The 135857-nt window shown below is 61.8% G+C and overlaps 4 protein-coding genes and 1 long non-coding RNA gene across 17 annotated transcripts; 1 reads left to right on the plus strand and 4 right to left on the minus strand.

The window, feature by feature from the left end:
• The first annotated feature begins 1681 nt into the window (after positions 1-1681).
• Positions 1682-67428, plus strand: AKT1 (AKT serine/threonine kinase 1). Of its 3 annotated transcripts, XM_082387612.1 has the most exons (16): positions 1684-1909; positions 4606-4744; positions 16377-16505; positions 19037-19148; positions 19254-19401; positions 19710-19841; positions 19931-19996; positions 21122-21190; positions 21332-21457; positions 21571-21699; positions 21807-22021; positions 22293-22380; positions 23149-23251; positions 23496-23672; positions 23848-24368; positions 67417-67428. In XM_082387612.1, exons 2-14 carry the CDS (start codon positions 4699-4701, stop codon positions 23573-23575), a joined length of 1443 nt encoding a protein of 480 aa, XP_082243738.1. In that variant the 5' UTR covers positions 1684-1909; positions 4606-4698; the 3' UTR covers positions 23576-23672; positions 23848-24368; positions 67417-67428. The 3 variants fall into 3 exon arrangements, with proteins under 3 accessions (XP_082243739.1, XP_082243738.1, XP_082243737.1); XM_082387613.1 differs by having other exon boundaries at positions 1682-1909; positions 21906-22021; positions 23496-24368; XM_082387611.1 differs by having other exon boundaries at positions 23496-24368.
• SIVA1 (SIVA1 apoptosis inducing factor) lies at positions 29290-34554 on the minus strand. Of its 4 annotated transcripts, none has more exons than XM_082387633.1 (5): positions 34373-34554; positions 32045-32239; positions 31167-31323; positions 29897-29980; positions 29290-29495 (listed from the first exon to the last, which is right to left on the minus strand). In XM_082387633.1, the coding sequence occupies exons 1-5, from the start codon at positions 34488-34490 to the stop codon at positions 29438-29440; spliced, it is 612 nt and encodes a 203-aa protein (XP_082243759.1). In that variant the 5' UTR covers positions 34491-34554; the 3' UTR covers positions 29290-29437. The 4 variants fall into 4 exon arrangements, with proteins under 4 accessions (XP_082243759.1, XP_082243760.1, XP_082243761.1 ...); XM_082387634.1 differs by lacking the exon at positions 29897-29980 and adding an exon at positions 30399-30480 and having other exon boundaries at positions 34373-34553; XM_082387635.1 differs by lacking the exon at positions 29897-29980 and having other exon boundaries at positions 34373-34550.
• ADSS1 (adenylosuccinate synthase 1) lies at positions 41022-59603 on the minus strand. Of its 6 annotated transcripts, none has more exons than XM_082387620.1 (13): positions 59333-59603; positions 52336-52438; positions 49056-49118; positions 48255-48305; positions 47961-48027; positions 46675-46782; positions 46497-46578; positions 45851-45977; positions 45248-45402; positions 44379-44503; positions 42814-42911; positions 41509-41629; positions 41022-41407 (listed from the first exon to the last, which is right to left on the minus strand). In XM_082387620.1, exons 1-13 carry the CDS (start codon positions 59522-59524, stop codon positions 41302-41304), a joined length of 1398 nt encoding a protein of 465 aa, XP_082243746.1. In that variant the 5' UTR covers positions 59525-59603; the 3' UTR covers positions 41022-41301. The 6 variants fall into 6 exon arrangements, with proteins under 6 accessions (XP_082243746.1, XP_082243747.1, XP_082243744.1 ...); XM_082387621.1 differs by having other exon boundaries at positions 41480-41629; positions 59333-59602; XM_082387618.1 differs by lacking the exon at positions 59333-59603 and adding an exon at positions 53033-53266.
• Positions 62748-91630, minus strand: INF2 (inverted formin 2). Of its 3 annotated transcripts, none has more exons than XM_082387596.1 (23): positions 91413-91630; positions 90797-91170; positions 79039-79438; positions 77645-77760; positions 77419-77578; positions 76901-76934; positions 75802-75943; positions 74982-75123; positions 74124-74771; positions 73544-73689; positions 73404-73465; positions 72627-72729; positions 72405-72490; positions 71746-71846; positions 71161-71231; positions 70964-71071; positions 70578-70648; positions 69485-69605; positions 68910-69074; positions 68646-68751; positions 68312-68473; positions 67042-67686; positions 62748-63748 (listed from the first exon to the last, which is right to left on the minus strand). In XM_082387596.1, exons 1-23 carry the CDS (start codon positions 91477-91479, stop codon positions 63720-63722), a joined length of 4059 nt encoding a protein of 1352 aa, XP_082243722.1. In that variant the 5' UTR covers positions 91480-91630; the 3' UTR covers positions 62748-63719. The 3 variants fall into 3 exon arrangements, with proteins under 3 accessions (XP_082243722.1, XP_082243724.1, XP_082243723.1); XM_082387598.1 differs by lacking the exons at positions 90797-91170; positions 91413-91630 and adding exons at positions 66550-66606; positions 83576-84875; XM_082387597.1 differs by lacking the exons at positions 90797-91170; positions 91413-91630 and adding exons at positions 66550-66606; positions 81354-81372.
• Positions 91631-93604: 1974 nt separating this feature from the next.
• Positions 93605-96329, minus strand: LOC309626660. Its single transcript, XR_014243345.1, has 3 exons — positions 96278-96329; positions 95431-95827; positions 93605-95238 (listed from the first exon to the last, which is right to left on the minus strand). It is a non-coding gene; the product is annotated as an uncharacterized lncRNA (long non-coding RNA).
• Positions 96330-135857: the final 39528 nt, after the last annotated feature.

Raw genomic sequence — 135857 nt, forward strand, 5'->3', positions numbered from 1 at the left:
CTCTGGCCAAGATGCTGTCTTCAAATGGCCAGCAGGCCCGAGGACAGCCTGGGGAGTCGCCACACTATCCACGAGAGGGCGCCCTCCCGGGCCCCCAGTGGCCCTCGAGGCCACCGGGCCTCCTCTGCCTTCTCCTCAGCATTGCCAGCGCAGGATGGGGGGTGGGTGCGGAAACCCCTCCTGGGAGAATGGTGGGTGGGTGGGATGGTCCCAGAAGGGGGTGAGCGATGGCCAGGTGCCCCAGCGGCGGGGGCCAGTCGGGCCTCTCCCCTGGCCCCTGGAGGCGGGGCCTGGGGGTGCACATTCAGAGCCCACACAGCTGGCTGGGGTGGGAGGGCGGGGTGCCAAGGGGAGAGGCCCAGAACTGGGTGTCCTCTCCCGGAGGAGGGAGTGTCCCCCTGAGCAGGGGAGGCAGGCCTTCCCTCAGGAGCGTCCTTCTCTCGGTCAGCCCCAGGGGAAGGGACAGAGCCCCAGGGGAAGGGACGGAGCCCCAGTGTCAGCTGCAGACGCTGTCCTGGGTGCTCAGCTGCTTCTACCTCTGACCCAGATGAAGTGTCTATACCCCCCAGGCTGAACTCTGACCCTGGACGAGGAACAAAAATGTCCTCCTCCCCCCAAATACATACCAACCCCAGAACGGTAGCCCACAAGTCTTCCTTTTACAGAAGGCTTACCATCAACTTGGAGGCCTCGGGGTTGGGGGGAGGGGCAGCTGTTGGAGAAACCTGCGATCAACAGGGCCCAGGGAGGGGTCAGGGTGGGGAGTTGTCTGCAGTGTCCTGCTGGCCCCTTAGCTGTCCCCCAGTGGGCTGTGATCGCCTGGGGCCCAGTCAGACATTAGGGAGGATCCTGGGCTGCCTCAGCGGTGACAGCTCTTCTCTGGAGTCTGCCCCCTCCAGCACCCCCTCGGGTGTCTGTGCCCGACTCGGGGCGGTCACTCCAGGCCAGGTGTGCTGGACGAAGCGGTGCCAGTTGGAGGCCCCTCCACTGGCCCCTGTGGCCCTCTTCTCCCTCTGTCACCACATGAAGTCCCCGTCCACTTTTGTAGCTGCCAGGTGTCAGTATTATCCTTCTGGGGAAGGGGAGCGCCCGGAAGACCCCAACCAGGGAGCAGGGCTCGCACTGCCGGTCACTCCAGGGCCAGACCCACAGTAGGCCTTCAGCACACAGACAGATGACGGATCGCCCACCTTCCAGCCAGCCTCCTGCACGACCCCCAGGGGACCTGCACTAGGCAGGGTCCTTGGATTGGGTCTTTTAGGACCATCCCGGCCCCTGGAGCCCCCAGCTCCCGAGCTTGAACTACCCACTTGGGGCACATTCTAAAAGTCACACTAACCTACACCCCAACCCCACCCCCACCCGATGGAGGCAGAAGCCCAGGATTCGTCCCAGACCGGCCCCTTTAACAGGGTCGGGGCAGAACTGGGCCGAGAAGTGCGGGCTCACCGGACAAACTGGGAAACCGAGGCCAGAGAGGACGTGGCCTGGGGACAAGCCCCGCGGCGGAGCGCAGCGGTCCCCGGCCCCGAGGGCCGCCCGCTGCGCGCTCCCGCTCCCGGCGCCGCGCCCTCGCTCGGCCCGCGGTGGGGGCGCCCCGAGCGGCGGAGGCGGATGTGGGCGGGCGGCCGGGCGGGGCGGGCGCGGGGCGGAGAGAGGGCGGGCCGGCGGGACCGAGCGCGGCGGGCGGGCGGCCGGCCCAGCGCAGCAGCGCAGCCAGCGCAGCCCGGAGGAGCCAGCCGGCGGCCGCGCACGAGCTCCGGGTCCGGCGGCGCGCGAGGCCCGCCCGAGCAGCGCCCGCCGCGGCCTCCAGCCCGGCCCCGGCCGGCCGGCCCGCGGGGATGCGGAGCGGCGGGCGCCGGAGGCCGCGGCCCGGCTAGGCCCGCGCTCGCGCCGGACGCGGCGCCCGGTGAGTCCCCGCCCGCCCGCCGCCCGCCGCCGCCCGCCGCCGGGGCCCGGATTTCCTCCCTGCGGCCCGGCCGCTTTGTTCGCGGCCGCCGGGGCCGGGGCCGGGGCCAGGGCCGCGCGCGGCTGGAATGGAGGAGCGGGAGCAGGAAGTGGCCGAGCGCGGCCTGGGCGGGGAGGGCGCGGGCCGCGCCGGCGCTGGGGGTGCGTGCCTCTGGCCCCGGCCTCCCGCATGACCTTGGGGAAGCGGCTCCGCCGGGCGAGGCCCGGGCCGGAGCGGAGGGCTGCGGCCGCGCGCGGGGGGCCGGGGCACCGTTGCGGCCGGGGGCTGCCCGGGCGCCCGGCCAGGGGGGCCCCGGCGTACAGTAGGTGCTCAGGGGGCCGAGGAAAAGGGTCGCCCCGGCCCTCGTTGAAGTTTGTGGGTGGGCCCTTGGAAGGGACCTCATTTTCCCGTAGACAAAAAGTTGTCCGTGGTGGCTGGGTGCCCAGGCCCTCCCACAAAGGACTACAGCCCTCTTGGGCCCTGAGACTTGTTCCTGAGCTGGGTGGCTTCTGGAGGTGCTGGCCACCCATCCCAGAGGCCCGGGGCAGCTGGTGAGCTTGGTGGGTGGGATTGGTTCCCGAGTATTGTCGTGGTAGACAGAGTTGGGGCCCTGGGCCTGTGCTCTGTGGCCAGAGGGCCCCCCACATTCACTCCTGGCCCCCTCCCACCTTGCTCAGGCCACCCCTAACTGCTGTGAGCTCTGGTCCAGGTGAAGGGTGGGGTACACTTGTGGGGCTGGGTTCCCTGCCCCCCAGCTGAGCATCCAGTTCATAAACCAGTGTTTTGGACGCAGGGGGAGGGGGCCCTTCAGAGCACAAATTATTATTATTTTTTTTAAGGTTGTGACTTAAGTAATAATAGCAGTAATTCACCTTTGTGGGGAAGTCACTCACAGGACAGAAGCAGCGGGAAGCAGAGGTCCCATCCGTGCTGCCCACGCTGTGCCCAGAGGCAGCCCTGGCCCTGGCTTGGTGTGTGTGTTTCTGTGCACATGCACACCACCCTGTGTATGTGCAGATATATTTTTACACACGGGGCCATCGGCAGCTGTCTGACTCTGTCAGCACCAGGCCCTGCTCAGGCCCCAGTGGGGGTAGGAGCACATCCAGAGGTCTTTGAGTCCAGCCCTCTGCCTCCAGGCCACGCCTACTCAAGTGTCACCAGAGCCCCCTGTGCCTGCCAGGTGGGGCTCAGAGCCCTGTCCTTGGTGGTACCTCCTCCAGTCTTACTTGCCATCCCTGCCTGTGGGCTTGCTGAGTGTGTTGGGCAAGGAGCGTCTTCCCTGTCCCAGACCCAAGGCAGTGAGTGGGTCTTCCTGTCCTTCCAAATTTAGCCCAAGACAGTCAGTGCAAAGCGGCCTTCTCTGGGTGCTTAGCCCCTGCCTCAGGAGGCCAGCAAGGTGGGCTGTGGGAGAGTGTCTAGGTGGCTATAGGAAGACCCATGTTGGAGGTACTCAGGGTCTCTGTCCGGCCTGGGTGTCCCCGAGAGGAGTCTTTCCTGGCCTGCCCTCCTGAGTGCCCAACTGGAAGGGTAGCAGAGGACTGCTCATGGGGAGAGTGCTCTTTCCCAGGATGCCCAGAACTGGTGATGTGAGAATGGGGTTTTGAGGGATGCCTAGGAGTTCATCCAGCAGGGGAGCAATGGGGTGGGCCACACAGGATCAATGGCCAAAGTGTCTGCTCAAGAGAAGGCTGCTGGTGGGCCTCCAAAGGGCGGGTGCCAGTGCCTCTGAGTTTGCACAGTCCCCCCCCCCCCCCCTCCATTTGTTGCCTCCTGAAAGCTGTAATTATGGGTCTGTAACCACCCTGGACTGGGTGCTCCTTACAGACAGGACTCGTCTGAACCTCTCTTTGTCCCCAGTGCCCAGCGCTGAGCCTGGCAAAACCAGAGATGCCTGGTACATATTGGCCGAATGAATGAACCAGATTCAGACCGGCGGGGGCGCTGTGGTTTAGGAGGGGTTTGGCGTTTCTCTGGGATGGGTGTGTGTAGGGGGTTTTCATGTCACCCTGGAGTGCTCCGGGCTCTCATTTGCACCAGTCGCCTGCACTCCTGGCCCTGCCTTCTTCGCGTTTGAATTTCTCTCCTTTCCCAGTCTGGGGCAGGGAAGAGGAGCTCTGGGTTCTGCCTGGGAACCCCAGCCTCTGGGCAGGAACACCATGGACAGGGAGAACTGGGCACCCTCACCAGGGCATTGGGGAGACTGAGTGGTGTGGGCTGAAGCAGTCAGAGGGGCTGCCTGGAAGAGGTGGCCTCCGCTGGGCCGGCAGGTTAGGGAGGCTGGGATATACCAGGAGGGCCTTTTGGGGGCAGGAGTGATTTGTACAAAGGTCAGGGGAGGTGGGAATGGGTCAGTAAGGGGGGCAGTGAGCTCTGAGGGCTTGGGGGTCCAGGAGGGGTGGTGGCAGGGGCTTGAAGCCCAGGGGGAGGGGAGGCCTGGGCCCAGGGAGCAGTGTGAGTGACTTTGTACCAGGTGCCGTGGCGGGAAGGCAGAGCAGGGGCCAGCGGGGGCTCTAGATGCTAAGAGGGGACAGGTCGCGTGGGAAGGCGCACCCGGGCTGAGACCCCAGGCGCTACGGGCCTCCTGGGCTCACCTCGGGGTCCGAGGAGTGTCCCCAAGCCCAACACAGCCTCACACTTCCCTCTGCTTCTTCCAGAGGCTGTTGACAGCCCGCTGGGCTCTGGGAGGACCCTGCTAGAGGCGTGTGAGCGAGGTCGGGGCCACGCAGGCCCGCGGGAGCCCCGGCACCATGAACGACGTGGCCATCGTGAAGGAGGGCTGGCTGCACAAACGAGGTCAGTGCCCACGGGGCCGGCCGGGGGTGAGGGTCCCAAGTGGGCCTGCGGCTCCTCAGTGGCCAGGGCCGGCCTGGGCCGTGGCTGCCAGGCGAGTGAGGCCTCCCTGGGCTCCTGGACCCTCCTGGACCAGCCCGGGTGCGCTTTGGGGCCCAATGTCCCCGTGGCCTGGAGGGCATGGCCTCGCGGGACCTCCCGGGTGGGGACGTGTGCCCTGGGCCGGCGTGCAGCCCGTGGAGTGGCTGCCTGGCTGGGGCCGTGGGCGGGAAGAGCCACCCGCTTTCCTGGAAGGCAGTGAGGACACTGGGGCCGGTCCAAGGCCTGGCGCACTAGCGGCCCGGGGCGCTGCCCGAGGGCTCCTGAGGGCAGGGCAGGGCTGCCTGGCCTGGCCCGGTGCCGGCCTCGGGCCTGGCTGTAGGCGGGAGGGGGCTCCGTGCCACCCAGTGGCCCGGCTCGGGGCGGGTTTACGCTGGAGCTGCCGAGCTGGCTGGCCTGGAGCCCCCTCAGCCTCCCCTCTGCTCACTCACGTGGCCCTGTGCCCGGGGAGGGGCTCGGTGAGGAGCTGGTGGGACGGGAGCTTGGGCCTGGGCCCCTCGCCTTCCGGCCCTGCCTGCCCCACCGCCCTCTGTTGCTTAGCGGCCGGTGGTGAGGGGCTGGACAGTCCTCCTGTCCAGGTGGCTGGGTAAGTCACTCCCTCCTGCTCCAGGGCGGGGATTGGCCAGTCACCACCTGCTCCCCCAGCTTGCTCTTCCTCCAGACCCGTTCCTCCCAAAGCTCTGGCGATCCCACGCTAGCTAGCCACTAGCCACGCCACTCTTCATGCACACCCTCTGGTGAGGGTGTCCCTGTCTCCACCGCGGGATCCCACAGGCTGTTGGGAGGGGGAACCTCAGACACAGGTGGAGCTCACCGGGAGGCACGGCAAAAGTGGGTGTCACGAGACTGGGTTTTGTGGGATGCATAGGAGCCTCCCAGCAGAGCAGCCTGGGAAGCTGCAGGAGCTGCGGTGGGCAGCACAGGAGTGATGGAGATGAGACCTCAAGGGGCTGCAGAGGGCACAAAGCAGGGGATCAAGGATGCGGTCAGCTGTGTGTTTTTAGAGCTCACTTAGGCGGCTGCAGGGAGAACAGTGCACTGGGCCTCAAGACGGAGGTGAGGTGGCCGCAGGGGCCTGTGGTCCGTGGCGAGCCCCTCCAAGGTTTCCTGCACCCACCGGCCTTCTGGATCCCCTCCCCCAATGTTTACCCCTTCCTGACCCCCAGGAGTACCACTTCTTGTGCCTGGAGCCTCCCACCCCCGCTCCCCATCAGGTCCTACTCTGTCTGCCTCACCTCATAGCCCTCTTCGGTGTCAAGGATGCCCTCTCTGACCCTGGTCCCCACCCTCCCCTCTGTGCCTGGTGGCAGCACAAGAACACACGGGGACCGGTACCTCTTAATCCTTGGCAAATGTTTGGTAACTGACTGTTCGATTAAGGACTGACCTAGGAGATGCCTAGGCCTCAGGGCTGCCAGGGCTCCTGTCCCAGTTACTGGGGCATCCACTGGCCAGCCAGGCTCGGGGGGGAGTGCCCCTCTCATGCTGGGTGAATTTTAGAGTGCCACTCAGGGTGTGCGCGCTGGGGGCACGGGGTGTCGGGTCCAGCGGGGCATCCAGGGAGCTGGGTTTTGACCTGATTCGGCTGCCCCATCACTGTGTCCTTCTCCAAGGGCAAGTCTGTTGACTCCTTGGGCCTTGGTTTCCCCATGGGTACAGTGGGCGCGGTGGTGGGCAAGGGCCTGGTGAGGTAGGCCCTGGGGCAGAGTGCAGCCAGACTCAGGCCGGGACAGAGGGTCCTACGCGCCCACGTGCCTCTGCTCCTTTCTCCAGCCCACGTGCCAACCCAGGCAGCGTGTGGGGCGGCGATGTGGCCCAGGCCCTCTTGTAGCCCGGGAGGGGTCGTGCCAGGTCCCACCTCCACTGCCTGCCCTCGAGCCCCCCCCCGCGCTCCGCTCCCCGTTCCCAGTGACCCCGTGGGCTCATCCCACTGCCCCCACTTCTGTCTTGTTCTCTCCGTCCTTTTGTCCGTCTCTCGGTCCGTCTTTTACGGATCTGTTTTTGCCCACAAACGTGGGCTCTTCCTGTGTGCTGGACTTTGGGGTGACTGGGTGAAAGGAGCAGGGGTCATGTGGCTGAGGGTGGGAATGGGTGGGTTTGGGTTAGGTGTTGGGGGATCGAGGAGGACCCTGATTTGGGGCTGGAGGTACGCGGCGGTGCCGTTTCCCGCGACTGGGCCGGGGGGGGGGGGCTCGCGTACCTTTCCTGGGTGGGGATAGCGTCCTGGCCTTGGTCGTGGGCGGGCGGACGTGCAGGCCGAGCCCCGCGTCACGGGCAGGAGGGTGGGCGGTTGGAAGATGCTGTGTGTGTGTGCTCCGCTCCCAGAGCCCCTCCCTCACCTGCAGCGTCACGCCCACCCCCCCGGCCCTGCCCCCGCCTCTCAGGACTGGCTGGAAGAGGGAGCCAGGCCTCCTGTGGGGTGGCTCTGGGTAGAGTTGGGGGGTCCCTGGGCTGGGAGCGGGCGGAGGGCTCCTGCAGCACTGGCGTGAGGTGCCACCGCCTCCCTGCCCCCTCCCCCCGCCGGGGGTCTGATCCCCAGTGGGGTTGGGGGAGCTCCGACTGTCCTCCAGCTCCTCGCAGACCCCTGAGGCCCCCCACGCTGCTGCTTCTTGTTACGTAGGTTGGGGGGCTGCTGTGGGATGAGGGCCTGCATTGCCCACCGTGCTGTGTCTGCCCTGCGTCCAGCCCAGGGCCTGCACGTGAGGGGCGAAGGGACCTCTGGAGCTGAGTGGGTGTTGAGAGTTGACCCAACGGCCCGTTGGCCAGGGTCAGGGCAGGACAGACCCCCGGCCCCCAGCTCCTTCTCCCGCCCCTCAGGGACACGGGCTCCCATCTCGGGGGAGGGCCCGGGGCTGCGGCCCTGGTGTCCTGATGCGTGTGCTCTGGGCCAGAGCAGCCGAGGGGGCAGAGGAGAGCCTGGCCTGGCGGCTGACGCCACAGCTCAAGTCCCAGCCCTGCCCTGCCCTGCAGCACCCAGGCAGGCCCTCCGGGCCCCGGTGTCCCCGGCTGTCCCCAGGAGAGTGGGGTCCAGCTGCTCAAGGCTCAGAAGGCGGTGAGGAGGAGGGCTGAGCCGGGTGGGGCCGCAGGGACCGTGCGCAGATGTCCTGCGAGACGGATGGACGTCCCGAGCTATGGGTGGGTGTCCCCAGGGGTGGGCAGACTTCCTGAGTAAAGCGGGACGTTCTGAGTGACAGGCAGGCATCCCGAGTGATGGGCAGACACCCCAAGCTACGGGTGGACAGCCCGAGCAGTGGGCAGCTGCCGCTCAGCTCCAGCCGCTGGTGCTGGGGGCCGGTGGGCTCGGTGTGGCTCAGAAAGTCACCTTTCCGAAGGTTTGGTCTGTTACGTGCGCTCTCCTGATTTTTGAAGGTTGACAGTTAAAAACCGTGTCCTTCAGGATGCAGGTCTGGCTGGACTTGTCCTGCGGCCTCCAGTTTTGTCTTTAGGCTGTGTGCGGTGTGCAAGGCCACGGGCCTGAGTCCGTGCAGCTGCTTTGGGACGTGTCCCCAGGGCCCCGTTGTCCCTGCCCACTTGCCCTGGTGCCCGCCGGGCTGTGCACCACCTCGGCTGCAGCCCAACCCCGCGGAGAGCTGCTCCAGCAGAGCCCCACCCGCGGGTCCCGCTCTCGGAGCCCGTGGAGTGGGCAGGGTCTGTGGGCGTCCTCCTGGGTGTCTCCAACCCACGGACGGGCCAGCTGGGCCACGTGGACCGGGAGGAGGGAGGAGGGCAGCGAGGTGCTGGCCACGGGGTGAAGGAAGGGGCTGAGGGTCTGGGTGGGGGTGGGGCACCGGCCTCGGGCACCCCTGGGCTCACGTGGGCCAGCTGCTGGCCTGGCCAGGAGGGTCCCGAAGGCCAGCCACCGCGCCGCAGCCCGGCAAGTGGGGGCTGAGGGGCGGGGTGGAGGAGAGCTGGCCTGTGGGCACGGGGTCCCCCGTCCAGGACCCTGCCTGGACGTGGCCCCAAGTGAGGCGTGCCCGGTGCGTGCACACGTGGGAGGCTAGCGCCTGTGCGTCGGCTTAACTCCCCCCACCCCAGGAGCGGCGGGCCTGGCGGCGTCGTGTGCTCACGGGGCTCCGTGGGGCTGGTCCCTGGCGCGTCTCAGGCCTGGCTGTGGCCGCCCCTCCCCCCACACCCACGCAGCCCATTTCTGGCCCAGACCCTCCCCCGGTTCCGGGCCCTTGCCACGCCGCTGCGCCGGTCCCCGGCGTCCTGGTGGGGGACGGGCTTCTGGACTGTGGTGGCTCCTCCTACCCCCCCCCCTCGGTCCTGGCCAGGTCCTGCTTCCGGCTGCGGCCCTGGGCTTTACCTGCCCCCTCAGGTGGCTCTAAGCTGGGGAGCCGGCAGTCAGTCCCACCTGCTGACACAGACTCCCACCCATCCCCAGTCCTGGGCTTCGCTTGGGGCGGGGCCGTGGGGGTGCAGCCCGGCTCCCCTCTAGAGGGGGCGACGGCTCTGCTGAGCGGACAGCAGGGGCCGAGGCCTGCAGGGGCCTGTTGAACCCACTTCTGAGCACACCTGCCTGGGGGCCCGTCGGCGTGAATCATCTGTGGGCACGGCCCGGGCCGCTCTGCCTGGGCAAGGGGCTCACGGCACCGTCAGGGGAGGCAGGCTGCAGGGTGGGGCTGTCCTGGGCCCTCCTCCCCCCGCACCGCAGCGTCCCTGGCTCAGGCGAGGGATGCCCAGGTCCCCTTCAGGTCTCGCCGCAGCGGCCGCGGCTTTGGTTCCGGGGGGTCCCCTTGGTCCACTGAGGCAGGTGCGTGCAGGCGGCCGGCCCAAGGGTGGGAGCAGGTGCTGGGGCCTCTGCTCCGAAGGACGGTGCCAGGGAGGGGGGGCCCGTTCCTGGAGGGGTGCCCCTGAGCCCGTGGGCGGTGGCACGAGGCTGAGGCCGAGGCCTGCCGGCCTGTGTGGGACTAAGTTTCCTGTTTTGTGAGCCGGTTGAGTTTTCCCTTCAAAACAAACAACGAAAGAGGAAGCTCGGGCGTCCTTGCGCTGGGGGATGAGGGGTCACCGCTGCCCCGGGCCTGAGGGGCCCTGAGCGGGCCGTGCTCCTGTCCGCTTCCTGGTCCTGTGGTGGCGAGCAGGGGGCCTCTGCCGGCAGCCCAGCCGCCCCGGGGAGCTGAGTGTGCGCCCCATACGTGGAGGGGAGGGGGCCCTCAGGAGGGGCCTGGGCCGGGTCGCGTCAGGCCAGTTCCTAGAAGTGCCGTGGGAGGGTGGGGGCGGGGGCGCGGCTGGCATCCCCTCTGACGGGGCGCACCGGGCCAGGCTCGCTGCCAGCGCCCTCCCCGCGGGCCCTCCCGTAACTGGAGCCGGCGGCCGCCTGCCGCCTCTGCACCTGTAGCGGTGGGTGCCCCGGGCCCCCGCCCACTCGCCCCCATGGGTAGGCCCCCCAGCCCGGACCTGGCCCCCCGCAGCTTGGCAGAGGGCCGCGTGCGCTCCCTCGGCCACGCCCCCCAGGCCACGCCCCTGCTGCCTTTCTTCCTGCGTCACGCGCGTGGCTCCGTAACCGTCTGAGATAACACTCGTGTTTCAGGAATGTTGGCATTGATGGGGGGGTTCTCTGGTGCCTCTTCTGCCACCCCTGGGGGCCTTGGGGCAGGGTCCCCAGGGCACTGGGTTTGGGCTCACAGATCCCTGAGCAGGCCCAGGACCACAGACCCCCCACCCCCGACCCCTAGCCTCCCCCCGCTGGTTCCGCCGGCCTAGAGGCATCAGCGGGTTGTCCCTGGCAGGGGTGGGGGCCCCATGCTGGCTCTCCACCCCGGGCTGGGGGGCGGGGTACACCGCGAGCTGGAGTTTGGGGGCTGTGATGAGCTCGGTCGGGGCTGGGGCCAGGGTGGGTGTGGCCGGGAACATGAGGTGACAAGGCTGGCAGCTGGGAGGATGCAGCCTGCCACCATGTCCCCACCACGTCCCCAGCCAGGCCTTGCTGTCCTCACGGCTGTCGCACCACGACGTGGCTCCCAGTTAGGGAACAATAAATAAGAGCTGGGCGGCTGGGAGGTGGAAGGCCCTTTCTCTGGAGGGTCCCCCTGACCTGTCCCTCATTCCCTTGCCCCCTCCCCTGTGTAGGTGGTGCTTTTTCCTGGGGGAGGGGGGGTTGGTGCTTGGAGCCCCTCGCCCCCCGGAGGGCCCTGGCTCACAGAGGCTGGGGGTCACCTAGATGCCAGGGTCTTGCTCTGCCTCCTCTGAGTGTCTGCAGGGAGGGGGTCTGGGCAGGGCCGGTGCCCACGGGGCGCTCCTTTCCTGCAGCTGTGTCTGCAGGGAGGGCTCTGCTGCCACCCCACCTGCTCTCCCTGGAGCCCGTGCTGCCGTCTGTTCACTCCCACCCCCTCCCTCTCGTTGCCTCCGCCCTGCCCGGGGGAGCCCCGGCACCTCCCTTGGTTTCGTTGGGTCTGTCCTGGGCTCTTAGCACAGGAGTGAGAGGCGTGTCCCTAGGGAAACATTCTGGAAACCTAGAACTTAAGTGCCGTGTGGCTTTGGGCAGACGCTGCCTGAGGGCCTGGGCCAGGACCGGTGGAGGCAAGAATCCCCTCTGCCAGGGCCTGTGACCCAAGGGGCCAGCAGATGGGGGGAAGCTGGTGGACTGACAGGCCTGGGGGCTGCCTGCTCCACCCCCCCAGGCCTACCTGCCCTGGAAAATGTAGGCCCCAGATAGCCCTGCAGGCAGAGATATGGCTATGGCTGCCCTGAACCCGGGACCCAGCCCAGCTCTTTGCAAGCAGCCCCCCTGAACCCTGCAGTAGTGCGGCCAGGTGCACATCAGGCGGAGAGCGCGGGGGAGGCGGGTGGCGGGGCGGGCTGGGGTCAGGGGTGGCCCCTTTTTCTGGCCTGTGCAGCAGGTGATGTGTGGTGCCCAAAGAGGAGGGTTTCCGGAGAAGATGGCCAAGTGGGTGGGACGTCCAGGCCCAGGTGATGTGCAGGCAGCTGCAGCGAGGGGGGCTGTCGGTCGTAGCTGGTGAGAGGCCCGAAAGCCGGCACCGTCCTGGGGCAGCAGGAAGGGGCAGGGAGACCCCCAGAGCTGTCTGCTGCACCTTGACGGTGGGGGGCGGGGGCACAGCAGTGCTCCCTGACTGCATCCCTCCCTCCCACCCCGCCTCCCACGTTCCTCTTGAGTCTGTGTGCATTGGGCTCAGGCCTTGGGCCCCTGCCTGCTTGATGGCAGAACCAACGACCTGCGAAGAGTTCTCGGTTTGTGTCAAGGAGTGAGCCCCGCCTGGGCAGCCGGACCTGGGACTCTGGCCACCATCTGCCTCTCTGTGACCTTGAGAGCCCTCTCCCTTGGGCCTCGGTTTCCCCCGGGAGCGACTGGTCATAATGACCCCACCTTCCCGGCCTGCCAGGCAGCCTGGGGACGGCCCAGCCGGGCTCGGGGGCTGTGTCGGGGGAACACCCGTCCTCCACATGTCGCCCCCCCTGCTGGGCCGGGAGTGGCCATCTCTCCTCTCCTCTTGTCCACACTGGCCGTTCGTGCCCCCGTGAGGACCCCGAGGGCACTGCCCTCGGAAAGGCGTCCCCAGAAGCAAGGAGCAGGCGGCATGCCCCCTCCCTGGCACCGGTTCTCGGGCTTTCGCTGACTGTCCGTGGCCTGGTGTCCTGCCGGTGGGACAGGGACACGGGGACGTGGGGACACGAGATGAGCCAGGCCCGCGCCCGCCCCGCTTTGCTCGCGGCGCCGGAGGGGGTGATGGCGTGAGGCAGCTGTCCATGAGCGATGGATGTGGCGGTGGCGGGGGACCGCGTGGTGGCCGCCGTCAGCTGGCACCCGCTCCCCCGGCCTGCTGGGGCTCGCTTCGCTGTGGAGAAATAGCTCAGTGCCGCCTGGCGCCCTGCCAGCCGCCGCCTGCCACCGCTGCGGCAAAGCGTTTATCCAGCAGTTTCCCCGGGAGCTGGGGACTCAGACCGTTCACGAGCTCAGGGCGTGGCAGCCGGCGGCCTGCGCTTGGGGGCTTGGAGGGGCAGAGGTGCCTGGCAAGGGAGGACTCGCGGGTGGCAGGCCTGGGGTGTGGGGAGCCTGCGCGCTGCCCCCCTGGGCCCCCCAGCGGCTCGGGTCCTGGCCTCCGGGTCTCCTGCCGGGGGTGCCCTGACCCACAGCGCGGCCTGGGACCCGGGCTGGGAGGTGTAGAGGCACAGGCCGTCAGCCGGCACCCGACCTGTCCCCGATCCTGGCTGTGTGGCCCCATCAGCGTGATTTGGGCTGTGGGAGACGAGTGATGTTGGCGAGGAATCCCCCTTCCTCGGGGCCCTGCAGCCCCTTCCTGGGAGTGAGCTGGGATGGTGGAAGGGCCCTCCTGGTGGACGACACACGGGGACGCCGAGGGGCCGGGGCTGGGGGCTGGGGGTCCCAGGGGGGCAGGAGGAGGAGGGAAGCCCTGCCCTGGGCGCCCCCCAACGCCCACCCCACCCAGGGCAGTTGCCTCCTCATCTGGAGCCTGGGAGGCAGGTGGGCAGGCCTGGGCATTCGGGGTTCAGGGGGTGTGCGTCCCCTTCGCTGGTGGCCGGGTGGGGCGCCAGTGTCTGGGAGGGGTGGGTGTGGTGCCGTAGGGCCCCTCCCACGCCCTGGCCCAGGGCTGGGCTTCTGAGAGAGCCCCCCACCTCGGGCGGGCTGAGGATGGACCCTCCAGGTGGGGGTGGGCACCAGACCACGCGTGCCTCCAAGTGCCCGGCCCCAGCTCCGGTCTCCCGGCCGGGGTGCTATCCTGCCCTGCGCGGAGGGGAGCTGGGCCAGCTGTGATGTGGGGCTCCAGGGCCCCGGTCTGAAGCGTCCGCTCAGGTGGGATGGGGTGGGTGGGAGCCCTTCTGGAGTCCTGGGCTGGGCTTGGGCGGGAGTGGCAGGGACGAGGGGACCCGATTTGGGTCTGGGTCCAGGCTGGTCCCTGCTGACCCCTGGTGTGGCCGCTGCTGGGAGGCCACCCGGTGGTGGGCGGGCATCTGGCCCCAGAGACCAGGGGACCCCCCCCCCACCCCACCCCGTTTAGGGAGCGGCATCCGAAGAGCAGACTTGGGCTTTCTCGTCTGTTCCTGGCATGGGCCGTGTGTGTCTGTGCTGCCTTATCCCCCTCGCTGGCCCACAGGTGTTACAGCCGAGAGGACAGAGCACAGCCGTGGCCAGGCACAGGGTGGCCACCTCCTCCCCTCGCCCCTCCTGTGTCACCCCCGTCCCTGGGCCTGGGCCGGCCGCCCACCGGCGTCCTGTCCGTGCTGAACTCGTTCAGATGCAGGCCACGGCCCAGGTTGCAGCTGGCGGCCCCCAAGTGACCACCTGGCTGGACGTCTGCGGGCAGGAGTGTCCCAGAGGCTGAAGAAAGGGGTCTGTGGGTCTCAGAGCCTCGGCCCTGGCCTCCCCGGCCCATCCCCCCGGCCCGTCCCCCCGGCCCCGCCCAGCGTTCCTGCTCCTCCTCCAGGGGTCTGGATGCCGGCTGCTGAGGGCCAGGGGCCGGCTGTCGCCTCCACCCGTGTGTTGCCCGGCTCCTGTCGCCTGGCCCCGCTTCAGTGCCCTGGGTCTGGGGGCTGGCGGGGGGCCCAGCCGGCCTGTGGCCCATCCCCCCGGACCCCTCCCCACGGGCTCAACAGCGTTGGGTGCTTGCCCCTCCGCCTCTTTCTGGCCAGTGCCGCTCCCGCCACCCACCCCCAGTTCTGGATCCCAGAGCCTTCCCAGCCCTGGCGGTGGGCTTGTGGGGTGAAAGCTGGAGGGCAGGTGCAGGGTCACGTGGCTGGGGGCGGGTCCCCCTCCCAGGGCCTCAGCCACAGTGGGGTCCGAGGCCCAGGCTGGTGTGCGCGGGTCCTGCCGAGCGCGGACGCCTCTGCGGGCACACACGTGCCGACTGCCCGCGTGGGGTGCGGCGCTGGGGGGCCGCCGTGCTGGGCACGGTGGGGGCCGGCAGCAGTTGGTGAATCAAGATGGATTTTCGGGGCTGCACGGGTGAGGCGCTCATCACTCTCCCCGCGCACTTAGCGTCCCGGGGAGCGGCAGCTGGCGGGATGGGAGGCGCTCCATCAGGGCCGACAGCTCCAGACTGGAGCGCAGGCGGGTGGGAGCGAGCGGCGGGTGCCGGGGTGGAGCGGGCTGGGCCGTGTTCAGCCCCCGGAGCCGGCTCTGCTCCACCCTGCGCCGGGGCGGGCGAGGAAGGGGCGCCGGGGAGGCTGGGTGGGACCGGTGGCTGGGGGGCGGTCCCCGGGCCCGGGAGGGGAGGCAGCATCCAAGGGTGGCCTCACCACCTTCCCAGCCCACGTCCCCAGGGGTCTGGGGGGCTCGGAACTGGGTGGAGGCCCCGCTAAGTGCTGTCGGGGTGAGGGCAGGTTACCGGCCGACTGCCGTGTCCTCCCTGGGCCAGTGGCGTTGGGCTCCCTGGGGAAGGAAGGGAGTGGCTGGAGGCCCCGACTGCCCAGCCTCCCCCGGAGGCCCTGGGTCGTGCCGGGTGAGGGCTGGGCGGTGGGGCGGGGGAGACCGAGGCGCAGGGCTCTGGGCCTTTGCCCGCCCTCCAGGTGGCCGCGTGCGGGGCTCAGCTCGTAGGGAAGGTCCGGCCCCCTCCCCTCCTGCTGCCCCGTGGCCCTCTGCTGAAGCGGGCGCCTAATTAGTAAGTTCTTCGGTGTTGTTCAAACTCCTTGCTCGGCAAAATGTAAATGAAACGTTTTTTCTGGGTGTCAGTATGAAAAATGGCAGTCGCTGGAACGTCACAGAGGACATCTGCTCTGATTCTTGAGTGTGAGCGCCTGTTTATGGCTGATGCTGCAGAACTTCAGGGAAAACTTTCCTGGGGACCTGGGTGACCCATGGGTGGGATGCGGGGGCCCAGGACGGCAGGTCCCAGCCCGAGGACCACCCAGCCGCCTTCTGGGTCTGGCTTCACAACAGCGCTCAGGGCCCCTGCACAGTGAGTGTTGTCACACGGGCAGAGGGGGCTCTGTCCCGAGTGCCCACCCTGGGGACGTGCTGCAGGTGGGCTCGTGTCTGCCGGGCAAGCCCCCGTGAGTCGCACTCTGAGTGTGATGCTGGCCCCCTCGCCGCTGGACGCTAGGCTCCATCCTCTCGGCGGGGACCAGCTGTGGTGGGCAACCCAGTCACCACGGTCACCACAGTAGCTGCCGCGTCCACCACCTGGCGGCACCCAGGGTGGGTGGGGAGTCCTCTTGGCCCTGAAGCCCCTGGCGGGTGGCTGTAGCTGGTGCCCGTGCTCTGGCTGGAGACCCGCTGGTTTGGCACCACCTCCTCCAGGAAGGCCCTCTGGATCGGGCCGGCCTCCCGTCAGTTGTACCCCTTCCCCCAGGTCCAGGTGCTGACCTGGCCCCCATTCCAGCACAGGTTCGGGGTTGGCACTTCATCAGAGGTGGCGCTTTCACACAGTGAAACCTGTCTTCCCACCCACCCTCTGCCTGCCCCGGGGGAATCGGGGTCAGTGCCCGGAGTTGGGGCATCCTGGGCGCATCTGTCCCGGCACAACCAGCTGTGACTTACCCCAGGGAGCGGGGTGCGTAGGGGGCCGGGAGCGTGGTCCGGCGGCCGCAGCCCCTCAGTGCCTGTCCGCCCGCGTGTCCTCAGGTGAGTACATCAAAACCTGGCGGCCCCGGTACTTCCTCTTGAAGAATGACGGCACCTTCATCGGCTACAAGGAGCGGCCGCAGGACGTGGAGCAGCGTGAGTCGCCCCTGAACAACTTCTCCGTGGCGCGTAAGTGTGCCGGCGGCCGCCCCGGGTCGGGATGAGGGCGCCGGGCCGGTGGGCGGGGCGGGGAGAGCCCTCTGGGCCCAGCGCCCCCACATGGGGTCCCCCTGGCCTCTGTGTCTGGGGCCAGCAGCCCTCCGGGGACCAGGCTGGGCCCGCGGCTCCGCGTCACCTCGGGGACCGGTTAGTGGTCGGCTCCGGCTGCCAGGGATCTCCGAGCCGAGCCCGAGGTTGTTCCGGGCGGACCTCTGGAGGCCGGAGGGCCTGGCCTGGGGCAGCCGGCCGACCTGGGCCCCTCCTCCAGCGGGGGCCAGACGAGCCCACCAGGGCCTCTTTCCCCAAAGCCCCCGGGCAGAGGCAGGAAGAGAGTGCGGGGGTGGGGGCCACCCAGCTTCCCGGGGCCTCCGTCGCCCCAGCACGAGTGCCCACCACAGGTTTTCAGAGGCCCCAGTCCACCGTGGCAGTGCGTTTGTTCCTACCCTCAGCTGGGGTGCCAGGTGGGTGGGTGCAGCACTGCTGGCCTGGGGCGTCTCAGGAGGCTGAACAAACTGGCACTTTTTCTAAACCAAGTGCTACTGTGGTCTCGTTATGTATCTGCCGGGGGACGGCAGGTGTGACCCTACCCACGATGGGGGGCACCCAGGCATGGGGACGGGTGGGTGGGTGGGATGCTGGGCCGGGCGGGCCTTCTAGCCTGGTCCCTGTTCCCGGTGCTCTGCCCGGGCTGGCCCGGGACACGGGCCTGGTGGGTGGGTGAGTGATGGGCTCGTTGACCGGCACACCCCGGGGTCCGCCCGGGCTGCTGTCTGGGGTGCAGAGCTCCCGGCTCCACGCCAGCCTCCTTCATTCATGCGCCGCCCTCCGGCTGGCTCTGCCCTCCCTGCCCTGGGAGCTTGGGGTCCTCCAGCGGCCCCCCTGCCGCCAGACCGCAGGTTCTGGTCCAGGGTCTCAGGAGGGGGCGTAGCACAGGTGGCCCATCCTCGGCTGACGGGGAAGGATTCCCAGCCTCCGCGCCTGCAGATATTCCGAGGTGGGGGCCGTCCTGCCCACCCCCCAGTGTGCCTGGCCCCGTGCTGCAGGGCTTCCCATGGGAGGAGCAGAGGCCCTGCGCCACAAGGGAGGCTCCTTTGGGGGTGCTTTACCAGGGCCTGGTTCCTGTGAGCCCTGAACCCCCTCCCAGGCTCCTCAAGTCTCAGCAAAGCAGCGGGTAGAACAGGGGCCTGGGGGTGAGGGGAGGCCAAGGAGGCAGACCCCCGTCCCCGCAGCCTCGTGGCCACGTGGGAGCCTCACTGCAGTGTGTCTGGGCTCCCCGCAGGGCCTCCTGGGTCAGGCTGGGGGCTTCCGGGCTTGGGAAGGACGCTCGGCCAGGGGGACGCTGCCTTGCTGGGGGGCTGAGGCCCCTCGGGAGTGTTCCCCAGGCTGAATGCGGGGGGGGGGGGGCTCAGGAGGCGCATGGGAGGTGGGCACCTCCCAGAGGGGCTCCCTGAGCAGTGGTGGGACTGGGGCCCTGACCCGGGCATTAGGCCAGCAGGGGCTCCGGGCGCAGGAGCAGAGGCGTGCGGGAGGGGCAAGCGGCTGTGCAGGGGCCTCTGCACCACGGGCTCTTCCTTGGGGATAGGTTCCAGGGTGGGGGGATGAGAAGTCAGGCCCTGGGTGGGTGTCAGGCGCCTGAGCCCTGGGGGCTCCTGGTGGTCTCCGATGGGCTGAGCGAGTGGGAGGGGGCATGTGGGGACCCAGAAGGCTGGCCGCACAGGTTTTCCTCTCTCCCCTGCCCCACGTAGACACAGGCCGCCCTCCGCATAAGGCTGGGCCCCCAGCCCCCTCCTGGCCCCGCGGCCTGGCAGACCATTCCTCGCTCCCTTGCGCTCGGCTGAGCCCGGCCGGGGCCCCTCGCGGTTGCCAGGGCCTAGACGCTGGAATGTCGGAGACCCCTGCGCTGGCCCCGCGGCCCCCTCCCGCCTCATACAGGCTGGGCTGGCATCCAGCCCCTCTCCGGGCCTGGGGCACCTCCACGGTTCCTCGGCTGCAGGTGTGCGTGCTCCAGGTGTGCATGTGCCTGTTTTCACTCCCGTGTGCACCTGGGGGCGTGGGCAGCAGTGCGGGGAGGGTGCAGCCCGAGTGGCCTCTGGGGCGGACAGGCAGCTTCTCCACAGGGTGAGCCGCTACCCCCCTCCGTTCTGGGACTGGCGCTGCGCCGAGAGGGGGCAGGCGGAGCGCTGGGCATCGTGAGGCTGGGCCAGTGGTGGGACGTTCCTGCTCGGGGTGGGGGGGGCGAGCTGCTCTCCCAATCCCCTCACCCTCCGGCCGGTTGAGGGCCGTGTCCTGGCTGGCAGGGGGGCTCGGAGACTAAGGAAGGACCACGGAGGGCTGATCGGCCCCCAGACACCTCCTCGGGCGCAGCTGAGCTCTGAGCGGGGTCCCAGCTGGAGTGGGGGTCCCGGCCCCCTTTTATAGGGCGGGAGACCGAGGCTTGGGGAGGGCTGGGCTGTGGCGGGTGGGCCGGGGCGCGGTGCAGACGGATGCTCGCCTGCCCCCAGAATGCCAGCTGATGAAGACGGAGCGGCCGCGGCCCAACACCTTCATCATCCGCTGCCTGCAGTGGACCACGGTCATCGAGCGCACGTTCCATGTAGAGACCCCTGAGGAGCGGTATGAGCTGGAGACGAGTCCCGGTGCCCCAAGCCCGGGGACCTCGGAGCGGGAGGCCCCAGGCCTGTGTGGGGCTGGGGCCTCACCCGACTGACTGCCCTGCAGGGAGGAGTGGACAACTGCCATCCAGACGGTGGCCGACGGGCTCAAGAGGCAGGAGGAGGAGATGATGGACTTCCGGTCAGGCTCGCCCGGCGAGAACTCAGGGGCCGAGGAGATGGAGGTGGCGCTGGCCAAGCCCAAGCACCGCGTGGTGAGGCCCGGCCCTGCCCTCGGGGCCCTGCAGTCGTGGGTCCCCGCCCCGCCCAGCTCCCGCACAGGAGTGAGGGAGGGCCGCCAGGTTCGTCCCCCTGAACCCCAGGGCTCCAAGTCGGGGCGCACAGCCCCGTGATCTGCCACGAGCCCTGGACCCCCCGGACCCCTCAGGCCCCACCTGTGCTCGGCCCCGAGGCTGGCCGCGGCGGCCCTGGCGGCCCCGGCCTCTGGCACCCCTCACCACCGTTGGGCCTCCAGCAGTCACCATGCTGCCCCCTGACCCTGGTGCCTGCCCGCTGCCCTCAGACCATGAATGAGTTTGAGTACCTGAAGCTGCTGGGCAAAGGCACCTTTGGGAAGGTGATCCTGGTGAAGGAGAAGGCCACGGGCCGCTACTATGCCATGAAGATCCTGAAGAAGGAGGTCATTGTGGCCAAGGTAGGGGCTAGGGCCGGGGCTGGGGGCTGGGGGCCGGGGGCCGGGCCGGGTGGGGCGGGGCGGGCGGCTCAGTGGGCCCTGTTTTCCAGGACGAGGTGGCCCACACGCTCACGGAGAACCGTGTCCTCCAGAACTCGCGGCACCCCTTCCTGACGGTGAGTCCCCTCTGGACCCCGGGGGGATAGCTCGGGCGCCAGGTGCTGGGGTCGCGCAGTCAGTCGCACCAACCCGTCCTCCCCTGAGAATCTGGCGGGCTCAGAGCCCCGTGGATGGCGGGCGGGCCTCCAGGAGGGGCGGGTGGAGGTGCCTGGTGTGGGGTCGCCGGTGCACAGAGAGGGCAGGAGGCCCGGCCTTCCCTCTGGCCCGCTGAGACCCTGGGAGGCCACGCTCCCCGTGCCCACCCTTCTGCACGGTTTTCCACTGCTTCCCCTTTGAGGCTCACTCCGGGAGGTCCCTGTCCTGGGGGAACCTGGGCCAGGAGGGGTGTATGGAAAACCCCTAGCCGTTTGGAGCAACAAGGAAGTGCCTGGAATTAGTCTGCCAGGCCCAGCCAGCTCCGCCCCCAGAAGGTCAGCGGTCAGGCGGACGGGGCTCAGGACTCAGGCCTTGGGCGACCCGGGGCCGGCCTCTGAGGTCTTGTGCCCGGGACCACCGTGGGCCTGTCCCCTCCGCTCAGCACAGGTGTCCTTGCAACAGGGGATGGCCTGATCCAAAGCAGGGGCAGAGCAGAGGAGTGGGCAGACTTGGGGCGATTTTTTTCCTGAGACGTTTTCTTACGAGAAACATCGGACTCCAAGAGCAGATGTCGTGTTTGTTTGTCCAAACGTGACTCGTTATCGTGGCTTTGCCTCATCTGCTTCATTTTGCCCTTTTCCCCTCTGTCTGGCTGGAGGATTGTGAGGAAAAGGCCAGGCCTTGTCGCGCCCTCCACCCTCCAGTGGGTCCCTGTACGGGACGCTAACGTCGCATTCCGCAGAGATTCCCTGGTCGGTGCAGCAGGCCTGGCCGTGGGGGAGCCGAGCGCCGGGGAGGGTCTCCCATCCGTGTTTCTGTGAGCGAGCCGGTCATCAGCGGGCCTTTCTTTTAAAGCGAGGCCGCCTGTGGTTTGAGGTGTGAGGGCAGCGGGGCCGGCCCTGCAGGGGCGCCTCCTCACGGCCACTGGACCTGCAGCTGCCCGTCCTCGGGCGCGGCCGGTGGGGCAGTGGGGTATCCCCCGCCCTGAACAGGGCGAAGCTCCTGCCCAGCTTGAGGGCCGGGTTCCAGCTCTGCTTCCCTCGCAGGCCCTGAAGTACTCCTTCCAGACCCACGACCGCCTGTGCTTCGTCATGGAGTACGCCAACGGAGGCGAGGTAGGGCCCGGTCCCGGGGGCGGCCCTCTCTGAGCCTCGGGCGTCTGGGTGGCTGTCCTCCCCGCTCCCAGCCTGGTTAGGGTCTCCGCCACGTGACCCTGGCCCGGGTCGCCGGCCCCGCTCAGGCTCCCCGTCCCGCAGCTCTTCTTCCACCTGTCCCGGGAGCGGGTGTTCCCCGAGGACCGGGCCCGGTTCTACGGCGCCGAGATCGTGTCCGCCCTGGACTACCTGCACTCGGAGAAGAACGTGGTGTACCGGGACCTCAAGGTGGGCGGGGCCGGGGATCGGGGGCGGGGCTGGGAGGCGGGGCGGGGAGGTGGCAGGGCAGGGCTGGGAGGCGGGACGGGGAGGCGGGCTGACCCGGAGGCCGCCTCCTGCAGCTGGAGAACCTCATGCTGGACAAGGACGGGCACATCAAGATCACCGACTTCGGGCTGTGCAAGGAGGGCATCAAGGATGGCGCCACCATGAAGACCTTCTGCGGGACGCCCGAGTACCTGGCCCCCGAGGTGCGCGCCTGCCGCGCCCCGAGTCCCCGTGTCCCCCACTCCCCCCTCCCGACCCCCCGAGTCCCCCCGTCTCAGGTGCCCTCTGAGCCCGTGCCCTGCAACCCCAGGTGCTGGAAGACAATGACTACGGCCGGGCGGTGGACTGGTGGGGGCTGGGCGTGGTCATGTACGAGATGATGTGCGGCCGCCTGCCCTTCTACAACCAGGACCACGAGAAGCTCTTCGAGCTCATCCTCATGGAGGAGATCCGCTTCCCACGCACGCTCAGCCCTGAGGCCAAGTCCCTGCTCTCAGGGCTGCTCAAGAAGGACCCCAAGCAGCGGTGAGCCCTGCCCTGGGCTGCCCCCCAGCCACCTGTCCCCTGAAACCCCCAGGGAATGACCGTGCTGGTGGCCGTGTGTGATGTCCTCGGCCTGGGCTGCCCCGGGCAGAGGGCCTCCTCACACCTGCTCAGGAAGACCCGGCCCTGCCGGCAGCTCCTGCCCACCCGGCACGCTGCACCTGGCGGCCGACCGCAGCCTGTGGGAGGAGGGGTCTGAGCCGTGGGCCCAGCAGGCGGCGACCCCGTCACTGTGGCCTCCGTCTCCCCGCAGGCTCGGTGGGGGCTCCGAGGACGCCAAGGAGATCATGCAGCACCGCTTCTTCGCCAGCATCTTGTGGCAGGATGTGTATGAGAAGAAGGTGCGTGGGGCCTGTGCACACCCCTCCCCCCGCACACGCCCGCTCACACCCTCCTGCTCACCCACATGCCTGCTTACACGCCCCACACACACACGTGAGGAGGCCTCCGAGCGAGGCAGCTGCTTCCTGCACGTGTGCCTCTGCCCTTTGCCCTCTGAGGGACCTGGGAGCCCCAGGCCCTGGCCCATGCTGGTGGGGTGGCCAGCAGGCTCAGGAAGGCTGTCCCTAGGCTTGCTGGGTGCCTGTCCCCAAGCATGCTTCCACCCCGTTTCCAGCCCACCCCTCCCCTGCAGGCCACGCATGGCCGGCTGGGCCTTTGTCCCTGTGAGACAGGGCTCTCCAGCCCTGCTCCGCTCCAGCCAGGGTCCTGCCGCCTCCTGGGCCTGCCCTCCAAGGGCTCTAGTCCCAGCCCCGACCCAGGACCCCCGCTGCTAGTTGCTGCTAGGTCCCAGGCAGCCCTGCCCCCGGGCCAGGGGTCGGGGGAGTGGGGGGTCCTTTCTCCCGCCAGCCTGTCCCTCTGCAGTTGCCCTCGCATCCTGCGTCGTGGTGAGTCCTCTCTGAGGCCTGACGCTGCCGGGCCACTCTGCCATCCGGGGGCCACAAGTGAGGCCGGTGGCCCCGCAGGTGGATCCCTGAAGGGCGAGGCCCCAGAGGGGACGTGGGCAGGGGAAGGCCTGGCCCCAGCCTTGGCTCCTGGGTGGGGAGTTGGGTCCAGGTCCAGGTCCAGGTGTGCAGGGCGAGGCCTGTAACCCAGCCCCCTTCCTGCAGCTCAACCCGCCCTTCAAGCCTCAGGTCACGTCCGAGACGGACACCAGGTATTTTGATGAGGAGTTCACAGCCCAGATGATCACCATCACGCCGCCCGACCAAGGTGAGGGGTGGGCCTCCCTGCCGACCCCTTCCTCCTCTCCAGGCAACAGAACTCCATGCTCAGCATTTCACTGGGAAGGCTCCCTCAAGGGTGGCCATCAGGGCGGGAGGGCCGCGGCCCCCCGGCCCCGGGATCGTGGGAGGGGGGCTCGCCGAGGCTGGATGTGGAGTCTGGGAGGCGAGCCCTCGGGGCCGGCCTCGCTTTCCCCGGTGCCCGGGAGCTGAGCCGCCCCTCCCGCCCGCAGATGACAGCATGGAGGGCGTGGACAGCGAACGGAGGCCTCACTTCCCCCAGTTCTCTTACTCGGCCAGCGGCACGGCCTGAGGGGCCCGCCGGCCGCGCTTGGGACGCCACCGTGGGCAGCCGCGTGCTCCGGACGAGGGCTTGGAAGGATCGGGAGGAAGCCTCGCACGGATGACCTGTATTTAATGTTTCTTATTTCTGGATGCGTTTGGGCGGGACCATGCCGTCCTCCAACACGGATGGGAAGACGCCTCGTGCTGTGGGCAGGGCTGCCCGCCTTGGGGGCGGTGTCCCCCTGGCCAGCCAGGTCGGGAGGAAGACATCCTGCGGTTTTTCTTAATTTATTCATCCAGTTCTCCAGACGTGGCCTCGGCCTTCGGGACGATTAGATTCACGTAGGAAAACGTTGAGGACTTCTGCAGCCAAGTGCAATCGGGCCCGGGTGGGCCCTGCCCGCGGCCCCTCCGTCCCTCTCGCCGGCTGTCCCTGGCTGCCCCTGTCTCGGCCTGGCCCGGGGGCCCCAGAAGCCACTTGGCCATGGTGTGCTGGCCCGGCCCCCTCTCGCTTGGGGTGGGGCACGCAGCAGCCCCAGTGCTGAGGCTGGAGGAGGGTGGCCCCTGCAGTGGGGCTGGGCCGGGGCTCACCGGCGAGATAGAAGAGCCAGGTGACATCTGTTGCCGTGTGTTATGCTGTTCACGTGCATACTGGGGTTTCTAATCTCAGGAGAGAACCCTCCCTCCGCCCCCTTCCCCACTGGGACCGTCTCACCCGATGGCTTCCCTTGGTAGCACCTGTCCTTACAGAAGCTTCACTCTCCTGCTGTCGCCCTGGCCCCACCTGACGCCCTTGGGAGGGGCCATCGCTGCACCCTGGCGTTTTTTATACTCAACTTTAGTATTTTTACTATTATGAGACTTTCCCTCCAAATTCTTCAATAAAAATTGCTTTTCAACTCTGTGGCTTGTTTTGCTGGGTGGCAGGTGAAGGAGCATCCTCTCCTTCCTGCCCGGAGGCCCCAGGGATGACCTTTGAGGGACGATGTCCCCCCACCCCACTCTGGCGGGACTCACTGGAGGGGGGATGCCCTGGCCGTCCCTGTCTCCACCTGGCTTCACCCCAGCCCCACGCCCCAAGGAGGCCACCCAGACTGCCTACCAGCTCTGTCCGTGCAATGCCGCAGACCCTGACCGCCAGGAAGGACCAGCCACCCTGCAGGGCCCAGAGCTGGCCAAGGCCGAGACTCGGGTCACTGCCAGGCCCTGGGCCCTGAGGAGGCCCGAGAGAGCGTCCTGCCGGGGGTCACATCGCAAGCCTGGGGCAGCCGGGAGTGGATCCGGGGCGCCCGAGCAGCCCAGCGGGACGTGCCCTGGGCGCCACCTGGTGGGCGCGGAGAGGAGCCGGCGGCCGGCACTGGCCCGCGCGTCGGTCTCCGGGCGCCTGCCCAGAGGGGCGGGCGGGGCCTCAGCTCCTCCTCTCGCCCCACAGGCGTGGCCGGGACAGGCCTGGACGTTCACAGGGACTCTGGCGCCTGGGCCCGCGGGAGGGGGCAGAAGCAGCCTGCTTCTCCAGGCTCCGGGGCCGGCCACCCTGACAAGACATTCCTCGGGGCGGGGTGGCGGCCCCTTCTGCTGGAAGGGGCGCCTGCGCAGAGCATGGGGTGGGCGGGGTCAGTCCAGGCCTGCGGGTGCCTCTCTGGGCGGTGCCTGATTGCTCAGTTTGGATAGGCTCTGAACTATTTCACTCCCACAGCTTTTTTGGAAACCACAAACACACCAAATGTTACCTGCTAAACGATGCTTTGGATCCAGATTTCAGATACATAAACACGTCCTTCAAATTGGAAGCCTGTGCACTGTTGGTAGGAATGTAAAATGGCACAGCCTCTGCAAAACAGTATGGAAGTTCCTCAAAAAAAAAAAAAATAGAACTACCATGTGACCCAGCAATTCCACTCCTGGGTACACATATATACCCCAAAGAGCTGAAGGCAGGGTCTTGAAGAGGTGTGTATTTTAACACATAAAAAAAGGAAAAAAAATGTATATTGTAGACACCAGAACCTACAGCAGTATCTTTCCATTATCCTCGAACTTCGAGCAAATGGTACCCCAAAGTGGCAGATGTGGTGTGTAAAACCGGGAGGTGCCTCTAAAGCTGGAGCTGGGGCATCGGGGGTGTTGGAGGGCGGCGGCCAGCTGGCCAGGTAGAGGGGCACGAGCTGCTCTTTCTCGTGGGACCTCCTTGGGTGATGCTTGGGGGATGGGGGGATGGTTGGGGGATAACGGGGGGATGCTTGGGGGATAACTGGGGGATGGGGGTGATGGTCTTAGGGACATTCTTTGGCCTGGGACAGGTTTCAAGGTCATGGGCATGGACACGAGCACAAACTTACCCTGATGGCGTGTCCCATCCGGGTGGGTGGGGCCGAGAGGGAATGAGCCGAGGCCGGAGCCCCCAGAGCCTCTCGGCCTTCCCGGAGGTGGGGCTGCGCAGGCGCCTCCTGCAGCAGCATCGGGGCGGAGCGGTAGGGGTGCAGGGAGACGGGCACTTCGGGAAGGAAACTCCTGGGCGCTATCCCGTCCTGGCCGCAGGGCCAGAGCAGAGCCGGAGGGGCCTGGTGAACAGCGGCCTGGGGCAGCGAGGACCAGCAGGGTGGAGGTCCCACGGCCTGGCATGCACGGGGGCCAGAACACCCTCCCATGTTCCACCCAGCCCTTCCAAGCAGCAGGCCGGGCCTCGGGAGGGACACAGCAAGACAGGAACAGAAGTGCCTTTAGCACCCGTAGTGCCCACGTTTCAGCAGGCATGGCTGGGTGCTGCAGACGAGGCCCTGGGGGCTGCGGGTAGGTCAGCAGCTCCCAGCAAGGGGCCAGCCAGGCTGGGGTGTCGGGACGGCACGGGCGGGGTCTGCCCCCAGTAAATGCCACCCCGGGAATGTCTGCTCAAAGACGGGTCACCATTCAACAGATACTCAGTCTACACTTTCCCTTTGAATTTGCTTGTGTCTTCATACTCAAGGTGAATTTCTTGCAGACAACAGAGTTGGCTGGGTCTTGTTTAGACAATCTGAGGGTCTCCACCCCTACGGGGGTGCTGAGATCACCTACAGGAGTGGGATCTAGACGTGGCTGAGCTTAAACACCGTCTTGCTGTTCTGTTCCTCTGTGCATCCCATTGGTTCTTTGTGCCTTCCTTTCTCTTTTTCTCCCTCATTTTGGATTAAATAACTATTTTTTAACAACCCATTTTATCTTTTTTAAAAAATTTTTTCTTAATTTTTTTGGCCACGTCAGGTCTTAGTTGTGGCACGTGGGCTTCTCTCTAGTTATGACATGTGGGTTTTCTCTCTCCGGTTGTGGCACTTGGGCTCCAGGGTGCGTGGGCTCTGTAGTTTGCAGCACACGGGCTTTCTTGTAGAGGTGCGCGAGCTCAGTAGTTGTGGTGAGCAGGCTTAGTTCCTCCTCGGCATGAGGGATCTTAGTTCCCTGACCAGGGATCGAACCCGTGTCCCCTGCATTGGAAGGCGGATTCTTTACCCCTGGACGACCAGGGAACTCCCCCATTTTCTCTCTTTTATTGGCTTATTTCAATTTTACCAGCTCTCTCACTGATGTTCCTTTTCTGTTCCAGGATCCAACCCAGGATCCCATGTGGAATTTAGAACAAATCTCTCCTGAAGGAACGACTGTAGCCATGGCCTGTCGGATGTCAGTCCGTAACTCACTCAGCAGCTTGCCTTGGAGTGAAATTCAGCCCTTCACACGCACGGTCCTCAGAAGACACACCTCCACTTGCCGTCTCCGTGCTGTGGTCACAACTTTTGTTTCCACATGTTCAAAATCCCCAACATACATTACTAGTTTTGCTTTCAACAATTTTTTTTTTTCTTACTTCTCTAGTTCAGGAGCCTAGATTTTCCTCATTCTTTATTATTTATTTATTTATTTATGGCTGTGTTGGGTCTTCGTTTCTGTGCGAGGGCTTCCTCTAGTTGCGGCTAGTGGGGGCCACTCTTCATCGCGGTGCGCGGGCCTCTCACTATCGCGGCCTCTCTAGTTGCGGAGCACAGGCTCCAGATGCGCAGGCTCAGTAGTTGTGGCTCACGGGTCCAGTTGCTCCGTGGCATGTGGGATCTTCCCAGACCAGGGCTCGAACCCGTGTCCCCTGCACTGGCAGGCAGATTCTCAATCACTGCGCCACCAGGGAAGCCCCTCAACAATTGTCTTTTTAACATTTTAAATATTCTTACTTGGTAAAATATATGTAAAATTTACCACTTTAACCATTTTTAAGTGACCAGTTCAGTGGCATGAAATGTATTCACGTGGCTGTGGCACCAGCACCACCGTCTCCAGAACTTTTCATCTTCACAAACTAAAACTCTGCTCCCATTCAACACTCACTGCCCCCTCCCCTGGCCCCCACCCTTCCACTGTCTGTCTCTGTGAACCCCACTGCTCTAACGACCTCATAGGAGTGGAATCACACAGGACCTGTCCTTTTGTGACTGGCTACTTCACTCGGCCTGACATCCTCAAGGTCCATCCGTGCTGCAGTCTGTGTCAGGATCTCCTTCCTTTTTAAGGCCGAATCATATTCCATCGTATGGACGGACCACGATTTGCTTATCCATTCATCCCTTGATGGACACGTGGTTTGTTTCCACATTTTTACTCTTGTGAATGACCCTGCTATGAACATAGGTGTACAGACACCTGCTCGAATCCCTGCTGGGTATTTGCCAGGTCACGTGAGCTCTACTTTTAAGTTTCTGAGGAACAGCCATACTGTTCCACAGAGGCTGCGTCACCTTATATCCCCACAGCAGGGCACAGGGCTCCGGGGTCTGCACGGCCCCGCCAGCGCTTGTTTTCTGTTAAATAGCAGCCCCCCTGACGGGCGGGAGGCAGCGTCTCCTGTGATACTGAGCTGTGTTTCCCTAATGATGAGCGATGCTGGGCGTCTCTTCACGTGCTCACTGCGGTTGTGGTCTGCACGTGGACACTGCGCCGGAGGCCCAGGGCCTCTACAGGGAGCCAGGTGAGAGGAGGTGACCCCACGATGAGGGCTCGTGCCGCACTCACGCGGCCCAGCCGGAGAGGCCTCTGAATGCTCTCAGCTCAGGAAGGCCCATGGGCTCACTTGCAGCCGCCCCCAAGACCTCATGCCTCCCTGTGGCCCTCCCCCGCTCCTGCTTCAGGGGTCCTAGGCTCTGCACTCCGGGGCAAACTCCACCCCGGCCCAGCCCCCTCGAAGAGTCACTTGACCCTCCAACCGTGGGTGCCCCCGCTGCCCACAGGACACCGCCCTGCTCCCCACCCCAAAGAACCACTCTTTTCCTCCAGGGTTTCTCGGAGGGGCTGGGACTGACTACCCACGGATTCATCCCGAGGGCCTGGGCCCACGGCGCTGCAAGGACCCCCGCGTATGGGAACCGGGGCCCGAGAGCCAGGTGAGGAGGCCCCGCGCAGGGCTGCGACCCTCCCTTCCCCCTCTCGTCCACTCCCCTCCCTCAGGCCACACGGGCTGCACCACCCAGACGGAACTGGACAGGCAGGTCACCCGGGGCCCAGCCACCCGGACAGTGGTGTATTACGGTGGCATTTCAGGGACAGCCTGGGACGCAGCCCCACCCCCGAGGGGCACTGGAACCCCACCGGGGCTCACACACTCTGGCCTTCAGTGTCCCCACCTGTCAACGGGACAATCGGCGGCACCTGGCATGGAGCTCAGGGCGCTGCCAGGTGGGAGCCGGGCAGACCACGGGCCCCAGGAGCGCTGACGAGTGAGTCCTCTTGTCTAAATATAAAGGGTTTATTCTCTTCTGTGATCAGGAGAACAAAATACAAAATAGAAAGGCTGTCCCCTCCCGCCCCTCCCCCCAGTCCCTCAGCGTGGACGGTGGCGAGGTCGTCCAGGCAGGGCTGCTGTCCTCTCCTGGCCTCAGGCCTCGAACATGGCGCAGCTGGCGCACAGCACTTTCTCGTGGAGGTCACTGCAGCTGCGACACCGCGAGGTTGGGGGAGAGGAGCTGGCATTAGGGCTGAGTTCCACGGGAGCTGCCGACCCCACCTGGTCCCTCGACTTTATCTGGAGGCAGGGCCATGGGCCCAGACAGAACCAGTTAAGACGAGGCCCCACTGCCGCAGGGGGCCGAGCCCACAGGGCCGGGTCCTTGGAGGACACCCGCAGAGGCAGGCGGCTCGAGGGTCCGGGGAGAGGCCAGAGCACGGAACCCGCGGAGTGCGGGGCTCCAGGAGCAGACCCCCGCGGCCTCCCTAGAACCAGCCCCCCGAAAGATATCTGCCTCTGGAGCACGAGGGTAAACGTCTGGGGTGCTCGCTGGAGCCGTCCCCACAGACTGACAGCTAAGGAGCCCCCGGGGCTCAGCCCGGCTCTCACGTCGGCCAGGTGTGCAGCAGGGTTGACTGGCCCCGGATGGCTCCCAGGGGCAGCAGCTCAGGTAGGGTAGGGTCGGGAGACACGCTGAAAGGGGACGGCAGCACGCCTGAGGCGCAGCGGCAAAGGGTCCGCGTCCAGGGCCAGGAGCTCGGCTCCAGCTCTTGGCGGCGATGCCCTCCCCCCCGCCCCGCGGCCGTGCCTGACCGTGGGGACGGGGCAGCCAGCAGGTGCAGGCAGGATGCCTGCTTCCAGGGCGGCGCTGAAGCTCGGAGGCCTGAAGCGTGGCCTCCAGCGGGGACCCGGAACGCGTCGTCTGTTTCTCACCCGGGTCAGAGAGCCCCGCCCGCCGGGGCCCGAGAAACAGGCAGGTGCGCGGCAGGCTCTGCGGACGCGTGGGGACCAGGCAGCAGAGAGCAGGGGCGGGAGGGCGCTGCCACGGGAGTCCCTGCGGACGAGGACGGCCCCGGGGAGGGAAGCGGCTGCCAGCAGGCGGGGCGCCCACCTGGCCCCTCAGCTGGCCCTTGTGCTGTGCGCAGCTCCCCCTCCAGGGAAAAGCCACTGGCCACCGGCAAGGCCCTGCCCGTCTCAGTTTACATATAAATAGGAAGAAAAGAAAAACTGAGTTGGCAAAATCAAAAGAAAGAGTGTTCCACACTCACGACTCGCCCAGCACCTGACCCCTGACCTGGCCAGCACGGGAGGCCCACGCCTGGCCTCCGTCCTTCTGCCCAGCGCGTCCCAAGCGGGGAGCAACCCACCTCTCAGCAGGAGTGTTTTTAACTTTCCACGGTTGGGGTTGGTTTTAAAGGCCACTGGGACTAAACTGGTTTGAGATCTGCAGAACCTTTCTTACGGGGCACTGCCCATCCCCACCCGTCAGCCGGGAGTGGCCGCTGGGATGAGGACAGTGCCCGAAACCTCCTGGGCAGGGAGGGGTCCACCGGCTGCGGCGGACACGCTCACCCAAGTCACAGACAAACGCCTGTTTCCTGCCCTCACCTGTCAGGCGTCCTCCGCTAATGAGCGCGCTGCATAGGAAGGCCATGTGAGGCTTCCTGATGCCAGGGCTCAAAGGACTAGAGCACGAACGGTCTGGGACAGACCACAGACAGCGCAGAGCTGACCTGCAAGGTCTGGACTTCCTCCAGAAAGGATCTCAAGGTCTTGGAAAAACTCAAGCTGAGCAAAGCATTTACTGGCATCACATCGTCCCACCGGGCAATGCGGGATGGGCCTACCGCCCCCACTCCCCGACGGGGCCCTCACTCACTCCACGAGGGCACACAGGGCGCAGGCCACTGCCCCACAGCCGCAGCAGGTGCGCACGCAGCGCCCGCACAGGGCCCGCTCGCACTGGCCGCACGCCGCCTTCCCGTCCACGGCCCGCACGCATGAAGAGCAGGCGCCCGCCGCCGCCATGGCTGGGTCTGTGGGGAAGAAACACCTGTCAGCCCAGAGGGGACCTGAGCGCTGGGGCTGGGGACCACGCCTCCTCCCGCGCCTGACCGACCACCAGGTCCTAAGACGACAGCCTGTGCGTAAGCACAGCACCCAGACCCGTTCACCAGGGAGAGATCCCAGCTGGCTTCCGTGACTCCCACCTACAACTCCCACCACCCAAATGTCGGTACCTAAGGGTCAGCCCTTCTCCTGACCACCTGCGTCGGAAGTCGCTAGGCCTTCGTCCCCTGTGTGTCTCACAGCTGCGTCTCAAAGCGCGGTCCCTGCATCACGGGTTAACACAGGGGTCCCTTTGCCTCACCCAGACCCGGGGGCGGGAGAGATTTTAACCAGCGACACAGGTGACACTCTGAGACGCACCCCACACTGCACAAGGACCCGAACAGGCTTTTCCCACCCAGGTGGGACTCCGTGGGAGAGCTGCAGGTGGAAAGCAGGCAGGACACCAGGAGGGTCACCCAGAGGGGTCTCTGCTCCTTTCCGATCCAACAGTTAGAAGCTGTTCGCAGCTACCAGACGTGGATGTTGGTGACAGCAGAGCCTCCTAATGTCAGGAGCCTGCAGGCGCTCGCCCTGTTCATATTGTCAGACTCGGGCCCGGCTCCTGCCAGCCCAGGTGGGAAAAGCCCCTGCCACACCCCGTCCTTAGCACACAGCTGGGAAGCGCCTGCCGTGGGCCTCACTCACCAGCCTCGGAGGCCTGGGCTCGACTCCTGGTCAGTCGGCCGTCGGGCCCGATCAGCATCTGCCCGCGCGCGGCCCGAGGGGCTTCCGTGGGGCCAGGCTTCGGGGACTCCGGAGTGTCGACGATGGCGCAGCCTTCCTCCCACGCGGGGTCCATGCAGGCCTGGGCCCCGCGGAAGAGGAGCTGCGTGGTCTTTTCTGCGGAGGACAACCATTTCCCCGCTTACACCGCTGCAGCACGGAGGCACCTACGTGGCCACCTCGTCCCTTGAGCTGCGCGTGGCCGGGTCTCCTGCGTGGTTATCCAGCCACCCCAGACCACGCTGCTCCCTGGCGAGCTGGGTCCCACCCTGACCTCCTGCCTGGGCTCAGCGGCCACCTCCTCCAGGAAGGTTCTGGACCCTGCAGCCCCACCTGGGCTCCCTGTCCTATCACTCTGCTCATTTTCCACACGTGTGGCCTCACCTCCTTGCCGTTCGTCTCCTCCGCAGCGCCCACAGGCCGGCTTCGTCCAGCAGAGGAAGCTCTGCGCTGTGGAGTGCTAGCTAACGCACAGCCAGAGACGCAGAGCTGAGCCCACACCCCAGGCAGCACGCACCCCTTCACCTACCACGGAGCTGCTAGCAGACGGCACGGCAGCAACCAGCTCCGGACAAGGTACCCCAGAACTTCCCAGCCCTCTGTGGGCCCTGGACAGCCCCCACCCCCTGACCCCAGAGCTGAGGTGGTTTCTCAGGGCACTGGGGGCTTTCACAAGGTCAAATGCCAGGTGCCAGCCCCAGAAATGCTTTGTTTGTGGTTTTCTGCCCTGTCCCAACAGAGCCAGGGTGGAGACCTTAGAAGCTGCTGGTGCTAAGTGAAACCGACAGAAACACACAGTTGGGTAACTCAAATGGAGCGGCTGATGACAGCCCCGTCACACCCAGTTCCTCCTCCTCCAATCCTCCCCACCCCCACTTATAATAGGGTGGGACTGGGGGGAGGTCATGTGGTGAGGCTAATACTTGCTTTCAAGGGCCTGTGGTCCGTTCAAGATAAAGAGACCAGGGTTCAGGCTTGGAATTCATTACACACGAGTTCACGCTGGCCTATGTCCTGCCCTTCTTAGGGAATGCCCAGGGAGCCTAGCACTCCCTCTGTGACGGGGCCCTGCGAAGGACAAGCCCCTGCAAATGCTCCAGAACATCGTGGTCAAGAGCTAGACTGACTTAGCCCCCATTTATTTTTAATTCTTCTGTCTGCAGTGTTTACATTTTTTGAAGGTCCTGAGAGGATAACACTTGCAGTCTGGCCATAGTACTCACAGCTTCACTCATTTTTATCACCTGCAAGGCCTCGAAAGGCATTTGCGTTTGCAACCCTGCGTGTGCAAGAAAAGAAAGGGCACAGCAGCTGCTGATGGGGGCAGCGGGGCGGGGGTGAGGGGTGGGGAGCAGCAGGAGGAAGAGAAGCAGGGTCTCCCCAGGCTAGGCTCTTCCCCACATCCCTAATGCACGGCAGCACCACTCAATCACAGACACCCAGGTAACCATCTGACTGTTCTACACGCACAAACCTTGTGCCTCCAACCACTACTTAAGGTAAATTCCACTCTGTAGTTACCCCAGGGTATTAACCTCCCCGAAGTGATGATCAATAATATCAATGCGCCCGAAAACCTGCATGAGGAAGCCAGAGAAGGCTTCCTAGGTCAGTGTCCTTACATCTCTGGAACTGGACACTCCAGCCACAATGAACCGGACAGCACTCTCCGGCTTCCCGGTCTTTGCATAGGCTGTTCCCTCTGCCTGGAATTCCCTTCCTCTCCCTCTCTGCCTGCCTAACCCTGCAGGATTCGGCTTCGACTCTGTTCCTCCACGAGACCTCTGACAGCCTGCAGCTGGTCCTGCAGCGACCCGTGCCTGCCCTGATGACCTCTGGAGAGTCCTTCTCTGGCTGGCCCCCCAGTAGACCGCAAGGCAGGGTCTCCCGCAGCCGCAGCGCCTGGCAAGGAAGGCGCGCTCCACAAACGCCTCTCAGGTCAGAACAGGTGCTTCTACCGGCTTATTCCACCGGGACATCCCACTCCCCGGCCTCTCGCTGAGGCCGGTCAGACCAGGGCTGGCTCCTGAGCGAGTCCAGCATTCCCACAGGACAGAGCCCCGTCTCGGCCCCACGCGGAGGCCGCCTGTTTCGCGAAGGTGGAGGGCGGGGACAGGTCGTGGACGCGGGCGCATTCACAGCGCCCAAATCGCTGCTTCCAAACCCGGCCGGGCGGCTGGCCCCGGCCCCCGGCTCCAGGGGGCGCGGCCTGCGGAGACCGCCTGCCCGACCCCGCTTCCCCTCACTCACCGAAGATCTCCCGCGTGAGGCGCTCGGCGCACACGCCGCGACTCAGCTCCCTCCGGCCCACACGCACCTTGAGCTGCAGCGGGGCCGCGTCCGCGAAGGGGCAGCCCCGCTTGGGCATGGCCGCGGCCCGCAGCGGCGCAGCTCCGCGGCCGCGCCTCGCCTGCCCAGGATGTCACAGCCGCGCGCCAACCCCTGCGCGGGGCGGGGGCGGGGCTGGTGCGCGGCGCAACGCGGGATAGGCCCGGGAAGAGGGCGGGGAGGGGCTGCTGCGCGGCGCGACGCGGGATAGGCCCGGGGCGGGGGCGGGGCTCGTGCGCCGGGAGGCGGGACTCGGAGACGCGGAAAAGTCCGGGAGAGGTCAAGGGTCGGAGTGGGCGCCCCGGGGGTGGGGAAGCGGGAAGGCGGTGTGGTGCGCACGCGCCGCAGGATGGGCTGGAGGCGACATCGTGGGCGGGACTCGTGTGAGGGGCGGCTCGTGATAGGTCGGAGGCGACATGTGGGAGGGACTCGTACGAGGAGGTGCGGAAGGGAAGGGCGTTTCGGTTGTTTTTAATTTTGCTCCCCAAACAACTCTTGAAACTGGTTATACTTCTCCGTTTAAATCACCAAAAGTTCGCGGATGATTCACTTTTCTGTAATTCTTAATTTGGAGGACTGCCCCGCCCTCACAAGTGGAGAGTGCCGCGTGAACGCACTGGACACACGTCACGGGCCGGGTTCCGGGCCCTGCTGCGTCATGCGGGGCAGGCCTGACGTAATGTCGGGCTCTGACAGAGCCGTGCGGCTCCGGCTCCAGCTCGGCCTCTGCCGGCCGCCTGCCCACCTGACCCTCGTCCTGTCCGCTGCCCCCGGGGTCGTCCAGCTCGTTCCTCTGTCGCCTGGATTTCCGCTGACAAGCCGAGGGCCTCCGTCTTACAGGCCACGCCCCACGCGACGCACCCCTCACGTGACACCACGCCACGTGATGCACATCACAGCCCAGGACCGGCAGGGATGGGGCGGGGCCAGCCTCCGGTCCACCTGCCTCTTCCCGCCAGGCATGGCGGGTCTAGGGAGACCAGGCCGAAAGCGGGGCTTCGGCCAGCGTTTTTCCTGTTGCGTGACCGCATGATCGGGTACTATTCCTGTTAGCGGTCTGCGGTCACTGTGACAAAAAGACGCTTGATTGGTTTTATCCCAGAAACAGATGAAATTCCCAGGAGTATTGTTTTTACTCTTACAGGTCTTGGGAATTTTAAAAGACTTCTTTGCGTTCAGATTTGAAACTGCCTTAGGCTCGTTTAAGACACAGTAGATAGATGCAAAACATTGTGATTAAAAGAGAATCTTGTTAGCTCTTCTATTTCAACCTAATTTTAATTTAAGAAGTATTTGTTGAGGGCCCAGTCAGTGCTGGATTAGTTTTCTAGAGGTGCAGTAACAAAGCACTCAGACTGAGGGCTTAAACAATAGACATTTATTCTCTTACAGTTCTGGAAGTTGGAAGTCCAAGATCAAGGTGTGTGCAGAGCTGGTTTCTCCTTGCCCTGCAGACAGCCGTTTTCTCCCTGTGCTCACGTGGTGGTCCCTCTGTGTGTGTCTGTGTCCTCATCTCCTCTTCTGATAAGGACGCCAGTCAGACTGGATTAAGGCCAACCCATATGGCCTCTTTAAAACTTAATTACCTCCTGGTTCCTCAAAAAGTTGAAAATAGAACTGCAATGTGATCCAGCAATGCCGCTTCTGTGTATACAAAGAATTGAAATCATTATTTTGAAGCGCTATCTGCACCATGTTCCCTGCAGCATTTTTACAATAGTCAAGACATGGAAACAACCTAAGTGTTCATCAGTGGATGAGTGGATAAAGAAAATGTGATATTTGGAATATACATATAATGAAATATTATTCGGCCATAAAAAAGAAGGCCATTCTGCCAGTTGCAATAACGTGAATGAATCTGGAGGACATTTTGCTAACTGAAATAAATCAGAGAAAGAGAAATACAGTACTGTATGATATCACTTATCTGTGGAATCCAAAATCATCAAACTTGGGACTTCCCTGGTGGTCCAGTGCGTAAGACTCTGTGCTCCCAATGCAGGGGACCTGGGTTTCATCCCTGGTTGGGGAACTAGATCCCGCATGCACGCCGCAACTAAGAAGTCCGCATGTGGCAACGAAGATCCCGCATGCCGCAACTAAGACCCAGCGCAGCCTAAATAAATAAATAAATAAATATTAACCCCCCAAAATCATCAAACTCATAGAAACAGAGTAGAATGGTGCTTGCCAGGGGCTGGGCTTGGGGGAAATGGGGAGCTGTTGGTCAAAGGGTACAAACTTCCAGTTATATGGTAGATAAGTTCCAGGGATCTAATGTACAGCTCGGTGACTATAGTTAGCAAGTATTGTGTACGTGAAGGTTACTAAGAGTAGATCTTAACTGTTCTCACCATACCAACAACAACAACAACAAAATGGTGATTATATGAGGTGAAGGATGTATTATGTAACCTTATTATGGCTTGCAATGTGTATGTGTATGAGATCATCACACTGTACACCTTAATGTTGTAAAAATTAAGAAACAGAAACCTCATTTAAAATGGAGTCAGAGGGAATTCCCTGGCGGTCCAGTAGTTAGGGCTTCGCACTTTCACTGCAGAGGGCCTGGGTTCAATCCCTGGTTGGGGAACTAAGATACTGCAAGCCACATGGTGTGGCCAAAAAAAAAAAAAAAAAAGAGTCAGGAGGCCAGAAGAGGGAGCAAGCATGCCCTACTGCACTACATTAATTGCAGACCCAATAGGAAAAGAGTACCTTGCATCTACAAAGAAGAAGGTTACTACCTTACTACCCAGCAGGAGGAAGAATTTCTCCTTGCCCGACAACAGCCCAGCCAATAAGAGTCTGTCACAACTCAGCCAATGAAAGACCACTTACATGTCAAACTCCCAGTTTCCACCAATGGGTTCTTTGCTCAGACTAGCCCCTTCCATCTCCCCCTTCTCAAGAGTTTTCTCTCCTTTGTTCTCCAGACTTGCCTGTGGTTCACCATAGATTACATGTCCTGAATTGCAATTTTTTTGCCGTTCCCAAATAAACCCATTTTGCTGGTCTCTTTTATTGTTTTAGGTCAACAGTATACAATTAAGGTGTACATTATATGCCAATTATATGTTCTATTTCAATTATATCTAAATATATGTCAGTTATACCTCAATAAAGCTTCGGAAAAAATGACCTCTTCAAAGTCCCTACCTCCAAATACAGTCCCATTCGGAGGTACTGGGAGTTGAGGCATCAACACGTGAAGTTTAGGGGAACACAATTCAGCCCATAATAGATACCGAACTTTGTGCTAGGCCCTTAGGGGTGGTGTGGAGCAGAGCCAGCGGGGTCCCTGCCCTCTGGTGGGAAAAATGTCACAAAAGGGGAAGGACGGGAGCTGTGGAAGCAGAGTAAGGAGAACTGCCTTGCCCTGGGCTGGGCGATATCCCAGGAAAACCGAACTCATGCAAAGCATTTGCGGAACGGCATAATTTGACCTTAGAAAGTTGGACATTCTGGAAGTGAGTATGTGTCAGATGAGGAAGGAACACGCTTTCTGTTTTCCCACGAGAAGTGCAGCAAACTTCCCCTCCAACAAATGCAGAGTGGGTAAGGCTGGCAGGAAACGTATTCATTAATATGTTTCATCAGAGTTGCCTCGGAGTCCTAAAATTGTGAGTAATTATCATCTGTTATGTAAGATGGTTGTATGGTTACTTTGAGTAACTTGTAGATTGGGGTATAATTTACTTACAGTGTGGTTGTGTGTATTTACGCCCAGTGGAATGCCCAGATGGTAAATGTATACACTTCTGCCAGTTATGATGACCCCGTCGCCCCTCCCCCGCCCCGGGCAGAAGTGACCATTGCTCTGCTTTCACCCCTACGGGGACGCTGCCGTCCTAGAACCTCACAGGCTGGGGCTCATTCTGCACGTGCACCTTTGTGTCTGGCTTTTTCCCTCAGTTCGCTCCGAGACCGGCCACCGTCCTGCACCCCTCAGTGGTCCATTCCTTCTGTTGCTGAGTGTATTCCGTGTGTGGATGGACCACAGTTTGTTTACCTGTCAACTGACACCTGCCAGGTTTTGGCTCTGATGAGGGCAGCTGCTCTGAACATTCTTGTCTAAGGCTTTTTCTGTACATTCGTGGTCATTTGTTGTGGGTCAGTGCCTAGGAGTTGAATGGCTTGATGGTAGGGTAGATGAATGTTAAACTTCTGAGCAAACCAGCAGCTCTCCAAAGTGTTTGGGAAAACACTTTTTTGTTGTTTTTGTTTTTTTTTGCATTTTGGCCGCGCCCCGTGGCATATGGGATCTTAGTTCCCCGACCAGGGGTCAAACCCTTGCTGCCTGCAGTGGAAGCACAGAGTCTTAACTACTGGACCGCCAGGGAAGTCCCTGGAAAAACACGTTTTATCAAACAACGTTATCAAATCACTTACTTGTCTTTTATCCACGTATTGACCTGAGACCACTGTGAGCTCGTCTACACTGGGGCTGTGTTATTGGTGCAAAGAGGAGAGAGCACCTTATTATAATTACTCAGACCCTCACAACATCTGATACTGAGAAAAAGGGGGCTGTCTGTCCTAACCCAACCCAGAGGACAGAGCCTCCCATCCCTGGGCCACATGGGAGTGAGGAAGCTGGTGCCAGGGAAGAATGATTTCCCCTCCAAATTGGTGTCTTTTTACCTTGTATAACACCTGCAGATACTCAAAGACATTGCCTGGGGCTGCCTCCCCAAGATTTTGTCCAGAGATCAAAGGAAAGAACAACTTGTATTCGAGTGGAGGATTTAGCAGCTACTACATAATATAGCGGCTTTTTGCAGCTTTGTAATTTAAATTGCAGGTTGAGCTTGCCAAGCCAGGAGTGCAGCTTTTTATGCAGAATGAAATGATTTCTTTCTTTGGAAAATGCCTACTCTGGTGGATCGCCCAAAGCGTGCATCCCTCTGTCGTAGCAGGATGGTCATCTGGTCAGGAGAAGCACAGTATCCCCGGGGGCAGGGAGGAGAGCTGGGGTCCACCTCCTCTTTCCTTAAGAACTCACCCTGCCTTTGGCCTCTCCTTTCGTCCCTCTTGCTCTGTCGTGGAAGGAAATAATTCTTGGGAAACTCCAAGATCAGTTTCCGCTGGTGCTTCTCACCTGTAGCCCTGCTGCCTGAGGAAGGTGGTCCATACGCATGCCCCTGACATCTTTCAAATTGCTGAAGGCCGTTCTCGGCACTGTTTGGAAAAGTTCGCTAGCAGGTGTGAAGCCATACACCCAATCTGTGGCCCTTTCACCCAACATGCTGTCACATGAGTTTGGGACTCTGTGGTGCAAGCCGGTGACACCGGACCCTGTGGAACCGTCCGGGGCCGGCAGGGTCCATGGGAAGCAAGCCGAGTTGGCAGCGGCCCAATGTCAGTGAACCCAGCTGGCATCCTCAGCTCTGAAAAGTTAGGATTTAGGGCTTCCGTGGTAGCGCAGTGCTTAAGAATCCACCTGCCAACCCAGGAGACACAGGTTCGAGCCCTGGTCCGGAAAGATCCCACATGCCGCGGAGCAACTAAGCCCGTGTGCCACAACTACTGAAGCCCACGCGCCTAGAGCCAGCGCCCCACAACAAGAGAAGCCACCACAATGAGAAGCCCGTGCACCGCAACAAAGAGGAGCCCCCGCTCGCTGCAACTAGAGAAAGCCTGCGTGTAGCAATGAAGACCCAACGCAGCCAAAAATAAATAAATAAATAGTTAAAAAAAAAAAAAAAAGCTAGGATTTAAGCCCGGCAGACTCTAGGTCTCTCCATATGTATAATCCCTTTCCTCTCTGAAATGATACCAAAACACCTGTTATTTTTCTAAACTTACCCCAAAATGTGAAGGGTTAGGGAAGCTACCACTCGGCCTCCGGTTGAGCACAGACTACAGTAGGCTCTTTGAAGCTTCAGCCAGTTGAGAAGTGGCTTCCTAGCCCAGGGGACTCAAGAGGGATGGGGCCAGTGGCTGTTCCACTGAAATGGAGGGGACTGATGGTTGCGGGGAAGGGCTCGGGGCGCTAGGGTGAATCTGTTGAAGTGTTTAGTTCTGGAAAACCTGTTTAATGCCCGTGGTCTCTCTTCCCTGGGCTGGTTGCATTTTGTGGTCTGAGCAAACTCATGGCTTGGCTTCGTGACACAAAAATGTGTGTCAGGGCTTCCCTGGTGGCGCAGTGGTTAAGAATCCGCCTGCCAATGCAGGGGACACGGGTTCGAGCCCTGGTCCGGGAAGATCCCACATGCCGCGGAGCAACTAAGCCCGTGAGCTACAACTACTGAGCCCGCGTGCCACAACTACTGAACCCGCGCGCCTAGAGCCCATGCTCCGCAACAAAAGAAGCCACCGCAATGAGAAGCCTGCGCACCACAACGAAGAGTAGCCCCCGCTCGCCGCAACTAGAGGAATCCCGCGCACAGCAACGAAGACCCAACGCAGCCAAAAATAAATAAATAAATAAATAAATTTATTAAAAAACAAAAGAAAATGTGTGTCACCCAGACTGCTGATGCGGCAAAGTGGCGCCTTCCAGAGTTTAAAAGTCAAAACGACGACGACCAAGTCAGAACAAAACATGCACTGCTCACTACTGTTCAGCGGCTGTCGGATTTGTTTATTACTAAATGGCTCCAACCGGGCATACAACCATGTGACAATTCACGTGCCATAAAAGGTCTCTGTTTTGAGCGCTTCGGCTCATTTGAAATAGCGGGATTTTAAAAAATGTACCCAACACTGGTTTTCAGATGTTTCAAGTTGTTGTAGAAATCAGTGGGTGGAGCTGAAGGCTTAAAGCGAAATATAAAAGTACAGAAAATAGTTTTCAAATCTCTTTGTTTACGGCGTTGTTTTTGCTGGCTGGGGAAAGAACACTACTGTGGCTGCTGGCGTGGACGTGGCCTGCCGGGATCAGCTCTGTCTTTGTCTAAAACAGCTGGATCATCGAATCTCTGGATTTGCCAACACCAACCCATTTCACTGAAAGGGAAAGGGGAGGTTCAGCCCAGGGCGCGGCGGGCTGAGGGGGCAGCCAGGGCTCAGGGCACCCACCTGCCACTCCAACGTGGTTCTCCACAAACCGGATATAGCTCTGGGCGTGCGGGGGCAGGTCCTCCCACTTCCTGGCGCCCGTAGTGTCCGCCTTCCACCCAGGCAGCGTCTCATACTCCACCTCCACCTTCTGCAGAATCTCCTGGTTGGCTGGGGACACGCAGGGCGGGGGTGAACCACGTGCTGCGGACAGTTGCTCGGCCACGGGCCCGGGACCCCCAGCCTGGGGTCCGCTTGCCCCGGGGCTCAGAGGCGGGGAAGGCAAGCCTCCCTGCTTGGTTTACTCAGGGGGTGGGGGTGGTTCTCGGACACTGGCTGTACCCCTTCCAGCCCAGGCGACACGCCACCCTGGACACGGATTCACTACGCGCTCTGCTGCAACGTCCCCAGCGATCATCAGAGGAACTCCAAGGCCCCTGCTTGGAAATTCTCAGGGAATCGAGGGTCCTGAAGTGTCAAGAGGTCCTAAAGGATCTATATCCCCCTCGTCAGGGCAGGGACCCCACCTGGCGGGGACTCCGGGGCTACAGCAGACACCAACCACCCCTTATCGTCAGAAGATGCTGCAAGGAGCCGTCCACTGCAAGGGCCCTGGATGCGCTCCAAGTTCGAATGCTCCCCTGCGGTCACACCACAATCCTGCTGCGCCCTCTCGAAGTTCAGGGTCAGTAGGCCTGGGGCACACTGGCCGAGAGGACGCAGGGGGCTCCCACAGCCGCCGGTGCTGGCGGGTGTACACACGTGCTGGGGGTGGGGCAGTGGAGGGCAGCTCGCCCATGGCCACCGGTGAGGGTGGGGTCACGTGACCCCAGTGCAGCCGCACAAGTAACTGTGACACCAGGAAAACAGCACTGCCTTTATGCTTTTTAAAAGAAAGGATGCTTCCTTGGTCACAGAAACTCCAGTTAGGACCTTAAAGAGTCTAACCAAAAATGTATCTTTTCTTAGGTCAAAGTCGTCTTCCTATTTGCCCAGAGCTTTGAGCGTCCAGACCTGACGTCGGCTATTTCAGGTGAGTCCCCAGCTCCCGGGAGGTGGGCCTTGACCCCAGGCGCCTGAGGGTCCCCCAGGGTCCCGGAGTCAGGCCGGTCCCTCTGAGTCCCTCTGAGCCCTTCCCAGACCATGGAGGCCTGGCAACTGCCCTGAGGCCCGGCCAGGCCTCCCATCGGGGTGAGAACCTGCCACAGACAGAATCGGGATGAGTCTTCCAGACGTGCACTCACCCCGCGTGTTCAACACATACACCCTGTCCCCTCGCCCCAGAAACCACGGGTCACGTCTGTTCCCAGGTCCTGCGAGACAGGCCAAGGACAGGAAAGCCTCCGTGCTCGCACCTGGGAAGTAGGGGATCCGCTTCCCGCTGAGCTTGTACGCGACGCCGACTTTAATCTCGTCCAGGGCGTCCAGGATGTCCAGCTTCGTTAAGGCCAGCCTGTCCAAAACCACAGCGAGAAGCCGAGTAGCGGTCAGCTACGCTGTCATTTCTCCTGTCTGGGCTCCACCCCTCGCTTCTCCTCTACTTGCCAGGAATCGAGAGGAGGATGGAAAAGGCCGCCTATGGCCAGGCTGGAACCCAGCTCCAGCCGCCCGGCCCGCCTGGCCCTGAGCACCCCATGGGGACCCCAATCTGGCGGCTTTGTCCTTTCTGCCCTTCTCACGGCCGCGTTGAGGGTCTGGGCACGTGAGCCTTGTGCCCGTCCAGCCCCTCTGACCCGGGAGACCCCGAGCCTGGGCCGAGACCACCGGTGCCCTCGACGTCGTCCACCCCTGAGGGTCTCCCACACCATCCGCCCGGGGCCAGGGAGCCCGGGCTTCATGCAAGTTTCTCCCCTTCCTTTTCTCATCTCTGCATGGCCAGGCTTCAGGGGCCTCTGGGTGGGTGTCCCTGGGCTTCCCGAGCCCACGTGGGCCACCGTGCGCGGCGCCACTGCCCTGACCTGGGCTGGGCCGTTACCCTCGGGGCCCCGGGAGGCTGCATCTCCCCGTTTTGCACACAAGGACTGCGGGCTGGGGACCTTGGACACCGTGTCCTCGGCCACTTCGTCCCTGTGCCTCCCGCGGACGGACGGCCCACACACACCGAGCGTGGCTGTGGTTAACTCGTGGGCCGTGCGCTGTGACAAGCGTGCACCTCGCACCCTGGCCCATCTTTCCGGGGAGGGAGCAGCAAGTCCTCCGTTCGCACGAAGCCCCTCATTTCCCAGGGCAAGGTCTGAGCCGCCGGAACCACAACCGTCACCAAGAGCAGCCCGGCTGCCTGGTCGGTCTCGGGGGCCCTGTGGGGGGCCCGCCCTGCCCCCAAGGGGGATGCCGCTTCCAGAGGAGGGGGGCTCCTGCCCCCGGCACCCTCGGGGTCATCATCCTGTCCACAGCCTCGCAGACCGGGGCTCCAGAGCGGGGGGACCTGCGGAGGCCCCCGAGGGGCTGCAAACCCGGCCGGCCGCTCTCCAGGACCGGCGCAGGCTGCGTCCCCACTGCTGCCTCTCTGCGGGGTCTCGCGAGCTTCAAGCGTGGCCTCTCCTGCTGGGGGTTTGTTCTGCCCCCTTCTTAGGAGCCCAGTGTCACTCTGGGGGTTTGGGGGAACTGAAGTGATGGCGTTTGCTGCTGGCACAGCTCGTGGGAGGAGCCCCAGCCCTGTCTGTGCTCAGGAGCAGATGCAGGGCTGGCCACAGGGCCAGCTCCAAGGTGCCCTGCATGGGCCTCCACGTCACCCCACTGTGGCCTCGCCGTGGAGAAGGGTCTCCCTCGGGTGACATCACCCTGCGTGGGGAGACGGTGGCCCTGAGCCCCGATGCCCAGCTTCCCTGCTCCCATGGTGTCTGGGGACTCAGGGACGGACCCCGGGGTGGACGGGCACCCGGGTGGGCTCAGTAGCAGACGTGCCAGGAGTGCCACTTACGCAGTGAATCCGTTGACCATGTGGGCATATCTGAGGATCATCAGGTCCAGCCAGCCACAGCGTCTCTTCCTGCCCGTGGTCACACCCCACTCATGGCCGCGGCTCTGCAGCAGGTCCCCGATTTCCTGCATGGGGACAGAGAGGGCCCCGGTGCCATGGGAAAGGGAGCCGTGCCCGGCCGCCTGGCACTAGCGATCTCCTCTGCCCTCCCCTCCGGCCCTCCTGCAGCCCCTGGCGATCACCCCCTCCGCACGCCTGCTTCCCTGGTCCCTGGCACACCTGCCCCAGCTGAGGCCCCCACAGGTTGGGCCGCGCCGACCAGCGCCTCCTTCTGGGCCTCATGGGCAGGTGAGGGTGGATTGACCTGGCCCTGCAGCTGAGCCTTGGGCAGGTGTGTGTTTATTTCTCAGGGGTCCCTATCCCTATCCTTGCGCCTCATTCAAGCCCCTTCCCACTCTGGCTCTCAGACATCTGCCCAGGACAAGAGTCTCGGGTGCTCGCCGGCCATGAGGGCACAGGCCAGGTGAGAGGAAGGCCGGCGGTGTCCTGAGCTTCCAGAAACACCCACGAGGCTGGAGAGCAGTCTGCTGGGTGGGGCGGGGGCGGTGCTTCTGGCCCGGCTCTAGCTTGGCTGAGACCAAAACCCAAGAGGGCTCAGGCCCCCAAGGACGAAGGTGGCCTGTGCCCCCGAGGATGGAGCAGAGAGACAGCTCTCGGTGCCCTTCCCGAGCCGAGGGGCTCCACTGTGCACGGCCACGGCCACGGCCACGGCGCGGGACAGGGCTGGAGCGGCAGCCTCCTGCGTCTCGCTAGCCTCCCCAGGCCCCTCCCCCAGGTGCCCACGTGGTCCCGCGGGGCTGGGGACTCACGTTGATCTGCTCGGTGGGGAAGGCGCCGATCCCCACGCGTGTGGTGTAGGCCTTCACCACGCCGTAGACCTCGCCTATGTTCTGGGGGGGGATGCCCAGGCCGGTGCACACACCGCCCACCGTGCAGTTGGATGACGTCACAAAGGGGTAGGTCCCTGCGAGACAGCCAGTTAGGCCACCAGCCTGCAGATCGCCTGGGCCCAGGGGTCCCCCTCGGCAGGGTCTCCAGGGGGACCCTCCCGGGGGCGTGGCTGGCACAGGGCGCAGTGGGTGTGAGCTGTGGGGGAGGGGAGGGTGAGGGTCGCTCGGGTTTGGACGGTGCGTGCCTCCCCTGCCTGCGCCTTGCGGCCTCGGTGCTGGTGTGTCCCTGGGTCAGGGATAGGGTGGACGGAGGCCCACGTGGGGCAGCTGGGGCCCCACCGTTCTCTCTCGCCCTCTCTCCCGCACCTCCAGCCCAGCTTCTCACTTCTCCCCTCTCGGCTGAAGTTAGGGAAACGAGGGCGGTACGTTTCCTGGGCACAGCCGGCAGCGTGGCCATGGAGGGAGGCCGCACCACGCCTGTCTCTGAAAGGCGGGGTTTGTGGGGATGCGGCCGGGGCGTACCGAAGTCAATGTCGAGGAGGGCTGCGTTGGCGCCTTCCACGAGGATTTTCTTGGGGGCGCCGTGGAGCGCCTCGTACATGAAGTAAACGCCGTCTCGGACCATGGGTCGGATCCGCTCAATGAAGCCCTGGGGGAAGGCGGGGATGCAGGAACTAGGGTGTCCACCCAGCTCTGGCCTCCTCCCCACAGCCTCTCTTTTCCAGCAAATTCCCGCCCAGCGAGGGGCTCGATCTGCAAATATCCCCGCTCGTCCCGCCCTGTCACATTTACAGCCCCAGACAAGGCTGGAGGAGCTGGGGTCCCAGCCCTGGAAACTTCCAGAAGGGCTCTGCGCTGACATCGTCCTGTCTCCCGCCTGCTCCTGCCCCAGACAGACAGCGTTGGCCTCCGTCCCCCAGCACATCTGGGGCAGTTTCCTCAGAGAGGAGGCAAGGGGCCAGGCCAGCAGGTGAGCCCCCGGCCTCCTGAGAAGACCACCGTGAGCACGGCTGGCCAGGGGGTTCCCCTGGGAGGCCCGCAGTCCCCAAGCTCAGGCACCCTGTGATAATGCCCCGCGACAGGTGCACTGCACGAATGTGCACGGGCAGTCGGGTGGGACGCGGACCCTTGGTGGGGTCTGCCCTGATTCCGAGGCACCCAGCTCTACCTTGAGCTTTTTGAGTTGACCTTCAACATCTATTTCCAAAGTGGGGAACATGGACTGGTGCTGATGGGCCAGGTTCTTGAATCTGCAGAAGCGACAATGACTGAGACCCCCGGCCCCCTGGAGCCCTGCGCCCACCTCCCTGGCCAGGCTCCCCTGGGGTCACGGACAGGTCAGGTACCGGGTGGAGAATTCGTCGAAGTCCGACAGGAGGTCACAGATGCGGAGGCCCGTGCGGGCCGCTTTGGACGAGTAGGCCGGTCCAATCCCCTTCCTGGTGGTGCCGATGCTAAAAGACAGGCCACAGGCTGTGAGCTCGGGTCGCCCAGGCCAGCCTGCCTGGGGCCTGGGGGCGGAGCCTGGGAACGCGGGTTCCCCGGCCAGCCCCTCAGGCCTCAGTTTCCAGCCCCATAAATCAAGGTCGAGCTGGGTGACATCTGAGGGTCCCTCCCAGCAGCAGCACCCGGGAGTCTGGGACGGCCATGAGAACCACGGGAAACCTCACGTGGCCAGCTTCCAGGGACCCGGGGCTGCGGTGGTGGCACCCGGGTCTGACTGAGTCCCAGCCCTGACCCTCCCCTACCCCCCTCTGAGGCCCAGTGCCCAGTGGTGCCCTCCCCGGCCCGTCTGCCTTCTGCCCTGGCTTCCCTCTCGCCTGGCACGGAGGCTGCTGCTCCGGGCGTGGAGCCCAGCTGTGCCCAGCCTGTACGCTGTGCCCGCCACAGCCCAGCCAGGCTCAGCACTGCCACCTGCGTGTGGCCAAGCCCCGTGTGTGCGCGTGCGCGTGTGTGAGTGCACGTGCTCCTGTGGGAGCGTGTGCGCACCTGTGTATGAACACGTGCAGCGTGTGAATGTGTGCAGCGCATACACGTGCGCACGTACGCGTGTCTGTGTATGAGCGTGTGTCGCGTGTGAGGGCATGTGGTGCACGCACATTTGTGTGCAGACATGCGTGCACTGGCGTGTGTGTGTGTGGATGCGTGCGGTACATGCGTGTGCACCTGTGGACAAGCGTGTGCAGAGTGAATGTGGGCAGTGCAGGCACGTGTGCACGTGTGTGTGAGAGGCAGTACTCTGGTCTGCTGCATCCCTGCCCCGGCTTTGAGAACCGTCCCCGGCACCTTCTAATAAACGTCTCTGGAGAACCAGTGAACGGCCACCGAGAGCTGGTGGGCAGGACGGGGTGCCGTGACGGAGCTGTGGTCAAGGCTGGCTTGCGATCCCCGCAGGGGCGGGGGGCGCAGCGGGCGACAGACAGCACGGGCACTCCGCGGGGTGGCAGCCGGGGAGGACGGCGCGGCCCCGGCAGAGGCGGCTCGCTTGGGCTTCAGGGCCAGGGAGGCCTGGGGTGAACCGACGGGCACCGTCCTCGGGGGCTTCGGGTGGACGCACGTTCCCCACCCCACACGCCCCCAGCTCTCCATCCGTGGACTCGAGGGCCACGCGCGGAGCACACGCACTACTCACTTCTTGCCCTCCTGGGCCTGCCTCTGCACCTCCTGGAGCCCATCCACCGCCTGGTGAAAATCGAACACTGCCGGCCGGGCCGGCGGGGGCACCACGAGCGGGAGAGACAGACGGTTACAGGGCCTCCGGGGACGCACTGGGGTCCCCCGGGCCTCAATCTCCCCATCTGCCAGTGGGGGCAGCGATCCCGACCTGGTACCCCCGGAAGCCCTTGGAGGAGGCCTGGGGGAGCCCCAGGCCATGGTGGGGATGGGGGCGTCACTCACAGGTGGGCAGGGAGGGCCTGAGACTCACCGAGGTGGGCCCGGTCAGAGATAATGAGCCTCTTCTCCCAGTCCTTCAGGCCTGCGGACACGGCACGTGGTCGGCCGCGGGCCACAAAGTCACCTCCGGTTAGTGGCGGGCCCTCCCCATGGTGGCCTCTCTGGGGGGGTCGTGGGCCCTCCCCCGGGGACGTCCACCCACGTCCCCACGGGCGAGCGTGTCCCCCTGCGGGGTCTCCGTCCCGGCACCTGCTGGTGCCCGCGTCCCAGGGCCAGGGTCCCACTCGCTCTTCCGTGCCTGCGCTGCGGCCTGAGGCCCAGGCTACGCTTCCTCCACGGCGTTGCAGGGCTGCGGTGTCATCAGCTTGCCTCTGAACAACCACTGGGGTCCCACCTGCCCAGATGCCTGGCTGGTGGCCTCGGTCACTGCCTGCCAGCCTCCTGCCCCTGAACAGCCCCCAGGGACCACATTCTTCCCTGCTCGCATGGTCGGCCCAACGGTCCCCAGCCTCAGCCGGACATCAGGGTCACCTTCCAGGTTCCAGGGCTCCTTCCTGGACAGTGCCACCTGTCCCCAGTGGCATGAAAGCTCCCCTGCGACACTGAGGCTGTGGCCTGAAGCCAGAGTTTGGGGCCTCTGGACTGCCCGCTCCCGGCTTCCTGCACACGCAGAGCCTGCAGGCCCAGGCAGGGCGCCAGCCGTGGAGGCCGCCCCACCTGCCCACCTGCCGCCGCCCTCAGGAGAAACCACATGGCGAGCCACCCGGCAACTTGGCCGCTGGGAACATGCACGTGTCCTGGGCGGGGCGGGTCTGCAGGGACACGGACCTACCTTTCTTCTCATTCTTTTCTGCTTCTTCGAACAAGCCTGGTAAGTGGACAACCACTCCGTTGCCTGCAACACACAGACACAAGACTGAATCGGATCACGGACGCGGGGGACTTATGTTTAAAACAGCACAGGGACTTCCCTGGCTGTCCAGCGGTTAAGACTTCACCTTCCAAAGCAGGGGGTGCGGGTTCAATCCCTGGTCGGGGAGCTAAGATCCCACATGCTTCATGACCAAAAAACCAAAACATAAAACAGAAGCAATACTGTTAGCAAATTCAATAAAGACTTTAAAAGTGGTCCACATTAAAAAAAAAAAATCTAAAAACAAAAACAGGGACTTCCCTGGTGGCCTAATGGTTAAGAATCCGCCTGCCAATGCAGGGACTCGAGTTCGAGCCCTGGTCCGGGAAGATCCCACATGCCACGGAGCAACTAAGCCCGTGCACCACAGCTACTGAGCCTGTGCTCTAGAGCCCACGAGCCACAACTACTGAGCCTGTGCTCTAGAGCCCGCAAGTCACAACTACTGAGCCCACGCACCACAACTACTGAGCCTGCGCTCTAGAGCCCGTGCGCCACAACTGCTGAAGCCCGCGTGCCTAGAGCCCTCGCTCCGCGGTGAAGAGTAGCCCCCGCTCGCCGCAACTAGAGGAAGCCCGCGCACAGCAATGAAGACCCAACGCAGCCAAAAATAAATAAATAAGTTAATTTAAAAAATAAAATAAAATAGCCTATTTTTAAAATAAATAAATAAAAACAAAAACAGCATGAAATTCGTGCTCCCATGTTCATTGCAGCATTGTTCAAAATAGCTAAGATGGGGAAGCAACCCAGGCGTCCATCAACAGAAGGATGTGGTTCATCCACATGATGGGATATTATCCAGCCTTAAAAAGGAAGGAAATTCTGACACAGGTGGCAACATGGATGAACCTCGAGGACACTATATAAAGTGAAATAAGCCAGACGCTGAAGGACACATTCTGTATGATCCCCGTGTATGAGGTCCATAGAGAAGTCAAACTCGTGGAGACAGAAAGTAGGATGCTGGGGGCAGGGGCTGGAGGGGGAAAGGGGGAGTGAGTATTTAATGGGGACAGAGTTTCTGTTTAGGGAGATGACACAGTTCTGCAGACAGATGGTGGTGAAGGCTGCACAACAACGTGAATGTACTTAACGCTACCGAACTGTACAGTTAAAAATGGCTAAGGTGGTAAATTTATATTATGTACATTTTATCACAATAAAGAAAACGGTCAAAGCAAAACAAAAGCCATCATGAAGCATTTACAGAGACAGCAGATCAGTGGTTGTCGGGGGTGGGGTGGGAGGGGGGAGGGGAAACTCCTCAGGGGGAAGAAAATGTTCTAGAACTGAATCGTGATGGATGTACAATCGTACCCTCACAGGGGTGAACTTCACGGTACGTAAATTATACCTCAGTAAAGCTGTTGTGTTTTATTTAAGTGGCATGGAAATGGGAAAGCACGAGGTGCGGAGAAATGCAGCCTCCAGCCGTTCCTGGGACCCAAGCAGGGCCCTGGGGGAGCCACGCTTCCCCATCCACGTAAAACCGAAGTAGGGTCTACAGAGGGCGGAGGTTGAGGCCAGGGGAGGAAGGGGCTCACCAAGGTCACGAGGTCACCGTGGGCCCAGGCTAAAGCCAACGCTGGCCCCTCCCTCTAAGACCAAAACCAGCTGGGCAGGGCCCCCGCTGCCCTCCTGGGAGGAGCCCGTCCCCTGAGCACTGGGACTGGCCGAGGGAGACGGGACGTGGGTCCAGACAGGAGTGACTCAGAGACGGTGCAAGCCACCCCGAGCACAAAAGGTCACCTAAATGCCACGAGTCCTGAAATGGCCACGTGGCAGGGCCTGGGGGAGTGACCCGGGCTGGGGGGGCAGCTGTGTGAGTGTCAGCTCGTTCTGCCCTTGCGAAGGGGCTTCCCGCCGCCGTTGCCGTCTGGCCCGCTGACCGCCGAGCTGAGCCCCTGCCCATGCTCCCCGGTGACCGCCGGCCCCCACCCACCCCCAGCTCCTCGGAGACCGGGCAGAGCGCCCCCTGGCCGAGCGGTGCCTCCTTGGCCTCGTTTCCCTCCCAGAGGGGCCCGGGGCCCAGCAACCGAGGCTGGCGCTGACAAGCTTCCTGCAGCAAAGCCCCAGCCCCTGGGCGTGGGGTCCCGGGTGAGCTGGCGTCCTCGCTGCCCTGTCCTCACCCACTGCTGGGTCCCGGTCTGCACCCACGGAGGAGGCTCTGGGAGACCCTTTCCTCCTGCTCAGCCGGACTGCCCACTGCCCCTGTGGCCCCTCCGCCGCCGTGTCCCTGGGCTCACGCGCAGGGGCAGACCCCCTGCCACCGCCGGGCACACACCTGCCGCGCCACCCCTGCTTCCCGGCTTCCCAGCCAGGGAGAGGGCGGGGCAGATAAGTCACGAGTGTGGGCCTGCCAAGTCGTGGAAAGAGCCAGAAGGAAAAGTACCAGAAGCTGCCAGAGCGTGTCCCACGGTGGGGTGGGCAGCAGAAGGCAATGGGAAGGGGCCGAGGGGAGGCGACCGCAGAGGGGCCCGAGCAGGCCAGGAACAGCTTCCGGCGCAGACCCGGCTCCAGGCACAGACCCGGCTCCAGCCACGCAGCAGGGAGCCAGGCCCGAGCCGCTCGCACGCTCGCTTAAGGACATGCACAAGAGCACACACACACAATACCTGCACGCACACACACGCTCACACTCATGCACCTACGCCCTCAGACTCATACACATGCACACTCGCACGTGCGCTCACTCACACACAGGCACACAGGCCTGTACACACGCGCTGCGGGAGTCTGAGCCCTCAGCGGAGCCTCCTGCACTCTCCCTCCCTCTGGCCCAGGCCGGGTGGGGTCCTGGGCTCTGGGAGGGGCTCTGAGGACAGGTCCCACATCAGAGGCCTCTGCGAGGGCTCCCGCTTGAGGCTGGGACCTGGAACCTCCCGGCCCCTTGAGGCTGGGGCCTGGAACCTCCCGGCCCCTTGAGGCTGGGACCTGGAACCTCCCGGCCCCTTGAGGCTGGGGCCTGGAACCTCCCGGCCCAGGGTCGAGGCCCCGGCTGAGCAGGTCATTCCCTCCTGGTCGGGAGCACCTGCTCCTCACGCGGGCAGGGCGGGGTGGGGGGGGCGGGGGTCCAGCCCAGCTCTCCGGCGGCGTCCAGGCCTCACAGCGGGCCCTCGGGCTGGATGACGTCCCAGGTCTCTCCTGCTCACACACTCAGGATCCCAGGCAGGGGTGGGGCGGGGCGGGCACTCACCAATGAAGGACATGGCCTTGGTGTTGATGATGCCGCTGGGCAGCAGGTGGAAGTCGTACTCCTTGCCGTCCACCACCACGGTGTGGCCAGCATTGTTGCCCCCCTGGGAACAGAAGACAAACTGGCTCAGCATCCAGGAGCCCGGGGGCTTGGACCCACCCTGGGAAGGCCTGACCGGCAACCGGCCTCACTCCAGGCAGCTCTAAATGCAGGCGCTCAGGAGCCCCCTCTGGGCTGCCCGGGGTGGTGGTCCTGTCCCCCAAGGAGTGTGAGATGCCGTCCATGCTCGGACTTGGGGAGTTTGGTCCAGTGGTCGGCTCTGATGCACGTCTGGGGTGCTGGGTTAGGGCCCTGCTCCTGGGACGGGGTGAAGGGGCCTGGCCAGGGGACTGGGTCCAAGAGAGGGGCTGGCCCACACCCAGGACCGTCACGTGCTGATGCTCCAGGGAGGCTGGCTAGTGCGGACACACTCAGAGCCCTGCCTGCCCTGCCCACGAGTCCCTCTGGGGGTCCGTCCCCTGATGCAGGAATGAGGGGGCCCAACCATCCCGGGGAGCAAACTCAGGCCCCCACGGCCCTTGCTGCCACACAGCCCGAGCTCTGGGGAAGCAGAGGGCGGGCCACGCAGCACAGCCCTTCTGGGGCCGGGTGAGGGGACTGGGTGCTGGCACGGGCCAGCAGGGCCAGGGCCCCTCACCCTCTCAGCAGGCACCCTCCCTGGGGCCTGTGTCTCCCATCTAAGAATAAAGAGGGAAAAACCACTCTGAGGCTGGCGGGGCTGAGTCTGGGGAGGATGGGAAGGCCCCGCCCTTAAGGGACACCGGCCTCCTGTCCCAGTTCCGGCCACTAGCGGACAGCGCGGGCCCCAGCACGTGGGTCGCCAGAGCCAGTGAGCAGGGCCTGGGGAGGGGCACATTCCGGGTGGCGCCAGAGGCTGTGGGCCTGCCCTGTGGGGCCCGCTCTGCCCCCAGAGCCTTGGAGCCCGGCCCAGCTCCACCTTCCCGGCTGAATCTCCTGCAGAAGCACGTGCTTATCGCTTATCCGCGGAGGCTCTCCACGGCTGGGCCTCCACCCTCCACGCCCCGCTGTCCTCCAGCCTTGTGGCGGGGGCCGTGGCTGCTGGCCGTGAGGGCTTCAGCCCCCCTCCGCAGGGCCCGGCAGGGTGGGGCTCCCCCCATGCGAGGCCTCTCTTTGCCCCGTCCAGGCAGGGCTGAAGGAGGGCGGCCTCCTCCCGCCAGGAGCACCTGCTCCTCAGGCTGGGGATGGATGAAACTCACACGTCTCCCGGCGCCCCCCCCCCCACCGAAATGGCCCAGGCTGGGGGCGCAGGCGCCAGGAGACCTGGCCAGGGCCTCTTCCTCCTGGACCTCACTGCACCCCCGGGGAATTTAAGCAACGGGGCCAGAGCCCAACCTCACCCACAATACCCCTCTTGCCCTGGGGCTTGGCCACGATCTGTGCCAGACGGCCCCACCACGGCCCAGCTAGAAGCCCCTTCCACGGGGGTCCCCAGACACCCTAGCGTTCCGCTTGTCAAACGCACGCAGGGAGGCCTGTCTGGCCTGACACGGGGGTTGGAGGACTGGGGTGGGTTTGCCTCTAATTGACTCCTGGGGTCACTGCGATCCTGCTGTGCATCCCCGAGGCCCTGCTGCGCGACGGTGCCAGGTCCCACGGCTCAGCCGCCCCCGAAGGCCGACGACGGCTGAAGGCCAGCCTGCCGCCTCCCCAGGTGCCCCGAGCCAGGTGGTTGGCCTCGGGAACTGAGCGCAGGCTCTGAACAAATGACGGGGGAAGCAGAAGGACAAAGGGCACGACGCGGGGGGGCTGGGGGCCAAGGAAGGGGTGCCCTGCGAGCAAGGGCGGGCAGGCGGTGTCAGGCCACGGGGGGCTCGGATGCAGACCGTGCTGGGGGGTGAACCCGGGGGGCCGCCACGGAGGGAGACAGGGAAGGGACCCCAGAGGGGCTGTGGGAGGGAAGGGAGCTGATGCTGACGAGGTGTGGGGGGCGGGGAGTAGGGCGGTGGGCTCAGCCTTGACCATCTGAGTCACCGTGACTGATGGGCCCCAGGTTTGGGGGTCACCTGTGCCCCCCCCGAGACCCCGGTCCTCGCTCTGCCCTTGCCTCGGTACACGTGCCGTGAGCCCCCTCACACGAGGTTCTCTGCGGAGTTCACACCCAGGGGCAGGTTTCCCACCGTAGGTGGGGCAGCCCGGGGTGCATGGCCTCCTTTGACAGATGGGGAAACTGAGGTCCCCAGAAGGGAGTTTGCAGCAGAGCCCAGGCTAGACCAGATGGCAGCTTGCAGATGCTCTCCCCGTATGCCAGACGTCCCCCCCAGCCGCATCCTGCCTGCCTTGGTGGGGGCCCAGACGGCCCGCCTCCCTCCCCTGCTCTCAAGTGCCCAGTGCCAACGCCAGCTGGCCTGAGCACGCGCCACATTTGTTTGGGGTAAACACCAGCGCCTAGGAACAGGCGCAGGCCCCTGTGGGCCTGTGGGCGGCAGATGACCCCCGCCGGCTGCAGGGCCCAGGCACCAGGTCACAGTCCACTCCCAGGGGCGTGAGCCAGCCCTGGACGCTGAGCCCAGGGTCTGCCGACCCGCAGCGCGCACCCCCCAGCAGCTCTGCTGAGGTCCAGGTGACCGTCCCAGAGAGACCCCCGTCTGCCCGCTCCTGGCCGCACGGAGTCAGGGGCTGAGGTCGGGGCAGGGACAACCCACCTGCCCTCCTAAGGCTCCAGCCCTGCAGGCCCGGGGAGAGCTGGGCGGGGGGCCGGCAGTCCATGCGGGGCCTGGTTTGGAAAACCACTTGGAGGGGGAGCCGGTCCAGGTCCCAGGCCCAGCCCGGCTGCCTCTGCAGGGCCTTCGCTCCTGGGTGGTGCTCTGCCTCCCTGTCCCTGGGTGGGCAGGTTCTGGAAGCTCCATGCCCGGGGCCCCGCAAGAGTGAGCTGGAGCTGGCCTCGCCCCTCTCCTGTGCCCCAGGGGGACCCTCAGGGCTCTGCCAGCCTCCAGGTTCTCCCCTCCGTGATGCACCTTCGGGTCAGGCACAGCTCTGAGTCCCCAGGGATGCTGAAGCCACCCCTGTGGCCTGGCCGGTCACTCAGACTCCCTGGTGGATGCTCCTGCCAGGTGCCTCCCTGGCAGCAGGGATCTCAGAGAGGGGGGCTCTCGCGCTCAGGGACGCAGCAACGGGGCCAAGGCCAACCCGCCGGGGAATCTGACCAGCCCTGACCCTGCTTGCCTCTGCAGGTGTCCTTCCAGCCCACCCTCTCTGGGGGCCAGGCAAGAGTGCACAAAGACAGCAGAGAGGTTGAGTGCGGGGCGACGGCGTCTCAGAGGCTGTGAAGCTGCTCCCGCGCCCCCCGGGTGTGGCCGTGGGGTGGGGGGGCGGAGGCCTCTGGGCAGCGCAGGAGCTGCGGGTTTTATCAGGGGCGCGCACAGCACAGCACGCACAAGGGGCCGGCTCTCCGGCTCGAGACCCTTGTGCACTGCCCCACCCCCACCAGGGCCGGGGTGAAACCACGGAGTGCCCGCGCCCAGGCAGCCGTCAGCTCCTGTGTGTCTGCTCTGCTGGCAGGCTCCTGCCGTTCATTCGTTCACCCACTCATTCACTCATCCCAAACAGAGCTACTCTGTCCCATGAGGCACTGGGGTGAGGCCTGGAGGGAGGAGGACGTGGGCTCCACGTGGACGTTCCCACAGCCACGAGGGATTGGGCGACCCTGTGGAGACCCTCCCCCTGGAGCCACTGCTGGGGGGCCGGTGTCATCAGAGGGTGTACACGTGGAAGGGGGGCTGCTTCTGGAACACCACCAGGTATTTTCCCCACTCTCCCTCCCCATCGGAGGCTCCTGGACTGGCCTGGGGCTCCAGGTGAGGCATTTCTCAGTCGCCCCCCCCAGGGAGAGTGGACCCAGAGCACCAACAAGCCGCAGGACGCGGCCCCCAACGAGTGAGACCACCGTGCCCATCGCCACAGCTCCCTGGGAACTGACGGTGCTCCCCCAGGGAAACCCGCCCGCGCCCTTGTGCCCAGCCGTCTTACTGCCCTTGGAAGGAGGGGAATCTGAAACCCTGCCCAGTGCACGTGAAGACCTCGGGGTCCTGGGCGGGGGCCCAAAGCCTGACGAAGGCAACTCTGGGAATGGAAGGAGGGCTGGCACCGAGGCCCGACGGCCAGGCCAGGTGTGTGGGCTCTTAGGCTCCTATCTACACCACGGAGGCGGGGCTGGGGGGTGCGGGGGGGTGCGGGGGGAGGGGCGGGGGTGAGGGGGCAGCGGGGGGCGGGGGACGGGGGGGGCCGGCGGGGGCAACGTCAAACAGCAGGAAGGACGCTCAGCAGACATGGAAAGCCGGAGCCCAGCGGAGGTGCGGGGACTCCCAGGGAGTGAGCGGAGCCCGAGCGGCCGAGAGAGCATGAGATGCCAGCGCGGGGAGGCCGCTAACGGATGGGCTCTGGGGTCTCCGTAGCAGCGCCGTGGCAGGACCTGAACCAGAGAGAGGAAAGGGGGAGGCTGCGTGGCCATCCCTGAGCCCAAGGGGCTGGGCTGGGAATGAGGAGAGAAGGGAGCCAGCCCTGGGGCAGACCGGGGACCCAGGCTGCAGAAGGGCTGCTGGTGGTGAAGGGCAGGGCTGCACACCCTCTATTCAGGGAGAGGGGAGGCTGCCAGGAAACGGGTCCTAGAGTCAAAGAAAACAGCAGGAGGGGCCTAAGGCCTGAGTCTCTGGACCGTAAGGAGGGTCTTGGGGGTCTTGGGGTGCTTGCTGACCACAGGCCCCAAACCCCTGAGATGGGAAGAAATGAGGATGGCAGCTGGGGGCATGGGTGGCTCTGGCCCCAGGCCGCCTCTGGGCAGGCGGAAAGTGAGTCCAGGTGAGCCAGGTGGCCAAAGGCCACCAAAGGGCTTCCCACGTGTGCCAGAGCCAAGACGGAAGACAGGCCTGCTGGTGGCAGAGGGTGAGCAGAGGCAAGACCAGAGCCGGGGACCAGGGCAGCCACCCAGACGCGCCCCAGCCCAGCCCAGCCCACCCACTGCACGCGACTCCACCGCCAGCTGCCCTGGCCCCTCGCTCCCGAGCTCGGACCAGCTCCTGGGGTCAAGGTGCGGTGTGAAGGCTATGACTCCGGGCTTCACGCCTACACGCTCTAAGTAAAAGCAGCCTTCCCGGAGCATGGGCTGGACCCTCCCCGTGCCAGCCCCTGATGCCTAGCGCTGTTGCCATGCGGGTGTGGCACACGTGAGGGCCCATAAGTGCTGCTTATTCCAACTGCTCAACTTCTCTGAGGCTCCGCCTCACCAGCTTGTTTGGAGGCTGGAGAGGAGAAGCCACAGTGGGCTCCCAGCACAGCTGGGAATTATTCCCACATGTTGCAGAGCAGAGGCCTGCAGGTGGAAATGTACTGATGTCAGTTGGAGAATATGGGTGGGGGAGAGGGTGCCTAGGGGGCCCCCCAGGTGGGTGGGGGGTTCCAGCCTGCTCTGCCCTTGGCTGGTCCTGTCCAGCGACGGAAGAGGGCAGGGCCTGGCCTGCTGACCCAGGTGGTAGAGCAGGGAGGGCCTCATTCCAGAACCATCTCCACAGCCAGGACATCGGTGGCTTCAAGATGAGGGCTCTCACGGGTACCTGCAAAGCCCCGAGGTCACTTCGAGGAGGGGAGACGGCCACAGGCAGGTGGGCGAGGCTGACCAGAGCTGGCAGGTCACACGGAGGGCCCTGGGCATCACTGCTGGAGCAGACAGGCCCCAGAAGGGGATGCCCTGAGCTGGGGAGGGAGGGCAGTGGGCATGGACCACACGCCCGGCCGCAGGGTCCAGGGGAGAGGAGTGGACTTGCTCGCCGTGGCTTAGGGCAGAGAGAGGGTGGGAGACTTGTCACCACCCCAGAAAGCACTTTCCAGGAACCCACTGTCTGCGTCGGGCAGGAGTGGTCCAGATGGCAGCGTCTTCCCCAAGCCCGGCGATGTTGGTCTCCCCTGGGGCGGCCGAGCCCCGAGCCACCTGGCGGGAGCTCAGGAATGAGGCCACAGAGCCAGGGAGGAGGAGCTCAGAGGGCATCCCTTCCTCATTTTTGGCAGCACTCCCACCCGTGGCTGCAAACCCTGGCAGCGCCAATGCACGCACCCCAAAGCTGACCCCTCTGCGCCCCGAGCTGTAAGTCAGCCAATAGCAGCAAGCATGGCACGGGGCCCCAAGGGACTGCCGGTGGCAGTCAGGACAGACGGGGTGCAGAGAGCAGCCCGCAGCCGGCAGAGGCCCCGCCCTGGGCCCTCAGGGGACAGAGCTTGCGTCCGGCCTCCTGGCTGGCACTGCCAGCCCCTGGGTCACCCTGGCCGTAAGTCCGAGGTTCCTCCTTCTCCCCCTTGTGCCTGCTCTGCCTGCCTTCAGGACCTGGCCCGCTGTCCTGCCCTGGCCTCTGCCTCCGCTTGGCTGACCCTCCAGGGCCACCCCTCTCACAGGGGCCTTGCTCGCTCCCACTCTGGGCTCTGGGCGCTCAGCCTCCTCGGCGTGCACTGACCCCTTGTGGTCAGCCAGCCCTGTCCCAGGCCCAGACAGAACCAGGAAGGGAGGGTGTCTCCGTGGCCCTCAAACCACTGGGCAGCTGGGGTCCCCGCCCCCCACACTGCAGGGCCCAGTGTCACACCCACGGCACACCCCACCCCCTGAGGATCCGGTGTCCCCAACTCAGCGACTTGTATTTATAGCTCTGCCCCTGGCCCACTGCCCTGGGGGGTGGGGCTGGTGGGGAAGGCGGGGTCCCTGGGGGAGGCAGTGGGGGAGGGAAATGTGTGCTCCCATGAGTGGCAGGGGGTTGTGAGTGGGTGGTGTGTGCGTGTGAGTGGGCGGGGGTGGCGGCTGGGAAGGGTGTCCCGGGAGGGGAGGCGTCCAAGAGGCGTGTCCCGGGAGGGCTGGAGGGCAGGGAGGAGAGGGTCCGTCTGGGTCCGAGGGGAGGGGAGGGGGGCTCGCTGGGGGAGGGACCCGGCGCCCGGCCCGCACCTGGCAGCGGCTGATGATGTCGGCGTCCGTGGCCAGCAGGTCCACCACCTTGCCTTTGCCCTCGTCCCCCCACTGCGCGCCCAGCACCACGGTCACCCGGGAGCCGGTGGTCGCCGCCTCGTGCTGCAGCCGCCCCCGCTTGACGCCGCCTGCGGCAGGGGGCCGGTCGTTGGAGGCTCGGGTCCCCGACATGCTGGCTCGGCTCGTCCGCTGCGCTGGGCCGCCCGAAAGCCCGCTGCACCAGTGCGCCGCGCCATTAAAAGGAACCGGCCGGGGGAGGGGGCCGGGGGGCGGGGCCGGGGGCGGGCTCTCGGGCGCCGTGACGCGCCGCCGTGACCTCCCGGCCGCCGGGTCCCGCCTCCGCAACCACCCGGCAGCCGGGTGGGGCCGCGGGCCCGGCCAGGGGTTGTGGGGCGCAGGGCCCGAGGGCGCGCTCCGGGGTCCCTCCACGCGGCCAGGCCGGGGGAGCCCCGGGAATGCTCTTGGGGGCGATCGCGCTCGCCTTCCCCGAGGCGAGGCCTGGACGCCGCGACCCACCTCTCCCCCCACCCCACCCCGGCCCCGCTAGGTCCAGGACCTCGGCGTTCCAGAAACCGCGGGGGTCCCCTCCAGGGCGGGAGTGCGGTTTGCCAAAGGGGAGCTGCGTCTTTGCGCCCCACTCGGGGTGTTCGGGGTGCGCACCTGCCCCGCGGTGAACCCGGGTTCTCCAGACTGGCGCGGGCGCCCTCTGGTGGGCGCAGAGAGAGGACAGAGTGTCTCCTCCACCAACGTCCCCCGTCCTGTCGCGCCCTCCCACATGGGCAGGGGCCCCGGAGTCTGGCACTGGGCACCCTGGTATCACAGGCGGGCTAAATCCAGGAGCCCGGCTGCCCTCGGGTCTCAGGGCCCTGAGTCCAAGGAGAAGGGACCGTGCTGTCAGGTCACCTGGTTGGGCACTGGAGCGGCCAGTGTGCTCACCAACCGCGCTGGGCCGGGGTGTCGAAGAGGCCCCACCAGACCTCCTCCCTGCCCCAGGCTGTGCAGGGACTGGGTGCCCAGAGAGGGCGCCCCATGGTCTGCTGGGCTCCTGTGTTCCCAGCTGAGTGAACGCCCGCTCTACCCTGCCACACACGCACCCTAAGTGGACTTGGGCTTGGACATGACTGGCCCTACGGGTCGGAGAAGGGGCGAGGGCTGGGCACCTGGGGGTAGGAGTGTCCTGGTAGGCCCCTGCCCCGGGGCTGGGAGCCAGTGCCCCTGGTTCCTTCCCTGGGGGGACTCTCAGTGCAGAGGGGCCTGGAGCCTGTGCGCTGGCCTCTGCCCAGGGCTCAGAGGGCCACTGAGCTCCCTGGGCTCCCGAGCCAGAAGCAGGGGGCCAGGTACTCCCCAGCAGCAAGGGAGTGGACCCTGGGCTTGTCACAGACTCCTGGAGAGTTAGTGATTCAATCCCCGGCACTGCTCTCCTGCTCCTCCGCCCCCCTTCCCCCCGCCCCGCATCCTCCAGCCCCCTGGGCTCCTGGCCAGAGCCCTGGCTCCGACCCTAGGCAGGTCTCGTGGCCCCTCTGTGCCCCAGTCCCTCTTCTCTCACATGGGGACACCAGGGGTTACAGGCAGGGTGTGAGGCCTCTCTGGATGACAGTGATGGAGTGGGGGTGGGCAGCACCCCTCCCCCCCCGCCCTTCCGTGGGCCGCCAGCCCTGGGAATTGGCTGGAGCAGGGTCAGGAGGGCCGGGTGCTAGGCTCTGAAGCCACCGAGGGCTGAGGAGGCTGAGGATGGGGCGAACCGTGGGCTGGCAAGGGGGGGGCTGTGGCCAGGGGGGGCGGAGTGTTTCAGGGAGTGAGGGCGTGGGAGGCTGGCTGTGTCGACAAGGAAGAGGCGGGATTGTAGCGGGAGGGACCAAAGGAGTTCTGGGAGATTTCTTTGTTGTCTCCGGATGCAGGAGTTGGGCTTTAGGATGGCCACCAGGAGCCCTGGAGAAGGATTTGCTGGAGTCACGTCAAAGGGGGGCGGTGGTGATGCTTCCCTCTGTCCACCACTGGGTGGTGCTGAAGGCCCCAGGCGGGGACTGCTGGCTCTGAGCCCTTCCTGCGGGAGGCCGGGACTCTGGGCCAGCAGGTGTGAGATGGAGGCTCAGGGGGGCCAAGGGGACACCATGGGGGTTCAGACGGGCTCTGCAGGGCCAGACGCTGGCCGGGGCACCAACTCCCCCAAGCCCGGGTCTATAAATAGCCAGCAGGCCTGGGGGGAGTCAGGCTTTTCTATAAACAGCCCTGTCCAGGCCCAGCAGCTGGGGCCCTGCCAATCACATGGCCCAGCCCAAATTAGAACAACCCCCTGCAGAAGCACACAGGCTCGGCTGCCCAGGGTTCCCACTCTCTGGGGCCACACATCAAGGGACCTCACCTCATGTCATACGTGGTGCCCCAGGACACAGGTGCCCCTGGAACTTGAAACAGTGCACCGGCAGGAGTGAAAACGGGTACAGCCGCTTTGGGAAACAGTTTGGCAATTTCTTAAAAAGTTGAACATAAATTTGGCATACAACCCAGCCACTCTCGTTTTAGGAATCTATCCCCGAGAAATGAAAACACACGGGCAGCACACACGTGTTCACGGCGGCGCCGCTCACAAAGCCTCACAGGGAGACCACCCGAACGTCCACAGACAAGTGAACGGGTGAACAAAACGTGGTCTGGCCACAGAACCTTCTTCAGCCACACGAAAGAATGCAGTCCTGACACACTACAGCCCGGCCGAATCTCCAAAACATGCTAAGCCGGTCACAGAAGGCCACTTACTGTCTGATCCCACTTACATGAAATAGCCACGGAAAACCAATCCGTAGCGACAGAAGGCACTTTAGTGGTTGCTGGGGTTGGGGGAAGGGGGAGCTGCCACATCGGGAGTGTGGGGACTTTGGGGGCATGATGGAAATATACTAAAAGCGGACCACGGTGATGATTGCAGCATCTTGTAAATCTGCTGGAAAGGTAGCTGAATCACACACACAGAAGGGGAGGTTTATGTCGGTAAATTACGGCCCTATAGAGCTGTGCTCATCTCACCACTGTCCTGCCCTTGCCCCTATTCTCGGGGCTCTGTGGGAGCAGGCAGGGCCCCTCTGGGAGCAGGCAGGGCCCCTCAGGCCCACCCCTCCCGCGATCGGCCCACCCCTCCCGCGATCCATCCACCTGTCCAGCCATGCACACAGCCAAATACGTGCTAATGCAGCCATACCCCCATCTACCCACCCTCTCGCTCCCCCCGTCTGTCCTTCCCTTCCTCCATCTACGCGTCTGTCCATCATCCATCCGTCCATCCATCCACCCACCCGTCTGTCCATCATCCATCCATCCATCCACCCACCCACATCATCACAGCCATTGTGATCAAACCACATTCACCCACAGTTTCTGAATACAATGTAGTCACGTGCTGGGCAAGCTTTGCTCTTTATTGGCCAAAGTTCCTCCATCTCAGCAGCACACGGTGGGGGGGTGGGGGGTGGGCGGGGGTGCAGTGCAGGCAGGGGGCCCATGGGGTCAGAGACGAGAGGTGGCAGCCCCTCTGGCCAGATCCGTCCGGTCCCCTAGGCCTGGACCCTGGCCTCCCCTCAGCCCAGCCGGGTCTGGGGGTGGGAGCAGCAGTTCGCAGGGCGGGTCGTGTTGTCGACGAGGGGACCAGGTCCCAGCTGTGGCCACAAGGGCAGACCCCTCCCCACCTCAGGGCTGGAGATGCTAGGATGGGTGTCAGCTCCATGGGGTCCCCCCCTGCTGAGTAGGGGGACGCTGGCCCTCCCATGCACTGCCAGACAGCCTGCCTCTACCCAAAGGCCCTGGGGTCCTCTCACCCACCTACCTATCCCCGACTCGGCCACCACAGAACTGTAGAAACCCATCAACAATCCCATTTCAGTTAAACACGACTGCTTCAGACCAACTGAGTGGGCTGGGGGGACGAGCTGTGGCGCCGGGGCTCCAGCCCCCCCCCCACCCCCCGGCTAACCGCAGCTTCAGGGGGAGGGGGTCTGTGAGGGCCTGTCCCCAGAAGCAGCTGGGTGCCAGGTCACAAGCTCAGCGGTGCCTGGGCCCGCAACCACCTGACCCTGCCCCCTGCAGGCTGTGGGCGGGCGCCGTGGTGCATGCGGTGTGGGGTTGGGGCTGGGCATCGGCGTTTGGAAAGCAAACCGCGAGGGGCTGGGGGCATTCAGGCGGGCCAGGAAGGTGCCAGGGGGGCCGGGCCCCAGTGCCCATTGGGGTCCCAGCCACAAGCCCCTGCCAGGGCTCCGGGAGACCGCGGCACTGGCTGGGTAAGGCACAGAGTTTTGGTTTCCCGGGGGCCGGTCCCAGCCTGGCCCCGGAGGAGCCCTGCTCGGCAGCACGTCCAGCGGTCCTGCTGCGGGTCCTCTCACTTGGTTCTGGGCCGGGGCCTGAGGCCTGCGGGGAGGGAGAGGAAAGAACTAGGTCAGGAGCAGCCTTGCTGTGGGCAGTGGCAGGGGGCCCGCATCGGGGCCCCAGGCTCCTGCTGCCCCCTGGTGACCCCTGCCCAGTGGGCTGCACCGCGTGTCCCCAGGTCCACTCTGACCGCAGGCCCTTTCTCTGGAGCAGCGAGGCTCACACAGGAAGCAGGTGCCAGCTGACCCCTGGCAAGATGGCTCGTCCACCTGTCCAGACTGGGTTTCACAAAGCACGTTTCATCACCAGGCGGGCGGGGTCTCCCCGAGTCTCACTCCGTCTACGCTCACAGGTCCCCACTGTCACCAGCTCTCCCTGGAGGTCCCAGTCACTTCCCCACCGGCCCCTCACGTGGACGTCTCCTGCCGTGTCTTTCTGCAGCTCCGTCCTCAGGGCACCGGGTTCTACACCTATGGCTCCTGCCCCCTGCCGGCCCTGCGCCCACCCAGTGCCCTCCGTGCTCTGTAGTCCGGGGGCCCTCGCCTGGCTGTTCCCCCCAGGTGCCCTGCGCCCACGGCACCCCGGAGCCAGGTGGCGGTGTGGGGCCTGGGGACCAGAGCTCAAAAGAGATGGGCCAGGAAAACGAGTGGGGCGGAAGCAGAGGATCAGAGTCACTCACACTGTGGCTCCAGTCCCAGCCCCACTGCAGGCCCAGGAGGAACAGTCAGGCGGGCCCAGGCCGGGGCGGGGCGGGCAGAGGAAGCTGGGGTGGCACTGCAGCCAGGAAAGGACCGCAGGAGCCGGCGGAGGCGACCTGACGCCACTCCCCCCACTCTTCCCGTGGCCACGGGAGCATCGCAGCACAGGACAGAGGACGGAACAGACACCCACACTCGACACTTGCACGATTGAAAGATGGCAGAAGAGAAGTTTGTGGAAGGCACGACAGAACAGAAATGCTGGTGCAAACTGGGAGCCGTCACCCTGGCCATCACCCACTGGCTGCTTACTAATCAGAGTGAAAACAGTACTTGTGCAGCGGGGCTCTGCCAGAATCACCACCGTAACACGTCTGGGTCGGCATCAATGCCACCGACACCGGGACAAACAGGCCCCTGAGCCCCTCCTGCAATGCTCTGGGGGAGGACTCACGTCATGGGTGTAGGATTCCTGCCCTAAACGCAACCTGGACCCAGGTGGGGGACAAACAGGACACCTCCAAAGTGACTTCGTGTCTTCGGTGTTATGCAAAAGGGGCTGGACGTGTGGTCCTGGGCAGGACTTTGTTTCCAGAAAAGCAAAGCAACGACTGCAACAGGGAGACTGGGGCCAGGGGTCACCCCGGCCGGGGCTGCAGGTGAAGATAGCTCGGCGTCCGGGTGTGCGGGAGAACGGCCCTGACCTGGGCGCCCTGGGGACAAACCCCGGCACAAAGTATCCTGATGGCTATAAGCAACTCTCAAATCGGTCCGTAAAGCTGCGGGGGGTGGGGGGAGCAATGCAGCAGATGTCAGCAATTCTCCTATGTTTTCCACATTTTTGTAATTTCAGGGTACAGGGTAGGTGGTGTTCACTGGGACCTCCTTGCAAATTTTCTGTCCAGTTGAAGTTCTTCTCCAAATGAGAAGTTGGGGAGACGAGGAGGGTAGGGGTTCTTCCTCCCGTCCTAATACTGGATGACGGGGCCCACGAGCCTGCAGACTGGGAGCCCCAGGCCTGGCCGGGGGTGGGGTGGGGGGGAACTCGGGGAGTGCAGACCCTGCTCTGGGCGCAGCGACCTCTCACCAGACAGTGGCCACACACGGTCGCTGTCCCAAACCCACAGACTGCACCCTCCAACGTCCCCCACGCCTAGGGCCAGCAGCTGGGGCTGCAAGGACAAATCCTGGCCCTGAGGGACAGGCGGGTGCCCTCGTGACAGCAGAGAGCCCAGCTCAGAACCCCCAGGGGGCAAACCCCCGGAGCGCAGGGTGAAGGCTGAGCCCGGCAGTGAGGATGAACTAGGTCACAGCTGCACTGGACCAACCCCTGCCCTGGGCTCTGGCACCAGCCCGACCTCACTTCGATGCCCTGTCCAAGCCCCGGGCACATCGGGCAGAAGGTGCGTGAGGAACCGAGGGCGACCCCCTACAGAGCTCCCACCCGGGCAGGGCTCTGGGGCCCTGCACCAGATCACGGCCCACAGCACAGGCCGGGACGCCGTGGGACCCAGGCCCGTTACTCTGGTTGCAGCTGTGAGCCTCGTCAAAGACCCTGACTGTCCCACCCCCTCGCGGGGGTCCCAGGCGGTGCCCACAGACCCACTGCCTCCAGGGAGAGGACGCCTGTGCATCTCCACAGGGGCCGGTGGCCTGCCTGTCCCTGGCAGCAGCCGCCAGGGTCTTCCCTGTCCCTCACGGTCTCCCCGGGGACGCGTGTGGCTGGAGCCAGGGCCAGAGGAGGGCCAGGTGCCCTGTGGACAGACTCGGGGGAAGCCAAGGCTGGGGGTCGGGAGCTAGCACGAGGCTCCGGCAGGGCGACCTCAGCCTGCCCGGCCGGGCCGAGGGCCACGCCGTCCCCACCCTCCGGGCCCTGGAGCCCTGCTCCCCGAGGGCGCCCCGGCTGGCCCCGTCCACCCCGTCGGCCCGGCGGAGGCTCCGAGGCCGCACCTGCCCCAGCTAGGCGAGGCACGGCTCCCGCCCTTCTCCGAGAGGGAGAGGAAGCCGGGCACCGGGAGGGCCCCACACCGCGGCCCGGGGGACGCCGGCTGGAGGGCTGGGGAGCTGGGTTAGTGCCCAGGAAGGCCGGGCGCGGGCCCTGCCTCTGCCGCCACCGTTAGTGCTGAGCGCCAGGCTGGTACGTACCTTACTGGATCACACAGAGTCTTTTTGTTTTATTATCGTCAGGGTCAAGGTCAACCTCTGCTTCCAAATAAAAGAAACGCGCTCAACAGCTCGCCCCTCACGAGCGACACTGAACTCAGAACCGGGGCCGGGGCCGCGTGGACGCTACGCCGAAAGAGCCGCACCCCAGGCCCCCCGCCGCACCCTGCTGGACGTGGCCTACGTAAGGCAGGGGCCAGTGGGTTAGAGGTGTGGTGGCTGGGAGGGGCCCCCAAGGCTGCCCCTCCCGGTGCAGAGGCGCTGCCACCTCCTCTCTGGCAGGACACGGAGATGCCCCGGGAATCGCCCACGCTGGGGGGAACGGGTGGCAGCGGCCGGCCGCAGGGAGAGCTCCAGGGCCCTGGCGTGTGACGAATGAGCTCCAACCACACGCCAATGCCCCGAGCCCTGCCGACTCGCCCGCCCGGTACCCCTGCTCAGGGTACAAGGAGGAACGGGGGAGCCCCAAGTTACCTTCCTGGCTCCTGGAGGGGCGCTTCTTCCTTCGCTTGCCTGTGCCCTTTGACGTCCGGCCCTGGGCCCTGGGGAGGGTGCCAGACCCTGACGAGTCAGTCACGGCATCCTCGGAGAAGGACCTGTCCAGGGAGGTGTCCAGAGCGGAGTCTGGGGCTGTGCGCTCCTCATCTTCGTCTCCGTCCCCGCCACGGCCTGCAGCAGGGACGCCAGCACCGCGGCTGTGGGCACCTGCGTCCTCCGCGCCCTCGCGTGTGGTGTCAGCCTCGGCCTGGCGGGCGCCTGGAGGGGCCGTGGGTTCCTCGGTGTCTTGGCTCAAACCCATTGCTGTGGAGGGCTTGTCACTGGAGAAGCTGAGGGGCTTCAGGGCCTGAGTGTCTCCCAGCACCAATGGCCAGGCCCCTGCAGAGGGCTGGGGGCCCAGGGGGTCCTCGGTGGCCAGGACATCACTGGCATCCATGTACCAGGAAGAACGCCTCTCCAGGGACCCAGGACCACCCTTCTCTGATGAGTCTCCAGTGGGCTGGGCGCTGCTGGGGGCGGCATCCGCGAGAGCCCAGCCGCGGGGCTCCTTGGCCGCTGCAGCGTCGGGACCAGACTCAGAGGTGGGGAGGCTGGTGCCTCCCACGGGGTCCCTGGTGGCCGCTGTGGATGGAGTACACATCAGCGGAGGGCAGGGGCGCCTCAGTGATCCCGATCCCCAGGGCCTGCCCAAGTCGAATACCACCCACCCTGCAAAGCCCCCTCCCCGGGAAGCTTTTCCTGGTGGCCGAGTGTGGGTTCCCACAGGGCAGGCCCGGGCCTTTATGTCCACGGTCTGTCCACAGTGGGGGAGAGCAGGGGTCGCTGGGCCCCGAGGCGATGGCACATGTCACCCCCGCCCCCAGAGTCCCCAAGGAGTCCAAGGCAGCCTCCTCAAGAGTGGAGAGTCCCACCCCAGGGCCTCATGTCTGCCTCCTCCACCGCCACAGAGCCCCTCTGAGCCCCAGGGCATCTGTCAGCGGGCCCATTGGCCCGACTCTTCTGCCGGCCTGGGGGCTGGACGGACGGCCGTCACACCAGCCGGGGAGCTCTCTTGCAGCAGAGACATGCGGAAGCATCATGGGGGTGAGCTGGCCCTTATCTCAGGGCAGCAGGGGAGAGGAGCGGGCTCTCCTGTGAAATCAAGGAGGGCTTCTCGGAGGAAGGGAGGCGCGCTGGGCTGCAAGGATGGCATAGCGCGGGGGTGGCGGGAAGCAAATGGTGACGGGGAGGTGGGGGAGGGTCTCACCAGGTGCCTTGCTTCTCGGGGGGTCTGCGGCAGCCGCCCTGCTGGCCACCTCGGTGTCCCCTCGGCCACGGGCCGTCTTGCGCAGCTGGAAGCCCTTCCTGATGTCAGCCAGCAAGGCGTCGATGACACACACCTCTTCCTGCTTCCCGCCTCCCTGCCTGACTGAGAAACCCAGAGACGTGGCTCAGAGGGTCCCTGGAGCCCACCTGGGGACTCACCCCAGAGGAGGGGATGTAGTGCTGCCAGACTTGCAAGGAAGGAGGAGTGCCCACGGCCCAGACCCGGTGCCCTGCCCCCCTGTGGCCTGTCCCTGCTGCCCCAGGCCCGGCCTCACCAGGCTTCCCGTCCTCGCCCCGCAGCCTCCGGGCCTCCTCCTCCTGCGCCAGCTGCTGCCTCCTCCTCTCAGCCCTGGCCGCCTGTTCCTTCTGGTCCTTGTTCTCCTGTGGGACAGCCGTGGCCCGTGACCCCCGCCCTCCATCACCCCCACTCCGCCTGCCCTCCCCGGCAACGGCGGGGCCCACCTTCAGGGCGCGGCCCGTGACCCCCGCCCTCCATCACCCCCACTCCGCCTGCCCTCCCCGGCAACGGCGGGGCCCACCTTCAGGGCGCGGATGAAGAGGTCCCGGAAGGCCTTCATGGTGCTGAGCGTGTCCTCCAGGGACAGCTGCTGGGCGTCCTCACACAGGTAGGCGGCCAGCTCCAGCTGCTTCTGCGTGATGGCCTGGAATACCTCCTCCACCTCCTGGGAGGCTGTGATGCTGGCCTGTGGGCACAGGGGCAGGGTCATGGCCCGGAGGGGGCCCACGCAGGGCACCGCCTGCTGTCACAGGGAGATGCCCAGGCTGCAGCCCCAGGGAGGGCGAGGTGGGGCCCATGGCCGCAGGAGGATGGCCACCGGCACAGGCCCTGCAGGCATCGTGGTCTCTGAGCAGGACCGAGGGTCTGAGCACTGCAGCCCCAGGATCAGGGACCAGGAACAGGGGGCCGCCCTCCGGGGGGGGGGTCTCTCACTCTGGCTCTCTCCTCCCCACGCTCACCTGCCCCCCGCCCGACTCGCCAGCCTACCTTACAGACCCCAGGCCTGGCAGACTCCCCAACGCCGGAGGGGCCCACCTCCCCAGAGACCACCGGGCAGCCGCTCCCAGCCCAGGGCCCCACCCGCCCAGCACTTGCCTGGAGGCGTTGGGAGTACTGCTCCTGCACCTCCGGGATGGAGGAAGACACCTTCCGTTCCATCTCCAGAAGCTTCTTCAGGTTAGTGCTGCACTCCGAGTGGATGATCTCAAGGTTTATCCTGAAGGTGTCAGAGGGCCGGTAAGGTCAGGTGACAGCTGGTGTCCAGGCTTGCTGGGACAGCGGGGGACCCCTGGACTGCTCACCCTCAGGGACAGGGGGGACCCCAGGACTGCACACCCTCAGGGACAGCGGGGACTCCAGACTGCACACCCTCAGGGACAGCGGGGACTCCAGACTGCACACCCTCAGGGACAGCGGGAACCCCCGGACTGCACAGCCTCAGGGACAGTGGGACCCCGGACTGCACACCCTCAGGGACAGCAGGGACCCCGGACTGCACAGCCTCAGGGACAGTGGGGACCCCCAGACTGCACAGCCTCAGGGACAGTGGGACCCCGGACTGCATGCCCATTGGCTGCCAGAAACACGTCAAGAGCTTTCGGATGGGCTGAGTGGTGTCGGGATGAAGTGCCCGCCCTAGAAGGTGCTGTGCCTGTGGCGTTAGGACAGTAACCCTGCGGATCAGCCTGTCCTCCTTGCCTGACCCTCCACAAGGCTCAGCAGCCCCAGGACCAGAGGACCTTCCACGGTGGCGTGGTGCCGGGCAGGGCCTGTGCTGGGAGCGTGGACCCTGGAGGCGGATGGCCCGGGCTGCCCTCCCAGAGCTGCACCTGGGCTATGTGACCCCATGGACCCGGCCCTGCTTCCCCAGGCCTCAGTTTCCCTCCTTGTACCATGGGGTGGCACGGCCTCGTCTTGAAGGTTAACCTTGTAAAGAGAGCGTGTTAGGCCAGCCCCTGGCGTGATCGTAGCCAGGTCGCTCCCCGACATCCTAGGCCTCAGTTTCTTCCTTTAGGCCACACGGGCACAGGCCACGGTGGACACGAGGTCTTGCCCAGGGTGAGAGTGAGTGTCTATCAGGCAGCAGATCCTGGGGGCCGGGGTGGCGCCGCAGCGTGTGACCCAGCCTAGTCCAGCCGCCCCACTGGCTGGGGAGCGGGCAGTGGGGGGCAGGGCAGGAGGTACCTACCCTGCCGCTCGGGAGGGCGGCTCCAGGTCCTGGGGCAGCTGCAGGAGGTCCGGGTGGCTCTCCTCCACCTCCTGCAACACGACGTGTCCGGTGAGACCCGCTAAGGCCACCCTGCAACCCCCCACCCTCGGTGGCTGTGGTTCACGGCCCTCAGAAAGCCCTCGGCACCCTGGGCCTCCAAGGCCTCCCCTCGGGCCTGGCCGGATTCTGCCAGTTTCGCTCTCCTTGGGGTCTGGGGAGGGACGGAGGCCAGTTGGAGTGGGTGAGGACTGCGGGGGGTGCAGCGGTGTGAAGGGGAGACCAGGGGCTCGGATGGGAGCCCAGAGGGGCTGCGGGCAGAGCGGGGCGTGGGCGCCATCCTGAAGGCCCCCCAGGCCCGCGGGCACCTGCAGCACGTGGTGCAGCAGCGTGACGCGGCTCTGCTGGGCCTTGGTCTCCGTGAGCTTCAGCAGCGTGCTCATCTTGAAGCCGTCAGCGTCCCCGGTGTGGCTGCCCTGCGAGGGCGGCAAGGGAGCCTCTTGGCCTGGGCCCGGGGCCGGGCGGGGATCGGGGAGCAAGGGCGGGCTGCGTGCTGCCCACTCACGTAGTTGAGGAAGTTCCCGATTTTCAGGATCAGCAGGCAGAAGACAGGCAGCCGGTGGCTGGCGAGCAGGCCTGCGGGATGGCATCCCTTCACTGCCTGCCGCAGACTCCCCGCGAGGCTCCAGGGCACGAGGGAGGGGGTAGGGCAGGGGAACCCTGACCGAAAGCAAGCCTGGAGGCTCGGGAAGCAGGAGCGACAAGGGGGCAGGTGACCACTGCCCGTTCTGGGGGCGAGGACACTGAGGGGAACCTTCTGGAACCTGCAGCCACCCTGGCTCTCAGGTCTGTGGCCAAGACGACAGGGGACATCCCCGCCCGGCGTGCGACCCCAGCGGAACCGAGCCACGCCTCGGTAGTCAGGCCCGTCCGTGTCCCTGCCCGGGACTCCTCGCTCAGGGAAAGCGGTGTGCGTGTGTGTGCACGTACGTGTGTCGGCATGGGCACGCGTGCGTGCGTGCACGGCTCAGGCTTCTGAGCCTGAGGGCGGTGGTCTACAGGGAGGGGAAGGTTGGCACCCCCAGGTGCCTCTGTGGCCCGAGGGGCGCCCTCCAGGGCCTGCCCGCCCCCAGCCTGGTGCCCCACTCACTCTCGCAGGCGGCGAGCAGCAGCTGGGCCTTGGGCCGCACCATGTCCAGCACAACGGCCGTACCCTCACACAGCAGCATGCACTCGACCCGGAGCTGGTAGCTGGGGCGGCAGAGCAGGAGCTCAGGGCCCGGGGGCCCCCACCCACCTGCCCTGGGCCCGCAGGGTCCTCTCGGCACAGAGCTGGTGGGGGGTGGTCCCACGGCCTGGCCCTGTTCAGCACGCACCTTCCCGAGCCAGGCCCCGGGTGGGATTCAGCAGGACTGGGGTGGGCCCAGGAAGGGCGCTCCGGACAAGCCCCCGGCTGCCGAAGATGAGGGCAGTCGCTCCCCTGTGGGGCACCCCTCCCTCCTAGAACAGGGGCCTTCCCGGGGGTCACATAGGGGGCCTGGGTCTGCCTGCTGGAGGCCACACAGCCCTGCCCACTGCCCACCCCCAATGCCGTCGCTGGCCTGGAGGAAGGCCCCGGCCCACAGGGTCCCCTCGAAGGGCCCCACGGTTGGGGGTAGCACCAGTGGTATCTGTACCGCTCTTCATGGAACCCTGGGGACGGGTCTACACAGCCCTGCTCTCTCCTCTGGGTCTGGGCCCAGCTCCCGCCCTCAATCCCCACCCCCGCCCCCGCGGGCAGGCCCTCGGGTCCGGGGCTGCCGAGCTCACCAGGGGATGCCCAGCAGGAGTAGGTAGAACTGGTCAGCGCTGGCCAGCCTGGCCCGATCCTCTGTGAAGGAGCGCAGGTTTTCAATCTGCAATAGGAGGCCCACGCGTGCTCACCCAGGAGGCCTGCGGCGGCTCGCTGAGGCGCCCGCTCCCCGGGCGCAGCTCTGGGTGGAGCTGCAGGCCCCTTGGGCGCCCCGACACACGCCTCTCGGGCCCACTCACCTCGTGCTTCTCGGGGAGGAGCTTGAGGAGCTGCCTGAGGACCTCCACGTCAAACTTGCTGGTGTCCCCAGCCCGGATCATAGCGGTGAGCTCCTCGTTGGAGCTGGCGGGGTGAGAGGATGGGGGTGGTCACACGAGGCACCTCACTTGGCCTCCTCGGGACCCTGCCAGCCTGGGACGGCCCTTGGCCCACAACACCTCTGCTGGTCATACCCGGGTTGCCTCCCACACCTAGGAGATCGCAGGGGCCAGGGCTGCGGGGCACAGAGAAGGCAAGCCACCTGCCCGGGGTCACACAGTAATGAGGCTGGGGGCTGAATAGAACACTCCCCATCTGCCAGAGCACCCTCTTCCTCCTCCTTCCAGGGGGCTGCTCAGGACACAGGCGGGATGGCTCAACGGTACCCAGTGAGCTCCCGGGCAGGACACCTGCTGCAGGGAAGGACTCAAGGGCTGGGAGCCTGGGCCAGGTCCTCGGCCTGGCTTGGCCACCGCCTGTCTGTGACTTATGGGGTCCCCACCACTCTCTGGGTCTCATTTTCCCCAGGGAGCTTGGACTGGTGGTCTCCAGAGCCCCCAGCTGGGGTCCTCTGTGGCTATTACCCCCACTGTCTCTAGCCCCAGGGATGGGATGTGAACTTCCCAGGGTGGCCTGCAGAGGGCACTGCTGAGCCCAAGATGGGGGGCTGGGTCAGGCGGGGCCTGGTAGTCTGACCGGGGCTGTGCGGGAGGGGCCGGCTCTGCGACACCAGCTGCTCTCAGATCCCCGCAGCTCACCATTTAAACTGCTTCAGGAAGATGTTGAGGCTCAGGCTCTTCTTGGAGTCCAGAAAAGTGATCTGGAAAAGTGATCCGTGACCCGTCAGTACCTGGAGGGCGGCCACGGAGCCCTGTCTAAGCCCCGGCCCCCTCCCTACCTCCTTGGGCTCCTTCCTGGCTGGAGCCACTGCTTGTTCCTTGGGCTTGGCCACGGGGAAGGAGAAGAGCTGCTCGAGGCTGGAGAAGTCAGGCTCCACCACCTCAGCGTCCGGGCTGCTCAGTGACGCCCACATGGAGCTGCGCTCTGCGGGCAAGGGGCCGCCGGTCAGGCTCACACCCACCCCGGGAGTCTGGGGTGCAGCTGGCCCGGGCCTTGGAGGGCTGGCAGGGATGCCCTGCCTGGGGCCCAGCCCAGGGCAAGCATACAGCAGGCACTTAATAAATGCCTGGCAAAGGAAGCCCTCCAGCTGCTGTCATGCCACGTATGTGGGTGTGGCTGCATGGGGGGCCTGCGTCCAGGCTGGCAGGTGACCTGGCCGCCAGCCAGCCTTGGCCTTGACCTTCTCTGAGCCATCAGCACCCTCAGCCCCTGGGCAGCATCAGAGACACACACTGGCCTGCAGTTGTGGGAGGAGAGGGGCCTTAGAGGTGACCCCTGACCTGTTCCTGCCCCGGCTGCCCCCCATGGCAGCCGAGCCCCTGCCCTCAGAGGGAAGCCACCTGGGGGCTTGGACTCACCTCGGACCACGGTGGACGGCAGCTTCTGCCAATTCAGCTTCTTCATGCGCAGGGTGGGGGGCTGCACCCGCCGGTGGCTGGGGACCCAGGCGGAGCCCAGGCTGTGGCCCACGTGGGCCACGATGATCTCCTCCACGCCGCCTGCTGCAGGGGGCCTGGAGGTGACCGGCAGGGGCGGGGGCGGGGGCGGGCACCCCAGGCCTGGGAGTGGAGGTGGTGGGGGTATGGTCCCACTAGGGCCAGGCAGTGGGGGAGGTGGGGGTGAGGGGAACGCGGCCCCCAGGCTTGGCAGGGGAGGGGGTGGAGGAGGTGGTGGGGGTGGGGGCGGGGGACAGGTTGCGGTGCCAGGGAGGGGGGGTGCAGCTGGGGGTGGGGTGGGCTCCAGCTGCTCCGGAGCTGTGGGCTGTGGCGCCATCCTGCCACTCTCGCCCTGGACACTGGCAACGTGCAGGCCAGTGAGGGCTGCCGCTGGCTGCTGGCCCCCGACCCCCACCGTCGGGGCACCGGTGTTCTGGGGGGAGCTGCCCCTTTGACTCTGGCCCAGGTTGACCTGGACGCCCTTGTGGGCCTTGTCCAGGGAGCGCGGGCGGGGCCACCCCTTGATGGACAGGAGCCGCTCGACCATCTCCTCCAGGGTGCACTCCTGGGCTGGGGTGGGGACATCCAGGTCAGGGTAGGGGGCATCCGGAAAGGTGCGGCCCCTCCCTCGGGCAGGGGCGGGTTAAGGACCGAGGCTGGCCCCCTCCCCCCACAGGCTAAGAACCCAGTGTCTGCCCACCAGGCTGGGGTCAGGGAGGGGGACGCGGGCAGGGGCTAAGGGCACGGGGCCCCCTCCCCCGCCCCATCCCACCCACTCACTGTCACTGGCCAGGAGCACGGCCCGGTTCACCAGGCTCTCCAGGGCCTCCCAGAGCAGCTGGCTGGAGCGGACGGTGGGCTCCAGATGCAGGAGGCCCTGCAGCACAGACAGCAGGTGGGCAGACGCTGGGGAGCAGCTCACCTGGGCGGGGTGGGCGAGGAGCAGGGGTCACGGCCATCGCCTCGCCAGGAGTGTCCACCCTGTCACCCCTCTGCGCCCCACGGGGGCCCTGGCGAGGCGCCTGAGTCAGGGTTCCCCGACGGGCACGCTGTGACACCTGGGGTTGGGGCACCGTGTGCGGGTGGTCCGTGCCCTGCGGGACGTTCAGCCGCATCCCTGGTCTCCACCCACTCGAAGCCAGCAGCACCCCTGCTCAGTTGTGACAACCCCAGACGTCTCCAGATGTTTCTGGACGCCCCTGGGGACACTGGCCCCTGGCTGAGAGCTGCTGGGTTCGGTGAAGGGAGGGGCTGAGCTGGACCAGAACCCGGCCCCCCGACTCTCGCTGGCCCCAAAGTCCCCTCGGTACCCCTCACGGTGGCCGGGCGGCTGGGCCCAGGACAGCACAGCCTAGCCTGTCCTCCTGCGTCCTGGGGCCCTGGCTCTGGCGGGGGACAGCCCAGAGCCGGCCCCAGGCAGCGGGCTCCAGCCTCTGCCTCCCTCCAGCCCCCCAGCCCTCTCAGCTCCAGATGTGGCTCCCCCCGGGCCCAGCAGGGCAGGGTGTGCCCAGGGCAGGACAGGAGGCCACTTCCGAGCCCTGAGCCCACCGGCCCCTCCCCCGAGACAGTCCCGGGAGGGGCTGCCCCGGCCCCGGCCCACCTTGTGGAAGAGGGAGGCGAAGACCTCCTGGTGGCTGTTGATGTCGACGCCCCCGAAGACCCGCAGCAGTTCCTCCTCGTCCTCGGCCTTGGCCTCCCTGAAGGCCTCCAGCTGGATTAGCAGGTCCTCGTCCTCCAGGTCTCTGAGGCGGGAGGGTGGGCGGGGCAGGGGCGGGCTCAGCGGGCTGCTCCCCCAGCTTCCCCCCCGGGACAGGCGCGCAGACAACCCCAAGCAGGGCCCGCGGCCTGTAGGTGGCCGCCGTGGCCGGGGGCAGCGTGGCCTGTCGGGCCGGCCTCTCCGGTCAGCTCCGCGCCCCTCGGGACGGGAAGCGCGCGTTCTCACACTCGCAGGGAGAGATGGAGGGGCCGTGCTGCGGCGGGCACAGTAGGGAGGGCAGGCCCTCCTCTGGGTGCTGGAGGGCGGCACCAAGGCCGCCCCCGAGGGGTCCACCCGGCCTCTGCGATCAGGTGCGGGGCTCTGGCCTGAGCAGGGGGCTGTGCGTTCACTGAGCCCAGCACAGGCCTGTCCTCAGCCTGGCCAACGAGCCGCACCCTCAGCGCCCAGCAGACCTCTGCCCGAGGCCAGCGCACCACCAGTCGCACCAGCTGGGGCTCCTGCTCCTGGGGTCGCCCCTTGCCCACTTCCCTGGGGGCGGAGGCCCCACCCTGGAGAGTGGTCCTGATAAGGCTTGGGATGGGGTTCTCAGCTACACGGGTTTCTAGATATGCATTTAAATTTGAATTTCAGATAAACGCTGAACGGTATTTAGCACAAGTACGTCCGTGCAATACGTGGGACACACTTACACTAACAAAGCGATCTGTTGTCTACCTACAATCCAGTTTAAGTGGGCGTCCTGTACCCTACCTGGTAACTTAGTTTCTCGGGGCAGCTCCCGAGACCCTGGGCGGGAAATTCTGCAGAGTGGCCTGTCCAGCAGCGCTAGGGATGGCAAGCTGGGTCCTCCCTGGGACCTGGCCCCAGGAGGGGTGGGCCTGCTGGGGCTACTCCAGGAAGCCCCCTCCCTGCCCATCTGGAGGCGCTGCTTGGGGCCCGGAGGGAGGGGGCCCTGGCTCCGGGGAGCAGAGTGGGGACTCACCGTAGCCGCATCAGAGCGTCCAGCAGCTGCAGCCCTGGGAACGGACAGGCAGGTGAGCCTCACAGGCGCTGCCCGGGCCGCCCACCCCGGGGCCACTCACATCTTTGACACCTTCACCTCCACCCTTTCCCTGGGCTCACTCCTACCACCCGAAGCACCCGGCCCGTTCCCTCGGGACACCGGGGATACGGGGCTCTCGGGGGAGACCACACTGGACGCACAGTGGTCCCCAGTAAACGGTCACTGGCACAGCCAGCAGGGCTGGAACTGGACGTCAGAGGACCCACCTCCCTCCACTGCCCAGCAGCCTTGCCCAGAGAGCCCTCCAGGGCTAACACCCAGGGGTCCTGAGGCCCTGGGCCCACCGAAGGGAGCAGGTGGGGGCAGGAGGCTTCCCAGGCCCAGGCAGAGCCTGTCTCTGGGGCCCTGGAGTGGAGGGCACGGGGCGTCTCCCCGGAAGGGGGTTAGCGCGGGCTGGGCGGCCAGGGGCCCAGTGGCGGAGGTCCGGGCAGGGTTACCAATGAACTCGCTGCGCAGCTGGGCGCGGGCACGGACGTCCTCGGGGCCCAGGATGATGGCGTTGACCACGCTGAGCAGGGTGGCCACGTAGGGCACGTTGTCGCTGTCCGAGAGCTCGTTCATGATGACGCTGAAGCGGTACTGCTGGCTGCACACCGTCTGCAGGGTGGGCAGGGGTCAGTGCGCCCCCAGGCCCCACCCAGGCGCCAGCCACCCAGCGCTCACCTTGTAATGGTCCAGGGCGTCCAGGGTCAGGGCGTGGCCCTCCGGTGAGTAGACGCACAGGGCCGCTAGCAGCTCCAGCACCTGCTTCTTGACCATCACGTTGGATGTGTCCAGAGCTGCCAAGGGCAGGGGGCCTCTCAGAGGGGCCCACCGACCCCCCAGCCCGGGGTCCTCCTCCTCCCAGTCCCGCCCTTCCCCCGCCTGTGCCCACCGCCCACCCTGGGCTCCCACCCTTTAGCTGCCAAGTGCCTGGCTGGCAGAGGCCAGGGGGCGCTCTGTATTGGCCCACCGCCCACATCAGGCGCTGGCCTCTCCAGACGCGCTGACCGTCCCCAGGGCCATGGGGAGAGGTGTGGGGGCAGGCACGGCTCCAGTCACCCGGGGTCGACTCCCGCTGGCCCTCAGGTCTAAGGGGGGGGTCTCTGCGGGCTCCGGGCCCAAGGCCAACATTGGCAGCCCTCCCAGGGCTGAGCCCGTGTTTTCTCCAAACTTAGACCAACTGTGTTTACGGCAGACACAGCCTGCGATGCCTCCTTGTCCCCATGTACCCCTGCCTCCCACTGCATTCCCGGAGCTGGGAAAGTTTTGGGGGTGTCTCTCGGCCGGCCCTGCTGAGACTAAGGCACAAAGGACTCCACAGACGGCAACTGCCGGGCCTGGGCCGGGCGGTCTCTGGTTCGCTCGCCCGCACGGGCCCTGCCCGCCCCGGAGCCCCACGCATCAGTGGGAGCAGCACAGCCTGGCAGGCAAAGAGCACGCAGGGGCCACTGTCCACCAAGGGCCACTTGCGGTCGCGCCCGAGGGTTGAGGACTAAGTCTGGCTGCAGTCCGGGGAGACTTCCTACAAGAGGTGACAGTGAGCCAGAACTTGAAGGGCGGGCAGGACTGAGCAGGGGGTGGAGACTGGGGGCCGGCAGCTGGGGAAGGAAAAGCCCCAGGTGGCCAGAGCAGGGATGGGGGCAGGGAGGGGGCGTGGAGGTGGAGGATGGTGTCACTGGCAGGGGCCGCAGACCTGAAGGGCTGAGGCCTGGCTACGGCCGAGGAGCTCGGAGCCAGGCGGAGTGGAAGCGGGCCCCTCAGGTGCACGTGTGTTTCTGACCCAGGTGACTCCAGCTGCCACGGTGTGGACAGGGGCCCGGAGGCCAGAGACTGGGGAGGGGGCAGGGCCCAAACGAGCACAGGGCTAGGTGGAAAAGCCGGGCAAAGTCACAGAACAGAGGGGGCAACTAGGTGCAGCTGGTAGAAGTTCACGGCTCCAAGGTGACCTGGAGGCTTCAGACTTGGGAAGATGGGAAACTGGTTCCTCCTCCAGGAAGTCCTCCCTGGCTGCCGGGCCAAGCTCTCTCTTCCTGTGCCCCAGCCCTCCCACCGCCTTTCCCAGCCCGGAGCCTCACCCTGGGAGAGCTGGCGCACGTAGGCCTGGTTGCTGAGGATGTACTGGATGCCCTCCTGGGAGTTCATGACGGCGCGCACGCAACTGATGCAGGTGAGCTGCAGCAGGGCGTCGGCGATGCGGGCCACGCCGCGGCCCGACAGGCGCGCCAGGGCCTCGAGCAGGAGGTCCAGGCCGCTCTGCTCCAGGAACTGCACCATCCAGCCGCCGTCGCTGCTCTCCAGCCGCTTGCGCAGCCCCGAGTAGTTGACCACGGAGGGCATCTGCAGGAGCCGGATGCACAGCTCGGGCTCAGCGCTCTCCAGGTTGGCCTCCGTGGGGTCCGAGTCCTGAGGCCCCAGCTTCTCCTTCAGCGCTGCCCACTTGCGCTGCGTGCCCTCCTTCACTGACATCTTGCTGAACTGCGGGGCCAGAGGAGAGGGGTGTCAGCCCGGAGCCTGGCCCCGGGCCCGGAGGGGAGCCACGGCCCAGCTTGGCCCCTGGCTGGTCAGTGGAGGCAACGTCCCCTGCTCCGAGCCTCCACCTGCCAACTGGGGACTCACTGCGTTTCTTGCTGGTGCCCAGGCCTGCCCGGGGGACACACTACTGGCAAACCCTCGTCCCACCAGGGCTGCCACTGCCCCCTGGCTTCCCCTGTGCCAGGCTCTGCTTACACCCACCCCTGTCTCGATCATCATGGCAACCAAGGAGGCAGCACCGCTGTCCTCGCTGAAGGCACCAGGACCCCAGAAGGCTACACTGGCAGGAATACCACTGACCCAGCGGTGATCAGGCGGCAGAAACGGCGTCTCCGGGGCTCCCCTGTCCCCCAGGGTGCTTCCCCTGCCCCCCAGGGTGCTTCCCCTGCCCAGCGGACAGAATCAGATGCGGACAATAGGGTGGGCGGGGACAACTCCAGACTCTGGTCATTTCTAGCCTGCCCACAGCATCGGGAATGTGCCTGGGGAGGGGGGCTGACTCGAGGGTCATGTCCACCGCCCACCCAATTCTGGGCAAGACCAGGGCCCTGTGGGGAGCAGCCCTGCCAGGCCCCAGTTTCTGTGGGCCTCACTCTGTCAACCTGTGTGCAGTGGAGGACCAGTGTCCCCCAGGCCTGTGGCTCTCGGAGACTGACCCGGATGCAGCTGCAGGAGGTATGATCGCTGCCCAGAGAACATCCCCCGGAGGCCGAGGGTGTGGCCCAGCCCAGAATGACCCCCAGACGTGCCCTCCCCAAACCGGAACAGCGGGACAGGCGGGCTGTGCCTCTGTGTCATCATCACACCCAGCGAGCCCCCTCCCTGGGGCCCCGGGCTGTGACGCTGTCCCCAACCACAGACCCTGGGACCGGCCCCCAGAGGTCAGGGGCAGTCCAGGCTCTTCTGCCACCATGTATGGCTTGGTCTTATATTTAGCGTGTGAGAAGGGCAGCGTGGAGGGAGGCCTCAGGGGCAGGGCACGGCAACACCACTGTGCCTCATGCCCAGGGCCTGGTGCCAGCACTGCCCGCCCCGACCCTTGGCCTCCTACGCCCCCACTTCACAGGAGGGGACACGGAGGCGGCACCCAGGGAAAGCAGATCACGTGCCCATGGCCCCATGGATGGAAACGGCAGAGCTGAGGTTGGACCCCAGAGGGCGGCCTGAGGCCCTCGAGATGCTGGATGGCCAGGGCAGCGTCACCCTAAGGGCTGCCCTGGCAATTTAGCGGGGAGACCCGCGGGGCCGCCTGAGGTCACAGGAGACAGGCTGAAGGGGGCCAAGAGCCCAGGTGCCTGTCCCCGGCGGGGCTCACGGTCCCCAGCGCTCGCTGCTGTCACTCTCGGAGGTCCTGCTCCCCCTCCGCCTGGGTGAGGGTCTCGGGCATCCTCCCTCGAGCTTCCGGAACCACCCCCCTCGCCCCTGCCTGCCCGGAGCACAGAGAACAGCCAGAGGCCTCCTGGAGTTTCAGCAGCCCCTCCTCTGTCTGCAGTGGGTCCGCACCAGGAGTCCAGCACCCTCCCCCCACCCTTCACCCTCCACCTGCCCGGCGGGGCCCATGGGGTCCTTCCGGGAAGCAGCCTGGCTGGGGGCAGAGAGGGCTGACCCGCAAGCGCCCCCAGCTCGGACCCTCCCAGCAGACCCCAGCCGAGCCTGTTTCCTCACCTGGACCAGCGTCGGGCTGCCGGCAGCATCCTGAGGGGTGGGAGGCGAGGGGCCTGCGGGGTGCTCCTCAGCCCTCCCCCAGGGGCCCCCGCGGCCTGGGTCCTGTGCTGGGCCAGGCCGGGTGGAGAACCCGGAGCCCTCCCCATGACTGCACCCTCCCAGGCCCGGCCGCCTCAGACGTCCAGGCACTCACCCAGATTCGCAGGACCTTCCGGCTGCCTCGGCCCATCAATTCTGGGCCCTGCCACCGGCTGCCCCTCACACTCTCCTGGCGTCTCATCGCTGCTGACCACTGAACTGCCCGGTACCAGCCGTGGCCCTGGTCCCTCCCAGGCAGCCTCTCAGTGGAGGGGAGGGGGCCACTCCCACCAGCACCGTGAAGAGCACGGCAGACGGACCTCCGCACACACTGCCACCCGCCGTGGGTGCTGCTGCTTGAGGAGGACCCAGAACCGACCCTCCCTTCCCGCCCCGCCTCCACTGGCCCGAGTCCCTGGCTGCTTGGCACAGGCTGAGTGGACAGAGAGCGAACTCTCCCAGGCCAGCCCTCTGGCCTCCAAGTGTCCTCGCCAGTCAAGAGCCCCGGGGTCCCCGGATGCAGAGGCAGCCCATGTCACCAGCACCACCCTTCCTGGTGCTGCCCCGTCCTCCCAGTACACACCCAATTCCTGGGCCCACTGGCTTGCTGTCCTGAAAGACCCCCCACATGGGAGCCCTGGGTCTGCGGGAGGGGAAGCACAGCAGGCGACCAGCCCTGCCCGCCACCGGTCCACGAAGGGTCCTATGCCATGTGCCCTGGCACCGAGCTCTGCCCCAGGCGCCGTGTGGGGCAGCGAAGGTGCGCAGGGCTCGGCTGGCTGCGGCCCAGTGAGCACAGGGCATCCAGCTGGGAGAGCGAGCTTGGCTAGGGACCCAGAGGCTTAGGTGGGGCGGCTTTTCTCCCTCCGTGACGCCCACCAGGCTGCCCAACATCATCTGGGGCCGTCAGGCCCTGGGCCAAGGACATCTTCCTAGAAATGTTCCAACTGCTTTTCAGGATAAAGACTGAATACGTAAATGGACCACGACCAGATCACATATAAACATGGAGCTCTGAGCCACAGCTGCGGCCACCAGCCCTGGACACCCAGCCACCATCACAGGAACCAGCCTGCGCCCTCTGCGCCAGACCTGCAGGAAGTCAGGCCTCTATCTCTAGTGACAGCCCAGGAAGCTCTACAACCGCCCTGTGACATCACCCCACAGCTGGGACTTGATCAGTAACCCATGCCTTCCATTGTTTTTGTCCTCGCTTCCAACTGAGGACCAGCTGGGGAAAACCAGATGTGCCCCCAGCCATCACGTGGGCGCCCCGCGTCTTACGGGCCGTCCAGCTTCCCCAGTCCCGCAGCCCCCATCATGACCGAGGCCCCCTTTTTCCTGTAAAGAAGCTTTCTGTACACAGAAAATACTTTAACATGTTAACATATATTACATAATACGTATGCAGACGGGTATGTGCGTATGTAGCGCTCCACGTCTGTAGTAAGCAGCCAGCAGACGACTCCCCGGCTGCAGCAGCTTGGAATACACAGCCTCTGCCTGCTCCCGCCTGGGTGGTGGCCGAGCACTTCCAAAGGGAGCACCGCAGGAGATCAACCTCTACTGCTCTCAGGAGCACAGGCTGCGGGGACGGGGATGGCCCTTCCTGACAGCACCCGGGGCGCTGCGCGGGAGGGAGCGTGGTGGGAGGCTGGTGCCTCCTTCCCGGGCTCACCGGCTGTGCGCCCAGGGAAGTTACTCTGCCCCTCTGTGCTCCGTCTGTGAAGTGTCTCAGGGGGCTGCAGTGGGTTTCCGTGCAGAAGCTGGACCCGGTGGGCAGAGCCAGCGCGCAGGGCTCTCCCGGCTCTTGTCACCCTGTCCGTGGATGCCTGCCTCTCTGCCCTCGGGCCCTGCTCAGCCCTGGCCCACCGCGAAGCCAGTACAGGCGCCGGGTCTCGGCGGGGCTGCGGGGACCAACCCAGCTTAGTCTCGCCAGGGCGGGGCGGGGCCGGCCTGCTCTGGGCGGGGGCGGGGCCGGGGCCCCAAGCTCAGGAAGGTGTTCCCAGTTCTGCAGGCCCCCGCAGATGAGGGGTGTGGCCAGCCTGCCCAGGGCAGGGCCTGCACAGGAATTTGGAATGGCAGACCTTTTTTTGCAGCCAGCAGGGCAGACTTAAGAAGAGCACGACCACCTGGGGCTCCCAGGGGTCCAAGTTCAAGTGGCTCAGGCCAGCAACTTGGCAACTGAAGGGTCGGGGTGCTGAAGCACCCCCATCTGTCCTCCAAGCAGTCCGCCCCACCCCTGCACCAAAACTCCAGGGGCAGTGACCCTTTGCAGAGGGAGACCCTGAGGCTCTGACATTAGTGGGATGTTGCCCGTGGATCTTTAACGTTCACCTTTTTTCTTCCATTAACGTGGGGTTTCCACTTGGACGGGGTCACGCCTTCCCCTTCGGACGGGAACTCCAGAAGGTAGGGTCTCCTCTGAGCTTTCCTAGGGTCAGCCCACCGATCTGGGTGTCCTGCTCATGGGCACTCGCCCAGCCCACGCAGATGCCACTTCCTCAGACAGCCATCTGGCTCTCCTCCTGCACCTGGCCAGCCTGACACGGTGACGCTGGCACCTCCACCTGGGCACCCTCATGCCTGGGCAGCTGTGCAGACTCTCGGGAAGCCACCGCCCCTGCTTGGCAGTCGTCAAACTGAGTGCGTGCGTATGGCTGGGGTAGGGTCAAAGCTGGCCTCCCAGACCTCCCAGACCAGCCCCTGCAGATGGAGAAACTGAGCCAGAGAGGGCGAGCCGGTCCAGGCAGGCACTGGGCACTGAGCTGTGTCCTGGGCACGGCTGCTGGGAGGCCCTGCACGGGTCCATCGGGCTTTGAGCAGCGTGGTAGGGTGGGGAAGCCCAGACTCCGGGCTAAGCACTTGGCACCTCGTGGAGGTGGGTGAGGCCTTCTGTTCCTCAATCCCTGCAAGGGCAGGCGGAGGGACTCTGGGGCCGGGGCGGGGGCCAGGGCTAAGGAAGGCGCCGGTGAGGGGGACCGGCTGCCTGAGGCTGGGGAGACAGCTTTGGGGTAGCCCTGCCAGCATCAGCAAAGGGGCTGGGGTGCTTCTGGGCCCAGAGCCAGCGAGGGCGGGGGCGGGTGCAAAGAGTTAGCTGTCTTCCCCCGGGGTGGGCGTAAAACGGCAGGAGGGGGGTTCCGGAACTGGGAGGCAGGGGCTGCCACACTGTATTTTTAGCTCCTACAAGAACCCAAATTTTTCCACTGCCTGGCAACTCTTGGATTACATTCCTGGCAGCTCCCTGGAGCTCAGGGGCAGCCCGGGCCCTGCTGGGTAGGAGGGAGAGCTGAGGCTGCCCTGCTATGACCTCGTTACCCCTCCTGTCCAGAATCTTGGCTCCTCTGTGTCATCTTCGCCAGGCCCCGAGCCCTCAGGGTGCCTCAACTCAACTGTGTGGGTCACCTCGTGTGGGCTCATCCCAGGTAGGGGGTCCTGTGCACAGTGGGCCTCGAGGAAGGGACTGGGTGTCCACCCATCGCCTGCCCGTCCCTGGGCGTGGAGTGCGCAGGGTCCTCACGGTTCCCTGGCCCGTCTCCCGTCCAAGCAGCCCTCCTGCCCGCGCCACCTGCCGTCTCCAGGATGGGGTGTGAGACCCCTGCCTCCGGAGCCCTCACTGCATCCAGCGGCGGGACAGAGGGGCCCGCTGGGAGGTGGGTGGGCGCCAAGACATTCGCGGCAGCACCAAATTAAAACCCAGAGATGACAACCAGGATGCCAGGCGCACTGTGTGGGATCCCGACCACGTGAAATGTGACGTGTCGCGCAAGACACGCGCCGAACACCAAGAGGTGATGCACCCACGGCGAAAGTGGTCATTTTCATAATCATAAAGGGACAGAGCAAGCAAGACGACAGGAGACCAGCAGCATCTCACAGGGAGCTGGGCTTAGAGCAGGTCCACCCCCAGCTCAGGTCACCAGGGGTGAAGGGACGGACCTGGGAGCTGGGTCTCCTGTACGGTTAGCTAGTGGAGAAGGGCCGGGGGCCCGGGCGGCCCACTGTGCCCAAGGATCTGGAGCAGGTTGGAGTCACGACCGACATGGCCTGCTCACACCCTCCTCGTTAGGAGTAGAAGCTGGTGGGAGCCACACAGGGGGGCCCTGGTGCAGGGAACTGACTCCGGTGAACAGGAAACGCCTGCCGGAGGGGGGTGGGTGGTGCCGCCCTACCCCGGGCTCACTGGGAGGAGGGTCCCCGCAGTGCAGCCCTGAGCTGGGCACTGTGGGTGTCTGGGCTTCTGGGAAGGGGCTGGGGGTGAACTGGGAGCCCCATTCCCTGGGGATGGGCCAGCTCGGGTGCAGGGAGAGGACAGGAAGGGTGGAGGCGCCCACACCAGGAAGCCAGGCTTTCGCTTCCACCTGCCCTGCAGGCTCACAGGAACTGGGTCTGTCCTCGCCTCCCGCTGTCACCTGGTCGCTGGGCCTCGGCCTCCCCAGCTGCACACAAGCAGAGCCAAAGGGGAGCTCCCAGAGGGCCGGGCCACCTCTGCCAGTCTCAGGGCTCTGGTCCAGGTTCTGGGGGATCCCAGGCCGGGAGGGAGGGGAGCGGCTCAGGGGCCAACGGTGACAGAGGCCACTGCCGCCTTCTGGAGCTGAGTCAGCTCTGACAACGAACACTTGAGGGAAGTGATGCGTGCAGACCCGTGGTTAGGGAGTGAGCAAGGGCGAGGAACTTGGTGGCCCCGCGGGTGGCAAGGGGGCGTCTGGCCACAGCTTCCACCCGTAGGGCTCCGCTGGGCCGCACGCAGCCCTCAGGCTCGCCACCAGCGTCCCCTCCGCATGGGTTCTCTCCCCCAAGAGCAGACAGAGCTCCAAGCAGCCTCCTCCAGGAAGCCCCGTGTCCCTCCCCCCGGCCCCCTGCTGCCCTCAGGAAAGGCCTCTCCCAGCAGGGAGGAGGACCCTCGGTGTCCAGGGAAGGGAAGGCGTAGGCCAGCTTCAGGCCCTGATCGCCCTGTACTTGTCTAGGCCTCAGGGTCTTGGGGTGGGACATGAAGGCCACCCACCGCCTGCCCCAGGGGGCCCCCACCCCCACCCCCACCCACCCCCGCCCACCCCCGCCTGTCTTGTATCCCCATTCCAGGCTGCCTGCCCAGAGTAGGGAGAACAAAGCAGCAGATTGTGGCGGGGAGGGGCCCAGCCTGCGCAGCCTGGCACTGCCAAGGGCTGCAGCCGGGGCCTGGGGGCAGGGGACCGCTCAGGTTCTAGCTGAGACCAGGCTCTGCTGCTGACCGGCCGTGCCCCTTGGGCAACACACAGGACCTGCTGGGCCCTGGATTCTGTCCTCTCACAGGCATGAGCATGTTGGTGCCACCTCCCCACCCCAGTCTGCCGACAGAGCCACGGATGCCATCTGCAAAGCGGGCCCGTAACTGCCAGGCAGTGCTGTGCCCCGCTGCCTAGCAGTCCACTGTGCGTGACGTCGCCTCGGCCAGGCTGCCGTGGCCGACACCGAGCTGTAACGGAGCGTGCCTCTTCTGCAGCCCCGGCTCAGCATCCCCGGGCCACCCGCCCCGGAGAGCCGGTGCCAGGAGCCCAGCCCTACCGGGCAAGTGGGATCCTGGGCATCGGGCACAGATGCTGTGTGCTGTTCCCTGCCAGGCACCGAGGGGCCAGGCCCATCCTGGACTTGGTTTTCTCATCTGCAAAACGGCCAGAATGTCGTCCAGGGACCGTGGGTTGGCTGGGCCAGTACCATCTGCACAGGTGCCGGGCCTGCCTGGCCAGTAAGGCCCCTCCCAGGCGGCTCCCCTCCTCCTCTCAGAGGTGACCTCCTAGGTCCTACCCCTGGGCCTTTGTCCCGGCCGTCCCTCCCATCACTCTGCCACCTTCCACAGGCAGCCCCGACTGCTCTGCCTCCATCTGCACGGCCTGGCCCAGCCCCTGGGCGGATAGGCCGGAAACACCAGGCAGGGGCCACGGATGCCCCCAGAGAGGGCAGCATCCGATCTGGGCACGCGGGGCTGGCGTTCTCAGGCCACTCACGCCTGTGCGTGTGGGGCGGCGGAGCCAGGCCGGGAACGGGGACAGGCAGCACCCCCTCCCCACCCTGGGGCTGGGTGAAGGGCAGATGTCTGCTTCCCGGCTGCGGCGTGCAGGCGGCAGTGCCGAGCTGTACATACTTGGAGCAGAAATGGGGACGTGGGCTCGGGGACATGGATGGTGGGAGAGGGAGGCTGCACACCGAGGCCACATCCCAGGGCCCCAGAGGACCGGGACCAGGCCGGACGGGGAGACTGAGGCGCTCTCACCCAGCTGCGCAGGGCCCGTGCTGGCGCCCACGCCCACACCCACCAGCACTCGGCGAGGACCAAGGTCAGGCTCAGGGACGGAGAAGCCCCCGCCCCACCAGCTGGGTCTGCTGGGACTGCGTGCACGCGTGTGGGGTGGGGGGACCGGCAGTGTCTGGCACAGCGGGGGGCTGGGGCCGGCTTCTGCTCACACAGCCGAGCGGGGTCTCAGAGGTAACGCAGGGAAACCACGGCCCAGGGCTGGGATGCGGCCCGAGTGGGCCGCCCGGCCCGGCCCGGCCCGGCCCCGCCCCGCCCCCGCCCCGCCCTGACCCACGGCACCCTCTAGCCGCAGTGCTCCCCTTCGATGCTAGGCCTCGGTGGCACCACCTGCAAAACAGGAAGCAGAAACAGCCTGCACCTCCCCAGGCGTGTGCCTCCCACCCATGGAGGGCTGCGCTCAATGGCCCCCGGCCGGCCGGGCCTCCAGCAGCGCTGGCCTTGCCCCCCTTCCCAGGGAGGCCTCCGCCTTCCCGATCGGGTGGGCCCAGGCACGACCTCATGGGAGCCGGTGGTCCTCCAGTCTGCCCTGTCCCTCCCTCCCCCTCCCTTCCCACTGGGCCCAGCTCACAGGATGGGGGGGGCCGGAGGGTGCTCTGGCAGCCCGTGAGCAGGGGCCCCGGCCCAGGGCACCCAGGAGGCGCAGCTGGGAAAGCTGCAGCAGGGGAGGGGGCTGCGATGGGGCAGGAAGGGCAGCCGGAAGAGGAAAGCGGCCTCGGCCCTTTGCCCTTCTGTTTTAGACAGCTCAGGGAGAGGGGCTTTTTCGTCACTCACCCACCCGCGACTGCTTCCGCCCCTCCCGCCCCCGGCCACTGCCAGGAGGGTCCACCGCCCTGATGGGCCGGCGGCTCCGGGCTCCAGGGCAGCTGTCTGTCTGCGCTGGCTGCTCTGCTCTGCACTCACACAGGTGGGCGCCCTGAGGGTGGGCCGGCACCCCCTCCCCGCATTGGGGGCCAGGGGCAGGGGGCGCTGCTTGGCCAGGACAAAGCTCTCCTAACTCCTAGGGCATCAGGCCTGGAACCCAGAGGCTGCTGCACCCACGTGCTTGCTCTTCCCGTGGGAACTGCGGCGGTGATGAGGGGCAGGGGGACAGCCCTGGCCTCCAAGTGCTCCCCGGGGGCCGGCCAGTTCTCCCCCGGCCCCCGGGGCAGCACCTCCCGCGTGCCCAGAGTGGTGGATGCCACGCTCTGGCCACCACAGCGGTGAGGGGAGCATGAGCGCTGACGCACACAGTAGGGGCTTTACAGACATCTCTTGCCAGGAGGGCAGCACTGGTTCTGTCACCCAACCACCCCGTGTCTCAGTCTCCTCTTCCCGTGAAACAGACAAGAATCCCAGGACCCACCCTTACCCAGGGACGGCGTGAGGGTCAGAGATCACGGTGGGAACGTGGCGGGCTAGTTCACTCGGTCCTCCTCTCCTTCATTCATTCAGCCCACAGACCCTCAGACCGTGGGGGGACTTCGCCTCTGGGTGCCCTCAAAAGCCAGGGGCGCGAGCTCACCTCAGGGAAAGCCCCCCGCCAGGGTCCAGGCCGGGCCAGCTGGTCACACCTGCACCCAGGGCGGCGTCCCATCGTCATCCAGTTACCATCTATCCCTCCTGCAGTCCCACAAACCACTAACTTTTCCAACCTGGAAAACAACTGCACTCTGATGAAAGGCAAACGGAATCTATTCAGGGTACAGCTTCCAGGTCCCAAATGTGAAGTGTGTGCAATTAGCTCCGACAGCCTGTCAGCACCTCCACAGAGCGGGGGCCCCCACCTGACGGTTAACTCTTTGCCGCCAAGGAGCGGAGCCTCAACGGACTTACGGCCTGGATGGGTCACGGGACGGGCAGCCCCACCCGGTCACCTGGGTTCACGTCCCCCGGCAGTGCCCCCCTCCCCCGCCTGCCCACCCGCCCCGATGACCTGTCAGCCCCGAGCTGGGGGCCGGGAACTCTTGTGGAAGAGACGGGAGGGTGGGCCTGGGCAGCGGTCGGGACGGGCCTACCGCACCAACCTGGCTCTTTGAGCAGAAAGTTGATGCCGGCCTGCAAAGGGGTGGGGACAGTATGAGGTCTCAGACTCCAGACCTGGAACCAAACGCCCATCCACAGCTGCTACGAGAGAGCTGCGGCGTGCACGACCCGAAGCCCGCCACCCTGGGAAGCACCATGACGGGGTCTGGGGCTTTGTTCTGGGTCCCCAGCTCCTTCACTGCTGGGCGACAGAGGAGGTTCACGCCTGAGCAACTGTCCCCACCCTTCAGGGTGCAGGTGGGGAGACAGAGGCCCAGAGAAGGCCAGAGTCCTGGCCGGTTCCCACTGCCAGAGGGAGAAGGGGGCGGGGCTGGTGGGGAGGGGACTTCCCAACTCCAGCTCCTTCATGGGTGCGCCTGACCTCTGGCCTTGTTCCTGATTCCCAGCTGGGGCAGGGTCATGGCCACCTTAGGTGCTCTGACTCCTGGTGTGTGTGTCCAGCTGGGGTGGGGCACTAAAGCTGCGGTCACAACTGAGGCCGGCCACCACGCAGCCTGGGGCCCTGGGTCACAGAGGCTCAGGAGGCCAGGCAGACAGTCTCCCTTCGTGTCTCCCCAGGAGCAGCCAGGGTTGGTTGGTGGAAGCACGGATTCCCTCCTGAGGCTATGGTCACCCTCGGGTTCCTCCCCAGGAAAGGGGCCCAGAAGTGGGACCGGAGGAGCACAGGGCCAGACTGCCAGCCCCATTCTGGAGAAACCCAGAGCAGTGACAGGGGCTTGCTCCCCCAAGGCCTGCCTATGGGGGTGCCAGGGCCCCGTGTGCGCCCACCCGCATCCAGGCGGCTACAGACCCAGCAGCCCAGGCGGGGCCGCAGGCCGCCGCATGCATTGTGGTGCCACCGGGGCGGTGGACGCGAAGTTGAAGTTTATTTCCCCAACTGTGGCTGATTCATAATCTGGATGTAGTAGCCGTGAGGCGGGTAAATTCTGCCGGCACCGGGCAGGGCGGAGGCCCGGCCGACCCTCGGCCCACCACTCGAGGGCAGCGCGCGCTCGGGCGGCGTCTCCGCGCCGGGGCCGGCAGTCCGGGGTGGGGAGCGAGCCGGCGGGGCCGGGGCGCCGCGGGGTCCCCGCCCGGGCGCCGGGATCCCGCCGGGATCCCGCCGCCCTGCGCCGCGGGGCTGCTGGCCGCCACCACGGGCGCACGCGCCGCTCCCCCAACCCCACTCCCCGGCCCCAAGCGCCCCCACGGCCCGGACTCAGTTTCCCCGCGGCTCCTGGCCGGCCCAGAGGGCGCGGACTTACCGGGAGGGGACGGCGGCGGAGGGCGGGTATATTAGGCCAGCGCTCGGTCCGCGTCGGGTCAGGAGCCGGGTCAGGAACCGCGGACCGCCGGCGCACAGCGGGGCTCCGCACAGCTCGGGCTCCGGCTCCGCTGGGCGCGCGGGAGGAAGAAGAGGCACCGCCCAGCCCCGCCCGCCGGCGGCCACGTGGGGAGCGGGCGGCGGCCGGGGGCGGAGCCTGCGGTGGGGGTCCCGGGAGAGGCCCCGCCCACTCCTGCCCGGCGGGCTGGGGCGCCGAGGGAATCTCCCCGCGTCTATAAATACCCGGCCCGCCTCCGCCGCGGCTCGACCCGTTCCCGGCCCTGCCAGTTTCGCTGTTCGTGGGCCGGGGTGGCGCTGGGGAGTGAGACACACAGAGCGGGGAAGGGGTGGGGGCGTCCTGGGAAACATCTGGAAGTGGTCTCCCCGCCTCAGCCCTCACTGCCCGCCCCCTCCCTGGGCTCCACTGCTCCTCCTCCCCCAACAAACCCCCTGCAGGTCCACCCGCGCTGGCAGCGCTCCAGGTCACCGGCTCACCCACTGAGGCTCCCTGTCAAAGCCCGGCGGCAGGTGGGACCGGCTTCCCACGCTTCGCTCACTGCGCCCTGAGTGGGAGCCCCCCTTGGGCCCGCTGATCGCACGTCCTGACGTCTGAGGCTCCCTCATGGGAGACTGGTCTTCCGGGATGGAGAGTGTCCCGATCAACCGGGCCGGACGGTGTGGACCCCTTCCAGCAGTGCTCCCTGATCCCCAGCAGAGACGGGGTCTGGGTGGTCTCTGGGCAGCCTGGACCCTGCTGGGTGGTGCAGGCAGCAGGCCTGAGGGTCCTGCACGGTCAGGGTGTGACCTCAGGCTCGGACTTGAACCTCAGGCTCGGACTTGAACCTCAGGCTCGGGCTTGACGTGCACTGCCGAGCCGCAGTCCCCCATCTGTAAAACATTGACAATTACGTCTAAAGGTTACCAGGTGAGATGAGCACACGTGGTGAAGTGTCTCCACTGTTGGTTTTGTCTTGCCAAATCTCTCCTGAGACCTGCCGTGTCTGGGCCATGGTGGGGGCAGTGTGGGTGGAGAGGGCTCATGACGGGCCGCTCAGGGCAGAGGGAACAGCGCCGGGTCCAGGCGGCTTCACAACCTCGCTCCTGCTTCTCCCTGGGGCCAACCACACGCCCCCTGGCGCCCAGCCTGCCCCTGTCGGGTGGGGATAAGAGCAGCGTGTACAGCCCCTGGAAGTCTCCTTGGCTCGGCCCCAGTGAGGGAGCAGCTTCTGGCAACAGGCCGGTGTGGAACGAAGGCCTCTGAGGGCTGGGCGTGCCCAGGTGAGCCGCCAAGGAGGGCGCGCTGGCTCCTGGACGCCCTCCAGCCAGGGGACGCGTGACCGTGGAGGCCGCTCCCTGACGGGAAGCTGCCCGGACTCTGCTGTTCTTGGAATGCGCGAGTCCTTGCTCCGAGGGCCGGCCAGCGCCCCGACTGGCTCCCGGCCCCTCTCCTTGACCCTCCCGTGGAGCAGGTGTGGCTTCTCCTGGAAGCCTTCCTATCCTCCCTGAGCTGGATTTCAGGCCCCTCCATGCCCTCCTGGATCCCAGCAGTTGGCACCTCTGGGGGTGACACCAGTTGCTGACTCACCGCTTCCCGAACCTGGCTCCTGGCTGCAGTTGGCTGTGGTCAGTGGGTGTGTCTGTGGATCCAGTGGATGGAGAAGCACAGGGGAAGAAGGTGGGGAGTGACTTTCCAGCCTTCAGGCTGGGCTGGCGAGGGTGACCCAGCTGGGAGAGCAGCGTCGGGCGGGGCCTCCCGTGCCCTGGACCCCCAGCTCTTACCAGCTGGGGCGGGGAGCAGGCAGAATCCTGAGCCTCTCCCAGCGGCTGAAGCGGGAGGCCTGGCTTTGGCCAGGGATCTACGGCTCGGCCACTGGCAGCCCTTCTGTGGCGCACTCAGGGATGAGGACCCCTCCCTGACGGAAGAGAGGGAAGCTCTCTTGCCCCCAGAGCTGGTTCCTGCCCAGGGCTTTCTCCCTTGTGCTCCAGCCTGGGGCAGGTGGGCACAGTCCCGACTCTCCCGGTCTGGCGGGTGTCCTGGATGGCACCAATGGTAGAGGCCCTACCCAAGGGTCAGGTCCGTTCACCGCACCCGGCCCCCTCCAGCATACACCCACAGTGGCACTCGTGCAGGCCTGAGACTGACCCGCAAAGAGCCCGCACCCACGGCACCGTGCCTGGGCCTGTGGAGAGCCTGGCACTGCCTCCTGCTGGGATGCAGAAAACAGAGCTTGGGATGAGGGGGCAGAGCAGGCTTTGGGCGCTGACACGTGAGCTCTGGGAGCAGCCGGGCGGGCACGGGAATTTCTCAGAGACAGGTCTTCCAGCCCTATGTTTGATGCCAGGATAGACCTGAGTGTAGTGAGCGGGCACTTGTGGGCCAAGAGGGGAGCCTGGGGCCCACCCGGGGACCCCAAGCAGCCGCCTGGCCTTGGGTTTCATTTCCTGTGTCAGTTCAGCACCAAAAATGCTTTTTACCATTTGCCTTTTGAAATGTTTTTCCTTTTTTATCCTGTTGGGGTGCCCTGATGTGACCCCTGATACTGCTACAGAATAAAGTCAGCAGAAGTGTGCCCCCCATCCATTCACCCACCCACCTACCTACCCACCTACCCACCTACCTACCTAACCACCCATCTACCTATTCACCCGTCCACCTACCCATCTACCACCCATCCATCTACCCATCCATCCACCTACCCACCCACCCATCCACTCACCCACCATCCACCCATTACACCCACCCACCCACCCATCCATCTTCCCATCCTTCCTTCCACCCACCCACCCACGCACCCACTCACTCACTCATCCATCCATCCACTCATCCACTGCAGGACTAGGTCTACCTGGTGAGTAAGACCTGGGGTACCTAGCTCTGCTACAGAGCAGCTATGGCACCTCGGGCAACCGTTCTGCCCCTGTGCTTGTTGACAGGAACCTGACCACTCTGGCCACCTCCAGAAAGGTGGGCTGTAATGCGGCAGCAGCTGCAGGCTCCGGTCCTGGGCCCCGCTCCTCTCAGCACCCCTGCCTCTCCTTCAGCGCCTTTCCTCTGTAGCCTGGCAGCTTTGGCCACTGTAGCCTCAACACCCCCTCGTGGCAGAAGGTGACATCAGTCAGGGCCCATCCCTGGTCTGGGGAGGGGAGGTGGGACTCGGGACCAGATTCTCAGAAGGGACAGTGGGCGGGCCGGTCAGTCAGAGGCTCGGGTGGGTCAGTAACCTCTAGCCTCTTCCTCTGAGTAGCGGTCACACGCTCAGGAGATCTCATCATTTGCAGATTTGTATTTGGGAACTTGCCTACTTGCTAAAATCTATTTGTGACCCTAAAATCACTACTTGTTTTGCAGTCTTTTGCTGACATGTGTGGACCGGCAAAAACTCTGAGTCCCCAGCTGAGGTCGGACGAGGTGATGCTCTGTGCCTTCTCGTTTAATTGCCTGCTGCAAACACGGCCAATTTAGTGTTCAGTTTTCCACATTTTTGTGCTTTTTCGGGAGGAGATTTCCCTGTCTAAAGGGGCCCCCAGCACAGCCCTGAAGTGCGTCCAGCGGCCCTTAGCACAGGGAGGTTGGATGTGCCTCACAGAGAAAACGCCTGTGTCTGAGGACCACACCGTCCACGTGAGCTACAGGGCAGCCGCCGCGGGTTCAACGCTCGTGAACCAACAATACAATCGTACCAAATACGGTGTTTTTAAACAGGAATGCAAGAATACGTAGAACAAGATTATGTATCAACTGGCTGAAAGAATGTGGCCCGAGGCTGGTGGGACCCTGACCCTTGGGCTCCGCCTGGGGTGATGGCTCAGTTCTCCAATATTCAGTGTTTGTGGCGACTCTACAGACCAGAACCGCTGCGTCCTGGGGCTGGCCGAGACGGTGTGTGGCTTCCGCATCGGGGCAAGAGGCCCATGGGCTCCCGCACGGACCTCCCCGCGTCTGCAGGCCCGTCCAGCCAAGGAAGCCACGATGCAGAGGGGCGGAGGTGTCGGCAGAGCTGGCCGACCTCCGGGCTCCTGGTCTCTCTGTCCGTAGCCACCTCCCCTCTGGTGCCTCTCTGAGCAGCTGGGCCAGTGGTCCTGCAGTCCCCTAGGGCAGTGGGTGGCCATCCCTGGGGAGTGCCGGGGCCATGCCCAGAGATGCAGCCTGCAGAGCGGAGAGGGGAGGGCCTGGGGCCTCTGCTGACCCACCAAGACTTGGACTGTCCCTCGCCTCCTGGACTCCCTTTGTTGCCTCAGTTACCCAGTGAAGGTCTAGCTGGGACAGTGGTTTTCTCCTTGGTTCTGCAGAGATAACCCAGTGTGACGGGGGCACACAGCAGCTCAGCGCTGACTTCTTTATATGGGGGAGGGGGGAAGCATCTTTAACTCAGGATAAAGGTTCTGCAGGGAAAGAGGCAAGAAACCACTGGGCCGTGCAGCCCTGGCTCTGGGAGTGCTGCAGAGGGAGGCTGCCGGCGGGCACACCCGCTGGAATCCCAGGGGCCTCCTTAGGGCTTCAACGGTGAGGAGGTGCCTGAGACCCACCCTGCCCCAAACCCAGTGTCTCCGTCCACTTAGCAGTTTTCGACTCACCTTGCCCTTGGCCTTGAAGCTGCAGACTCAGAAGGCGGGTCTCCCTTCTCCCCTCTAAAGAGGCAGGGCTCTGAGGGGCAGAGGTGACTTGGGAAGGGAGGGGACAGGGCATTTAGGCTGAAGAATTGGGTCCCCCCTGGTGTTTGCTGAGAGATGGAAATCAAGGCTGGAATCCTTGCTGCTGGTTTTGGCCACTGGGCTGTGTTTCTCAGAGGCACAGCGCCAAGCCTGGGCCTCCCAGGTCTTGGAGGTTTTGTCCTGGCGCACCTGCCTCACTGCGTCCCGCCCCTCCGGGCTCCGGCCTCCAGGCCCCACCACGTGGCAGTCCCCTGCTTCTCCCAGGATAACCGGCTCCATTCGGCTCCCAGCCATCCTTGAATTAGGCTCCCAGCTTCTCCTGTGTGGAGAAGAACCCGCTGGCATCTGAGCTTTCCCGGGGAGGAAGAGTTCACAGATTTCAGGCGGGGATGGAGGAAGGGGCTCCTGTGGCCCCCCACCCCCCAGCGGCGGGGCTCCACTCCCTCAGCCCCCAGGACAGGGCTCTGCCCCAGCCCCTCCCGCCCCCACCCCCTAGCTGTCTGCTGCTCAGCACCTTCCTGACCCCATCACAACTCTCCTTTTCTCCTCCAGCCCGGTGGGGAGGTTTAAGGGTTAAAAATAACCCCCAAACCAAAACCCGAATACGGTTCTTCCGCATACACCGGTCTGGCTTGCCAATTCCTAGCCCAAGACCTCGCGGTCTTTCCCGTCCCTCTGCACAGGCCGTGGGCTCTGCACGGGCTGCCGCCCACTGCCCGGGCACTTCCCCTGGCCCCGCACAAGGACCCCCTCCACGGGGACGCCCCACCTCTCCACGCCCTTCCGGCCCCAGGAAGAATCACTGCGTTCCCCTCTCTCCCGGGAAGCTTTGACCTCTGCTCCCCTTGCACAGGCCCGTGTGGGCGTCATCCGTGTCCCTGATTGGATTGTGAGTTCCAGGCGGGGCGTGGCTGAGAGTCAGGGTGCCGGCGGCCCTGGAGTGCCCGGTGTGTGGGCATGTGGGAGGTACGAGTGAGCTCCAGCCCCTACCCCACCGCCAGCTCCGCCCGCCCTGTCTCTGCGGCGTGCCTCAGAATGGGCCCCGGACGGGCCCCACTCCGCGGTGCAGCTCAGGACCCCGCCAGGGTCTCCGTGCCCTGCGCGTCCTGCAGCCTCCCGGGGCTCGGCACCCCGCCCCTCCCCAGCGAGGCCCTCTGTGGCCGTCCCAGGCGGCGTCACCGTTTCCTTTCATCCATCAGTACCTTAATTACCTTGGCCATATTTTTTTTTCTTGAAATTAACTAGAAATCAAGTTCTAATTTGAGGAGCGGCGCGGGGACTCAGCACCGCCTCTAGCGGGTGGTAACTGCACTGCGGTTAGGGACGGCGGATTGCTCCTTGAGCGCCCTGGGGTGGGAGGCTCCGTGGGCGCGCACGTCGGGGCGCGCGGGGTGCCGGGTGCTAAGCCGGGGCCCCTCCACAATGAGTCCTACCCGACCCTCCCCAGGCCACGCGAGCCCAGCTGGGGCGCAACCAGCACCGCATCTGGTGCCACGAAGGCGAGGGACAAGCTTTCTCTTGATGGCTCTCAAGGGATTTTCTTTTCTTTCTTTTTAAATTGGATCAGTTTCCTTATTGAACACTGAATACATTCTTAAGATCCAGAGTCACCAGCCGGTAAGGGGCGGAGGAGAGGCAGCGAGATGCCCCCTGCCTGCTTTAGCTTTTGGGAGGCCCTAACCCCGGCGCTATTTCTTCCCGCGACGCGTCTGTGGATCCCCCCCCCACCTGCTGCCCTCCCACCCCGCACCCCCCAAGGCACAGCTCCGTTTCCTCATTTGCTCCTGTGCCCAGCACGGGGCCTGGCTCGGAGGGCGCTGGGTGATGGGCGGGTAGCTGGGTATGGGTTGGGGGGCATGTGGCCGATGAGCCCAGAGAGCTCCTCCCTGGGAGACCCCACCTCACTGTCTCTGGCTCCTCTTCCACAGGCTGGGCTGTCGCTGATCCGGCCCCACCTCCCGCCCAGGGTGGGCTTTGTGTGTATGTACGTTTTCCCCGGGAGAGGCCTCCAGGGCTCTGGGAAGGGGCAACGGTGTGGTTGGTTCAGTCCTGGCCAAGGGTCCCTGCTGATGCCAGCTAACAGAGCCTGGGCGCTTCAGCCCCCGCCCGCCCACCCCACCACCTCGTGTTGGCAAAGAAGTGGCCACGCCCTTCTCCTGAAGCCGCTGCCTCAGGCCTGCATCACCTGGAACAGCAGCTGAGGGGGGAGGGGCGAGTTGGGGGAGGGGCAGGCTCCGCCTAGGTTGGGGGCGTGCAGAGGCCCTGGGGGAATGGGTGCAGCCTCGCCACTGCCCAGCAGGGCCATGTGCGCCGCCCACAGGCCAAATTCCAGAGCTCTGAGCCTGTCGTGGCCCGTGTAGGGAGGACCCTGCTGGAGGCCAGGTACACCCCGTGGGCAGTGTGGCCCAGTGGTCCAGCCCAGGGATCCTGTAGCCAGACAGCCTGGGCCCAGATCCTGTTTCTGCTGCTTGGAGCTGGGGGTCCCCCGCCTGGGGCTACGGAGGCTTGAATGGGGTCCTCTGAGCGGTCCCCCTACCCTCTGCGCATGGAGCTGAGCGTCATGAGGTGTGGGTGGGAGATCGGGCTGAGCTGGCGGCAGCCCTTCAGTGACCTGGCCGAAGTCCAGGGGTGGTGGTGCTGGGCCACTTTGTTGGGGGCAGGGAAAGTTCCTTCGGACACACCAGGAGGAGGGAGGGGCAAGAATCAGTGCGAATATTACGCAGGGCAAGGAGAGTAGGTTTTACTCTGAGATCGGGGAAGAAGTCAAAGGGGTTTAAGCAGGGGTGGGCGTGGGGCACCCTGACTTATGGCGTGAAAGATCCCCCTGGCGTAGGGACAGACGGTGGGGGGCAGGGCCAGGCGAGGCTGTGACGCAGGGGCCGCACTGGCAGGTCTGGTGGGGGTTAGACATGAGTGCGCATGTGGGAGCCTGTTGAGAGGTCAGTTTTCCGGGGTGGCGGGGGCGAGGAACGGACGCAGGTGCCCAGTGGTGAAGGCCGCCAGGCCCTTGGTATTCACTGAGGATGAAGTAAGCTTAGGCCTATGGGGACAGCTGGCAATTTACAAAGGTTGGGGACACTTGGGAGCCTGTCTCGACTACGGTGCTGCCTTCCCCCGGGGCCTCAGTCCCCGCTCACCCCGTGACCGCCTAGAGAAAGGCCAGAAACCCCTGCAGGGGTGGCAGGCTCTCCCACAGCCCTTGGCAGGTCCTGGACTTAAAACCATCAGAGCGACAGAAACACACCAGGCCCGGGACCCTGGGAGCTGGGTTTCCCTCTGGCTTTCTCTGAGTGGCTCAGTGTGGCCTGGATTCGTGGTTCACCTCATTGGTGGATGCGGGCCAGTACCCAGGGCCCCAGAACGTGCAGTGGGCAGCCAGGTGGGCAGATGAGACGAGGAGGCCCAGCCCTGCCCTGGAAGGGCCCTGAGCTGGCGGGGGTCCCAGTGGTGGCCCAGAGGTTTCCGGGCTCCCACCCAAGAGTGTCTTTGGGGGCTTCCAGGGGGAGGACTTGGTGGGGGGAGGGGGACGCTGTCCCGCGCTCAGAGCAGTTAATGTCCCAAGGGGATTCCTGGGTGACGTCTGCTCCCCTCTGACCCACATTCTCCCGGGAGGAGGCCAGCCTGCCTGCTTCCGCGTGGACCCCTGCAGGTCAGACTTCTTGCATCTGGAGACTTCTCTAGTCCTTGCTTGGGACTCCCTGCCGGCCCTCCCCTCCCCCTCCCCTCAGCCCTCCGCTGGGCCGGGGCAGTGTCCCTGAGTACCGGAGCTCAGCCCAGGCACCTGGTCCAGTCCAGGCCCCTCCACTGCCCCACTCCCCAAGCTTCCCCCCGCCTCAGACACCTAGGGGGGCCCGGAACACGCCGGTCTCCCTACTGCCTGGGCGTAGGGTGCTGGTGCCAGAGGGTGAGGGGGGCGGGAGAGGCCTCCGCAGGGTCAGCCCAGGTTGGGGGGACACGCAGCTCTTCCCTGCCCCCGGGCCTGGGGTGGGGGCCCTGGCAGAGATTTTCCAGCTCCTCCGCCCTGCGGCCCCCAGGTGGAGTCTGGAGGGGGCCTGGGAGCCCCTGGGCCCCTGCTGGGGTGGGGGAGGGCAGGCTGCAGGCTGCTGTGTGGGGCTGAGAAGGCAGCTGCATCTGAGTCATGCTCCGGAAAATGAGAGGCTGCTTCCACCACCATCTGGCTCCTCAGGAGGAGGAGGAGGAGATGCGGGGTGGGGGGGTGGGGCGGAGAGGAGAGGGCAGGGGGCAGGGCTGCAGGGGGAGGGGGAGGGGGCCGCACCTGGACCCTTCTTCCCTGTCTGTCCCTGGGGAGGACTGGGGGGAGGTGGAGGCTCTTTCCCAAAGCAGCTCTGCCTCAACCCCCAGAGGGACCCCGCAAGTCAACAGGGAGGGGCGTCTGATGCTCAGCATAGCAAACCCAGGCCACACCAGGCGCTCCCGTGAAGGGTCTTTTCAGGGACTCCCTCACCCCAGTTCAGGGACCCCAGAGCCTGCAGGGCTCTCCTGAGCACAGCCCGGTGCAGGGCGCCAAGTGCCCTGCCCCCACCCCTGACCAGATGTCCCGCGTCCCCCAGGCTGGGAAGCCTTGGCTCAGAGCCTTTGAGCAGCCCCAAGCCTCCCACTCAACACATCCCTGGGACCACTGCCCTGGCAGCTCTGCAGGTGGGGGCTGGGTGTGAGTGGGGTGGCTCTGCAGCCCCTCCTCTGGCCTCTGTGGCAGCCCCTCCCCCTGGGGCTGGGTGGGTGGAGGGGATGGCCTTTCTGACTGGGGCACCCCCTTAGGCCGCACTGCCTTCCCACCCTCCGGGAATTATGACAGATTCCCCTTGTCATGTTACGTGCAGATGGGGCAGCTGAGGCCTGAGAGGGGAAGGGGCTCCTGGACCCCTGGTCTCACTGCAGGTCTCTCCGCAGCTGCAAAAACAGGAGCTGGGCTGGATCAGTGGGTTCTAAGGTGTGGAGCATTAGGCGTATCTTAGCAGTGAAACCTGTCCCGTGAGAGCTTACCTAGATGCTAACGCCTGAGAGCTGAACTTCAGCCTGCCCTGTGCTGTGCGCCCCCTCGAGCAGACATGGGTGCGGCACCCCTTCCTAGATGCATTCACCTTTCTGAGCTTCGGGTTTCCTGTCTGAAATGGGACTGGCAGGGCAGAGGATGTTCATTACGGTCCTTGCTGCGCCTGACGCGGGTCACAGTCAGCAGCAAGCCACCAGATGGGAATGGTGTCCGCGACCCCAAAGGCCGGGAGAGGCGCTGCTGGGCTGGGCCCCGTCCTGGGGAGGGGCAGCGCCGGGGCCTGTTGTGGTCCGTGTCCAGGGATGCGGAAGTGGTCAAGAGCCTTTTGGTTGCCAGGGTCAGAGCCCCAACCTGGTGGAGGAGAGAAAGAGGAGTTGACGGACGGGAGTCACAAGGGCAGGGGTGCGCGGGTCAGGAGCGCCTCTCCATCCCCTGGCTCAGCTTTGCCCCGCCAGCGTTGTCCTCCCCCAGGCTGGTGCCACGTCCTCCTGTAGCTGCCGCCCACTAGTCCTTGCCTGGGGCCCTTGGAGGAAGAATCCTGGGGATGGACAGTCTGGGGTGGGCTGGGGGGAGGGGAGACAAGGTGCTGTGAATGGGAGGCCTTTTCTCCAGTGCCTGGGTTTACGGGGGGCAGCTCTCCAAAAGAGGGGAGGCGTAGCTGGTTAGCAAGACGCACCTGGCGCGGGTCCTTCCCGACAGGTGGAGGTGGGTCTCTCTGGAAAGACTCGGTTCCCGACCCCGAGGCGGGAGAGGTGTATCCTCCCGGACACCAGGACTGAGGGGGCCTCTGGAGGGCTGCCGGGCGACACAGGCGGGCTTGGCCATGGCCATGGGCGTGGTCGGCCGTCTGGGAGCAGCTCCTTGGTCCTGGTCACCTTTGTGTGAAGGTCGAGGCTGGGAAGTCAGGGATCTCAGCAGGGCTTTGAAGCCGGCCGGCAAGTCATGTTACCCACCTCCCCGCGTCAGGAACACGCAGCCTATGCCCTGGCACACTGTCTTCTTCTTGTCTGGGGCACGACAGAGCCTTCCCATTTACACATACAGAAGCTGAAAAGGACGGTGCCAGAGATAGTGAGATGTGTTAGAGCTAAGGGTCTGCCCATCAGCAAGCACTTCCTTTGCTCCTGTCCTGGCTCTGTCATGAGATACCTAAGGCTGATTAGTGTTAAAACCTTTACAGAATCCAACACCCATCCATCTATCCATCCATCTATTCTTCTATCTATTCATCCATCCATCCACCCACCATCCATCCATCTACCGAACATTTATTGAAAGCCTGCCATGTGCTGGGCATAGGGTTAGTACTGGTGATACCAGGTGAGCAAAAGCATAGCATTACCCTTGAGTAGTGTTGCCAGCTACTGTAAAGAGAAATACAGGACACCCACCTGTCTTTCAGGCTGGGAGAATCTGGCTCCAGGTATTCCTGACTTTCTGGTCTTGGGGCCCCGCCCGGCACTGAGTGCTCCGTGCCCCTGGGGTCGGATGCTGTCTCTGTGTGGTCACAGGGCCCTCAGGAGGCCTGCTGCCCCTCAACCCCCCGCCCCCCGCCCCGGCCCTGGCCCACCCCTCCATTCCCTCCTGGCCCTGTTTCTCTGCCCTTCACACCTGCTCGCTGGCCACCCCCAGGGCAGCAGGTGGTGAATTGGGCTGGGCTTGGGTGTTTGCCTCATCTTGTGCTGCTGGTCTATAATCTCCTTGCAGGAAAGTCCAAGTCTGTTTGTTGTTTCATCCCCTGTTCACGCCTGGCGACAACAGCAGCAGCAGCTGTGCCTCACGGGCCTCTCCTACCCTATGGGTGCTTTGAAAAATGATCTAATATAATTCTTACAAAAACCTATGAACTTGGTAATATTATTATCTACATTTTAAAGTTGTAAATAGAGAGGTTAAGAAACCTCCTCAAGTTTACCCAGCTAGGAGTGGCTAAACCAGGGGCACAAAAGAGCAGTTTTATCATCTTGAAAAATGCTTATTATTAAAATATCTATTAATGCAAAAAATGACGGAAAAGGAAGTCTGTAAAAGTCAGTTGAAATCCCGTCACTAAGAGGTAACCATCGTTCAATTGCCCCACCCTAACCCAGACATCTTGCTTCACAAATACATAGAGGGAAGAGGGTTGGAAATAGCTGAAAAGCAGCTTGAGCTAATACTATAGTGCTTTACTCTAAAATAAAATGTCAAACTTTATTTGGATTTAAATGGAAGGAGTTGCTGAATTTCAAATATATATTTTATGACAACAAAAGAGACTGGTTCCTAAAAGATCTGCATGTTTTCCATAGTCATGCTTTAAAATCTGGGCGTCCTTATGTTTACGTAACCACGAAATTGACAGCGATCCAGAGGTACTGAGCCCCTAGGAACACGCGGGGAGGCACCTCCCGGGCTTCTGCCCACACCCACTCCTCCCTCTACTTCCGTGTGTAATAGACGCACAGGAAAGTGCTCCCACGTAAGCAGGGCTCGATGAATTTTCACACGCCCTGAACTCACCCGTAACCACTTGCAGATCAAGGGGACCATCCCAGCCCCCCTCAAAGCGCCCCTCAGCCCTCCTCCCGTCAGCACCCCGCCCGGGCAGGGCCATGAGTTACTGGGTTTGGTTGCTTTCTCTTTACTGGACTCAGAACCAGGTGTGGGAGGGTCGCTCTCGGCCCCCTTGCCGAATGCCATTTCCCCCGTGCATGGCCCCGGATTTGTCCACCTGTCCCGTTTTAAGGCTGATGGGCACTGCAGGGGTTCCAGCTTTGGCCTCTTTTGTTGCTCTGAACACTCAAGCACCTGTCTTTAGTCCGGACCCTTCTGCTGGGTAAATCTTAGGTGTGTGTCTGTGTAGGTGCAGTTTTCCTAAGTGGCCACACCGGCTTTTACTGTCACCAGTGATCACGAGTTCTGCTTACTCCACATCCTTGCCCATACAGTAAGTCCCCTCCATATGAACCTTCAAGTTGAGAACTTTCAAAGATGCAAACGTGCCCCAGTATGCCCGCTGTGGTGCTGTACTACTGTACTTTTCAAGGTACTCTACTGTAAGATTAAAAATGTTTTTGTTATTTTTTGTTTGTTTTTTAGGTATTATTTGTGTGAAAAGTATTATAAACCTATTGCAGTACAGTACTATATAGCCGATTGTGTTAGTTGGGTACCCAGGCTAACTTTGTTGGACTTACGAACAAATTGGACTTACGAATGCGCTCTCGGAAAGGAACTTGTTTGTATGTAGGGGACTTACTGTAACTGGAAGTTTTCATCTATATCATGTTGACCACTCTGCAGGTTTGTGATATTCCATTGTGATTTTAATTTGCATTTCCATGACGGTTAATGAAATTGGGTCACTTTTTATATGTTTACTGATCTCTTGACTCTCCTCTTCTGTGAAGTGTCCGTTCAGGTCTTTTCACCTATTTTTCTATGGAGTTGTCTGTCCTTTACTTGTTGCTTTGTACATGTTCTTTATATATGTATATGTTCTGAACATTAAGTCTTTGGTGGTTTGCTGCACATGTATTGCAAATATCCCCCACCTTTATTGTTATGCATGTAGCTTTACTTATATTTTTAAATTCTATAAGGTATTATGAGGGACTTCCCTGGTGGTGCAGTGGTTAAGAATCTGCCTGCCAATGCAGGGGACACGGGTTCGAGCCCTGCTCCGGGAAGATCCCACATGCCACAGAGCAACTAAGCCCGTGGCCCACAACTACTGAGCCTGCACTCTAGAACCCACGAGCCACAACTACTGAGACAGCATGCCACGACTACTGAAGCCCACGCACCTACAGCCCATACTCCACAACAAGAGAAGCCACCGCAATGAGAAGCCCGTGCACCTCAACAACACTTGCTGCAACTGGAGAAAAGCCCGCACGCAGCAACGAAAACCCAACGCAGCCAAATAAATAAATAAATAAACAAATGTATTTTTAAAAAAAGACATTATGAGTATTGTTTTGCAGTCTATAGTCATTTCAATTTGCCCACAAATTTTATCCTTTTTGGTATTCTTTATTTTTTCCTACATTTTCATATTTACATCTGGGATCCTTTTCCTTTTGCCTAAGTAAATTTCCTTTAATATTCCTTTTAATGCAGATCTGGCAAAGATGAATAGTTTTAGTTTTTGTTTCTCTGAAGTCTTCTTTTAAAAAAAAATCTTCTCAGGTTTTTTTTTTTTTAAATATTTAGTTATTTATTTATTTGGCTGCGCCAGGTCTTAGTTGCGGCACGTGGACTCCTTAGTTGTGGAATACGAACTCTTAGTTGCAGCATGTGGAATCTAGTTCCCTGACCAGGGATTGAACCCGGACCCCCTGCTTTGGGAGCGTGGAGTCTTAAGCACTGTGCCACCAGGGAAGTCTCTGTTTCCCTGAAGTCTTGGTTTCATTTTCATCTTGGAAGGATATTTTTGAAGGGTGCAGAATTTTAGGTTGGCTGTTTTCTTTCCTTTCAGCACCTTAATGATATATTCCTTTGTCTCCTTCCATCAGTTCTTTTTCTTGAGTCTCAGTCACACTGTCTTGCTTCTTTGCATGTGTATTGGTTTTATGGTTTCCTCCCCTGCGCATTGTTTTAGGGACTCTGGATTCTGCTGTGTTCTCTTTAGGATTATTAATTTTTTTGTTTGTTCTATTCCGTGGTTAACTCAACTGAACTCAAACCGTACACACCGCCTTCCCTGTGGTGGTTGGTGGGTAAGATCTCTGTTCTGTTCGCAGAGCTGTTTGGAATCTGTCCTGTGCAAGCACAGCTCACAGACCAGCCAGAGGTTTGAGATGAGTTTATTATGGAGTATTTGGGGCTTCCTGTCTGTGGCTCTCTCTCTCTCTCTTTTTTTTAAAGATTAATTAATTAATTAATTTATTTATTTTTGGCTGCGTTGGGTCTTTGTTGCCGAGCGTGGGAGAGCAGGGGCTACTCTTTGTTGCGGTGCACGGGCTTCTTGTTGCAGAGCACGGGCTCTAGGTGTGCAGGCTTCAGTAGTTGTGGCACATGGGTTCAGTAGTTGTGGCTCGCGGGCCCTCGAGCGCAGGCTCAGTAGTTGTGTCATATGGGCTTAGTTGCTCTGTGGCATGTGGGATCTCCCCAGACCAGGGCTCGAACCCGTGTCCCCTGCATTGGCAGGCGGACTCTTAACCACTGCACCACCAGGGAAGTCCTGTGGCTCTCTCTTTTCTGGGATTTCCCCTCACTTTCTAGCTGCTCTGGTCACCCCAAACTCTGTCCTCTGGTTCTTCACGTCAGTAAGACCGCATGTTCCATCATGGTTTTAGCTACCCTGTGCGGCCCAGACGGGGCTGCCCTCGGAACATGGGAACCCCAGCTGTTCCCTTCTCCCCTGTGTCCATCCCCTACAGCCTCTGTCTGGTCCTGGCTGCTCTCCGGTGCTGTCAGACAGTTGTCTTTGTATCCAGCAATCGTAGTTGTTACCTGTGCAAGAGTTGGCCCAGTTGGAGCCACCTGGCCATTACTGGGAGCAAACCCTCAGGCAGTTACAGGGCTGGAGGAGGGCAGATCCCACAGCCGGATCAGGAATGACCTGGGGCTGGAAGGGGCTTGTCTGGTTTGGGGACCGGTCTCTTCAGAGATTCACCTGAGAGCTTGCAGGTCAGCCTCCGGCCGAATACAGCACCACGATCTTACAAATGTTTTGTAGTGGGGGTGGGAGGCCAGCGGTGTGTTTAAGGCCCCTGAATTCTCTAATTTGGCCACTTTTGCTCCTGGGACTGTGCAAAACTTTGCTGATTCCTCTTCTCTGCAGCTGCTGGGGCCAAGCCCAGTCCTCGGCCCAGCACCCAGACCGACAAGTGTCCCCAGGGGACAAGACGGCTGTGACCATCTGCCCATCTGGACAGTTCTCCCGTCCCCAGAGTTTCAGGTCCTTAAGTCCTCAGGGCGCCACAGTTCTCTGACCTCTGCAGCAGGATTTTTGTAATGTGTCCGGCCGCTCTCAGTGGCTGTCTTCAGGACTGATGGCCTTCCATGTGGGATCCACCCTTTCCTCCTCAGAAGTGGACGTCCAATAATTATTTTTACACTTGTTATTTCCGTTCTGGTCTGCTTCCTGTCATTTAGCCTCAAATCCAAAGTGGAGTGTTTCCGATGCTCCCTCTAGGCTCAGCCTCCTTCGGTTTGTAAAGATCAAATGAGAGATCAGACCAAAAAAAAAAAAAAAACAACAACACAAAAAAACCCTGTCCAAACCTCTGCTTTCCAGTTGGTATTTAACCAAAAAAGAAACCTTTAAAATGCAAGTGCTGGGACTTCCCTGGTGGCACAGTGGTTCTCCCAATGCAGGGGGCCCAGGTTCAATCCCTGCTCAGGGAACTAGATCCCACATGCATGCCACAACTTAGGAGCCTGCCTGCCTCAACTAAGACCCAGCGCAACTAACTAAATAAATATATATATATTTTTAAATGATCCTTTTTTAAAATTAATTAATTGATTAATTAATTAATTAATTTGGCTGTCTTGGGTCTTCATTTCTGTGCAAGGGCTTTCTCCAGTTGTGGCAAGTGGGGGCCACTCTTCATCGCGGTGCGCGGGCCTCTCACTATCACGGCCTCTCTTGTTGCGGAGCACAGGCTCCAGACGCGCAGGCTCAGCAGTTGTGGCTCACGGGCCCAGTCGCTCCGCGGCATGTGGGATCCTCCCAGACCAGGGCTCGAACCCGTGTCCCCTGCACTGGCAGGCAGACTCCCAACCACTGCGCCACCAGGGAAGCCCCAATAAATATTTTAAAATAGATTTATTTATTTATTTATTTTTGGCTGCATTGGATCTTTGTTGCTGCGCACGGGCTTTCTCTAGTTGCTGCAAGCAGGGGCTACTCTTCGTTGAGGTGTGCGGGCTTCTCATTGCGGTGGCTTCTCTTGTTGCAGAGCACGGGCTCTAGGTGTGCGGGCTTCAGTAGTTGTAGCACATGGGCTCCGTAGTTGTGGTTCACAGGCTCTAGAGCGCAGGCTCAGTAGTTGTGGCACACGGGCTTAGTTGCTCCGCGACATGTGGGATCTTCCCGGACCACGGCTTGAACCCGTGTCCCCTGCATTGGTAGGCGGACTCTTAACCATTGCTTCATCAGGGAAGTCCCAATAAAATAAATATTAAAAAAAAAAAAAACGCGAGTGCCTTTTGTCCCAGCAATACCAATCCTGGGACTTTATCTCAAGGCAAGAATTTAGAATGTGCTCAGAGATCAAGCTGCCAGGATGTTTACGGCAGTACTACTTCGGATGTTGAAAGAAAAACTGTAGAACAATAGGTAACTTGTTGAAAAAAAATTTTGGTTTATGCAGAGTGTGAAGTCGTGTAGTCGTTAAAAGTATGGTGGCAGATGTAGTGGAAACACGCTGGGGCTTTACTATTGATAGACGTTTGCAGGATCCAAGTCCGTGTGTGGTCTGAAGGCTTTGTGGCACGTCGCCACGGGGTTGAAGGAGGGGTGTCTGGCGGGGCCCACGCACCTCCTCTCACAGCCGTGGACTCAGGGTGCAGTTATTTAGTATCTTCTGGTTGTCTGTTTTCTGAGTTTTTGAATAATGACTATTTTTTGATTCTGTGTTTTTGAAGTGTGAGTTACATACAGTAGAATGTGTAGACCCAAAGTGTGCAGTTTGATGAAGTATGAGAATAAATAGCCCGTGTAACCCTCACCCAGAACAAGGAATGTTTCCACCTCCTCAGAATCCCTGGTGCCTCGTTCTGGCCTAAGGTGAACTGTGGGTAAACACGGCTCAGAGAAGCCGTGTTTGCAGCCGGGTCCTCAGGGAGGCGTGTCCACATCATCCCCGCCTCTGGGCCCTGCGGCCGGGCCTGGGGAGCGGGAGGGGCTCTGCAGCGGGAGGGGCCCGCCCGGCCCGAGGCTACCCCCCCTCGGCTCCCGTGTCAGCTTGGGGTCACCTGGCCAGAGGGACAGAAGACCTTTGCACCAGAGGCATCTTCTGCCCTGCAGTGGAGGCGGGAGGGGAGAAAGGCTGCATTCCTGGGGGGGGCGGGGCACTTCCTTCTGAGCTGCCGGCCAAGTGTCAGCTGCTCCCAGGACCCAGCTGGGGCTGCATGGCTTCCGGGCTGGCGGTGGCACCTCTAACTGGCCTCACGGCCTGTGGCAGGCAGGGTGGGCCGACTCGGGGGAGAGGAGCTTAGTCTGGGGGCAAGCGCAGTGCCGGGTCCCGGGGGCTGCTGCTGGCCTCAGGGACGTGTCTGCCAAAACCTCACGGACTGCGTGGCTTAGTCCACAGCCGTTTATTCCTCTGGGAAGGCCTCTTTCCTTGGGTGGCAGGCGGCCGCCTTCTCACCGCGCACACGGGGGAGAGATTTCGAGCTTGGTGTTTGCTCCTCTTATGAGGACACCAGCCCTGTGGAATTGGGACCCACCCTTCCGACCTCATAGGCCCCATCTCCAAATACAGTCACACTGGGGGCGGGGCTTCACCAGTGAAGTTGGGGGGCACACGATTCAGCCCACAACACTCAGGCACCGGGCCAGGGCCCGCGGGGTGGGCGGCCCTGCTCCCCTGCCCTGGTGGTGGGGGTTCCTGCAGGGGAGTCCTGAGCTCCTTCTCACCTCCCTCCCCAGGTGTCCCCAGGTGCGACCCACGCAGTTCTGCCAGCTCAGTCCTTCCAAGCCCAGGCTTCTCTCCTGCACAGCCCCCGAGTAGCGCTGGCCTCGGAGGCGGGGCCTGATTCTGGGGGAAGCCCGGAACCGGGCCTGTGTGCCAGCCGCTGGAGAATCTGAGAGCGAACGCACCTGCGTGCAGCAGGATTGCTGCTGTGGTCACGCTGAGAAGTGAAAACGCCTTCTGTTAAGCACTTGGGCTCTTATTGATTTATTGAGGCTAATGAGTACCTTGGCCCCTCCCTGCCCTGGATTCCCTCGCAGATCTCCCCATTAATCCCACTGTGGAAAATGCCCAGCGACGGGAGCAGGAGGAGGGTGTGAAGGTTGTGAGTGCATGTGTATGTGTGTGTGTGTGTGTGTGTGTCTGTGCACACGTGTGTGTTGGGAGGGGGTGGTCCCAGCCCCCCTGGGCATTAGACCCCCTCAGCGGGCCCCCTTCTCTCTCCCCATGCCCTGCCCCAGGGTGGGGGGGATGATCTCATCCACACTATCCTGTCCGGGCAGGTCTCCCTTTAACCAGCCACAGGTGCCTGCTCTGCAGAGGCTAAGACATCGTCACCTGGCGAAGCTTCATACAGCACAAGAGGGGGAGCGGGGATTTGGGGGTCCACAGTCTTCCCATGCAGGTCCCCCCTGGGGCCTGTCTTCCCCATCCTGTCTGGATTCGTGGTTCGTATGGGCTCCTCCCCAGTCAACCCCGGGAAACCACAGAGGGCAGGCAATGATGGCTCTGTGGAACCGTAAAAACCCAGCAAGACCCCAGGGAAACCCCTGAGATGGAGGTCGTCTTCAATGGGGTGGACGCGGTAGGGGGCAGCCACGGCCAGGCTGCCGGGTGGGTGTGGCAGGTGCACCTACACATGCTGGTGGGAGGGATTGATGAGCACTTGGGTGGGGGGTGGGGGAAGGCCAGGCGCTGATGGAGGGCTTCCTGGAAGAACAGGTACGGGGGGAGTATGATTCTGACATCAATTCCCTTGTGAGTTTCTTCCCCACACCAAACAACTTCTCCACACCAGCCAGGTGTCCTACAATTCAACTCGATTCTGACAAGACCTGGAAACAGTGTCAGATCCTACAGGTTAAAGCTCAGCCCCACAGGACTGCCCCCTCCCCCCACTTCAGACCCCAGTCTTGAGTCCAGGTTGTGACCGACTGGCTAGACCAGAGGTTCCCACGACCCCCTCCTTGGGTTCCATTAATTTGCTAGAGCTGCTCATAGAACTCAGGGAAACAGTTTACTCACTAGATCACCAGTTTGTTATAAAAGGATATAACTCAGGAAGAGCCAGGTGCACGAGATGCCTGGGGCGAGGCGTGGGGAAAGTACGAGGAGCTCCAGGCTCCCTCCGAATGAGCCCCTCTCCCCGATTCTCCACGGGTTCACCAGCCAGGAAGCCCTCCGAACCTTTTCCTCCTGTGGTCTCATGGAGGCTTCTTGCATGGGTGCAATTGATTAAAACATTGGCCACTGATCGTTGGCTCCACCTCCAGCCCCTCTCTCCTCCCCAGAGGTCGGGTGGGTGGGACCGACAGTTCCACCCCTGTCATCACGTGATTGATTCTCCTGGCAACCAGTCCCCACCCTCAGGTGTTTCCAAGGTCACCTCATTCACACAACAGAAGACACCTTGACCACTCTCTTCACTTAGGAAATGCTGAGGGTTTTAGGAGCTCTAAAAATGCCAGAAATGGGGATTAAGATTAAATATGTATATCTTTCTATTGTAAATCACGGCATCACAGGGAGGCACATCACTTGTCCTCCTTGGGCTCTGGGAATTACAAGCAGCGGGTGCAGCCCTGCAGAACCAGAACCAGAACACGAGTTCTCACCAGGAAGGGACGCCAGCAACCCAGCAACATCTGCGGTGTCAGGCACTATGATTGGAACAGGTGGACCAAGAGTGTGACATAAGCATAAGATTAAAGTGGAGCGAATGGGATAGATCTACTCAAGTGGATAAAGGAGGAGAGCAACGATACGAAGCGAGCAGCAAATTGAGAAAGAAAGAACCTCGCGGAAATATTGGGTTTCACAACCGTGATTGTGGAAATAAATCACACGACAGATAAGACAAATAGCGGGATGGATACAGCTGAACCCACGGGCGGGCTGTAGGGCCAAGAAAGCATCCGAGGGGCAGCAGGAAACCATGGCGAGATGAGATTGAAAGTATACAAGAAAAGCTGAGGGACACAGAGGACAGAGTGGAGACGCCAACCCTGGGACATAGGAGTTCTGGGCTGGGAGGTGGGGGGAGCATTTGAAAACGCAAAGAGGAGACCTTTTCAGAATCTGTGTTGGGAGAATTCACGGGCTCAGACGTGGATGGGAGAGGTAGGGGGCGTCCAGGCATGTCTTTGTTTCCAAATATTGGAGACAAAAAGAAAATTCTAGATGTTTCCAAAAAAAAGAGAAGAAGATTCCCCACCAGAGAGCACAAATCAGGCTGATACCCAGGGTCTCAGCAACAATTCTGGATGCGAGAAGTGGAACAGTTGGACCCGGGAGCCTGTAGTCAAACCACACCCAAACTCGAGGGGGAAAGAAAATATTCTCAGGCCACAAAGCCGCAGGAAGTTTGCGCCAAAGAGGCCCGCAGGGAAAACCTGTTTGGAGGAAGTACTCAGCGGGGAGTGAAAGGAATCCGGGAGGACGTCCCTCCTCCCCCACAAGGCATGTGGGAAGGAGGGGGATCCCACGCCTTGGTTCAGAATATGGTCCTCCGAGAAAGTTCAGGACTAAAGGAAAAGGAGCCGTGTATTCACAGCACTCGGGTGTAAACTACACCGAGTGCCTGAGTGGGAACGCATTGGGGACGGAATTCGGGATGTCCGTGAACTCCGACGGGAAGAGTCCCATCCTTACTTTCCAGACCCCTCACCTAAACTGAGTGCCCGCCTGTGAAGGCAGGAGGAGCCCCCGAAATGCCCTGTCATCGTCCGGCCGCCATAGGGGCTCAGCAGCACTTTGGCTGATGTTTCGGCACTGATGGTCATGAGACTGGCTTCTGGATCTCCCCTAATACCTTAGCGGGAAGGCTCCTTTATTACCCTGTAAGAAATTACACTTTGTGTTATTTTGGTAACTGTATTTCAGTGTAGGTGGTTTCCTTTGCAACTCGATGTGTTTTATTTTATGCATTTACAAATCGAGTTCTGGGAAGGGGATCTGCAGGCTTCCCCAGAGGGGCCGTGGAAAAGGCTAACACCCGCCCCCGCCACCGGGGGTTGGCTAATGCACTTGCACAGCCTCGGCAAGTCACGGCACTGCTCTATGCCTCAGTTTCCCCATCTGTAAAACAGGGACGATAAAGGTCCCAATTTACAGAGTTGCTGGGAGGATAGGTGAGTCATGGCACATCCCATGTCCCATACGCGACCACACTTACGGCTGCTTCAGGACCGCTGGGTCCAACAGGAAATTGGACATTCTTAGGATTAAATAATGTTTGTACCACGTGCCAAGATTTGCAAGACCCAGCTGTGCAGTCCTTAGAAAGAAGCTTATAAAAAACAATAGGTTCCAAACTAGAAGAGGGCTGTGCACAATACTGTCATTTCAGATGATAAATCTGAAAACCTAGACGGAAGCGGGTAAACTCCTTGAAAAATGTGAAATACTAAAATTGGCATGAGAGGAAATAGAGAGCTTAAATACTAATAAGTACTGAGGAAATGGAAACGGTAGTCAGACTCACACCCCCCTGCCCCCGCCAAAACACCCACCTAGCCCCAGTTGGTTTTACAGGGGATTCTACCGAACTTTAAAGGATCAGTTAATTCCTTTCCTGGACAAATTGTTTCAGAAAAGAGAAGACAAAAGAACCACAAGCAAGGTGGCCCAGCTTGTGTCATGAGGCTAGAATCAACCTTGACTCTAAAACCAGGTAAATGTATGAAAAGATAATCTGTCCATCTCCTCTGTGAACTTAAGCTGAAAGTCCTGCATAACCTACTAGCCGAGTAGGGCTGGGTGGCTGGCTGCCCTTGTCCTGCCCACTCCAGCCTCTGGCCTTGGCCTTGGCCTGGCAGCCTGGCTGGAAAGCCTGTCTGTGGACTGAGGACCCTCCAACTTCTCACCAGCTCAGCCAAAGGGGAGCCCCGGTTGGAGCTGGGGGTTGGGGGCAGGGGGGAAAGGCCTGGCTCCCCATTTCCTTCTTTCTTTCTTGTTCTGGCTTTTGGAGGGAATGGGTCTAAAAGATTCTGTACTAAATGTACTTAAAAAATAGCCTGTTTGGGACTTCCCTGGTGGTCAGTGGTTAAGACTCTGCAGTTCCACTGATGGGGTCATGGGTTTGATCCCTGGTCGGGGAACTAAGATCCCACAAGCTGCGCTGCAAGGCCAAAAAAGAAAAAAAAATAGCCTGTTTATTTTAGAATAGTTTTAGATTTACAGAAAAGGTGCAGAAATAGTACAGGATTCCTGTCTACCCTGTACGAATGCCGCTAATGTTCACATCTCACGTTAGGGAGACCTTTGTCACGACCACTGAACCAACATCCATGCGTTACTTTTAAAAAAATAATTAATTAATTAATTAATTAATTTATTTATTTTTGGCTGCATTGATTGGGTCTTCGTGGCTGCGCATGGGCTTTCTCTAGCTGCGGTGAGCGAGGGCTACTCTTCATTGCAGGGCGCGGTCTTCTCATTGCGGCGGCTTCTCCTGTTGCAGAGCACAGGCTCTAGGTGCACAGGCTTCAGTAGTTGTGGCACATGGGCTCAGTAGTTGTGGCTCGCGGGCTCTAGAGAGCAGGCTCAGTAGTTGTGGCGCATGGGCTTAGCTGCTCCGCGGCATGTGCAATCTTCCCGGACCAGGGCTTGAACCTGTGTCCCCTGCATTGGCAGGCGGATTCTTAACCACTGCACCACCAGGGAAGTCCTCGATGGGTTACTATTAACTAAAGTCTGCTTTATTCAGATTTCCTTAGTTTATACGAATGTCTTCTTCCATCCAGGACCCCATGCAGACCCCACATTCCACTGGTCATCGTGTGGTCTTAGGGTTCTTTGCGTGGAGACAGTTCTTACACTTGCCCTTGCTGTGGGTGGTTTCGAGGAGAACTGGGCAGGTATTCTGTAGAATGTCCCTCAGCTGGGGTTTGTCTGATGTTTTCCTCATGGTTACACTGGAGTCACAGGTTTGGGGAAGAAGAGCACAGAGGGGACGTGCTGTTTCCATCACTTCTTTTCAAGAGGACTCAGTGTTACCATGACGTGTCATGCTGGACGTTCATCCTGATCACCTGGCTGAGGTGTGCTTGCCAGGTGTCTCCGCTGCTGAGTGACTCTTTCCCCACTTGGCACACTGTCCTCTGGAAGGAGGTCACCCTGCGGCCCACACCTGAGGGCTGGGGAGCCACCCTCCACCTCCCTGAGCATCTGCATAAACTATCTGGAATTCTTCTGCAGGTGTTAGCCAGCTCAGGGTCAGCTGCTCGTCGCTCAAGGATCCAAAACTGAGAGACAAGTGTTGGGTAAAAGGAAAGACAGATTTACTGAGGAAGCTGGCAATCCTGGGGAGAAGGTGGACTCACGTCCCAAAGAACCAAGTCCCCCCGCCCCCGGGTTTTACTTGGAGATTATACAGGGAAAAGAGGAAAGGGCTACATGCTGGGGAGGGGGTAATCTTCTATTTTTAGAGATGATTGTCTCCATTATGTGGCTTTAAGTAGCCGTCACGTCTCAGTTGTGATTGGAACGTTATCTGAGCCTTAAATCTCTGGTCCCCTGGTCCTTCTGGTTCCAGGGGTCTATGTGCTTATGGGCAGCATGCAGTTAACTTCTTCCACCTGGTGGGGGTCTCAGTATCTGCAAAACAGCTCAAAGGACATGGCTCAGAATAGTACCTATTGCCCTTGAGAAGGAACTAAAGGTCCTTGACTTTGCTTAATGGCCAAATTGTTATTATTTTGTCTTGTTTGCTTTCCTTTCTTTCTGTATTTTCTCATTTCTTTGATTAAATTTGTTCTTTGGAACTTGGGGAAAGCCTAGGAGGCTAAAGTTTTTATACAAGCAAGAAGCAGGCAGAGGGGCTTCCTTGGTGGTGCAGTCGTTAAGAATCCGCCTGCCAGTGCAGGGGACATGGGTTCGAGCCCTGGTCCCGGAAGATCCCACATGCCGCAGAACAACTAAGCCCGTGCACCACAACTACTGAACCTGCGCTCTAGAGCCCGCGAGCCACAACTACTGAGCCCGCGTGTGCACCTACAGCCCATGCTCCGCAACAAGAGAAGCGACTGCAATGAGAAGGAGCCTCTGCACCGCAACGAAGAGTAGCCCCCACTCGCCTCAACTAGAGAAAGCCCGCGCACAGCAACGAAGACCCAATGCAGCCAAAAAAAAAAAAAAAAAAATTTATTAAAAAAAAAAGAAGCAGGCAGAGGGCTTTGCGGGAGTGGGTGGGCCTGTCCTGGGAAGGCCCCATAAGGTACTGCTTGGTTACACAGGGAGATTTCTCTCTTTTCTTCTATTATTTATTTAATCATGTGTTTATATGGCTATGTCCTTTGAATACTTATTTTATACTTTGGATTAAAATCCAGTGCTATTTATTTTATTGCTCAAGTTGTTCCGGCCTCGGCCATTGAGCCCTTTGGGTGGCTCCTGTGTCTTTGACATGCTTATCTGTTGACACTTTCTTACTTTCTGGCACGACAAGAAACTGCAGGTTTTCTGGAATTTTCTCTGGCCCAGCCCTAGAATCAGCCATTTCTCCAGGGACCCCTGGTTCCTCTTATTAGAGAATCCTATTAGAAACCAAGATCTGGGCCCTAGGCGTGCTGGTTGCTACTGGGGTGTTGCTGCTTCTTGGCCCTCTCAGCTGACAGAGCCAGGGAATACGCGTGTGTACTAACTCATGTACATAAACGCATGTCTGCACGTGTGTCCATATGTGCCCGCCTGCATCCCTATTAAGCTACACGTGAGTTCCTACAGACGTCTCCACCTCAAATCCATCACCATGTGGGTCGTTCTGAGCTCCTCCTCGTGCCCACCTGAAAATTCCCACCCATCAGTGAGACACTGGCCCCCACCGATCTCCCATTTACTTCATCGTTACACTCCAGCGTACATGGTGAGTGGTTTGAGAATTGTACCCCCGTGGGAAACAACCGTGCTCATGTACTTTTTTATATTAAGTTTTACAGGCTTTAGTTTTCCGGTTTCCACTCATTCCCAAAGTTACTTAGGTTAGCATCTGTCTCTTCCACGGGCTTCCAAGAGGTTGTTTCATACATTTGCAATAACGGTTAGATTCCCTTGTCACTGTCTGCCTCCCATCCCAGGGCACCTGACCTCTTAAATGACTTGAAACTTGCATACATTAAGGTTTGCTCTTCTGCTGTCTAGTTCTATGGATGGTGAAAATCATAGTGCCCTGTATCCACCATTCAGTGCTGCACAGAATAGGCCCTAGAACATGCCCTGTGCTTCTCCTGGTCAACCTCCCCCTCCCCAGGCCTCAGCAACCAGCTCTCTGTTTACCTAAATACACTCTTGTCGTGGGTTTTCAGTGAATTTATCAAGTTGTGAATGTTTCCTTTGCCTCTATTCCTAATTTGCTGAGAGACTTTTAAAAAAGTCACAGATAGGTGTTAAATCAGGTGACTTCTCTTTATCACCTGAGAGAATTATATGCTTTTTGTCTTGTAATCTATTCATATGGGATTTGCATTGATTGGTTTCTTATGTTGAACCTTCCTTGAAATCCTGGGAGACCTTAGATCTCTCAGAGTCTCAGCAGGAAAGAGAGTTGCATTTAGATTCGGTTAATTGCAGGAGGCCTTAGTCAAGGGGCGGGTGTGGGGGACCCCCAGGGCTCCCAGCGTGATGGGGGAGAGAGGTCTCTGGAACCTGAGAGGAGAGTGTGTGGAGAGTGGGACACCTGGAGAGGAGCCCTGACAGCCCCAAGGTGCCAGCTGGGCTGGGGATGGCAGGTGGGGCTGTGGAGTTCCCTGGGGGGGTGTGGGGGGTGGGCCAGCAGGCTCAGTGGGGTCCCTCGAAGGGGAACTGTGACCTCAGGGCTGCTCACGAGGTCCCAGGTTTCGATTCACTGTGGGGTAAATGGGGAGGAACCCCGCCCCCCTCAAGGAGAAGGGCTGATGGCCTGGGTGCCCTGCCTGACCCTGTGGGCTGGGTAGACCCTGGTGGGGAACCCAGGGAGCTGTGGAGGACCCGCTGCCAGTCGGCTGCGCAGCCTGTGATCTGGCTGAGACGTGGGTGCTTCGGGGTCTGGACCAGCCAGGGGCCCCGCCAGAATCCGGACCGCCTGTGTGGAGTGCTGGAGGGGCTGGGCAGCTCTGCCACATGGGCCACTGCGGACCCTGTCGGGCACCCCGCCACTCCGCCCAGATGCGGGGGGGGTGGAGCCTGCCCCAGCTCCCCACCCCCCCTCCAAGAAGCCCTCCAAGAAGCCCTTCCCCTTCTGGGATCAGCTCACCTCTCCCTGAACGACCTCTGATTCAGCATAAACCAGAAAATAAGATTCCAGAAACCAAACTATGAGAAAATGGGACGTTTTCACATTCAGTTCCTTAATTTCCCCTTTAGAGAGCAGGAAGGGAACTCACCCGGCTCAGCCCGATGGCAGGGTCCCGAGCCCTCCCAGGAAGGAGCCGCCTCAGTAAGGCCCCCTGGCTTCGTACAGACAGGATGACCTCACAACTCAACCTCCAAACCAGGATACTTTTGACAGAGAAACGGGGCATCCCAGTGATGGCACCAGGACACAGGGATGACCGGGTCTCTGGCCGCCCTCTGCAGAGTAACCGGTCCTGCTGCGGGCTGACCGGCTACAGGCAAAGTGCATCTGTTACTGCGGAACAAAGTGCCCTCAAACTCAAGCAACAGTGACCGCTTCTCTGATTCACAGATCTGCAGTGAGCAGGGTCGCCTCAACTCTGTCCACATGGCAACGGCCAGGGTGGCTCAGGTGGCAGCTAGGGGATCCACTCCTGGTGGTTCACTCACACATGAGCAAGGGTCCGCTGGTCCAAGAGCGGGCCTCCCTGCGGAACATGGGGAGGGGCTTCCAAGTCACACAGCATCACTTCTGCTGTTGCCAAGGCCTGCCCAGATTCAAGGGGAGGGGACTCTCCTTCCGGACAAGGTGCTAGGAGGACACATGGGGTGGGAGACAGTGTGCGGCCACTTTTGGGAGGCGCAGCCTGACCCGTGGGGATGGAGGCGGGCCCGGCACCTTACGGAGAGCAGCCAGATCCCCGTGGGGGCCGCCGCCTCTCAGCAGCGCCTGAGTGAGCCAGGAAGATGCTTCTTTCCTAAATACGGATTTGGGGCTGCACCTCCCTGCCCCGGCCGTTCCTTGAGGAGTCATTTGGGGGTTTTCTGCAGGCTGTAGACCAGTTCCGCTCCCTCCTTTGTGGGTGCCGGCCCACACGGTCGTGGTTCCCCTCTGTCCCCTGCTCGGGTGGCCACAGCAGAATGCCAGAGGCTGGGCTTACACGGCAGAAATGAACTCTTACAGTCCCGGAGGCTGGAAGCCCAAGGTCAAGGTGCCGGCGAGGTTGGTTTCTCCTCTCTCCCTCCCTCGGTGTCCTCACAAGGTCTTCCCTCTGCACATGTGCCCTGGTGTCTTTCCCTTTTTGTGAGGTCACTGTCCTAGTGGATTAGGGCCCGACTCCTATGACCTCATTTAACCATCATGACCTCCTAAAGACACTATCTCCAAATAGAGTCACCCTGGGGGTTAGGGCTCCCGCATGTGGATTTTGGGGGACACAGTTCCATCCACAACATCCTCTCATTCCCTGGCTGCAGCATCTGAGTCCCTGTGTCAACTCCCTGTCCTGACTCTAAACATCTGAGTGCCCAGGGCGTGGTCCTGGGCCGCTTCTCTTGTCTCTGTCCCTTTGCATGTGGGGGGTTGCATCCTGCCCGTCTGTGAAGACTGCCTGCCTGCTGCTGACCCCAGGGGTCCCTCCACCCTGGGTCCCTCTCCTGAGCTCTGCCAGGCCTCCACCCTCCCTCCGCTCTCCCCATGTAAGTCCGAAGGGACGCACAGCTTGCCGAGGCCAGAAGAGAGCCCGTGACCCTCTCTCCGCCCCTTCCCCTTCCCCCTGCAGCCTTTTCCATCCCAATAAATCACCCCAACGCTTTGCTGGAGCTCCAAACCGGGCCTCGATCCTGACCCTCACACGTGGAGGGGCTTGTCTGCTCCCTGAATCTCTCTCACATCCACGGCTGCCGCCACCACCCGGGTCCACGGCCCCTCCTTCTAGTTGGGCTCCTGCAGGTTCACCATGAGGGATCTAGTTAGTGCTCCTTTATCCTGCTCAAGATTATTGGGCTTCTTGAAACCGAGGCTTCAATAGTTGATCAGCTCTGGAAAATCCCCCGCCACAGCCCCTTGCCTGTTGCTTCTCCGCATTATGCATATGTTTGCCTTTTGGAGAAGCAATCAGAAGTGCGGCGCCTTCACGTTCTCCCTTCTATGCCTCCTCCTCTCTCTGCTGGATCCTGGGCGGCCTTCTCGGACTGTCCACCGGTTCACCATTCCCTCTGCATCTACATCAGATCTGCTGTTAAACCGATCAATCAAGTTTCAGATTTCAATGACGATGCATAAGTTTAGAGTCTATAAAAGTCTTTTAAAAAATCTGTCTGATAATTTTTGGTAGTCTCGTGTACCTTGCTCATGTTTGCAATTCCCTTTAATTTTTTTAAAGTTTTCAGTTTTATCAAATTTACACACCTACATAGATCCAAGAGTCAGTGGGGTTCTACACAGCTGTTTTTTAAAAGTTCTAACTTCTACCAACTTTATACATACACATAGTGTAAGAAGTCAAGGACTTCTCTGGTGGTGCAGTGGTTAAGAATCCGCCTGCCGTCTGGAGCCTGTGCTACTCAACAAGAGAGGCCGCGATAATGAGATGCCCGCGCACCGCGACGAAGAGTGGCCCCCACTTGCCTCAGTTAGAGAAAGCCCTCGCACAGAAACGAAGACCCAACACAGCCATAAATAAATAAATAAATAAACCCAAAGTTAAAAAAAAAAAAAAAAAAGAATCCGCCTGCCAATGCAGGGGACATGGGTTTGAGCCCTGTTCCAGGAAGACGCCACGTGCCGCGGAGCAACTAAGCCCATGCGCCACAACTACTGAGCCTACCGTGAGCCACAACTGAGCCCACGTGCCACAACTACTGAAGCCCGCGTGCCTGGAGCCTGTGCTTCGCAACAAGAGAAGCCACCGCAATGAGAATCCCACGCACCGCAACGAAGAGTAGCCCCCGCTTGCCGCAACTAGAGAAAGCCCGCGTGCAGCAACGGACCCAACACAGCCTAAAAAAGAAGACGTCAATGTGGTTTATAAGCATTTTATTTCCTTAATTTTTTTTTTTCCCAAGACAACAGTCCATTACCACTCTAGCCTGGATTCCTGGCTCATAGGGGGTGCTTGTTGCCCTAAGGCATGGAAACGTTCTAGCATCCTGGACTTGCAGAAGGATGTGTTAGGAGTGGCGTAGGATTTAGCTCTCCCCAAACCCCACAAACCCACAAATCCACCAGGACAGCGAAACCAAAGTGCACGGACACCATCTGCAAGAAGCCAGGTGTCAGTGCATCCCTCTGTTGGTGGCAGGAAAACCCCGCCAGCAGCGTGGAGACCTGTGGCCTTGGAGCAGGAGGAAGCCAGGGGAAGCAGCTGGGCATTCGGCGGGCCTGAGAAACCAAGTCCCAGGGAGAACTTCCTCAAATGCTCAGGAGCCAGCATGGAAGCAGCAGCGAATGCCGGTGGGTGGGGTGCGTTCCTTAGGGGACCAGCAGAGTCGGGCCGGCCCATGAGCTCTCAGAGGAGAGAGCGCTGGGAATAGACCCAAACTGGGAAGCACAGGGAAGTAGGAAGAAGTCCAGGCCGAGGAAGGGCAGGAACGTCGGAGCTGCCGCCGCGGGTGGAGCACTTCCCAACATCAGCACCAGGGGGAGCTCGAGGGTCGTGAGCTGGAAATACGTCTGAACCACATCTGGTTCCAAAGCACAGGGAACCCGGTTAATATGAAAGTGAGCCACAGAAATGGCTTGTCGTCAGATCCTGACCCTGCACAGAGATACTCCAGGAAAAGAAAGGGCCAGGCGTAGCATAACATCCCCACAGACGAGGACAGACACGAGAAGAGATGCCCACACAGCCGACTCTATGGGTTTCCTTTGCTGCATGAGGAACCACCCACCAGATGGTGGTCATGACAACACACCCAGCCACCGTCTGTCATGCTTGCTGTGGGCTGGCCCTTAGGGGCTCATTTGGGAAGCTCGGGCTTGGGGTCCCCCGTGTGGCCAATGTTTGCCTGGGTCGCCGTCATCGGAAGGCTGGACTGGGGCTCAAGACCTCCTTCCAAGGCAACTGGTTCACTGGGGGCAAGTCAGGTTCACTGTGTGGACCCCTCCACGGCATGGTCGAGTGTCCTCACAGCAAGGCGGCTGGCCTCCCCCAGGGCGAGTGCACTGAGAAACCAAGCGGGGGGAGGCTGCAGTCGCTTTGTGACCTGTGACCAGGAGTCAACACTGTAACGTCCCCCGGTGTTACTGATCACACGAGCCCACCTGATTTTAATGTGGGCGGGGACTACACTTGAACAAGGACGCTGGGATCCGAGGATTAATGAGCCATCTTGGACGAAAACGCAACCTAATACTTCAAAACAAACTTAAAGATGGTAAGAAAATGATACAATATATGAAAAAAGTAGAAATCAGTATTAGAAAAACTTAGAAAAGAATAAGCAATAAAAAGAAAACTATTTTGGGAAACTAAGATTAAACCAGAGGGAACACAAGTGTGGATAAACATAAAAGAAAACACTTTGAGAAAGATAAAAAGAAACGAAGAAAGACATGAAAAGCATTCACGAGAAAGCGGAAAATACAGAAAACAGGCAAAGAAGGTCCAATAGAAATTTCTCCAAGAAAGGCTGTATGAATTTCTCCATCAAGCACATGAACACATGCTCAACAACAGCGAAATGCAAATCAAAGCTGCAGTGAGATACTGCGTCATACCCAGTAGGATGGTTAAGATAAAAAGACAGGCAAGAGCAAGTGTCGGCGAGGATGTGGAGAAGGTGGAGCCCTTGTGCACTGTCGGTGGTGGGGAGGTGAAAGGGGGCAGCCTCCAGGAAGACAGCTCAGCAGGTCCTTGGGATGTTAGCGTTTCCATACGATCGGCGTTTCTACTCTTAGATATCCACCAAAGAGGACTGGAATCTACGTCCACACAAAAACTGGTACGTGAATGTTCATAGTAGCATTATTCATAGTAGCCCCAAAGTGGAAACAGCCCAAATACTCATCAACTGATAAACAAAATATGGTATATTTATATAATGGAATATTATCATGCTGTAAAAAGGAATGAAGTACTGACACCTGCTACAACATGATGAACCTTAAAAAACCATTCTGCGTGAAAGAGGCCAGTCACGGAAGGCCACATATTGTATAATTCCATTTATACAAAATGTCAGAATAGGGAGATCTATAGAGACAGAAAGTATTTTTCCAGAGGCTGGGACTGCTGATAGGTATGTGGTTTCTTTTTTGGGGTGATAAAAATGACCTAAGATTAGATTATGGTGATGGTTTGGTTGCACAACTTTGCAAATGGACTAAAAACCACTGAACTGTACATTTTAAATGGGTGAATTTCATGACGTAAATTATATCTCAATCAAGGCGTTTAGAAAAGAAAGAACAGGAGCCAACGTACATATACAAGGAATTCCTGGAAAAACAAAAACAAAAATCAAAACATTGGAAGAGAGCAGATATTAAAAATTAAAATCAAACATGATTCATCTAGCATAAAAAGATCTGAAACTTATATATTGAAAGGACACATTCCATACTGAGGGATATTGACCCAGAATGACCAACCCTGAGACATATTTTTGTAAAATTATTGGATGTTAAAGAAAAAAATCCTGTGGACAGCCAGGCAAAATGCCTGTCGTCTATCAGGGGAAGAAAATCAGATTGTCTGCGACTTTTCAAAAGCAATGGTATATGTAGGAAGAAAATGCAGCGATATATTTAGGACACTAAAGGGGGGACAAGGGAGCTGGGGTTTTCATGTTTGGCCGAATAACTTGCACATACAGTGGCTGTTGACAGACTGCCATCAACACGCAAGAGTTTAGGGATATTGTCCCCACCGTCTCTTCGTTAGAATCCACTAAGAGACACATCAGACAACTGAACGGCCGGGAGACACGGACACAGATAGATGTTTACCAGTGGGACTGAGCCTGGAGTAGTGACAAGAAATATGTTATACGTGTTCAACGATAATTTCCAAAGACGAGGAAAGTTACAAGCCTCACGCAGATGTAAAGATGAGCACTTGTTCCAAACTCCTCGAATTGTTTACGTCACGTACGCGCAGGGTTTTTGCGTAGGTATCAGGGGCGCCTCAATAGGCTTTAGCAACAAACAAGCCGGCACCTGGTGAAGAGCTTCCTTAGCTCCTAAAGAAGGAGCAGGCAGATGCCGGGTGGAAGCACGATCCAGAACAGATGCGTTTATGAGAAGATCAGGAATATCAAGGCGGCTGGGCGGCCCTCCAGGGACGGAAATCCTCTGCGCGTGTGGGGAAGAGTGATTTCTCTTGCTGTCAGGTGTCCACAGGCTGGGAAGCGCTGACCTGAGGCTGCGAGCATCCCCGTGCCCAGACTGTGGTCCCAGAAGACCCTTTCCCACTGGAGCCGCCGGGGCCTCTTGGAGGGAGGAAGGGCCGACTCCAGACCCGAGAGTACGAGAAACACATGCTCGCGAGGAGCAGCCCCGCCGCCGAGAGGCAGCCTCTCAGCTGCCGCCCGGCCCTGCCCAGCGTGAGGGCGGGGCCCCCGTGCCCTGCCCAGCGTGAGGGCGGGGCCCCCGTGCCCTGTCCGCCCCCTTCCCGCACGGCAGCCTCACGTTCGCGGCCTGTGGCCTTTATCTATTTCCAGGATAATTGGGCTCAGTCAGCAGGACCTGGGGTGGGGGGACCAGACGAGAGGCCACGAGCCTCTGGGCGTCTGTCCTTTGTCCCCGGCTCCCCTCCCCGACTCTGGCCCTCAGGCCGCTGTCCCTGACGGCTCTGTGGTCTCAGCGGGCCGGGCACTGAGCTGTGCCTCTCTCTGTCCACCTCCAGGTCACCCTCCCCCAGTGAAAGGCCAGAATGTCCCGCCAGGGGCGCCCCGGTCTGAGGTCATGGGACCCCCGCGCCTGTGCCAGGACCCTGGGCTGTCAGGGTCCCCTGTCTGTAGGACACATGTGTCTGCAAATCGCCCATGTGGTAGTTTCCACTTGGAGGATCTGGGGCTCTAAGGCCTTAAAATATCTAAGGAACTAAGGAAATCCTGGAAAACGCCCATCCGGGCGAAGGAGCTGCAGTCTGTGTGGGCAGACGGCCCTGCCTCAGCTGCAGGGACCCGCAGAGCCACGGGCTGTGAGGACTGACCAGAGGCCTTCTCAGGCTCCTGTGCGCACCATGAGACACGGTGCAACACAACACGGGTCAGGGCAGCGCAGGGCAACGCAACACGGGGCGACACGGGGCAACACAGCACAACATGGGGCGACACGGGGCAACACAACACAACACAGGGCGACACGGGACAGCACAACGCAACACAGGGCAACACGGGGCAACACAACACAACACAGGGCAACACGGGGCAACACAACACAGGGCAACACGGGGCAACACAACACAGGGCAACACGGGGCAACACAACACAGGGCGACACAGGGCAACACAACACAACACAGGGCGACACGGGACAGCACAACACGGGGCGACACGGGGCAACACAGCACACCACGGGGCGACACGGGGCAACACAACACAGGGCGACACGGGGCAACACAACACAACACAGGGCAACACGGGACAGCACAACACAACACAGGGCGACACGGGGCAACACAACACAACACAGGGTGACACGGGGCAACACAACACAACACGGGGCGACACGGGGCAACACAACACAACACGGGGCGACACGGGACAGCACAACACGGGGCAACACAACACAACACAACACAACACAGGGCGACACGGGGCAACACAACACAGGGCGACACGGGGCAACACAACACAGGGCGACACGGGGCAACACAACGCAACACAGGGCGACACGGGGCAACACAACACAGGGCGACACGGGGCAACACAACACAGGGCGACACGGGGCAACACAACGCAACACAGGGCGACACGGGGCAACACAACACAACACAGGGCAACACGGGACAGCACAACACAACACAGGGCGACACGGGGCAACACAACACAACACAGGGCGACACGGGGCAACACAACACAACACAGGGCGACACGGGGCAACACAACACAACACGGGGCGACACGGGGCAACACAACACAACACAGGGCAACACGGGGCAACACAACACAACACAGGGCGACACGGGGCAACACAACACAACACAGGGCAACACGGGGCAACACAACACAACACAGGGCGACACGGGACAACACAACACAACACAGGGCAACACGGGGCAACACAACACAACACAGGGCGACACGGGACAACACAACACAACACGGGGCGACACGGGGCAACACAACACAACACGGGGCGACACGGGGCAACACAACACAACACGGGGCAACACGGGGCAACACAACACAACACGGGGCGACACGGGGCAACACAACACAACACGGGGCAACACAACACAACACAGGGCGACACGGGGCAACACAACACAACACGGGGCGACACGGGGCAACACAACACAACACGGGGCGACACGGGGCAACACAACACAACACGGGGCGACACGGGGCAACACAACACAACACGGGGCGACACGGGGCAACACAACACAACACGGGGCAACACAACACAACACAGGGCAACACGGGGCAGCACAACACAACACAGGGCGACACGGGGCAACACAACACAACACGGGGCAACACAGCACAACACGGGACAGGACAGCACCCTGGTCTCCTCCGTCGGGGGAGGTGGAGAGCTTCCGGCAGCCCCTCCTCCTCCTGGGCCCCCAGGTCACCTGAGCCAGCCCCATGGGGTCTGACCCCCTCAAGGGTGAGCCGCTCCGTGGGGGCCCAGGATGTGGAGTGGAGGGGAGGGTGAGTGGTCCAGCAAGGCGGCCTGAGAGGAGGGACCCGGCGGAGCCCGGCTGCCCCAGGCCTGCAGGGACTCCCTCATGAGCTCAGCTCCCAGGACCAAAGTATCCCCCCCCCCCCCGCCCACTCCCCCGGCTCCAGGGCCGAGCAGCGGCTTCCACCACTTCAGGGAGGCTAAGCCGTTCACCGGGGCCCCGAACCCGCTCGGACGTGTGGGTAGAAACATGGGGACACATGAGGGCGTGTGTATGTGTGTGAAGCCACACGTGACGTGGGTCAGTGTGTTGGAACCTGTGACTCTGTAAGGCCGGCCTCCAGCTTCCCCAAGCCTGCGAGCCTGCCTTCTTTTCCATCTTCAGACAGGAGGACAAGGCTGGGAGGGGGCGGCCGGGAATCCAGGCTTCAGCTGCCCACAGGGGCCCCCTTCTCACCCGAGGGGACTCAGTGAGGACCGGCCGGCCTGGTGTCCATCCGCTCCCCCAGACCTGGCCCTGGCCGGCCGGGCCCTTCCCCTCGGGCCTCTGGGACTTTCCTCCCTGATGGGGGAGGGGGGCCCTAGCCCCCGCCAGTCCCGAGGCCTGGGCTGGCCCCTTCCAGGGCCCCAAGTTCCCGAGCTGCTTCCAGAGCAGTGGGCAGGGCAGGCGTGGGGCTGCGGGGGACCCACCTCCCAGACAGGCCCCGGGACTCCCGGGAGGGACGCGCGCTCAAGGGCCCCACTGGACGGCAGTCCCAAGGGACGCCGACGGTCAGGGCCCTGGGAGCTGCTGGGGCAAGGAGGCTTCTCTCTGGCTGGAACGGGTCTCGGGGGTTCCGGGCAGGACCCTCTCAGCAGCGTCCCTCTGCGGCCCCTCTGTCTGCCCAGCTCTGCCACATGCCCAGAGCGGGAGCTCGTCCCTCCTGACTGCATGCTGTCCCTCTCCTCTTGCCCGAGTGACCTCTGCCCTCGTCACCCATCCCAGGCCCCAAGTCGGTCCCTGGGCCTCAGGCTAACGCCAGTCCTGCCCACCTGGGAGTGCCCAGAGACCCCCTGGCCCCATGTCAGCTGTCAGGTCCGGTTTCCACCCGGGGCCCTTCTAAGGAGTGGCCGCAGCCCTGACAGAAGCCCTTCTCAACCGACCAGTCCCCCGACCGGCCAGGAAGGAGGGACCTTGTGCCCACTTTGCACAGAACCGGCTCAGGGCCTGGGGAAGTCCTAGGGTGAGACCCCCAGGCCCCCAAGCGAGGCCCCGTGCTCCCAGGGCTGGGGCTCGTCCTGCTCGGGGAGCTCCAGGCAGGGGCTGTGTGTGGGGCCTCCCCTGGTCGGGGGTGGCCCACAGCCCCTGGGACTGAGCTTAGTGACAGGGGAGCCCGCTGCGCTGGTGTACTGGCCACCCTGCTGGCTGGGCCCAGGCTGGAAGAGGGCAGCGCAGTGTCCCGAGCACCGAGGCTGGAAGAGAGAAATGCCGTGTCCCGAGCACCTGCTACATGATGGACACTTCAGCACACGACCTGTTTGCCCCCCAGGCAGAAGCCATCAACTCCCTGCTCTGCAGAGGGGGAAACTGAGGCCTGGGAAGTGACGTGGTCCAGGCGGAGCTGGGCTGTGATGCAGAAGGTGGGGAGTGAGGGCCATGGGCCAGACCGGCCCTTGGGCCCTTGGGGCGGGGGCGCCTTGCCCTGAACTGAGGGGCCCCTGGGGTTCAAGATCCTAGCCGGGGCTCCTCTTTCAGGGCTTCATGGCTGAGGCCTCATCTGCCAGCCTGGGGTAGACGGGGCAGAGGGGACTCAGGACATGCCCCGGCGGGCCTGGGGGCACACTCCGCCCTACACTGAGCCACTGTTACCACATGCAGACCTGAGACGGTGGGTCAGGGGCTAGGCCACGACCATGTGGGGTCACCCGGCTCCTAGCTGACCACGCCAGGGCTCAGCCCAGGCGACTGCCCCCCTCCCCCACTCCGGGAAGCCCTGTCATTCCCTGAAGGGGTACAGGACCCGCTCCCTGGAACTCAGGGGCAGGTGCTTTGCAGAGAGGGCTGCGTGCCCCCTGCCCCTCCCAGGACCTCTGTCGGTCCCTGTTCCAGCAGGAGGTCCTGGGGGTCTTTCTGGGGGAGGTGGTCCACCCCGCTCGGGGGACCCCACACCCAGCCAGAGCTCCAGGGCACTGTGATGTCGCCAGTCCCCCTGGACCCAGCTGCTCTGCCCCAGAGCGGGGCCATGAGAGGAGGGGGCTGGCCAGGCCTCCAGCCAAGCCCCTCAGCCAGGAGAAGGGGAGACCAGGGCGCAGCCCCGGGGCTCAGGGCTTCCAACCCACTCCAGCCCCGGGCAGGTACACGTAGGGCAGGTACGTGGAGCTCCCTGCTGCTGAGGCCTCGCCCCTCCCTCACCCCAGGCAACTGCAAGGACCACCCAAACCTGCCACCGGACCCCTCCCCAGGCAGGCGTACTCAAGCCCTCTGCTACCGGTCCTGGTCCGTTTGGGGCCTGGCGCGCCCTCTGGTGGCAAGATGCAGCATCACATTTCTTGTCTTCGCTGAAAGGAGGTTCCAAATGGGGGGAGGCGGCGGGGGTGGTCTCCAAATCCGGGTTTGTCTACGTGAGTGACACCAGCACCGGGTGGCAGATGGCTCTGCAAGCAGCTGACCACGAAAGTCACTTTTGATAATGCATCTCTAGGTAATTTTTGGAATTGCTGTAACAAAACTCCTTTTGTTCCTGTATACCTACTCATGGGAAAAAAGTTGCTTAGTGCTAACATCTTTATTTTTTAATCTATTTTATTTTTATTATTTATTTTATTTTTGGCTGCGTTGGGTCTCTGTTGCTGCGCATGGGCTCTCTCTAGTTGCAGTGAGCGGGGGCTACTCTTCGTTGCAGTGCACAGTCTTCTCATTGCAGTGGCTTCTCTTGTTGCAGAGCATGTGCTCTAAGCACGTGGACTTCAGTAGTTGTGGCACGTGGGCTCAGTAGTTGTGGTTCGCGGGCTCTAGAGCGCAGGCTCAGTAGATGTGGCTCACGGGCTTAGCTGCTCCATGGCATGTGGGACCTTCCCGGACCAGGGCTTGAACCCATGTCCTCTGCATTGACAGGTGGATTCTTAACCACTGCACCACCAGGGAAGCCTCCCTTCCTTATTTTTAACGCAGATGAGCACAAAATACATTATATTAGGATAAAATTCAGAGGGCAAAGTGGAATGAAACTACAGGTAAATTAGAAAAATATTTATGCCTATTAAAGAATTGCCTTTTTAAAAATCATTGATGATGGTGGGTTTTAAATCACCATATTTAGATTTTGTTGGATATATTTAAAAGACCAATCCAACACTTATTTTCAAAATGTCAATGCACCTATATGTGCAACATCATGGATGAATCTCAAAAACATGCTGAGTAAAGGAAGCCTTACACACAAGAGCTTCTTAAAGGAAAGCACAGTTTCATTCTTTCTTGCCTTCTATCAGAATTCCTTAAGGCTATCCATTGTCCTTAGGGAGCTGCTTTGGTTGCATTCACGTTTTTTGACATGTAGTGCCCTCATTATCAAATTTATCAAGAGTCTGTAATGGGATGTTTCATTTTCTCTTTAACTCAGAAGACTGTGTGCATCTCATCTTACATTAGTGATGGCAGCTGACATTTACTGAGTGCCCTCTGTGTGCCACATTTACCAAGTGCTTCATCACGTTCAATCTTTGGAACACAGAAATGTGCAGGTGACAGAGTGGCCCTCCTTCTGCAGATGAAGAAGCAGAATCATCTAGCCTGTAAGTGGCAGAACAGGTTGGGTGTACTCTGCTTTGCCAAGCTGACAAGAGGTCATAACTTTAAAAACATCATCTGATGTTAGTTCTGTGTTTTACTACATGTGTTCAGGGGGCGCTGCCTTCGTGATTTCCGATCTTAGCAATCTATTGAGATTTTCTGGGAGTTCTCACACATGCTCTTTTTTTGTTTGTTTGTTTGGCATTTGAAAGGAATGCACTTTCTTTCATTGTGGAATGTAAAGTCCTGTATATCTAATTTATGGTGGTTAATTGTTCTATTAATATTCTCTTCTCCTTTACTCATTCTTTTGATCTGGCAATTGCTGCTCGAGGTGTGTTGGTCTCCCACTGTGACTGTCATTTAGGCAAATTCTCCCTGGGTTTCTAACAGCTTTTCTCCATATGTTTTGGAGCAAAAGGTTAATAACTGTGATGTGGTCTCAGTGGATGTGTCAGTCTGGCCCAGCTGGGGGCTCCGCCGTGGTCTCTGCCAAGCCTAGCATCCAATTTCTAAATTTAATTTCCTACAAGACTGTGTAGGATTTTGCTCCTTAAGGATTTTAGAAAACAAAACAACCATCCCAGCTTCTTATACCAGTTAAAATAGATTTGAAGACCGGGAAGCAATAAAGCACAGAGTGATGCTTGAGCTGGATTTGCAGGGAGGTTCTCTTGCTCTGAGACCTTCTGTCTTCTGGTCCTGCCTGGGAGCTACTTGTCTGGTAGAGAGAAGGTTCAGGTCTCATAAATAATTGGCTGGGACTTCTTGGCCTCAGTTCCCAGATCCCATGGAAGCTGGGACTTTTGATTTGATGACTTCATTGCTCACTGCTGCCTAGGTAGCGTGTGTGTCCCCACTGGGACTGCACGGGCGGCTGTGAAGTGTCCCTGGGAGGCCCGCTGTGGGCTGGGCTTGGGGGCCTCACGGATGGGGCCGTGCTTGCCATTGGAGGTGCTGACATCATGACAGGGGCAGAAATCAGCCATGGCTGTGATGCACAGCTTTGCCTCCCTGTCATGGTCACAGGCACAGGATTGAGATACCAGCAACTCAGAGCCCACACCGTGTCCAGGGATGGATGGTGGGCTGGCTACCTGTGATGGCTCATTTCATGTGTCACCTTGACTGGGCCACAGGGGGCCCAGCTCTTTGGTCTAACAGTATTCTGAGTGTGTCTGTGAGGGCATTTCTGGATGTGATTAACATTTGAATCAGATTGAACTCCGCAGTGGGGGTGGGCCTCACCCAAACAGTTGAAGGACTGACTGGCATAAAAGGCCGAGTAAGAGGGAACTTCTCTAGCCTGACTGTCTTCCAGCTGTGACATCAGTCTCCTGCCTTTGGACTCAGACTGGAACTTACACGATTGGCTTGCCCTGGGTCTCTAGATTGTTGGCTGCAGAGCTGGGGATTTGTCAGCCTTTGTAATTGCACAAGCCAGTTTCTTATAATAAATCTCTCTCTCCATATAGATATAGATGTAGACACAGATATAGATATAGATACAGATATAGACATAGACACACACACCCTATTGGTTATTGGGTCTGCTTCCCTGGAGAACCCTGACTAATGTACTACTTATATTCTAGACTTCTGAACCCCTCAGTTTATCCTCATGTTCTGAGATGCTTGGACTGTTTTCCTGTGTGCAGACCCTGCCCCCTTGGGAGGCATGGAGGAAATGTGTGGCTGTTGGAGCTGGGCAGGTGGTGATATGTGTGTGTGCAGCGTCTGTGCATCTGCAAGGCACGGCTGCCTGGTCACAAGGGCCACAGGGGGCTTACCCTCTCCTTGGAGGCCAACCCATCCTCCAGGGCTCGCCAACAGGGTCTAAATAGAAAACCTTCTTTATTCCATTTAGTACTTTTACCTTGAAGTCAACTTAGTTGGACACTGACATTGTCACAAATTCTGCATTCTTTTTTTTTTCTTTAATTTTTGCTGGAGTAGAGCTGATGTACAATGTTGTGTTAGTTTCAGGTGTACAGCAAAGTGAATCAGTTATACATATACATATATCCACTCTATTAGATTCTTTCCCATATAGGTCATCACAGAGTATTGAGTAGAGTTCCCTGTGCTATACAATAGGTCCTTATGAGTTATCTCTTTTATATATAGTAGCGTGTATATGTCAGTCCCAATCTCCCAATTTATCCCTCCCCCCCTTACCCCCTGCTAACCATAAGTTTATTTCCTTTCTTTCTTTTTTTTTTTTTAAGCTCACCTGTTATCTCTTTGTCCATCCTTATATAGTCAACCTGTGGCATTTTGTTTTTGGTGCATCTGCTGTAAACAACACAGCTGGATTTAAAACAACTCGATTTGAGAGGCTGTGTCTTGTCAGGAGAGTTTGCCACGTTTACGTTTATTGGGCTGAGTGTACGTCTGGCCTCGGGGTCCTGCCGTCTTGCTCTGTGCTTGTGGTGTGTCCTGCCCTCTCACTACAGGACACGTCGGAGAGCGCCCCCTGGGGGCCTCAATCCTCGTAGCCGTCTTTTAGCTGAAGCTTATTCCTCCCAGGCTCAGAGGAATGAAGTTAAGTCCCCAAGGTCACAGAGCATGGAGCAGCGGGGTTGGAATAGACACCAGGCCTGCTGGAAGTTTTACATTTCATTTGCATTTTATTAGTGGTCAGCCTTAAATTTTTTTTTGCCGAACTGCACAGCATGCAGGATCTTATTTCTCTGACCAGGGATTGAACCCAGGTCCTCAGCAGTGGAAGTGCGAAGTCCTAACCACTGGACCACCAGGGAATTCCCTTAAATTTTTAAAATGAAAACATCGAAGGGTGTTTTCCACTCACATTGCATTTTAATCATGTCTATTTCCTCCCTTTGAACAGGACACAATGCTTGACACCCATTTAGTCCTTTCTTTTTCACCCTCATCTCTTGTTTGGTTGATGTCTTCCAGAATTTTAGCTTCTAGCTGTTATTAATGCCTTTTACCTTAAATATCTACTATTTTTAGGAATCTTTTTTTTTAATAATCATGTTAAACATGATGACTGCACTGCTGATAATTATCAAGAATAATTTTCTGTTTTATGGTTTCTTTGCTCATCATCATTCCTTGATTTAAATTTCCCCTCTTTCTTGAGTTTACTTTTCCATTTTGCCCGTGTGGGTACATGAGCGCTCTGCTCTTCCAGAGGGGGCTTCAGTAATTTACTGGTCTTTGCATCTCTGGGAATATTATTCCCCACCCCCCGATATTTGAATCATAATTGGCCGGGGTGTTGAGGTCTAGGAAACAAATATTTTCCTTTGATAGATGTTTTCCTTTGGAAGACGGTGCTTCATTATCTATTGGCCTTTGGGGTTGCAAAGGAGCCGTCGTCTGCCCACCTGGTGTGCGCTGCTCACCAGGTAATCTGTTTATTCACATCGACAGCTTTTCTTTTTCATCCCTGGAGTTCAGAATTTTCACCTGTGTGTATTTCCTTTATTTTTATTTATAAAATTAATTAATTAATTAATTTATGTTTGGCTGCGTTGGGTCTTCATTGCTGCGCACGGGCTTTCTGTAGTTGCGGCGAGCGGGGGCTACTCTTCGTTTTGGTGCGCGGGCTTCTCATTGCGGTGGCTTCTCTTGTTGCGGAGCACGGGCTCTAGGCACGCAGGCTTCAGTAGTTGTGACGCACGGGCTTAGTTGCTCCGCGGCATGTGGGATCCTCCCGGACAAGGGCTCGAACCCGTGTCCCCTGCCTTGGCAGGCGCATTCTTAACCGCTGCGCCACCAGGGAAGCCCCTGGGTGTGTTTCCTTTAAAGAAAATAATTCCATAAGTCAGGCAGAGAAAGACAAACATCATATGATATAGCTTTACTGGAATCTAAAAGAAATGATGCAAATGACCTTATTTACAAAACAGAAACAGACTCACAGAGAAAGAAACTTATGGTTACCACGGGGGAAGTGTGGGGGGAGGGATAGAATGGGAGTTTGGGACTGACATGTACAGACTGCTATATGTAAAATAGATAACCAACGAGGATCTGCTGTATAGCACAGGGAACTCTGTTCAATACTCTGTAATAATCTAAATGGGAAAAGAATTTGAAGAATAGATACATGTGTATGTGTAACTGAATCACTCTGCCAGGTCTGAGGGTTTTGTTTCCTCCTCCCTCTCTGCCATCTTCAGCATGTAGACTTGTTGCCTCTTGATGACAAGTTGGCTGCCAGAGCTTCCAGCCATCAGGTTCACAAACGCTGTTTAAAAGCAGGAAGCAGGGGACACCAGTGTGGTATGAGTTTCCACACGAGCCTTTCTTCTTTTGTAAGAGAGAAATCTTTCCCAGAGACCCCTCAGCAGATCCCCAATTGCACGTCATGTGACAACACTCGTTTCAAAGGAGACTGGGAAAATGAAATGTTGACTTTTTCAGGCCACAGGGTGGGAGTCGGGCAAAGGGGCAAGAGCCAGTGACTGTCAGGAACAATAGATGCCCCTTGTCGTTTGCTGTCTCATGTCCAGACAGGCTTCTGTGACCGCATTTCCCAGGCTCCTCACTCAGGGCTCAGTGTCATCTGAGTTGCCATTCTTTCCGTGGAACTTCACGTCTAACCCCAGGAACTCTCCGATGCCCTTCCCCGGCAGCCCGTTTGGTTCTGTGGAGTCTTATGAACTCTTTGAACTTTCCTTCTGTTTCCTGCGTTATCTCTATCTCCTTGTGAGTTGATCTGTTTATAATTAAAAAAAATATTTATTTATTTATTATTTTATTTATTTATTTTGGCTGTGCCAGGTCTTAGCTGTTGCACGCGGGATCTTTTGTTGCGGCATGCGGCCTCTTAGTTGCGGCATGTGGGATCGAGTTCCCCGACCAGGGATTGAACCCAGGCCCCCTGCATTGGGAGCGTGGAGTCTTACCCACTGGACAACTGGGAAGTCCTGATCTGTTTATAATTTTTTAAAAATTTTAATTAAAAAAATTTTTATGGAGTATAGTTGATTTACAGTGTTGTGTTAGTTTCTGCTGTACGGCAAAGTGAATCAGTTATACATATACATATATCCACTCTTTTTTAGATTCTTTTCCCATATAGGCCATTACAGAGTACTGAGTAGAGCTCCCTGTGCTATGCGGTAGGTCCTTGTTAGTTATCTATGTTATATATAGTAGTGTGTATGTGTCTGTCCCAATCTCCCAATTTATCCCTCCCACACCCCTTACCCTTGGTAACCATAAGTTTGTTTTCTACATCTGTAACTCTATTTCTGTTTTGTAGATAAGTTCATTTGTACCCTTTTTTTAGATTCCACATATAAGTGATATCATAAATTTGTCTTTCTCTGTCTGACTTACTTAACTCAGTATGTGAACCTCTAGGTCCATCCATGTTGCTGCAAAAGGCATTATTTCCTTCTTTTTTATGGCTGAATAATATTCCATTGTATGTATGTACCACATCTTCTTTATCCATTCCTCTGTCAGTGGAGATCTGCTTACAATTTTAGTGCTTCTCTTGCACTTTGTTGCTTTTCCTCAATTAGCTGGGGGTTCTTAGCTTTATGTTTATATTTGTAAATAAAGGACTAGATTGATCATTATGTATCACTAACGGTACACCCGGCGGGTAACGAGTGTGGTTGTTAGCGGGGTCTTTTCTGTCTCCCCAGAGCCGAGATCCTTGCCAGATACTCACTGTGTGGGCTGTGGGGTCACCGTTTGTACAGCACGGGAGCCTTTGGACCTGAGGTGTGACCTTGCTCACCTGCGCTTGGCTCTCGCCAGCCCATGGCCTCCTTCAGCCAAATATCCAGGTCTCACTGGACTCAGCCAGTGAACATGTCGGGGAGGACAGAGGGCTCCG

The sequence above is a fragment of the Balaenoptera borealis genome (assembly GCF_965194805.1).
Source record: "Balaenoptera borealis genome assembly, chromosome: 3".
NCBI lineage: Eukaryota > Metazoa > Chordata > Mammalia > Artiodactyla > Balaenopteridae > Balaenoptera > Balaenoptera borealis.

What these genes read in the sequence shown, in the direction of transcription:
- AKT1 (XM_082387611.1), top strand. Translation starts at nt 4,699, where the DNA reads ATGAACGACGTGGCCATCGTGAAGGAGGGCTGGCTGCACAAACGAG. An exon ending in GAACAACTTCTCCGTGGCGC is followed by an intron (nt 16,506 to 19,036) that starts GTAAGTGTGCCG and finishes GCCTGCCCCCAG; the next exon opens with AATGCCAGCTGATGAAGACG. An exon ending in TGGTGTACCGGGACCTCAAG is followed by an intron (nt 21,458 to 21,570) that starts GTGGGCGGGGCC and finishes CGCCTCCTGCAG; the next exon opens with CTGGAGAACCTCATGCTGGA.
- SIVA1 (XM_082387633.1), bottom strand. Translation starts at nt 34,490, where the DNA reads ATGCCCAAGCGGGGCTGCCCCTTCGCGGACGCGGCCCCGCTGCAGCTC. An exon ending in CCTCACGCGGGAGATCTTCG is followed by an intron (nt 32,240 to 34,372) that starts GTGAGTGAGGGG and finishes TGTCCTCCGCAG; the next exon opens with AAAAGACCACGCAGCTCCTC. An exon ending in CTGCTGCACACCTGGCCGAC is followed by an intron (nt 29,496 to 29,896) that starts GTGAGAGCCGGG and finishes GCGGTGTCGCAG; the next exon opens with CTGCAGTGACCTCCACGAGA.
- ADSS1 (XM_082387618.1), bottom strand. Translation starts at nt 53,251, where the DNA reads ATGTGCCCCTCCCCAGGCCCTGCTCACTGGCTCTGGCGACCCACGTGC. An exon ending in TCCCCACCGAGCAGATCAAC is followed by an intron (nt 44,504 to 45,247) that starts GTGAGTCCCCAG and finishes GTCCCCATGCAG; the next exon opens with GAAATCGGGGACCTGCTGCA. An exon ending in CACGCCCAGAGCTATATCCG is followed by an intron (nt 41,408 to 41,508) that starts GTTTGTGGAGAA and finishes TTTCCCTTTCAG; the next exon opens with TGAAATGGGTTGGTGTTGGC.
- INF2 (XM_082387596.1), bottom strand. Translation starts at nt 91,479, where the DNA reads ATGAGGGAGCCTCAGACGTCAGGACGTGCGATCAGCGGGCCCAAGGGG. An exon ending in GGGCTCCCACTCAGGGCGCA is followed by an intron (nt 91,171 to 91,412) that starts GTGAGCGAAGCG and finishes CTCACTCCCCAG; the next exon opens with CGCCACCCCGGCCCACGAAC. An exon ending in CCCGAGAAGCAAGGCACCTG is followed by an intron (nt 67,687 to 68,311) that starts GTGAGACCCTCC and finishes CTCCATCCACAG; the next exon opens with CGGCCACCAGGGACCCCGTG.